This window comes from Rhamphochromis longiceps, linkage group LG5, assembly GCF_057381845.1.
Source record: "Rhamphochromis longiceps isolate RC_006_pf linkage group LG5, R_longiceps_female_GT1.1, whole genome shotgun sequence".
Classification (NCBI taxonomy): Eukaryota; Metazoa; Chordata; class Actinopteri; order Cichliformes; family Cichlidae; genus Rhamphochromis; species Rhamphochromis longiceps.
This window is the reverse complement of record NC_140561.1, coordinates 11,179,165-11,318,607: the sequence shown is the minus strand read 5'-3', so window position 1 is coordinate 11,318,607 and position 139,443 is coordinate 11,179,165. Positions and strand designations below refer to the sequence as shown.

The following is a 139,443-nucleotide window of genomic DNA, read 5'->3' as shown; positions in this document are numbered from 1 at the left end:
AAAATTTCACCGCAAAGCAAAAAATGAGGATTATGGTGATGATTTTGGAGGGCCAGAAAAAGAAGCTGACTGAGGTAAAAAGGCTTTTTCTGATTTTTGAATTGGCACTGGGTAGTCTTCATCTTTGATATGCAATAGAATATAAATGGTGGGGTTTTTCTTTGCTGTTATTATGTAGCAGCCATTTCTTTTTGATAGCATTTGTCTGATCCACAGAAACCTGCTTTGAGTCTATTTTGAACTCACAGAACCGATTGCTCTAAATGAAAGCAGCAGCATTTGCTTCAGAGTAGTCAGGTACTATTTAAGACCTATATTGGAACATGTTGTTTGTTGTGCAGCTCCCAGGAAACCTCTTGGATGTGTACCATAGCCCGGGAATGGCAGCGCCTACTCTTACTGTCAGCAACTCCTGCCCTGCTGATCTTCCAAAAATTAAAAGGGAAATTACTGGTATAGTAACTTCTTTTTATAAACACGTGTCCTGTTTCATTTATTTATTTGTTTTTTAATAAACAGTTTAGCTTTTCGTAACATGAACGCTAACATTTTGTCTGTCAGATGCAGATGCCAAAGCAATAATGAAAGAAAGGCAGAAGAAAGACAATCATAACCTCAGTAAGTCAAACCTTTGTTTGAGGTCATTTTTTTTAACTTCTTGTTTGAATATGATTACAATAAAAATATAGACCGCAATGCAGATTCAGAATCACAACATCCTATTTACTTATTCGTACACTTCTGCTTAATACCAGCTGATTGTTAGAGATAACCTCGTGTGCCTTTGCTTCCTCTCTTTGTTGGTTGCAGTTGAGAGGAGGCGTCGATTCAATATCAATGACCGCATAAAGGAGTTGGGCGCTTTGATACCGAAGTCATCAGACCCGTAAGTGGGATATTCATTTTCCACTGCTCACATGAAGTTACACTGTTTGAATTTTAATGCCTTGGGGCCACACATGCGGTGTATAAATCATGATCTTGTCCTCTGCTTCTGTTGTCTTTCCTGTCTTTACTGACATCGCAACAATGACAGAGAGATGCGCTGGAATAAAGGTACCATTCTCAAGGCTTCTGTAGACTACATCAGGAAATTGCAGAAGGAGCAGCAGAGAGCCAAGGATGTTGAGATGAGGCAGAAGAAGCTGGAGCAAGCCAACCACTCCTTAATGTTACGCATCCAGGTCGGTGTTCAGTTTTATTTATGTAGCGCTGTTTTACAGGAATGGTTATCTCAAAGTGTGTTTTGTTGTAAGATGAAGACATTAGTGAGAGAATCCTGACAATCGGATGAGGCTGTATGAGAAAGCTCCATTTTAACAGGAAGAGCTCTCTAACAGAACCAGACTTGACAATGGGCAGACATCTGCCATGACCAGATTGCGGTCATGGCTTTGTTGGGTTGATGTGGTGGGTTTGCAGTGAGGTCATGATATGGCTTGATCTTCGAGGGCTTGCTAACTGTGGATTTTACAGCCATTAAAAACAAATATCTAGTATGGACATATATGCTCTCTTGAGTTCCATCTTCTGAAGGCTTTTCAGGGAGCTTTTAGAACAGCCTTATAATAAGTAATAGAATAGTGCATCTTAGAAGCTTATGTATGAACAAGTATTTCAACATCACTCCGAAAAAGGTTGCCTCCGATTTACTCGGCAAAGAAAAGAAGGCTTTCTTAATTTTCTTGTTAAAGAAAACATTCTTGGTCAAAAATAATTGATTCTTCAGAGTGTTACAGGAGGCCAAGGTAGTGCCATCCAGACTAAGAATGCATCTAAATAGGAATGGATCTGAATGGATGTGTCTGGGGAACAATGGTGCATATTCCTTGAAAGTCAAAGAAAATCAAAAGCCATTTGTCCACCTTTGCTGTTTAGGTGTAGACAGAAATGTAAGCAGGGCGTGAACTGCTTGTCTTCATAAATGTAGTGACTTCCACGTCCTTGGCCCTGCTCTGTTGTTGTCTTTTCACTCATATTTTTTCTAAACAAAGAAGGTCTTTGTCTTGCTGAAGAAATGTCAGTGTAACTGTCGTCACTACTGTAATACATACAGTAAGTCTGTGAAGTGTCTGCACTCATCCTGTTGGTTTACTCAGACATAAAGTTTGCACAAAATACTGTAGGTGAAATCCACAAAATGTTATGTTTGCTTTATTTAGTTCTCGTCTAGTTCTCAACTATTTATTTTTCTTCCTTATTGCAAATTTGGATCAACCAAAAATTCAGACTTGCTTTGTTCCATCTGTGTTTCATCTTGTTTAGACAGTTTTTTGGGTGTAAAGTTTAACACGTGGAATGAATTTTTCAATGCAAAAACATAAAAGGAGCTATGCAATATAGGAGTGCAATAGATTATGCAATAATGACATGAGTGATTTCTGGCCATCTGATTAGAAAACATGCTGTTCTTGTTTTCAGGAACTGGAAATGCAGGCACGGCTTCACGGCCTCTCAAACTCCAACAGCGTCTCTGCTCTGAGCTCCGACCCCTCTCTGCTCCAGCAGCAGTCCACAGTTCCACAGAGCAGCCAGTCTCTGGCTCCCAACACAGGAGGAGCCTCCAACCAGAACCTCCTCGGTCCGGCAGCCATTGGACAACCTTTGCCTGCCTCCTTCCTGTCCCCACCCTCCTCAGACTCTCCCGCCGGACTCACCATAAGTAGTCCGCTGGACCTGGGCAGCCTGAGCTTCGCTGAGCTCGATGACCCCCCGGCCTCCGCCCTCTACTCCGATATGGGTTTGGGAGACATACTTATGGATGACGGGTGCACTCTGTCTCCAGAGAGGATTGGCGAGCCACTGTTTTCTCCTTTGTCACCGGGTGCCTCTAAAACCAGCAGTCGCAGGAGCAGCCTTGAGATGGATGAGGACTTGTGATGATTTGCGTGTGGTCAGAGACTCCGTAGGGACAAGAATGTCAGGAAGTGCAGTTTATCCTTAAACAACTATAGCCTATTTATAGAACTGCACAACTGAACTTTAAAAAGTCAAATTTAACTATAATTATGAACAAAACTAACACCAGAAGACAGCAATTTTTTCTTTGTTTGTTTGTTTGTTTTTTGCTACACAAATTCATTATAATTGTTCCTGTTTGGAGCCAGTCAGACATCAGATGATTATGTCTGAGTTTCTGAATGCAATCTTAGTATAAAATGCAATATTGTACAATAGGGGCATGGACCTAGCATTAAGAAATGATACATTCTTAAATAGTTGTTAAGATTTCTTCAGAGATTTTAAGAGGGATATATGGTTTGCTTGAATTTATTATATGCATATTTGTAGGGAAGAAAGCTGTGAGGTTTCTTTTTCGTGACAGGACATGTTTGGCACAACTAACTTGTCAAGAAATGCCAATATATAGCATATATTTCATGTGTGTGTGTTTTGGTTTTTTGTTTTTCTTCAGACTGACTGGAATCAGGGTTTGTTAAAAGCAGTTGCATACTCATGCGTGTTGGGTTGTATCACCAGCAACTACAGAAGGGATCTCTGTAAAAAAGTGAATTGGCACATTGTGTAGTAGTTACAGCACATTGTAAATAAGAGTCTTTTATTTTGAGCAAGTTCTTTGCACCTTATTTTATGGCAGTCTATGCATTTTAAGAAAGCTTGTGTCTGTTTTTATTACTACTACATACAGCGGACAACTAAGGCCCAGGTCGCATGTATTTGTAATAAAACCTTAAAGGCCGTGAAAAAACTTCACATGCTGCTGCAGCTAGTTAGCCAAAGCAGGATTTCTTCCAGAGTAGCTACAAATTGCAAATCTGCATTTTTATATATATATATATATATATATATATATATATATATATATATATATATATATTTTTTTTTTTTTTCTTTTTTTTTTTTCTTTAAAGTCAGTGGGAATGCAGAACAATTTTCTCCTTTTACAAAAGTACTGTAGTTCATTACAATTTTTTTTATACCTGATCATTTGATAAGTAGTTTCTGCAGACTAATGTGTGTTGTCAGTTTGTCTCCATTAACTTTGGTAATCACTGAGTAATTTTTTTAACCAGTTAGCATGTTCTAATAAATATGTGGGGTGTTTTTTGTTTGTTTGTTTTTTTGGATGATGAAAAGTGATATAATCTAATAATGGATTCCTGCTCATTGTAGTCTGAATTCAGTTGGCTCAGACCTCCTTTTTTTAAACCAACCACTAGTCTCACTTCTGTTATAACAATGTATGATGTTTTGTTGAATGAAACCTCAAGGCAATTATTATTCCATTAAATAGTCACAAACGTTAGAAAGGGTTTATTTTCATCACATGCTTACCGAACCTTGTGTACAGTTAATGAATGTGTGTTTGAGTATTTTTTTGTTTTTTCTAACACTGATGGTGCTGTTTTTAGTTAAAACAGCCAAAAATATATTTAGATCATAGCTTTGAGTGGCATTGATTGGTGGTTACAATAATTTTTTAAGCTCTCCACTGATCGTTCAGAGCGTTGGAGGTACCTTTCAGCTTAAAGCAGCTCCACTCCATCACTCAGCGTTTCTCATCGTGTTCCCGTAAATCACGGAGTAGAACTTGTGTACTTATTCAGCTTTTACTCTTTTCCACAATATTAACCCTGTCTTAACCAGGCATATACACAGTGACTCATACTCACACCGACTGTTAACTACAAAGCAACATGTCTTGTCCCTGCAATTTGGCTTTGAGATTTTTAACAAATAAATGATTGCCATCGGTTCGTGTGTGGATGTGCTTTATTTTCTGGCAGCGGGCGTCAGTGGTAAAGCATCTGAGAGATTTCCATAGCGAGGTCCAGGCATTCTGTAGCCTGGAGGCACAAGTCGCACAGCGGACAGTCGCTCTGGAAGCAGCGAGAAACACCCAGACACCCGCAGAGGTTGCAGTGGTGCATCACCCCCAGGAGAGGCTCGCAGTCGTAGAAGGACGAGCACAGCCACCAGGCGCACCCGTTAAACCCCCTCAGCGTGGACAGGATGCAGTCCAGTGGGTGGCAGAAGAGGCAGGCCATGAGGATTGCAGCACAAAGGTCTCGCATAGAAGAGAAGGGTTAGTGAGGAAAGATGCAGAGAGAAAACAGATATGTGGGAACAATAAGTTGAAATAGGATTTCACTAAAGTTTATTGTCCTTACCCTCTGCGCCTGGGTCGGTGTGAGCAGAAGTGGTTTTAAGGCTTTCTTGGCTCTTGCCCTTTGGTTTGGGTGGATGGTTCAATTCATGGACTGTGCTGGCCTCCAGAGAGGACGGCAGCAAGGCGCTGCGAGGTTTTGGCTGCTCCTTTTCCACAGATTGTGGACTGCAGATAGATACTGCTCTGGTCACTCCTGACTTCGGTATATTTTGCATGTTACATTTTTTGGGAGCTTCTGTGTGAGACAGAGGAAATTCTTGTGAAAACATTTTTTCAGAGGATAAAATTACAAACAAAGAACTCACAGGTCACCGTACCTACTGTTTTATGGGGGAAGACATTCGTAGAGAGGTCCACTGAAGATAATTCGGTGTCCTCAGTGGAGATCTGCTCTGAAAAACTATTGACTTCAATCAAAGATTCTGGAGGCACAGAAACAAGGAGGAATCGGGTTACTAAGCATGTGTGTTTTCATTATTATCTGTTTCATGTGAGCATACCTGTAAGGTCTGCAGTGGAATCACGTGTAACGGGCAACTTTGAGATAGCAGGTAGTGGATCATGGAGCTCTGCTTTGTCAGCATTTCTATTGTACGTTTTTTCAGTCGTATCTGCAGATTTGAGCATGTCATCCATCGTTGCAATCACTTGAATATGTCATCTGCCTCTGTCTTTGTAAAATATGGAAAACAATGTTTAAATGACATATTTAATTAAAGATTAGCGGTGATTATTATGTTTAGATCATTTCTCCTCTTAAACTGGAATAGATGACTTTGTAATGCTGTAATGAAAAGCCATTGCCATCATTCTGTGCCACTACCAGAGAGCCAGAGTCTCTAGCTGAGGTTTTGTAGCTGTCAGTAATGAGTGGACATCTTTGGAAGTTAATCTATTATTTATCTCCATTTTAGATACATTCATAATGTAGATGAAAGCTAGTACACTCATATCCTGACAGCAATATGACGAAGTGAGATCTTGAGTTTGCACTCATTAAAAATTAATTTCTTGAAGTAGTGCTTACCATCTTTGACATTTTTCACACAGAACATTTTATCCACATTTCTGCTTTTTGATGAAATTTATGACAGAGACAATCTACAAGGTAAGGTAAGGGCACGCGAGAATAAGTAAAAAGCAATGTGTCAAAAGTAACATATTTAGATTGGTATATTTAATACATTTGAAGATTATTAGTCACAAGCCATAAATACTTGAACACTGTGCTTTGGAAATATGTCAGCATCTACAAAGTCTGTCAAGTTTATTTCTCCTTATTAGCTTCATAGGAAACAAGGCATACTTACATTTCACAGCATTTTGTAGAGGACAATCCAACACGCAGCCTTAATCACATCTCTCAGTGGTGGAGGTGTAACTGCTGCCATCGTCGTGCACAATCTCTCTCACTCTCTGTCTCTCTCCATCTCTCTCTCTTTCCCTCTCTGTGAGTGTGTTTGCGTTAGGTGAGTGGGGGAGACACACCGAAAATGTAATATATTTGCTTATGTAAATAACCTTTTACGTCCTACCTAATATTAGTGGTACTTTTATACTACTGTAGTGCCTACATTTACTATAAATAAGCAAATCTTAACAAGAAATCGTGAAGCCATATTATTGTATCAGCCTATCAGTGACTAAATGGTGTGTCAACCAATGACTGAATACATATATATCTCAAAAGAAAGAACAAAAACTCAAAGTTTAACACTTGATAGGAAAAGACAGACTGCTGGGACATGGTATCATTAGCAGGGATTGCGTTAGGGGATGCAAACAAGGAAAAGAAGCTGAAGTATGCCAAGTTAATCAGGTACTGGACTGAAAGTCAGGGGCAAAAGGTTTGATGGAGTGATGACTCCAAATTTAGTCTAAATCATCATCATCATATGCAGAGGAGGTCAGGAGAGCTGTCTACAGACGTACCGGGAGTGCAGAATTATTAGGCAAATGAGTATTTTGTCCACATCATCTTCTTCATGCATGTTGTCTTACTCCAAGCTGTATAGGCTCGAAAGCCTACTACCAATTAAGCATATTAGGTGATGTGCATCTCTGTAATGAGAAGGGGTGTGGTCTAATGACATCAACACCCTATATCAGGTGTGCATAATTATTAGGCAACGTCCTTTCCTTTGGCAAAATGGGTCAAAAGAAGGACTTGACAGGCTCAGAAAAGTCAAAAATAGTGAGATATCTTGCAGAGGGATGCAGCAGTCTCAAAATTGCAAAGCTTCTGAAGCGTGATCATCGACCAATCAAGCGTTTCATTCAAAATAGTCAACAGGGTTGCAAGAAGCGTGTGGAAAAACCAAGGCGCCAAATAACTGCCCATGAACTGAGAAAAGTCAAGCGTGCAGCTGCCAAGATGCCACTTGCCACCAGTTTGGCCATATTTCAGAGCTCCAACATCACTGGAGTGCCCAAAAGCACAAGGTGTGCAATACTCAGAGACATGGCCAAGGTAAGAAAGGCTGAAAGACGACCACCACTGAACAAGACACACAAGCTGAAACGTCAAGACTGGGCCAAGAAATATCTCAAGACTGGTTTTTCTAAGGTTTTATGGACTGATGAAATGAGAGTGAGTCTTGATGGGCCAGATGGATGGGCCCGTGGCTGGATTGGTAAAGGGCAGAGAGCTCCAGTCCCACTCAGACGCCAGCAAGGTGGAGGTGGAGTACTGGTTTGGGCTGGTATCATCAAAGATGAGCTTGTGGGGCCTTTTCGGGTTGAGGATGGAGTCAAGCTCAACTCTCAGTCCTACTGCCAGTTTCTGGAAGACACCTTCTTCAAGCAGTGGTACAGGAAGAAGTCTGCATCCTTCAAGAAAAACATGATTTTCATGCAGGACAATGCTCCATCACACGCGTCCAAGTACTCCACAGCGTGGCTGGCAAGAAAGGGTATAAAAGAAGAAAAACTAATGACATGGCCTCCTTGTTCACCTGATCTGAACCCCATTGAGAACCTGTGGTCCATCATCAAATGTGAGATTTACAAGGAGGGAAAACAGTACACCTCTCTGAACAGTATCTGGGAGGCTGTGGTTGCTGCTGCACGCAATGTTGATGGTGAACAGATCAAAACACTGACAGAATCCATGGATGGCAGGCTTTTGAGTGTCCTTGCAAAGAAAGGTGGCTATATTGGTCGCTGATTTGTTTCTGTTTTGTTTTTGAATGTCAGAAATGTATATTTGTGAATGTGGAGATGTTATATTGGTTTCACTGGTAAAAATAAATAATTGAAATGGGTATATATTTGTTTTTTGTTAAGTTGCCTAATAATTATGCACAGTAATAGTCACCTGCACACACAGATATCCCCCTAAAATAGCTGAAACTAAAAACAAACTAAAAACTACTTCCAAAAACATTCAGCTTTGATATTAATGAGTTTTTTGGGTTCATTGAGAACATGGTTGTTGTTCAATAATAAAATTATTCCTCAAAAATACAACTTGCCTAATAATTCTGCACTCCCTGTATGTAAAACATAGCGGATGCTCAAACCAGCTGTCAAGCATGCTGGTTTAAGGGTCATTGTTACACCCCGGCCTAGGCAACCGGCGTGCAACATATGAAAATAAAAATAAGAAAAAAAAACACACGAGAAACAAACTAAAGCTCTCCACCAAAATCCCAAAACGAAGGTGTCTCAAACGAAAATATTAACAAACCCATTCACAGCTATTTACAACAGACTATTTATTTACATCAAAACACCAAACTATTTACAACACGGGGGAGATCGCGACCATGACCAACTGACACACAGGGCTTAAATACATAGAAGGAGCAATCAGGGAATGGACCACAGGAGGGAAACACAGCTGGGGCAAATTAGACCTGACGAGACAAGGAAACGTAAACTGAACACACTAAGATAACAACAGACCTTCAAAGTAAAAGAGGAAACACATGACAGTCACGCAAAAACAAAACACTGACAACACCGAAACGTAACAGTCATGATTTGAGCTCGTTCTGCAGCCACAGGAGATTGTCAGCTGCAAGGTGACAAACTCCTCTGCATGACAAAGTTTTCTAGACTCAAATGTGAGGCCGTTTGTCCGACAGCTAAAGCTTCTCCTAAATTAGGCCATGCACAAGGATAATGACCCCAAGTACAGCAGGAAATCTGCAGCATGGAAGCCCAGACCTCAACCTGACTGAAATGCTGTGTATAAAGGAATGCTTACAATGCTTGAATTGAAGCAGCAGACTTGCGGCTGCTAACTAGTAGTTAGCAGAACCAGTAGTTACTAACTACTGGTTCTGTAAACTACTCAAACATAGAATGATTTGTGGATTGTGGTTATCCTATTATGGTGATCTGAAATGTAAAACTAAATGTGATTCAGAAAGTTTTCCTTTGTATATATTACTTTGCATCCAGTGGTTAATATATACTAAAGAGTATATATTTTCATTATAGTCAACAAAAATTTAGATACATTGAAACCTCTTGTTTATTTTGTGCCATGTACTGTCACATATGCTAAGCCTAATTCCACAATGATTGCCTGAGCCTATTCTTGTTAAATGATGAAAAACTCAAAGGCACGTTTGGGCAGTGGATCTGTGTGAAATCAGCAGCTTGCAAAACGAAATCAAAATGTGTGCAATTGATTCTAAAAATAGAAATCACAATAAAGTTCAACATTTACTAAAACCGCCATTCAGTCATCTGAGAGTCTTTACTCATGAAATTATAACGGTTAGATGAATGTATATGCAGTGATTTACTGATCAATGATAAAAGGGGAGATTTATGCAATAACGAAGACTGTCATGAAAAGTATTTGGCATCTGATCTCCTGTAACCTGCGGAGCTAAGCTGTTTTACCAGCTCTGCTCTCTGATTTTTCTTTTTTCTTTTATGAAAAAACACAAGTTGTCAAAGTTATTTGTTTGCAAATGTATTTCAGAAATATCGACATACTTTTTTTAATCAGCAGAAACTTTATGTCAGTAGTGCAAAAACCTGCACTGATCTGACCTCATTTCTTCCTCATCCTGATTCCTGACCTGGGAAGGGAGAGAAATATTTGTTTTTGTTTGTCTTCTTGTTTTATTTAATTCCTTGTGGGATTTGGATCCAACACGTAAAGTATGCATATTATGCACACACACAAACACACATGCAGCTATTACCCATTTCTTGTATTCTTGAATAAAGACATTGATTTGACACATTTAATTAGCGGCCAATTGTTTTTATTGTTCAATTATTAAGAAAAAAGAAAAGGTGGGGGTGGGTGGGATGGAAAGTAAAGGGAGAGAGGAGAGAAAACCCCAACAATGCCCTCTGAGCAAGCACTAGGCGACAGTGGATAGGAAAAACTCCCTTTAAAGGAAGAAACCTATGACAGAACCAGGCTCTAGAGGGGGCAGTCAACTGTCGGGACTGGTTGGGGGGTGACTGTGAAAAGAGGGGAGGGAGATGGGAGAGGTGTTAGTAGTTAAGGGGAGGGGGGGGGGAATTAAGCTGGAGCAGAGGTGGGGGAAGAAGAGGTGACATTGGCAGTACTGAAAGAAGGAGTGTTCTTCCTCCAGAAGAAGCAGAAGCGTTTTTTCTTTTTCTTCAGCTGCTCTTCCACGAGCACCTTTTTCTCGAGGATGAGGATTTTCAGCTCCTCGATTGTTTCGGTGTTTTGCTTCTGCAGCTTGTTGCATTTTTTCTCCACTTCTTCTATTTCAGCTTGTTTTTCTTCCAACCTTTCTTTCAGCACTTTAGATGTTGCCTCCTGTTTCTCAAACTCCTGGAGAAGAAGTTTTTCTTCTCTCTGCTTACTGACCAGCTGTTCTCTCTCTTGAAGCAGGTCTTGATATTTGTGCAGTGTCTCTTCGAACTTTACCTGCAGCATCCTGTTGTTTCCCTCCATGAGCTGGAGTTGGCACTCCATGTCTCCCTGCTTTCTGTCCAGCTGCTCTTTCTCTTGAAGGATTTCTTTATTCTGTCGCAGAGCTTCATCAAGCTTTCGTTGCAAGCTTTCATTTTGTTGCTTGATGCTCTGCAGATTGGAATCCATTTCTTTTTGTTTGATTTCTTGTTCCCTTTTCTCTTGGAGAAGCTTCTCATTTGCTTGCTCTGTGCGATCAAGCCTTTTTTTGTCTACACTGTACATTAGCTCCATGTCTCGGAGCTTGGAGTGCAGCCCTCTCTTCTTCGTGCTGTCTTGCATCTTCTCTTGGAGGAGTTTTCTATTTTGTCGCAGAGCTTGATCAAGCTTTCCTTGCAAGCTTTCAATGTGTTGCTTGATGCTCTGAAGCTTGGAATGCATTTCTTTCTCTTTTAACTCCTTTTGCCTTTTCTCTTTGAGAAGCTTTTCATTTTCTTGCAGTGTGCGATCAAGCCTTTTTTTGTCTACACTGTACATTAGCTCCATTTCTTGGAGATTGCTGTGCAGCCCTCTCTTCTTCATGCCATCTTGTTTCTTCTCTTGGACAAGTTTTTTATTTTGTTGCAGGGCTTCATCAAGCTTTCCTTGGAGCTCCTGGTTCTTTTTGTCCATGTCATGGAGATCTTGTTGTTTCTCCTCAATAATAGCTTCCTTTTCTTGAAGCTGGTATGACAACTTTTTTAGTTCAGCGCTCTTTCGCTCATTTTCCTCCATCAAGAACTTAATCTTCTCTGTGTTTCTGAGCGCTTCATCCTCCATTTCTTCCAAACGCTTTTCCTCTAGTTCCACTTGGTCACACCAAGGAAGAGAGGAAAGGGAAGAGTCTAGTGGCTCATCCCAGGGAAGAGCGTATGGGTCAACTTCTTGTCCCTTTGGATTTGTTTGAGACATGTTGGGTCTGGATACAGTTACAACTGCAAAGGATCCAAATATTTCAAAAGGCTTTTCTGGCGAACGGTTCAATGCTGCACACATCAAGGCTGCGAGAAACGGACTAAAAGTCGTTGCTCTTCACCCCTATTTATAGGTTTTAAGGGTCAACGGATCAAAGGAAAGAATGGTGGTAAGATTCTACGTGTGTGACGTCATAATACTGTAAGGCAATGAGGTTGTCACGTGATATTTTTGGAGGAGGGCATTTTTCAACTTGGACAAATTATCAGTAAAGTTTCAATCTCTGTTATTTTCCCCAAAAAACGTGTTGTCGCAATAATGTTTTCTACTGTAATATGTGCCAACAGATGGCGCAGTTTAAAGTTGGCTGTTACTCTGCCCAGGCTGCTACCATAGAAGAAGAATGTAGACCAATAGTACTTTGACGATGTCCGCTGATCGTTTCCGTGTAAATCTTAGCATTGCTTTAGCCGTCAAGCTAAAGGTTTAGCTTCATACTGCCATATTTGCAGAGTAACAAAATATTTAAACGGTCTCAGATCATGGTGAGTATTTGAAATTTTTTTTTATTTAATGTGAAGCCTGTGATGTGGAAAGGTTAGCAAGCGTAATTTTGCCTATTGTGTTATACACGGGTGCTTACATCCGAGTAGTGTTGATCTTTTCTAAGGTCCATGGGTTTATCCAACGAGCAGCTAAGTCACCGTTATATCTGTAATTTTGTGTGCAACGTCTTAATGCAAAAAAAAAAAAATCAAATCCCAAATCAACGCAACGAAGCAAAGACTAAACAAAAAAAAAACCCACAATGCGTTTTTAAGCTCTCTCTGCGTTCACTGCCTCTGCAAGTGTCAAACTTCCTCGCTTTAGCTGATGCTAACCAACATTAGCGCTTACGGTTCGTATATAAACACAACTGTCAGCCCTTCACTTTTGGTGCCGACAACATTTTGAGCATTTTCTACAGTTTGTGAAATGGTCGCCATTGGCATTACATGCCAGTAGTGTTCGCTAATTGACTTTACCGGGGATTATATTTATTACAACGTTACTGCGTGGAAGTGATCATAGTGTATGCTTATGAACGTGAGTGGTAGGTGTTATTAGTGCGACTTTACCCTTAATTAGTTTTCCCACCGGAAGTAGAGTTGTTTATGCGACGTGATGGCTAGAGCAGTCCCAAACAATCGATCGCGTTTATTAACAGACCAATTCTCTCCAAACTTTTAGGGTAAGCTAGACTCGAGATATGGTTGCAATAATACGAACAAGAGCGCAACAGCATATTGACAATGGCGAGAACTTTAATATTTACATTGTGTTAGTGCACCCATCGCTCCGCATCCTTAACGCTACATTGATGTCGAGAGTCTCTGACACAGCTGTGCTCTGCAGCACAGACACCCTGCTTATCTGTGATTCGGCCAGACTGGTGTTGAACTCCAAAGACATGCGCGGGGTTAGGTTAGTTGGCTGTTGGTGTGAGTGGTTGTCTGAGTCTCTCTAATAACCCTCCAACAGACTGGCGACCTGTCCAGGGTGTACTTTTGCCCTATGACAGCTGGAATACAACCTGAATAAAATAAGTAGGAGAAAATGAATGATGTTTATGAACTGTAGTTAATGTAGTCAGACAATAAGTTACCGAGCAACAGGCCACAAGTCTTGGTGCAGAATCATACTAAGATTTAAAAAATAAAATGTTGGCACTGGTGTTTGAAACAGTATACTGTCAGTAAGACTGGAGCAACTGCACACATCTGGAAACTAATAACTAGAGTAGTTAGTAACATTTTGTTACTGCATCCATTTAGCCAGGTATAATTAGCATGTCTACATACATGTCATTTCTAATGTGGTCCTATGTGGTATGTTGTAGGACAGTGAAGTGTCTGACACTGACCATGTACCAGTGCCTGAGAACACTGGTATGGAGGGGGAGAACGCACCTCTTTACTGTATTTGTCGGAAACCAGACATCAACTGCTTCATGATGTAAGTATATATCAGTTTTATATTTGCAGTATGCGCAGTAGGGGTGGGCGCTAGCTTCAGCAATGTTATCAGAGATTTTTTTTAAAAAATGAAGATCTTCTATTTCGAGAAAACTACCAATAAGGATATATGCACAGATATAGAAAACAATACTGTAACATTTTATTGATGCTTGCAGTTTGGAGGCAGCAGTATTTGCAAGTGTAACTAAATTCCAGGCATTTTCCATCCTTCTTTTCCTATCAGCTTTTTTCTAGTTGTCAGTGTGAACCAAGGTGTCAGCAGCAGCATTATAGTGCAAAAGTAGTGACCCAGCATAGATCAAATGTAAGCACAAAAGTAGCCAAGGTAGTGTTTTTCCTGGAAATTTTAAGTGAAAGGATAAAGTAACTGCTTACCACTTTAGTTTAACAATGATTAATGAAATGTAACCGTGTAACTCATCAGCAGTCTGCACAGTATGGTCACATATTAAAACTGAAGAATATGTTGTACTTGTTGTAGTGTTTCATCATGGGTCCAGTTTTTACCCAGGTGCTTAAAGCCCTTCTTTACCCTCATGTAACACCAACAGTAATTTCCAACCACTATTTCCTGTTCCTGTCAGTCAAACAAACAGACGACAAACATCTTCTATAAACAGGAATAATGTCATTTTATCGGATTAGAAAACATCTAATCTAGCGTTGATATTACACTGCTGTTTAGTGTCTGGCTGATCTCAGTGTCACCAAAATATCTGCCCTACATGTCAAACAATGAGAGAACTTGAAACAGTAACATCACCTAGCAGCTTATTTTAATTAGTGCTAACGTTTTGTTTGCTGGCTAACATTGCTATTATTATAGTCACAGTTAATTGACTTTGAATAGCTTTATTTCAAAAGTAATTTTACAATTTCACAGCCATTTAGCTGTGTTAACTGTACATGCTGTAGGTCATAAGGCGTGCATGGATCATTTTTATAATCAGCCTCTTATCTTTTGTCCACCACAGGCTTTGCCATGATAAATTGGTCAGTTGACAACCAGGAGCCGTACACCTTAACCTCAGAGGCCAGGACATCCAGGGGCAGTGTGAACACGCACTTGCTTAAATGGGACGCAAGACGGACTATAGAGGGCCACCCGCTTGCCAGACAACCAAGTGCTGTCCCTGTCCACGGCCAGTGTGAGAAGGACTCTCACTAAAGTCAACCCACACAAAGCTGCTGGACCAGACAATATACCTGGACGCGTGCTCGGAGCCCGTGCTGACCAGCTGACTGATGTCCTAGCGGGCATCTTTAACATCTCCCTGAGTCAAGCTGTTGTGCCACAGTGCTTTAAAACCACCACCATCATACCTGTCCCCAGACCTTCCCAAAGCCTAATTCCACAATGATTGCCTGAGCCTATTCTTGTTAAATGATGAAAAACTCAAAGGCACGTTTGGGCAGTGGATCTGTGTGAAATCAGCAGCTTGCAAAACGAAATCAAAATGTGTGCAATTGATTCTAAAAATAGAAATCACAATAAAGTTCAACATTTACTAAAACCGCCATTCAGTCATCTGAGAGTCTTTACTCATGAAATTATAACGGTTAGATGAATGTATATGCAGTGATTTACTGATCAATGATAAAAGGGGAGATTTATGCAATAACGAAGACTGTCATGAAAAGTATTTGGCATCTGATCTCCTGTAACCTGCGGAGCTAAGCTGTTTTACCAGCTCTGCTCTCTGATTTTTCTTTTTTCTTTTATGAAAAAACACAAGTTGTCAAAGTTATTTGTTTGCAAATGTATTTCAGAAATATCGACATACTTTTTTTAATCAGCAGAAACTTTATGTCAGTAGTGCAAAAACCTGCACTGATCTGACCTCATTTCTTCCTCATCCTGATTCCTGACCTGGGAAGGGAGAGAAATATTTGTTTTTGTTTGTCTTCTTGTTTTATTTAATTCCTTGTGGGATTTGGATCCAACACGTAAAGTATGCATATTATGCACACACAAACACACATGCAGCTATTACCCATTTCTTGTATTCTTGAATAAAGACATTGATTTGACACATTTAATTAGCGGCCAATTGTTTTTATTGTTCAATTATTAAGAAAAAAGAAAAGGTGGGGGTGGGTGGGATGGAAAGTAAAGGGAGAGAGGAGAGAAAACCCCAACAATGCCCTCTGAGCAAGCACTAGGCGACAGTGGATAGGAAAAACTCCCTTTAAAGGAAGAAACCTATGACAGAACCAGGCTCTAGAGGGGGCAGTCAACTGTCGGGACTGGTTGGGGGGTGATTGTGAAAAGAGGGGAGGGAGATGGGAGAGGTGTTAGTAGTTAAGGGGAGGGGGGGGGGAATTAAGCTGGAGCAGAGGTGGGGGAAGAAGAGGTGACATTGGCAGTAGTGAAAGAAGGAGTGTTCTTCCTCCAGAAGAAGCAGAAGCGTTTTTTCTTTTTCTTCAGCTGCTCTTCCACGAGCACCTTTTTCTCGAGGATGAGGATTTTCAGCTCCTCGATTGTTTCGGTGTTTTGCTTCTGCAGCTTGTTGCATTTTTTCTCCACTTCTTCTATTTCAGCTTGTTTTTCTTCCAACCTTTCTTTCAGCACTTTAGATGTTGCCTCCTGTTTCTCAAACTCCTGGAGAAGAAGTTTTTCTTCTCTCTGCTTACTGACCAGCTGTTCTCTCTCTTGAAGCAGGTCTTGATATTTGTGCAGTGTCTCTTCGAACTTTACCTGCAGCATCCTGTTGTTTCCCTCCATGAGCTGGAGTTGGCACTCCATGTCTCCCTGCTTTCTGTCCAGCTGCTCTTTCTCTTGAAGGATTTCTTTATTTTGTCGCAGAGCTTCATCAAGCTTTCGTTGCAAGCTTTCATTTTGTTGCTTGATGCTCTGCAGATTGGAATCCATTTCTTTTTGTTTGATTTCTTGTTCCCTTTTCTCTTGGAGAAGCTTCTCATTTGCTTGCTCTGTGCGATCAAGCCTTTTTTTGTCTACACTGTACATTAGCTCCATGTCTCGGAGCTTGGAGTGCAGCCCTCTCTTCTTCGTGCTGTCTTGCATCTTCTCTTGGAGGAGTTTTCTATTTTGTCGCAGAGCTTGATCAAGCTTTCCTTGCAAGCTTTCAATGTGTTGCTTGATGCTCTGAAGCTTGGAATGCATTTCTTTCTCTTTTAACTCCTTTTGCCTTTTCTCTTTGAGAAGCTTTTCATTTTCTTGCAGTGTGCGATCAAGCCTTTTTTTGTCTACACTGTACATTAGCTCCATTTCTTGGAGATTGCTGTGCAGCCCTCTCTTCTTCATGCCATCTTGTTTCTTCTCTTGGACAAGTTTTTTATTTTGTTGCAGGGCTTCATCAAGCTTTCCTTGGAGCTCCTGGTTCTTTTTGTCCATGTCATGGAGATCTTGTTGTTTCTCCTCAATAATAGCTTCCTTTTCTTGAAGCTGGTATGACAACTTTTTTAGTTCAGCGCTCTTTCGCTCATTTTCCTCCATCAAGAACTTAATCTTCTCTGTGTTTCTGAGCGCTTCATCCTCCATTTCTTCCAAACGCTTTTCCTCTAGTTCCACTTGGTCACACCAGGGAAGAGAGGAAAGGGAAGAGTCTAGTGGCTCATCCCAGGGAAGAGCGTATGGGTCAACTTCTTGTCCCTTTGGATTTGTTTGAGACATGTTGGGTCTGGATACAGTTACAACTGCAAAGGATCCAAATATTTCAAAAGGCTTTTCTGGCGAACGGTTCAATGCTGCACACATCAAGGCTGCGAGAAACGGACTAAAAGTCGTTGCTCTTCACCCCTATTTATAGGTTTTAAGGGTCAACGGATCAAAGGAAAGAATGGTGGTAAGATTCTACGTGTGTGACGTCATAATTCTGTAAGGCAATGAGGTTGTCACGTGATATTTTTGGAGGAGGGCATTTTTCAACTTGGACAAATTATCAATAAAGTTTCAATCTCTGTTATTTTCCCCAAAAAACGTGTTGTCGCAATAATGTTTTCTACTGTAATATGTGCCAACAGATGGCGCAGTTTAAAGTTGGCTGTTACTCTGCCCAGGCTGCTACCATAGAAGAAGAATGTAGACCAATAGTACTTTGACGATGTCCGCTGATCGTTTCCGTGTAAATCTTAGCATTGCTTTAGCCGTCAAGCTAAAGGTTTAGCTTCATACTGCCATATTTGCAGAGTAACAAAATATTTAAACGGTCTCAGATCATGGTGAGTATTTGAAAAAATGTTTATTTAATGTGAAGCCTGTGATGTGGAAAGGTTAGCAAGCGTAATTTTGCCTATTGTGTTATACACGGGTGCTTACATCCGAGTAATTTTGATCTTTTCTAAGGTCCATGGGTTTATCCAACGAGCAGCTAAGTCACCGTTATATCTGTAATTTTGTGTGCAACGTCTTAATGCAAAAAAAAAAAAAAATCAAATCCCAAATCAACGCAACGAAGCAAAGACTAAACAAAAAAAAACCCCACAATGCGTTTTTAAGCTCTCTCTGCGTTCACTGTCTCTGCAAGTGTCAAACTTCCTCGCTTTAGCTGATGCTAACCAACATTAGCGCTTACGGTTCGTATATAAACACAACTGTCAGCCCTTCACTTTTGGTGCCGACAACATTTTGAGCATTTTCTACAGTTTGTGAAATGGTCGCCATTGGCATTACATGCCAGTAGTGTTCGCTAATTGACTTTACCGGGGATTATATTTATTACAACGTTACTGCGTGGAAGTGATCATAGTGTATGCTTATGAACGTGAGTGGTAGGTGTTATTAGTGCGACTTTACCCTTAATTAGTTTTCCCACCGGAAGTAGAGTTGTTTATGCGACGTGATGGCTAGAGCAGTCCCAAACAATCGATCGCGTTTATTAACAGACCAATTCTCTCCAAACTTTTAGGGTAAGCTAGACTCGAGATATGGTTGCAATAATACGAACAAGAGCGCAACAGCATATTGACAATGGCGAGAACTTTAATATTTACATTGTGTTAGTGCACCCATCGCTCCGCATCCTTAACGCTACATTGATGTCGAGAGTCTCTGACACAGCTGTGCTCTGCAGCACAGACACCCTGCTTATCTGTGATTCGGCCAGACTGGTGTTGAACTCCAAAGACATGCGCGGGGTTAGGTTAGTTGGCTGTTGGTGTGAGTGGTTGTCTGAGTCTCTCTAATAACCCTCCAACAGACTGGCGACCTGTCCAGGGTGTACTTTTGCCCTATGACAGCTGAAATACAACCTGAATAAAATAAGTAGGAGAAAATGAATGATGTTTATGAACTGTAGTTAATGTAGTCAGACAATAAGTTACCGAGCAACAGGCCACAAGTCTTGGTGCAGAATCATACTAAGATTTAAAAAATAAAATGTTGGCACTGGTGTTTGAAACAGTATACTGTCAGTAAGACTGGAGCAACTGCACACATCTGGAAACTAATAACTAGAGTAGTTAAGTAACATTTTGTTACTGCATCCATTTAGCCAGGTATAATTAGCATGTCTACATTCATGTCATTTCTAATGTGGTCCTATGTGGTATGTTGTAGGACAGTGAAGTGTCTGACACTGACCATGTACCAGTGCCTGAGAACACTGGTATGGAGGGGGAGAACGCACCTCTTTACTGTATTTGTCGGAAACCAGACATCAACTGCTTCATGATGTAAGTATATATCAGTTTTATATTTGCAGTACGTGCAGTAGGGGTGGGCGCTAGCTTCAGCAATGTTATCAGAGTTTGTTTTTTTTTAAATGAAGAGCTTCTATTTCGAGAAAACTACCAATAAGGATATATGCACAGATCTAGAAAACAATACTGTAACATTTTATTGATGCTTGCAGTTTGGAGGAAGCAGTATTTGCAAGTGTAACTAAATTCCAGGCATTTTCCATCCTTCTTTTCCTATCAGCTTTTTTCTAGTTGTCAGTGTGAACCAAGGTGTCAGCAGCAGCATTATAGTGCAAAAGTAGTGACCCAGCATAGATCAAATGTAAGCACAAAAGTAGCCAAGGCAGTGTAACTCATCAGCAGTCTGCACAGTATTGTCATATATTAAAAATGAAGAATATTTTTTACTTGTTGTAGTGTTTCATCATGGGTCCAGTTTTTACTAGAGATTGCACGATACCACTTTTTAATGACCGATACCAATATAATAAATTTGGATATCTGCCGATACCGAAATGAATCTGATATAGTGTGTTTTATAATCAATAAAACTCATACTCAAGTTTTAAAAAAGAAAACTAAATCTATTCTGTTATACCTGTATGCAAAAAATCCACTGCACCCATATTTCATAGTTCAGCAATACTGATCATTCTAATAAACTTAAACCTACACCATCCTCCCTATTCTGGTATTTTAAAGAGTACTTAGGTTGTTTAATATTTCCCCTAACTAATAGGGTTGCCAACTCGCAGCAAAAAACAGGGAACCACCCTCCCACCCTCCATCTCATAATGCTTAATCAATGTAATCGACTTTAATTTAATGCATGTGTAAAACAAATGCACAGACGTCAATTATATTTCCACAATAATTAAATAGATTTGACATCTTTCTTCAACAGAATTGCAGACTGCACAGATGGTACTTTCCCAAAGAAAAAAGGACAAGCCTACTAACTATTAGAATAATAGTTTCTAGATACAATAATGTATTTCTATACATTTTACATCAGATGAAAACTTTGGTTGTTCCCCCGTGGGGAAATTCCTCACTCAGTGAAGCAACGGGCTGCTATTGAGCAGTGTGTAGGGACGGTACCATAGCCGTTGAGGGGAATTGAACCCCTGACCTTCCGATCACAGGGCCAACACTTTACCTACTGAGCTATCCCTGCCCCAAAGACCCATGTTTCCGCCCGGTTACGGACCGGGGACCTTTCGACTGTGAGGTGAACATGACAACCACTACACTACGGAAACCCTGAAGTGATGTCAGGGCTGGGATGTTTGCAGGAGTTTGCAACAGAAAAGCCGATCAGCCTATCATTGATCAGTTTTATGATTTCAAGTAACAACAGGAGAGGGAGGAGGAGAGAAGAAGAGGCGGTCGCTCCATATATCGGTTGTGAAGCTTAGCGTGGGAATTCTTTACAAACTTTCAGAAATTAACTTACACACTTGCTTTACTTCTCTGGGATAACTTTCTCGGAGATGAAATGCCGCTTTGGGTGCTCATAGCGGCTCCAAATGCTCAACCAGACCACCGACAGGTCTCGCACACCACAGCCGCTCCTCCGACCTTAGCACTCCTCCGACGTGCTATGGTCAAGAGGTGGGTCACGCCATGTCGCAAGTTTTGTTAGATGCTTTTGTGATATTTAATGGATCGGGTTACATTTTTTATTTCTCTCCGATATCCAATCCAATGATTTAGGTCAGTATCGGACCGATACGTAATATCGGATCGATCCATCTCTAGTTTTTACCCAGATGCTTAAAGCCTTTCTTTTCCCTCATGTAACACCAACGGTAATTTCCAACCACTGTTTCCTGTTCCTGACAGACGGTACAAAACTAGTGAGTGTGCGAGTGAGGCCTGGGGGGAGTCAATTCTTTACATCTGGGCCACACACCACCAGCTGCTAGTATCTCCTCCTCCATAGCCTTGTTGTACGTGATGTGGGTTCTTTTCGCTCTTATGCGGTGAAAACATGTTTGTTGTTCCCACTTTTATTGGAAAAAGTTTTCTTATGTTTTTTGTGTGTGTGTTGCTATCTTGAACATTGTCTTTTTAGATCTAAATTTGTCTTGGTCTCATACATGATATGACATTTTTATGTCACCTCAAAATTTATACCCGTATTGTCATGTTTAATATGGCACAGAAGAAGTATTTCATACATTAAATGCTTGTTCATTAAATGCATTTGTTTCTCGGCGACAGTGGCTGTGACAACTGTAATGAGTGGTTCCATGGCCACTGCATTAACATCACTGAGAAAATAGCGAAGGCAATCCAGGAATGGTACTGCATGAGATGCAGAGGTGATGATAATTTATTTATTTATTTTTTGCTTTTTTAAATAAAATAAAATTCACTCTGGTTCTTTATTTGCCTGGAAATGAACAAGATCCCTCTTCCTTGTATTTGTGATCACCAGAAGAAAACCCCTTGTTGGAAGTAAAATACAGATCAAAGAAAAATCGTGACAAGGAACCCGACTCTGACAGAGGTGAAAGACAGTACAGCACTCCAAGTACTCCAGACTATAGAAGTGAAAGGCGGCGTGGATCCAAAGTAAGTTGTATTATTGTGGTCATTATAAGCAGAGGTGGATTCGCTACATGCATGGCTGGGGTTGGCTGATCTTCCTCATAGTCTTATGTAATTTAGTAAAGTCTGTACATTTTTTGCTTTGGATTTCATTTTTTGTTTTCCAGGATGTCCTGGCTCTTATTGCCTCTTGTTAATTTCCCCCAGGTAAAGCGTTCAGTGAGGATGTGCGGGGAATGTGAGCCTTGCAGGAGGACTGAAGACTGTGCTCAGTGTGATTTCTGCAAGGACATGAAGAAGTTTGGAGGCCCCAACAAAATCAGACAGAAGTGCAGGTTCAGGCAATGTGAAGTGCGAGCCAGGGTAAGTCCCTTTAGCTCCATAATGTGTTAACAGTGCCTCATAGAGTGTAATAGTATAGTAGTTACACATTAACGTGCAAGGGACATCAAAACTAGGGTGTAAATCAAAAGGTTGTTTTTTGTTTGTTTGTTTTTCTAAATTCCTATAAATCTTGTGTTCAGAAAATGCTGCGTGTGAAGGATGAGGAATTCTCTCTGAGAGAAAGGAGGGACAATTCCCACCACAGACGGAGGCGGTACTCTGAGGACTACGACAGCGAGGCAGAACTCTACCAGCAGTACAAGACGGCAGGACTGGACGACAGCATGGTAGGAGAACGATTCACATTACGCTGTTGCATGTTCAATTCAGTTCAACTCCATTGTATTTATATAGTGCCAAATCACAACAATAGTTGCCTGAAGGCGCTTCATACTGTAAGGTAAATATTAAAGAGAAAACTCCAACAGTTAGCCCCATATGAGCGAGCACTTGGCGACAGTGAGAAGAAAAAACTCACTTTTACATGCACTCACTCAATCACTCCTCTTATGCAGGCGTGGGCCAGTGAGGACGAAGACGAGGTGCCCTTCAGTCCTGTCATGCGTAAGAAAGCTATAAAGGTGAAGCATGTCAAGAGACGAGAAAAGAAGTTTGAGAAGAAAGTAAGGCTGGTTTTCTCATAGAAAATGATGATATTTTAAGAGCTGCCGCGTGTTAAAATGGTAACATCTGTTTTTGGAAAAAAAACATTCAGAAGGAGTCACGTCGCCACAAGCAGAAGCAGAAGCACAAAGACCGAAGCAGGCACAGTGAGAGGGGGGATTTGCGAGATAGCGGAGGTCAGCGTCAGTGCCTGGGACCGAACTGTGTGGCGGGAGCAAGACCCAACTCCAAATACTGCTCTGAGGACTGCGGCATGAAGTTGGCCGCCAAGTAAGACTTTCTTTTTGCTTTTGTTTTGTCTCAACTTACTGGAAAAGCGTTTGGAATTTTCTTTGACATCTTTACTTCACTTTTTTAAAGTTTTAAAATCTTTGTTCTTGTCAGCCGGATCTATGAGATCCTCCCTCAGCGTATCCAGCAGTGGCAGCAGAGCCCCTGCATTGCCGAGGAACACGGTAAGAAGCAGCTGGAGCGGATACGCCGGGAACAGCAGAACGCCCGGCTCCGCCTCACCGAGATGGAGCGACGCTTCCACGAACTGGAGGGCATCATCGCCAAAGCGAAGCAGCAGGCGGTTCAGCAGGACGAGGAGGTGAGCGCACGTCTCAGGCATTGATTGTTTATTTGAACCTGGAGATGAAGAACAGAAGGAACACCTAGATTTGGTTTGGTTCCTGTTTGCAGGTAAATGAAGGCGACAGCGAGGACACAGATCTGCAGATCTTCTGCGTGTCTTGCAGTCACCCGATCAATCCAAAAGTGGCACTCAGACATATGGAGAGATGCTATGCAAAGGTGATCATTTCTTTCATTTCTCTTGATACTGCTGCAAGCTCATTCTTTTCCTAAACACTTATTTTTCTGATTATTTAACAGTATGAGAGCCAGACTTCCTTCGGGTCAATGTACCCTACAAGGATAGAAGGGTTAGTGAAGTTCATTGCTGCCTTTAGGTTTTTTGAATGTTTCTGTAGTTGGATGATTTACTAAGATGATGTTTGTTTTTTCTTGCAGCGCAACCAGGCTCTTCTGTGACGTGTACAATCCACAAAGCAAGACATATTGCAAGAGGCTTCAGGTTTTGTGTCCAGAGCATTCTAGAGATCCAAAGGTCAGAAAAACAGCTTTCTTGGTGTAAAAGCAAAGAAGTGGCAGCGGGAAGCCACTAAGCATAAAGTGCAGTCAATGTGGAGACTTTAATCTGTCTTTCTTTTGATCGGTCCACAGGTGCCTGTGGATGAGGTGTGTGGGTGCCCTCTAGTGAAGAATGTGTTTGAGCCGACAGGAGAATATTGCAGAGTCTCCAAAAGAAAGTGCAACAAACATTACAACTGGGAAAAGCTCAGGAGAGCCGAGGTGGACTTGGAGCGCGTCAGGGTGGTGAGTCCAACTTCACGATTGATGCGGTAGTTTGGAAAGCTTGCACAGTTCAAACAAAGTCAAAGAAAGTCATGTGTCAGATCAGGTGAGATGTTGGGCAGCTTTCTGGGGAATGCAGGTAGTGGACCAAAAACGGTCTGGTTACAGCAGATTTGTATCGGCTGAGTAGTAGAAATGGGTGGGGGGTCGCCTTTACATTCACCTGTGCAAATTAAAGGATTTAAAGTAGGCAGAGCAGCTCAATCCCGGGATGAGACGGAAATCTCTTTGTGACTTTGTCATTTTAAATAACTAACACTGGCTCTTCCACACTGGTCTGTTTCTTTTCCTTCCCCCCCACACAGTGGTACAAGCTGGACGAGCTCTTTGAACAGGAACGTAATGTCAGGACTGCTATGACCAACAGAGCTGGTCTCCTCGCTCTGATGTTGCACCAAACTATTCAGCACGACCCGTTGACGACCGATCTCCGTAGCAACAAGGATAGGTAGTCAGCTCTGCTACTGTTGGATCTGTGGATCACTGTATGTTTGGGATGCACCGATTGTGAAATTTATGACTTCTTGTGTTTTTTTTTACATTTGATTCCATAATGTGTTTCAGGGAAACAAAGAAATCTTCACGCTTTCTTTTTCTTTAAATTTTAAACAAAAACATCATCCACCGCAATCAGTAAATGTGTCATTTGCCAGGCAGAACAGCTGGAATTAACATGTTGGTGCACCCGTACTTTACATAACACGAGTTTTGAGAAGTAAGGGGTATAAACATTAACAACCAATTTTATGGAGGCTGATTTTCTAACTAGATAATTATTTTAAAAATGTGTGTATGATAATATATATTTTCCTGATAGTAGTAGATGAAGTACTGCTGATTGAAAACTGCTCTTTTTTTTTTCTTTTCTTTTTATGTTTACCCTGAATAAACACCTGAAACCTGTTGTGTATGAGGTGTGTGTGTAAGAGTTATGTGTTACTTGTTCCTTCATTTCCATACTTTATGAATGTGACTATCAAGGTTTATAAGAATGATATAATTATATTAATGTAGCTTCACTGAGAATGTTTATGTAGTGTGAAGTAACACATACATACATAAATAAATGGATATAATGAGAGGAAAATAAAAGCTGCAGAAAGACTGCATTGGGAACTGAAACTCAGGGTACTGCAATGCAGATCGTGTCCTTTAAGAAGAGTACTCACACTAACGACTCACCTCAGTTTTTTACGTGTGCCAACTTTTTCACACTGGACAAAAACAAGCACCATTTTTGTAATTGTACACATTTTATGTTGTGTATTTCTTTTAAGGAAATACCCTATTTTTTTGTGGTTGTGTGCATAGCACAATTCCTTTTACAAAGTTTTTGCATTTAGGTTTTCCTTCTGAAATCCTACTTCAGGCCAGAAGATGTTGAAATCCAATCCAACTTTATTTCAATTCAATTCAATCTTTATTGGCAGACTTCATGTCCATAAAAACAAAAAACAAGACAAAAAACACCCCCCCCCCCCCCCCAACACAAGGTATAAACCATTAAATATATATATGTATATAAATAAGTATCTAAAACATCAAACACTTTAACCAGTGCTTTCTGAGACTGGGTGAGTAACGGGAACCACTCAGTGTCGGATCTGTAAGTGCTAAAATTATACTGTTACTCGAACCATCCAGTCGTTCTCTAAAATTGAACATTAGCTTTCTTAAAAGTGCTTTAAAAGTCCAAACACCCACAGCTACAAACATCTGGTTGGCACTACCACTTCTAGGTATCCTGCAAAGGATTCTCATCGCATCATTATATGCAACATGCAGCTTCTGCATGCTACATTGTTTGTAGGATAACCACAAGGGGGCAGTATATAGCGGTGTGCAATACGCTTTAAACAAAGCCACTTTAACTGGAAGTGAACAAAAGCTGAATTTGCGTGCAATAGTATTTGCCTGCACATAGAGCTTACACCGTTGTCTGTATATGTCATCATCATCATTCATTTGCTCAGTAATAAAGTGACCGAGGTATTTCACCTTTTTATGAACTTCAAGAGTTTTTTGTGCCAGTTTAAACAAAGGGAAATTTAGCTGTTTATCCTGCTTGGTTCTACATATCAAAACAGCACTTTTAGCAGCATTGTACTCAATGTCATATTGCACACCATATTCAGTACAGATATTAAGAAGATCCTGTAACCCAGCACTGCTTGGACTAAAAACAACCAGGTCATCTGCATACATAAGATGATTTATCAATGTTTTACCTAATATACACCCAGTGTTACAGGCTCTCAGCTGTATGGACAAATCATCAACATACAAATTAAATAAAATTGGAGACAAAATCCCACCCTGTGTAACACCATTGCTGACACCAAAGGGGGCAGAAATACTGCTTCCCCATTTAACCTGCATGTTCTGATGAGCGTACCAGTAAGAGAGAATCCTCACGATGTACTGAGGAACTCCCCGTCTCTTCATTTTATCAAAAAGTTTTCTGTGGTTCACTCGATCAAAAGCCTTAGAGGCATCAATGAAAGACATGAGGACAGATGAATTTTTAGCCCTGTACAAACTGACTATTTCCTTGAGTGCATATATGCACATGTCAGTGCCGTGCTTTGAAGCCAAACTGATTATCCAGAGAAGAGATGAACACACTAACTCTATCAAACAAGATTCTTTCTAACACCTTAGATAAAATACTGGCTAGTGCAATTGGCCTGTAATTATCCAAGCAGCTCACTTTTGCAGCTTTGTCCTTCATAACTGGTACCAGTAAAATACACAGCATTGAGTCTGGTAATATGCCATGAATCATAAACCCAGTGAAACAGAGTGCTAAAAGAGGAGCTAGCCTTAAACTAGCATGTTTTAAATGTTCTGCAGTGATGTGATCCAAACCAGAGGATTTATTATCAGACAACCTATGAATGGCTTCAAATACTTCATGTGTCCTTACACTTATTGTGTCATTACTCATGTCAAAATTGTCCTCATATGGATCACTTTTTATACAGTTAAACAACGCACTGTAATGCTGTCTCCATAATGCTGCAATGTTATCTGCCCCAGAAACACCTTCAACAGTTGATGGTAGAGATGGTTTACAGTTATTAAGAGCTTTCACCTCTTTCCAAAAATCTGCCATATTATTACACAGCATTTTCCTGGACAAAGAATCTGCTCTCAGCATTTGCTCATTTTTAGTTATAAAGCGAACAGCATACTTATATCTGGCATTCGCACATTTTTTCTGTTCAAATTCTGGGCCTTGTTTAGGTCTTCCAGCCATGGCCCAACATTTATAAGCTATGCGAGCTTCATCATGGTACATGGATACATGTTCTTTCCAGCCAGGTCTGATGTTAGGTTTCTTATGCTTATATTGTTTATCAAGCAGTGTACCACTTTTATACAGAGCAGTCACTATATCATCATACATGGAGAAGAGTAAATGTTTATGCACAGCATTCTTACAGTTGACATCTTTGCACAAAATAGCTTCTTTGGGCAAAGAAATGTTGTTCAGATGTATATCGGTATTACTATGATAAGCTAAGAAATCATCTTCACTACATGCTGACCAGTCTAATTTTACACTGGTAGCAATATTAGCAATATTATTTCCAGTTGTTGCTGGCATTTGTTCCACATTCACAGTAAAACCAAAAGGTATATGATCTGACACAGTTACCTCATACCTAATAGTCATGTTTGCTAAAGCTGCATGTCCATCAGCTGTACAGATACAGTGGTCCAGCCATGATGTACTATGCCAGGCTTCACTTATGTATAGCTATCTGCAGGCAGTAACACTTTGGTAGACAAGATAAGATTATTAACTTGACAAAAGTGAGTTAAGTGTTTAGCAAACTGAGAACTGCTGTCTGTGAGATCAGCATTAAAATCACCCAAAACATATATGCTGTAAGTATCGTTGTCTTGAATAAATGCATTAATAAAAGCCAGCCTACTGAGGTATTCTTGCTCAAAAGTGCTCTATTTATAGAGCACTTTTGAGCTCTATTTATAGAGCACTTTAAAAAATACGTGATTGACCAAACTACTTTATAAAAGAACAATGATAAAAGTTAAAAATGAATAAAGCAGACAATAAAATATCCCATAAATAAAGTTAAGGATAGAAAGAAATACAATATTGTCATACAATAATTAACTAATGATTTTTAAGATGTGCTCTTGTAAATTCCCTGAAAACACCGAGATTATGTAGTGCCTCAAAAAGACGTCACAATCTAATCTCATATTTAATATTTTAATGGTTTTTAAAATCTGATTTCAGATCGGTCTCTAACGCAGCACTGTTAAAGGGATGGCTACGAAGATGACACTTTCGGGATGAGAGGCTTCCCTCCCTTCCGTCTTTTGTTCAGTTGTCTATTTAATCCCGCCCCCTCCCACAAGCCCCGCCCGCTTGAACAAGTCATAGTTGAACTAAGGTACAGTTTAATTAATAACGGTGAACAAATGTTAAAAAGTGGTAGGTAGTATTACAGCATGATGCAGTCTACAGCAGAGCTAGGTTAAACTGCTTTGCGGTGATTTGGCACTTATATGGGGTACATTTTTCACTTAGGTGTTACAAATTGAATAAAAAAAAATGAAACCAGTGTTTCTTAAATACGAAGGTATTTTTAGGTGAGAATTTTTAAAGTTATATATAAAAAAGCAAATATAAGCATAAAAACTATGTTCACTTAGGAGAAGACGGAGCGGTGCCAGTTAGTTGCTTTTGTCTTGCTGTTGGCAGTGAACACATACACGCGCGTGAAATAACGATGTACTCATTAGCGCGTTTTGTCCCGCACCTTATTTATACACACACACACAAAGGGGAGACACCACAGAACACCTTCACCGCATCCAACGAACAGTTCCGTGCTACCCTCCACAAGCTAGGGGGAGTTGCATCTTGAGTGTTCCGATGTCTTTGGTTGTGTCCAATGCCACCGTTTCCGTAGTGCTAGGTGCAGGGTAGCTATCAACGTTAGCTCTAAGTGAATAAGGGGAGCTACGTGTTGAAATCACTATCCCAAACATCTGAGGAATATTACCTAAAGGTGTGTGTGGGTGCGTGTTTTTTAGAAAACCCAAGTGGCCACAAACCTTTGTAGTCCGGTAGCGATAAACAGCTTCTATAAACATCATTTATTTCAGTTTATCGGATTAGAAATCATCCATGGAGATATGCGATAGCTAACGGAGGCTAACGTTGCTCTCGCTTATAATGCTTTTACTTCATCTAATCTAGCGTTGATGTTACACTACTGTTTAGTGTCTCGCTAATCTCAGTGTCACCAAAATATCCGCGCTGCATGTCAAACAATGACACAACTTGAAACAGTAACAAAACTTAGCAGTTTATGCTAGCTAATGCTAACGTTTTGTTTGCTGGCTAACATTGCTATATTATAGTCCCAGCTAATGAACTGTGAATAGATTTATTTCGAAACTAACTTTACAATTTCTCAGCCATTTAGCTGTGTTAACCGTACATGCTGTATAGATCATTTTTATAATCAGCCTCGATTTTTCTTTTTTCACCACAGGCTTTGCCATGATAAATTGACCAGCTTTCAACCAGCAGCCGCACACATTTAACCTCAGAGGCCAGGACATCAAGGGGCACTGTGGACATAAACATCTTTAAATGGGATGCAAGACGAACTATAGAGGAAACTTAAATTAAACTTGTGAATCAATGGATGAGGAAACGCTTGAAAGCCCACTCCAGGGCACAGAGACTGTGGAAGAAGATGCAGGACAAAACGCAGAGAAGAACAGCTGTAAAGGAGACACTGTAGAAGAGGATATAGGACAAAGGTCAGAAAAGAAGAGCAGTGAAATAGATGAGACAAATGAAGCAGCCCCAGAATCCTCAGATGGTGTAAATGCAATAGGAAGCCCCAGCTCTGGTCCCATGAAAGAAAAGGCAACAGAGGAGAAAGAGGAGGCAAAATCTTCTGGTGGTGAGCCTCCTGTTGACTGGTTTGAGCCACTTGAAGATGATGATGATGATGCCGAAAGCAATGATAGAAATGATCCAGAGGAAGAGAGTCTGGCAGGAGAAAGTGAAAGGAGCGAGAGTGTGGGTGGCAGTGAGAGCACCTTCAAAAAGATATATCAGTAGGTTGAATAATGTTGTTCTTACTATCCTTTGTGGTCATGTGATGCTGTAGTAATATTTACTCATAAAGTTGCTTTTTCTCTAACATGCTATCGATCATATAAGCCCCTGCAACACAGAAAGGTCCAGGTGATCAGACTGTCACATTACTGCCTAACAGATGTACAGTACTGTGCAAAATTCTTGAGCCACGCTAAGTTTTTAATATTTTACAGAAAAAAAAGAAAGAAATTAGGTGCAGTGAATTTAATGAAATGTGCAAATATACATACAGTGTTTTAAAACAGAGTTTGTAAAAAGCTTTAAAGTTACAATTTGGTTTGACCGAAAGTGTCAGATTTGGATTCATCACTCCATAAGACTCGAGGTCTACTTCTTGTGTAAATTGGCGTCCACCGTTCCCTTCCTTAAGAATGGCGTCTTGACAGCCCACCTATGTGTGTTTGACGACACTTCAGCGTCACTCAGGTTCTGTTTCAGGTCTTTGCTGAAATTTTTCCTGTTCCTTAAGAACATGATTTTCAGATTCTCTTTATGATTTTTTTTTTTTTTTTAGGCTGAGACATATTTTGTCTTCTGCTTGTCCCGTTTCCTCAAACTACTAGTAACAAAGTACCAAAAGGTACAATTTGAAACAATTTTTTTGTAATTTCTCTGTTATGTTTAGGCAACACTAGTTCATCTCTTGAGTTAAAAGTAACCTTCAAAAAGCCTGAAGAAGTAACCCTCAGGACCACTTTATAAAGAAATCCCAAGACCGTCTGGTTTCATGAAAGCAAAGTATAAAGAAATTAGAGATGGCTTATGACTTTTGCACAGTACTGTGTATGTTACAAGCTCTTTTGGTGTTACTAGAGTGTGCATGGATTCCTGTGCCCTCAAATAGGATGCAAACTCTAATCGTTAAAATAACTACCAAAATATACCTGCCATGTTATAGAAAACTCTAACTTGCATTTTATTTTACTTGATTGATTACTTTCCTACTGTGAGGTTCAGAGGATCGACATATCTGTGTCACGGTGTAACCGATTGATGAAGCCAGCAATTTGGGAATAGGTTTAGGTCTTTTGCTGTAATCTGATAATGAGCAGCATTATCTTAAATATTTTTGGACTAAATTTAGATGCTATGCTGGTGAGCAAGCACAGGATCCCCTTTTTTACCATTGTTACTACAGGGCGGGCAGTGGGGATGCATGCGTGCAAAGATGCTGCACAAGCTTTATGACCATTTTAAGCATCAAGTGTATTTTCAAATATTCAGAGGAGCTACCAATGAAAACAGAGCTTTAAATGTCTTATTCATTTGAGCTCATTTCAAACTTCAATGCAACTTTGCCTGTATCTGGGAAAATAACTTTTATTTATTATATTATTATTATTATTCATCATGTTTCTCAGGGTGATGTATTTGCAGTCTCTTTTCCCTCAATGTGATCTAAACATTTCTAAAATGTTTGAGTGTGTGTCTTCTTTTAAATTCAGGCTTCATGCACCCCGCCGTAAACGATCGCACCCTGATGAGGGATGGGTTGAATGCCCTGCACTGGGGGAGGGCTGGAAGCGCAAAGAGGTCGTTCGGCGTTCAGGATCTAGTATTGGCCAAAAGGATGTATATTACTTAAGGTAAATACGGCCTTGTAGGAATAAAGAATCCACCTGTACAGTTGTTGACATATTAATGGTGCTACCTTTTACACTCCTCCTGAAGCGTGCACTTAATATCAAAGGAATATTTTGGGTTTTTTTGTGGTTGTAATTATTTTTCTCCTTTGCAGTCCTCGTGGTGATCGAGTGAGAAGCAGAGTAGAGCTGATTTCAGTGCTGGAAGGACAGGACTTGTCTAACTTTGAGTACAAGACGGGCAAATTCTACCATGGCGAAACACCGCTCCCAAGAATTCGAAGCAGAAAGGTGTCGCTTGGTGTTATTCTTTGTATTTTAAGCATGAAGACACTGAAGATTTGAACTGCATGACTTAGAGTCTGCTATCCTCACCCTCTCATCCTTTAGAGAAAGGTCCGCGAGCGATCGTCCTCAGAGTCCAGCTGGATGGAGAGGGGAGAGGGGGCAGACACTCCTGACTCCCACCACAGACTAACCCCAAGCCTCGGGTCTAAAAACGTCAACTCCAATCATTCAAATGCCCCCTTGAACAGTACAGTGGGATCGCCGAATCAAGGGTCTCACAGTGAGGATCCACCTGCAGAGGATAAAATTAAACTCCCTGGTCCATCGTCATCTCAGCCACGTCCGCTCCCTTCTATAAATGGAGAGATCGGGTCAGAGGACAGCATACTGTGAGTCTGTTACTACGTGCAACATAACACCATCATTACAAGTGTCAGCTTCTCGTGATAACTTGAGGTTGGGGGGGGGGGGGTCATCATGTGTGTCTGCAGGATCTGTGCCAGATGTGGCATTTCCTTCACAGGCACGTGGTATGACAAACAAAGAAAGAGGCCCTGCTGTCCCTCCTGTTGGGGTACGTTGGTGCATAAGTGTGTAGAATTATAAGTGAGAGGCAAAACTGCATCAGATCTATATCTGATATCAAAGGGAAACAGGTGGCTGAAGATGGGGTGAAATATGGATTCTCCTTGTAACATTACCTACAATTTTTTCCCCACTTCCAGCAGCGTCAAAGACAAAAGAACACCCAATGATTCGCTTCAGAAAGGTAATGTGCTGCGTGCAGGGACACATTGTAACTAATGCTCAAAGGGTGCATGCTAGTATCGAAATGCTCTTAAATTCATTTCATTTCCCTTTAAAATTCTGATAAAACTGTTGCCGTGTGTCTTACAATCCACATTTCTCATGAATGTTATTAAAGAAGCAAACTGTCTTTCTCCTTGTGTCCATGCCACATGTAGTGGATTCCTTGTGGTCAGTGCGTGGGATGTCATAACACCGACAATTGTGGGCAGTGTGCCAATTGCAAACATGGGCTGCAGAGCCCAGAATCCCGGAGACGCATATGCCGAAAACGCAAATGTATATGTCCTATTCGCAAGGTAAACAGCTACACACTGATTTTTATTTATTTCTATACTTTTAAATTACTTTAGCATCAATATTGCTTTCTTATGCATTTGGTATGTTCTTCCAGGGCCCTGGAAGTGGAGGCTTCATGCAGCAGAGGCCTTACAGTGACGTTTCAGAGACATTTGACGACAGCATGAGTTTCCAGGTATAAAGTCTGAATAGTTAACACTTTGATTGGCTTTGTTTCCTGTATTTTCTAAAATGTTCATTTGATTTTACAGGGTGAAGTTACAGATTCACAGGTAACACTTTTCTGATCTTATCAAATGTGTTATTTATAGCATCGTGCTGAACAATCACTTTCCTTACTCATACTGATGTTGTCTTCACACAGCACCCCAGTCTCAAAAGCAGTGACACGGAGAACTTCTCAGTCAATGTGGATGTTGATGATGAGGATGAGTTGTCAACCGATGACGATGATGATGTGAGTGTTTTAGGTCTTTTTCTTTTTTAACGTTTGCATAAAGGCATATATCTTTACCACACACAGACACACGGTAGTGACACATTTCATTGAAGCTTTTTAAGATCCTGAAAGACTTAGGAATTAGTAGTACGATTTAAGAGTGTAGTAATGGACTGAAACGGAACATGGCAGCAATGCATCTACAACACGTGTCGAACTCCAGGCCTCGAGGGCCTGTATCCTGCAGGTTTTAGATGTGTCCTTGATCCAACACCGCTGATTTAAATGGCTAAATGACCTCCTCAACATGTGTTGAAGTTCTCCAGAAGCCTGGTAATGAACTAATCATTTCATTCAGGTGTGTTGACCCAGGGTGATATCTAAAACCTGCAGGACACTGGCCCTCGAGGCCTGGAGTTTGACACCCCTGATCTACAAGGATGCCAGCTGCCGTTAAACGCCGAAGAAGAAGAAGCTGTGTCCGGTATTGTAGCTGTGTCCAAATTCAGGGGCCGCATTTGTAGGCCGATTACTTTACAGCGACGCAACAAAGGCTGTCCAAACTCGAAGACTTCTCCAAATGTGGCCGACAAATGCGTCCTTAATTTCCCCAGATTTGAAGGATGGGTCGGGTGTATACTTTCATTTTTGGAGACGAGCTGGCTGGGAGGTCAAGGTTCAACTCCCGGCACATCGTTTTCAAACCGTCCGCGGTCTTTCGCTGCTCAGGTTAAACATGATATATAAGTCACTTAGATAACTTAAAAATGTTATTGTTTGGCTTTTTTCAGTGTTTTGTTTGCTCCTGATTAATCAGTTTGGCTGAGATCAAAGTTATAGTTTTTACACAGCTGAATAAACGTCAAACAGAAAACTGATTAAACACAAGTGTGAGATGGTTGAGAATTTACTCCAGTGTCCTGTTACATTTTAGATAGCAAGGAGTAGACGGCAGAGTTTATTAAACTCCACCAAGAAAATCTGCAAATTTCATTAAAAGTTTAATAAACTATCATCTTGTCTTTATTTTTGGTTAGCACATACCTTAAACACTTCAAGCTTTAAGCTAATGATAGTTATATAAGAGCAGATGCATGCTGGTGCAATAAGCTGTACGTTTTACGTCCAATGGATGCATGATTTGATTAGTCGACTAATCGCAAAAATAATCTGTGACTAGTCGACTATCAAAATAATCATTTATGGCAGCCCTAGTCTGCACAGTGGGAACAGTAACTCAGATGACCACTTGTGACAACCAAGGTATTCAGAAAAGGATCCCACAGCACATCAATCCTTGAAGCCGATGGCCTACAGCAACATAAGACCGCACTGCATGCCTCTCCTCTCAGAACATGAACATGGAACTGAGGCTCCCCAGTGAGTCAGGATTTCTGCTACAACATTCAGACAGTAGGGTCAGAATTTTCCTTAAACAACATGAAAGCATGGATCCATCCTGCCTTGTATCAACGGTTCAGGTTGGTGGTGGTGTTACAGTGTTATGGGGAATATTTTCGGAGCACACTCTAGGCCTCTTAGTACCAACTGAACACCATTTAAACATCATTGTAAGTGTTGTTGCTGACTGGATAATGTCACAAAGCTCATCTGAAACTGGTTTCTTGAGTTCACTTTACCCAAATGACATCCAGATAGGGCTCCTGTGAGATGTGGTGAGATGAGACATCTACATCAGGAAGGTGCAGTCAATAAATCTGCAGCAACTGTGTGACTAGATGATGTCAATGTGGACCAAAATCTCTGAGGAATGTTTCCAGCACCTTGAATTTTTGCAGCATTTCACAACAGCAACTTCAACTTCAAGTTGAGTTGAGTGAAAGTTCGTTAGTGTTACAGTTCTGTTCATGCTGGTTTTATATGAACTGCAACGTAACAACGTTTCATGTTAAAAAAGGGACACATCTTAACAATACATGCAACAACTCCCAGCTGATGTGAGGACTCCTCAGGCTGTGATGGGTGGGAGAGAGGTGAATACATTTTAGGAATATATACTCATTAGCCAAGTTTCCATCCACGTTTAGTACAACTTTTAGCAATATTTCCAGAATGTGTAAATAAATGAAAACATTCACAACTGCTATAAAAATATTAGGCTTTAGGTGGATTGTGATCAACAGTTGGGGGCACCAATTCTGCAGCCTGGTGTCATTAAACTACTGCAGAAGAAGAAGCACCAGCCGAACCTCAAAGAATGGAAAGCCAATATGGGAAAACACAATGACATTTTTGTGCTGTTTATTAATTATAGGAAAGTTACAGCCTCCACTTTGTTCCACATCAGTGGGATTGCTGTTTCATTCAGGCTGATTGCAAACAATAACTTTCCTCCCATATAGACAATCTCCCCCTGTACCCTTTAGACACCTCAGCACTAGTTGGTTAAAGACTGTTGGAGTCGACTGCACATTTTTTTTTTGTCTTTAACTTTCTCTTTATTCAACCAGTTAATTAACCAGAATGATTCAGTAAACATTGAATTTTACACATTTTTACATTTTGGAGATTTATGGTGGAAATAGAAGTTGTGTAATTCCTAAGACACCTTTTGCCCATAGTAGCCCGTACTTGTCGCGTATCTTTGATAAAAGTGTGTCTCTATTAGTGATTTCTTCACTGTTGTCTTGTTATTTTGACCCAATTGTGTGAATTTTCTTGTTTTCAGTGGCACAAAAAGCGGAAGCGACGTTCCTGTGGAGAATGCAAGGCCTGTCTCTGCAGGAAAGACTGTGGCACGTGTGATTTCTGTATAGACAAGCCCAAGTTTGGGGGCAGTAACAAGAAAAGGCAGAAGTGTCGCTTACGACAGTGTCAGAGGCAGGCAATGGTAAGACTGACAGATGCAATTTTGTAAAATAGTTTTTCAATGACACTGCTTCTTCCAGTATTTATTTAAGTAAATTCCTCTGCTTCTACCTGGCAGAGGCATTTGCTGCCCTTCCAGATGGGACAAGGTGACTACGGACCAGATGGCCCACTTCCGCCAGGCCGGCCTAGACCTCACTACACATACAGTCGCAAGTTAGGTTTAAAGAAAACCAAAGGGTCTCAAATGGGCTATGATTTAAGCGACAATGAAGATGATGACAGTAATTTACAACCAGTGAGTGCCCAACGCCTCTGGTCATTTATTTTGTTTCCTCTTTGCTCATAAAGATTATTTTTGAGGTCATTTGGCAGCTACGACTCGATCACCCCATTAATTGTGAACCTGACCTGGCTTTGCTCTGCCGTTGTAGATTAGTTGGAGCTCGTCACCTGTGAGGTCTAGCAAAAGCTTTTTTGACACGAATGTGAGAAACCACCAATCATCTATGCAGGTTTGAAATCAGATCTCAGTCCACACATATTTTGACAAATGCCCCTCATCTCAAACAGAAACACGATTTCAACGTAACGCTGTCTTTCAGCAGTTGAATAATTCCGAGTTTGGAGTGCAGAACGGACTGTCAGACAGCGTCCCTCAGATCAGCAACCACAGCAACCCCCACCAGGTAAGTTTAACTTAAACAAAAGTGTTGCTCTTTCTGATCCTCACCAAGAGGTTTGCTTCAAAGGTCTCACAGCTCTGTTGTAAACTGTTGCGCTTTTCTGGCTGATTGTGTAAAAAGCTATTGCTGACCAATGCCGAACGACGGCACGATCCTCACTCATCACGAGCCATCAGCCTCCTACTTACACTTTCGTATCATGAACACTTACTGGAACCCCGTTTTCTTAAATCTGTGGTCTTTTTCTTTTTAACCTTTGCTTGGTAATGAAGTCTGAACAAGTAAAGTGTATAATGTCAGGGTTGTTGCTTCTTGTTACAGTTCTCGTGGTCCTTTGCTGTTGTTTCAATATTTGACAGCATCATTTAAATGAAGCTTTTGAGCAGTTTGCCTTTATTGCAGTTTTACAGAATAGAAGCATGAAAGACAGAAGGGTTACAAAATGTAACAATGCCTTCAACCTGGATGGATAAACCAGAGATGTTGCAGTGATTCGGTTTGTGTCTAAAACATTTGGCATGAGGCCACCCACAAAAGTTAATGTGATCTGTTGTAATGTAATGGCTGCGTTTTGCTGCCAAGCTGTTTGTGCTCTCTACTTGTCACCACCCTCTCCTTGGCTGTCCTTCAGTTTGTCCTTGTGGTCACTTGTTTTGCCAGTCAGTTTATGGATGAACATATCTAATTTTCCACGATTTATTTCAAATATGATAACAGTCAAAGTTTGTTTGGCCCTCCTTATCTAAACTATGTGTAGGGAAGAGTTTAGATTTCCTTTTTTGACACTTCACCAATTGTTAAAAATGTGGCCCTTTTCATACATGTATCATTTTGTTCATGGTTTTCATTGAAGCTATTTGATGTTTTCCAGAGGTGGTGTTGGTGTATACACAGAGATAAAAGAATTTCTGCATTTGTCACAGCTGGTCTGATCTTCTTCTACGTCATAATTATAGACAAACACAATTTTGCTAAAGTAACGGCATAGTTGCGCACATCTTTATATACCACAGTGTTTAATAATTCAATACACAGGCTAACCCCCCCCCCCCCTTTAAACAATAGACTGTAAATAAAAGATGGCACCAAATAGTTTTTAGCAAATTGAATTCTTAAATTTAGCTTCACAAATTTGTTCTTTTTTTTTCCTTTTTTTTTTTTTATTTCTTCGAGCCACAAGTGAGCATATTTGGATAAAAAGTTAGGGTGCTGAATTGTAGTTAGCCCTCGCAAGATGTGTTGGCATGGTGTATGAACTGTATGGATGTATGCAACAGACACAGCTAGCTGCTAAGTAGTACAAAGTAACAGTTTAATAATGTCAAATTATGTAAAATTCACCCACATACAGTGGTGTGGTGTTGTTTTATTTATTTAATTATTTAACCAGACTTTAAGATTCTGTGGGATCTGACTTGTTTTATGAGCCAGCCTCAAATAGCAACTTGAGGAACTACAATGTGTTTGTACAAGTTTATTTGTGGGATTCCCAGAGGCTGCTACCCGATACTTCACATAATCTCCATTAGTAGCACCAGAGGTTTCCTGTAGCTGCAGACTTCCACAAAGGATCCATTTCTGTCTTCAAACGGTTTCAGTGTATTAATAATAAACTGCGTTGTTGGACTCTGACACAATTTGATGTGCAGGTGTGGGCTGGGTGTAGTTTAATATTTATAATTTTGCATTAAGTTAAAGACTAAGGCCTCACTCTCATGAGACCAACTTTGTCAATACAGGAGCAGCAAAACAGATGGGATGCAGAGAGAGCACAAAGTGCCAGAGAAGCTACAAAGCAAGTTGTTGAAGAAGACGAAGATGAGTTGCCCATGGTAAGTGTCCTGCTGAGGCTGCCCGTACCCCCCAAAACAATCATATGTGTATGTATTGTTATTCGTTTATTGTCTGCAGATTACACAGATCTTCAGCTTGGCTGATAACTCGGTTGGGACTGGTACAGATGCAGAAAACCACCTCATGAAACTACTAGACTCTTTACGCTCCTCTGTACTGCCCATATTGTGGTATGCTATAATGGTGGAGGGCCCGCAGCTGCAGCTCATCCAGTGTTCTAAGCAGTCCAGCATGACTGACACCATGGTGCTGATCGACCCGGGCTTCTTCTATCAGGTCACGGTTCAAAAGCAACCGCTGCTCCCCACCCACCCGCTGTACGACTGCTACCCAGCACGTCTAACCTCGGTGACTGAGGTGGTCAACCTGCTTTTGGGTCTGGAGAAGTACTCTGTGTGCCAGGGGATGCCTCCTAAAGAACCATTACATTATAAAGACCCCATCATACTGGAACGGTCATCAACATGTGATTTCTTGGTGAAGAAGAATGTGGGCATTTGTAATAACTGCAGAGCACTTCACTGACTTCAACATCATCACAGACAGAAATGGGGAAAAATGTGAGCAGAGTGGAGACCACTGGTTTTCTGGTGACACTTTGTCCCATTTTATTGTAATTTTTGGTGATGATGTATATCAAAACTTTACAGACTTACCTCTGGACTGTAAATGGTTTATTTTAAGAATCACCAAAGGCATTTCAGGAGTTGTGACGTTATAATCCAGGCGTGTTTCTTCTCAGATGTTTTATTATGTAGGTGTAGGGCTTTTCTACTTGACTGTTATGTGTCTTGGCTTTGGCAGTGTGTTGGACAAGGCTGAAGTTAGCCCTCTGTGTGGTTAGTGTGCTGTTGGTTGATTCACACTCTTACTTGAGGAATATCCCTCGCCCTCCTTACCATTATTCCACATTTTAGTAGCCCTTTTAGACAACTGTACTCCTAGGAATTAGCCCACAGGTTTGATTCCCAGCATTAACATTGTTGTCATGCTACCGGGTTCATTCATACTACATACGACAAAGTTAATAGAAGATTTGTTTTGGTAAAAACAAGTGTGCACCTCAACTGCTTTCTTTTTTAATTTAATAATATATTCACTAGTGCCATCACTGTTGTCACTAGCACTCCATTAGCTCTTGCTTGATGTGCTCCATTTTTGCATTTGCTCCCAGTGACAATACTAAGGCCAGATAAATGTGAGTTAGAAAGGGTATCCGGTGGCAAATCAGATGTGTGGATCCATCTGATGTGGCGACCACTTGGGAAATAAGGGAGCTGCCAAAGGTACCCTTCTATTAGAAATAGTTATTTAAATTGAATTATGTGATTATTTCAAATTCATGACCATTCATACTGGATTATAATAATGACATGTTGATTCTGGGCTGAAATTACAAGCATTTTTTAAATGTCTTAATCTGATTGCAAAGTAGTCGATTATTTGATTGGCTCTTCCGCTGAAGGCAGAATGTGCTCCTAGCAGCAGCGGGTGTGGTGTGATGAGTTTCATACGACCTTTAAAAATGCATTGACGTTGTCCCATGACAGGAAAAAAAAGTACAATTCCCTCCTGAGGTTTGTTCTCATAAATAAATAACTTTAATCTCATAACTTGTTGGGTAGGTCAGCTTTTTTCTGGTAAATCTAACCTACCCTCCTTTTTTGCTTTCACAGGGTGAGTTTTTGTGTTTATATTGCAACAGAAATATCTGAAAAGTGGGAAATATATCATCACAAACTGGCCTAGTATGGACATATTACGCTAAATTTGTATTCACCCTATTACTATGACAGTCTAAAGTCATTAGAGCAAAAGCAAAAGTTCAGACACGACCCACAAGCTATAAGTAGGAGCAAGCCGCTGTTTTAAAAAGACCCAAGACATCTGTGATAGTGATTATCCAGAGCATACAGTGACATTACTGGTCAAGTATTTAATTGAGTGTTCCCCAAATAAAGAGACGGTGTGGATAGTTATGCAAAGTATGCATAAGTAACACTTAAAAAAAAAAAAAAAAAAAAAAAGTACTTTTGTGTACTTGTAATTTCTCTCGATTTCAGCCCAATGTCATGTCGAGTGAGAATATTTCACAATATATCCACTGAAAACTTTATTCACTGACCCCGTACTTAGACTTGACACTAAAAACACCTTTAAGATCTCAAAACACAAAAAACAGATTAAGATGAATGTAGTTAAACATTCCTCACAAATCTTAAACTAAAACCCAGCAACGGGATTTCAGTTGTTGTGACTGGCAGCATGTTAGCTGAGAGCAGAGAACACTTTCCTTAAAGGTTTAGTTTTGGTTTTGCGAGGTTTTTGTTGTTTTTGGAACAACATGCTCTTGTTAAACTGATGATGTAGCAACAATCGTCATACAGACGATGACTCGTTATAAATCTGAAATAATAATACGCACTTAACGAGTGTCCTTCCGTCTCTGTTCTCGAGTAGTATAACACTTGGCCTTTAATTGTATTTTCAGCTGTATAATGTGTTTTGTTTTTGTTTTATAAGTGTATAATAATTCACCCCCCCCCCCCTCCCCAAATTACAAACCTCTTGTAAGTTTTAACAATGTGAAATTTTATACATTCTTGATGTGATTTTTTTTTTTAATTATGTTTTCCTCAAGTAATTGTGCATATGTTGAAATATTTGGGAACAGTGGGTTATTCTTTAAAAAAATATTATTTAGTCTTTGAATTAAAACATATTTGAAGAACTGACACAGGTTTTCCTCATTTCTGGTCATTTTTGTCTTTGTGGATGTAATGTTTGGCGATAATGTTATAATATTTTGTATTATTTTACAATTTGCCAAATGTGTCTAAATCATCAACTGAGTAGAATTAATTGACTTAAACTTTATATGCAGTAAAATCAATTTATGTGGTTGCTGTCTGTTAATTATTGATTTTATGGTTGAGTCAGTGGAACACATAACCTAAAGAGAACATATAGCCTATAAAGCTAAGCAAGCCTTAAACATACTTTGATCAGTTAATATAAATCAGATTCTAGAGAGAGTTCGTGTAAATTTGACTGCAACAGTGTAATGTTCAGAGTTCAGCTGTGCCTTTAACAAGCACTTTGTCGGTTTTGTTGATCGTTCTTCATGAGCGGTCAAAAGCTTTGCTATGAATTCTGGGAACTGACTCTTTCAAAAAAGATGCTCCAGGTTGTCCTGTACTGATGAAGATAATCAAGGAAGAACCAAGTGCTGTACTTACGAACTTTCTCAGGCAAAACTGACCATTTAACCACAAATTTCAGTTTCCCCTTTATGATTTGTTGCCAGGACTTTAGCGCAGCTGTTGTTTGTGGATCTCTCGCCTTTAACTTTGTCTTCAGAGAGTGAAATGTGTGCTTCACTTGGCTGGTAACAGGTGTTTAACAGGTCCTTTTTTGTTTTGAGACACTTTTTTCGCCCGTTATTTGGTGATGTGCTGAAAAAAATATTTTAATTAGTATAAAGCTGTTTCTGGATCGGATATACTTCTTAATACTTACAGTGAATTTTCTTACAACATTTGAAGCCCTGAAATTAGTCCAATATTAATCCAATCCGAAACATTAAAAAGTTAGCACTTCAAAGGATATTGAATGCGTTTTTTTAATACTAATAACTGTCAGAGTTCCAGAAAATCTGGATCTCTTTGTATAAAAGAAATCAAATCATTATTGACGTTTATTACAACTGAAGTTATGGAATTAAGGATGGAAGAACGCAATAAACTTCCCATTAAAAAGCCATGTTGGGCTGCTATAATTTGGTATGGTGCGGTCCAAATTATCTCTGACATAGAAAGCAGTAAAACTAAAACGACTATTTGAATTTTTCGAGTTGAACGTATCAATTTTTAAATCTGGAAAAAAAGTCTCTTGGGGGTTTGGAGAGGGTTACCTTGAATGCTGCACATGAATCCACGCTAATGTGCAACACCTGGGTTACATTCTTATTAGCGGATCGAGTGGCGCACATTGAAGGCATGTACCATCTGGGGAGGGGCATCGTCGCTGTGGTCGTGTTGGAGTCAGCTGGCTGTGTGAAAGAGAGCGTTTTCATGCCGCGCAGAAAGCAGGTCTGTTGAGATGCGCAGAGCTCCGACGCAGCGGAGGTCGCGAGGCTGCTGGTGAATTACAATTGGGATAGTGAACCATCATGAACGGGCAGCTCTTTTCCGTGGATCTCCGCACATTTTGCCAATAAAAACAAGCAGGAATGATTTTCCTCCCCCTGCTTTCGCTCCAGAGAACCATGGAGACCTCGCAAGGCATCAGTCATGCTCTCTGGTAAGAGGGGATTCTGCTCCAATATGTCCTCTTCCATCCTAAATGGGCGTATTAATTAATAGTTACCAGTACGGCTTTTTAAAAAAATGAGATATTCTCTATAAAATGAAATGCATCGGCCTAAACGCGAGTCCGCAAAACGTCCTCGCATCTGTTCACGCATTTAGCTCGTGTGAAAAGGCGTTTGTCATCGTGGCGGGCTGTGACACACCTGCGATGTGTTATCGCTTCCATAATGAGTCCGGTGCGTTTCATTATCAGCCGGTGCGCCGCCGTCTGCAACGGCTATGCAGATGCGGGGATCAGCGCAGACTGGATGTGCGAACGCGTGCTTTATGCTGAGCCAAATCACATGTCCGTACGATGAATGCAAGGACCGCATCAAGTGAGAGCCTTGCGTTTGTGTACGCGTTGTGCCAGAAAACAGTGCAACGGGTCGTTTGTGTGGCACGCTCGTCAGGAGGCAGGGGGTGGCAGAACTGCAAGAACGTCTCAAATTCAATTTTTAAAGGAGTGAAAATGTGTGCCAAGCTTCCCGGGAATGCATAACTTCTCCCCTGTTGCTGTATTGTTATGGAGCAAAAAAACAGACCCGAACATCTTGTTACTGCCGTCTCCTGGGCCTTATTGCTTCACTCCTCTCATTTATTAATACTGCTCGGTCACATGCAGCAGCGTTAAGCTCCTATTATTAACAGATCCCTGAGCGAGCCTGTCCGTCAGGATCCCTTTTGGTGGGGTGGGCTCGTAAAAATGTGTTGGTGCCTTTTACAGCGAGTCACTGTAGTCCACCTTTTGGCGTTTCTGGGAAACACCTCTGTTTTTTACAAGAGGGTTTTCCTTTGAAGCCTTATGCTCATTGCTCCTTTTTTATTTACAGTTGTTAGTGCAGGGACATGACATTTACAAGCAAAGGGGTTGGTGTGCTGGGAGACCATTCTCATGCTCAGTTTCCTCTTGATCACAGGGATTAGGATGAAACCAGTCATGTTAGTGTTTCTGTTCGCCTGTACAGTACAAAGCACTCCCTTTGGCTGTTGTGTTTCAGTACAGTTCAGTCACATTCCATGGACGTGGACTTTGACCCAGATAGCTTTGTCACAGTTGCATTTTTTTTAATAACATTTAATACCATTGCATCAAGGTTACAATATTTTTTCTTTTTTTTTTTTAAACAATCCCCTTAAGACATGGGCTGACACAAATTTGAATGTGTAGTTCTGTAGTAGGTAACTGACAAAACATGCACGTTAAGTACAGAGTGTGAAAAGAAACACTGGCTGCTTGATCTGGTTAGTCGTTTCACTACTTCTTACTAGCACATAGACATAGAGTCAAAATGAGAAACATTTAGCTTCATCTAAAGTATCTTGTTGCTAGAACCAAGGAATAAAGTCTGATCAGGCGACTGTAGTACTACAGATGGGGGAGCGTATTCACCTACTTTTCTTCAAAACACAAAAAAATCAGATCAAGGTCCTTTAGTGTGTAAATATTGAATGTAATGGCGTGGCTGCTGTGGCTGCACTTCATAAGTCTGAGCGAAACAAAAGCACTGAACTCTTTCCAGAATCAGCAAAGTGGGTTACAGCAAGCCACAGAGCATTAAAAACAGCGTTGGACATACAGAAATCCCTCCAGGTGTTACAGACCAAAGGAAAAATGTATAGCAATAATCCCCTCGGACATTAGAGTCACATTCCTTTCTTTATTACTGCACCCTCCTCTCCTCCAACCTCAGCTTAGCGGAATCCAGGTGGATAGCAATCACTGGGCTTTGCTTTGTTTTGCCTGTGGTAGTTGTGTCAAACATACAAAGGTGAGCATCAAGGCCCGGGGAGGGAGAGAGGACGAGCTATACGATTGGTCAGCCTTGGCTAAGCTGCCCTGCCTTGTGCTGATAAGTGCATTATAAATCAGTATTTCATGGATATAGAGAGCAAAACAAAGAGATCACATTGGTGCGTGGGGTTGGTTGGAGGGTCACCTGACCCCTGCATAAGCCCTCCATCCACAGTTCTAGGGGTTGCTCAGGTGGAGGCAGCTCTGAATCAGCCGTATGTCTGACCTTGTCCAATCTCTTCTTTGTTGAATCATAAATTACATCTTCCTCCTTCTTACATTTCTATCCCATCCTTACAGGGTCCTTGGGGTCTGATAGTCAATGTTTGGGAGTTGCATTACTGTTCTCCTATAGATTAGATCAGTATGGCTTTAGACACGGAGAAATGCTGTCCTGGTGCACCAGTGAAAGCAGTGAGACACTACTTTGTAACAACTGACACAGACAGTGGTGCAAACTGTAGTTTTTAACTGTCTGCTGCCTATTCTCAGGAACCAGCGGGGGATCCTCATGCTAGCCTAACAGGAGCTGTGTAGTTGTAACCCTCCTCTGGTTCACATGTGTAAGTTGACAACAGCAGCAGCTGTGTCAACACCAGCGGTCAACATGAGGGCTGCTGGCCTCACCTGCCCATAGTTAGCTGGAGGTGGGGTTTCAGCTGCTCCTTTATACCACAGCCGCCTGTTGAAAGAGACCAATAAACCTGCTGTGCAGCATATGGTGGTGCTGCAAAAGCTCCTGCCGCACTGTATTAAGACTTGTAGTTTTAAGTCTTGAATATGTGTATTATAAATTCTCAACAATAGCTTTTCCTGTTCCCAGGACTCTTGGGCCACATGAAAGCTGACAGTAGAGAGAGAGTGAATCTGTTTAAGAGCCGAGAGCCATCGTGTTTATCAAGGGAGACGACGCATAAAACTGTTGTCTGTAGGAATGTAGCTTTGCTGTGAATATTTCAAGCTAATATGCATCACTTCTAAGCTGACGAGAGAGCATTATGGCTCCTTGTGTGGACACAGGAGGATCAGAGCTACGGTACGGGCTTCAGTGTTTAGCCCGTCTAGAATATTAAACTCTTCCTCGATTTGCATTTGAGTGATACGAGCTGCACAGGGCAGCTCGCTCTCATCGCACGGCTCATGTTTTCATCGACACGGTTCCTTCAGTGCTATCTGTACCACCATCCACAGCCCATACGCATGCTCGGCCAACAAGTGTTTGAAGCTGTGGTGTTTAAAATCTATATCTCCTCAGATTCTGTGAGGGCGGCTGTGGTTCAGGAGGTCGTTGTCATCCGTTAATCAGAAGGTCTGTGGTTCAATTCTGAGCTACTCCAGTCTCCATGTTAAAGTGTCTTTGGGCAAGATGCTGTACTCCTTTGTGGGTGATAGAAAGTGCTGGAAAAAAGCATCAGACGTATGTCATGTCGGGAAAAGGGTTCATGTAGTAGTGCATTTACCATCTCACTCATGCTTCCCCCCCCGAAGTGTGTTGCAGTCCTGTATTGTCACACCTGTGCCTCTGCACAGCAGGTGCTTACAAAGCTGGCACTTAACTTAAGGTAGTGATGCATCTGATCCCCTCAGGTGTGTTATCTGTTACGTGTGGCCATGGTGGATCTGTTGCAACTGGTCTTCACCTTTCCTCTAGCTGCTATTACACAGTGATTACTGCTATGGTGTTTTAACCATAGCCCCATTGTGGTGTCTTTGCATTCTTTCTGTAGTTATAAACACCTTTATAACAAGATGCACTGTAGGTTCAACCACTGCTGAACAGCAGGAAAAATTAGGAGTAGCCTACAACCAGCCAACAAACATTTCATAGATGTCATTTAGGTGGGTAAGGGATGGTGAATAAAGGTCTTTAAGGTATTTGTTAGCCATGTCTGCTAACCCTCCCATAATAGGCCGCTTTTACCCACAAGTCTAAATAACTGGAGGTTATCAGGTGGGTTTCACCCTAATGTAATAAGCTGGAATGTACAGTTATTCCTATTATTTCAAAGTAAAGCAAATGTACTAGTTGGTTTGTGGTTTGTTGTGGACAAAACTAATGGTACAGTTAAAAATTTCAGGCACAAAACACAGAAAGGGGCCATTGCAGAATGATTTTAATTTTTGCTCAAAGACATTACTCTGAAGAAACAACCTGACATTAACAATTACAAATAACTGAGAAAATTATCCATTTGTGAAGTAATTACACAAAAAAAATGATATTGAAAGTTTCAAGCCCATTTTCATTACGGTCACATTGATTGAGGTCTTCAATTTGTCATCATAATGCGCTGCCAAAACATGTCTGCCATATTTCAGCTGCTATTCAACTGCATAACAGAAACAGAACAGATTATTTCACACACTATTTCATGATTTGGTGTCCCCAATTTATGTGGCACTGAATTCCTTCTTCAGGACATAAATTAAATGCAGCTTGCTAAGGAATTAAACTTTATCTAAGTAAGAGGAAGAATGTGTTGTTTCTTGCTAGGATGCTCATTGTAAGACTATAAAAAGGAAGTGTGAGACGTATTGTTATAGTAGCAAAGATGAACCAGTGATATCTGCACTGAGGACTGAGGTTTTAGTGTTTTTATGATGACAGAGTGGGCACATTTAGTTTTGTTTAACAAAAACAAAAGGGGGGGATTGCACTGAATTTCCTTGGAAATGTTTTGGTTGCTGGACAAAGCCATTCTTAGGGGCATGGCAGCCTTTTGGCTCCAGCTGCCCAGCGACAGTCCAGATGAATACCAAATGTCTCAGTCTCCTCTCGACTGCTTCTCTCTGTGGGTTTACTGTTCGGCTGTTCAACAAAGAACAGACATGACACTGCCTTGTACACTCCCAGGTGAAAATCCCACTTGGTGTATTAGATTAACTGAAAATTTAATCATCATGAACTCGTTTTTGTGTAACAGGATTCATGTGATGAGCTTTTGTCTGCCACTTGCTTGTGTGAAAGGCTCCTGTTTGTCTGTCAATAGGAGGTCAAGCATGCGGGGGTTTTCGCATGTACAGGAGCAAACAGCACTTACTGGTTCACTTCCAGAACAGGAGCCAATGCAAACTCTGGAAGTATTTCAAGTATGTCTTCACAGAAAGTGAGCGTCGTGTTGTTTGAGGCAGGAAAACAGAACTCTAATGTTTCTGGCCTAAAAAAAGCCAAAAATCTGAGCAGAGCTCTGAGACAGCTGCTCAGACTAACTGATAGATAAATGTTTCCTTTTGAAAGATGGGACACTGGCAGAAGCAATCTTTGGAAATGGTAATTCTGATCCAGCCCTTGAGGCCTTCCATCTAGATTTGTGGGCTGAATGGAGCCGTTTTATGATTTACTCGACTGGCAAGAAGACAGCAGGATGCTTATTTACGGCAGCGATTTGTGAGCAACGCCGAGCGAGAGGTTTTGGCAGAAAACGCGATCGCTATTTTTGGATGTCAAGTCTCTACTGGGCATTAGGGAAGAGGCTTTGTTTGTAATGAATCTCCATTATGTAGAAGAGAGTATATGAACCGAGCCTCACCTGCAACAGTTTAGTAAAAACAGTACATGTCTTAGTTTTTCCCCCCGATTATCTGTTGTTCCTTCTCAACAGATAAATAGATGATTATATGTAGAAGTTTTAAAATGATGTGAATTTTGTGTGAACCTTGACATTTATGACAGTCGCTTGGAGGAAATGCCACTGATTGCATTCTTCGCCGGCTTTGTTACTTATTCCAACACTTTGCTTCTGGCTCTGTTTCTCTTGCTTTTTTTGTGATGGTAGCTTTGAGCTTGTGAGGCATGAAACACACAGGGATTAGATTTCTCCCTCTGTATCTGTCCATACATTATTAATGCTACTTATCTCGTCTCATTTTCCTTCTCTTTGCAAATTAATTGGCTACTAATTGCATCCAAGGGCTAATTTTGGAGTATTTAGAGTATTACTCTCTTTCAGAAGGCCTAGTCTGCAAGTTATGTTTGGACTCTAGATGAACTTACTCTCAAAATGTTCTCTAGAACTCATTAAATCCTAAATTTATAATCTTGCATACCGTCATAACTGGGTTTATTGTGGTTTCATTTAAATTGTTGCTATCACCTGGTGCCTTTTTTTTCTGATCTAAGACATTTTTTTGTCTTTTCTCTTTCTGAGTCAAATATTCTCCCACAAGTCTGTTGTTACAGAAACTAACTCGTAATTAGTGATACAGTTTTTAAATACCTGAGCAGAGGGACAGCAGCGCCCCCTGATGGACCCTTGTGCCATCTGATGGAATGCTTTTTTTTTTTTGTTTGTGTGTGTGTGTGTGTGTATATATATATATATATATATATATATATATATATATATATATATATATATATATATATATATATATATATATATATATATATATATATATATATATATATATATAAAAAAATAATAAAAAAAACACCCAGCACGCCCCTGCGGGCGGTTTATCCTTCAAGCTCGGGTCCTCTACCAGAGGCTTGGGAGCTTGAGGGTCCTGCGCAGTATCTTAGCTGTTCCCAGGACTGCGCTCTTCTGGACAGAGATCTCCGATGTTATTCCCGGGATCTGCTGGAGCCACTCGCCTAGCTTGGGAGTCACCGCACCTAGTGCTCCGATTACCACGGGGACCACCGTTACCTTCACCCTCCACATCCTCTCGAGCTCTTCTCTGAGCCCTTGGTATTTCTCCAGCTTCTCGTGTTCCTTCTTCCTGATATTGCTGTCATTCGGAACCGCTACATCGATCACTACGGCCGTCTTCTTCTGTTTGTCTACAACCACTATGTCCGGTTGGTTAGCCACCACCATTTTGTCCGTCTGTATCTGGAAGTCCCACAGGATCTTAGCTCGGTCATTCTCCACCACCCTTGGGGGCATCTCCCATTTTGACCTCGGGACTTCCAGGTTATACTCGGCACAGATGTTCCTGTACACTATGCCGGCCACTTGGTTATGGCGTTCCATGTATGCCTTGCCTGCTAGCATCTTGCACCCTGCTGTTATGTGCTGGATTGTCTCTGGGGCATCTTTACACAGCCTGCACTTGGGGTCTTGCCTGGTGTGATAGACCCCAGCCTGTATGGATCTTGTGCTCAGAGCTTGTTCTTGTGCTGCCATGATTAGTGCCTCTGTGCTGTCTTTCAGTCCAGCTTTGTCCAGCCACTGGTAGGATTTCTGGATATCAGCCACCTCCTCTATCTGCCGGTGGTACATACCATGCAGGGGCCTGTCCTTCCATGATGGTTCCTCGTCTCCCTCCTCTTTCTTGGGTTTCTGCTGCCTGAGGTATTCACTGAGCACTCGGTCAGTTGGGGCCATCTTCCCAATGTATTCTTGGATGTTCGTTGTCTCATCCTGGACTGTGGTGCTGACACTCACCAGTCCCCGGCCCCCTTCCTTCCGCTTAGCGTACAGCCTCAGGGTGCTGGATTTGGGGTGAAACCCTCCATGCATGGTAAGGAGCTTTCTTGTCTTTATGTCAGTGGCTTCTATCTCCTCCTTTGGCCAGCCTATTACCCCAGCAGGGTACCTGATCACGGGCAGGGCGTACGTGTTGATGGCCCGGATCTTGTTCTTACCATTCAGCTGACTCCTCAGGACTTGCCTGACCCTCTGCAGGTACTTGGTGGTTGCAGCTTTTCTAGCGGCCTCTTCATGGTTCCCATTCGCCTGTGGGATCCCCAAGTACTTGTAACTGTCCTCTATGTCTGCAATGTTGCCTTCTGGTAGTTCAATCCCCTCAGTTCTGACTACCTTCCCTCTCTTTGTTACCATCCGACTACACTTCTCCAGTCCGAACGACATTCCAATGTCATTGCTGTATAGCCTGGTAGTGTGGATCAGTGAATCGATGTCTCGTTCACTCTTGGCATACAGCTTGATGTCATCCATGTACAGGAGGTGGCTGACAACTGCTCTGTTCCGTAGTCGGTATCCGTAGCCAGTCTTGTTAATGATCTCACTGAGGGGGTTCAGGCCTATGCAGAACAGCAGTGGGGACAGAGCATCTCCTTGGTAGATCCCGCACTTGATGGTGACTTGTGCTATGGGCTTGGAGTTGGCCTCTAGTGTTGTACGCCACATCCCCATTGAGTTCCTGATGAAGGCTCTTAGGGTCCCATTGATCTTGTACAATTCTAGGCATTCCAGTATCCAGCTGTGGGGCATTGAGTCATAGGCCTTCTTGTAATCAATCCAGGCAGTGCACAGGTTGGTCAGTCTGGTCTTGCAGTCTCGGCTGATTGTTCTGTCTACCAGTAGCTGGTGTTTTGCGCCTCTGGTATTCTTGCCAATTCCTTTCTGTGTCCCGCTCATGTATTGACCCATGTGCCTGTTCATCTTAGCCGATATGATGCCTGACAGGAGCTTCCATGTAGTACTGAGGCAGGTTATTGGTCGGTAGTTGGAGGGGACCGGTTCCTTCTTGGGGTCCTTGGGGATCAGGACCGTCCGACCTTCGGTTAGCCATTCCGGGTGTCTCTCGTTAACTAGCAGCTGGTTCATTTGTGCTGCTAGGCGCTCGTGGAGTGCAGTCAGCTTCTTTAGCCAGTAGGCGTGAACCATGTCGGGGCCTGGTGCTGTCCAACTCTTCATACTGGAGACCCGTTCTTGGATATCTGCCACTGTGATGGTTACTGGACCCTGTTCAGGGAGTTCGCTGTGATCTGCCCTCAGATCCACTAGCCACTGAGCATTGCCGTTATGGGTTGCGTCCTTCTCCCATATGCCCTTCCAGTATTGCTCCGTCTCCAGCCTTGGTGGTGCTGTTCTCTTATTGTTCCCTTGCCACTGAGAGTACACCTTTGCTGGTTCTGTGGAGAACAGCTGGTTTATTCTCCTGCCTTCTATCTCTCTGGTGTACCTCCTCAAGCGGCTGGCCAAGGCTGTGAGTCTTTGCTTGGCAGTTTCCAAGGCCTCAGGTATGGACAGCTTGCTGTATTTCTTATGCACCTTCTTTGTCGCACCTTTCTGCAACTCCGATATACATACATACATACATACATACATACATACATACATACATACATACATACATACATACATACATACATACATACATACACGTATGTACAGTATATGTGTATGTATGTATGTGCTGTGGCTGCTATTTCCAGTGCTCAGTTACAGTTACTTCATGTTACTTGAACCGAAAAATTAGTTTCAGTGATTGGATGTAATGCTTGGGGTGGCTGTAGCTCAGGAGGTAGAGCAGGTCAGTCTACTGATTGGAAGGCTGGTGGTTTGATCCCTGGCTACCTGAGTCTGAATGCCAAATATCCTTGGGCAAGATACTAACCCCAAGTTGCTCTCTGATGCATCCACTGGAGTATGAATGTTAGTTAAAAAGCATAGAAAACAGCTCCGGTGAGTGTGGCATATAAACGCTCCAGGAGAGTAGAAAAGCGCTATATAAGAATCAGCCCATTTGATTTACTTAACTCCTCACATAAGTCCAGTGTACTGGCTCACATTTGGGTATATTTCAAACAGGTTTTTGGCAGATTTCTAAAATATTTGTGTCTTGTACCTCCAGATAACACAAAGCTGGCTAATGATACATTTTAAACCTTCATCTCTCTTTCTCAGGTGAGGGTGTGGCTGAGAGCGTGAATTGTAAAGTCCCCAGAATTACATCACATGGAGGTCAAAGGACATCTGATCACATCCATGGGTTTGGGGGCTCCTGGTGAGTAATGATGACTATTCACAGTGTAAGGATTCACACTTCCATCTGTGGACAAGTCTGAAAAGGCTTGAGAAACCATCAGCTTGCTTGTTTTCCTGCCAGTTTTTTCTCTAGGGAACTGCCAGCTGAAAAAACATCTGTCTTTGTGAAGACCTTTTGTTCACATACTGCCACTACAGCTGCCAGATAATCTTATCAGAGCACTCTGAGAACAGACACCTTCAAAAACACGACACTGTGATACAGTATAAACATAACCCACAAGATTGCGTTTTTAATGAAATCACTGCCAGTTTGAGTCCACATCTGAATTTCACTGTGTGCAAAAGTGACTTTCATGTGTTGTGCCTCCTAGATGTTCAAGGCTGCCAGGATGGCAAGCTGCAGGCTGAGAGGATCGCAAGTCTGCAAGAGAGGAAGCAGGCCTTGGAGGCTCTCCTCAACGCCAGAGTGGGAGAGCTCAAACAAGTCTGTTTGCAGGAAGCTGTGAGTCGATCTCGCTTCATCTTCGAAACGTAGCTCAGCTTAGATTCTCTCTCCGTACACCTCAAGCGATGAGTGGATAGCTGCAGTGTGGTTTAACAGCAAATTTAAGTCTTCTGTAAAAATGAGAATAAACGTGAACATCTGAGCTCAGCTGCAGCTAACAACTTGTTGAAAAGGGGATATTTTTCACAGACAAAATCTTTGCTTGATTGCTTCTGAGAGCCTGTCAGTGCATGTTAATGAATCCGCAGCTGCCTCAGCTTTTCTTTAACAGCTGTTCAACACGTCCCTGTTTTCAGCTGGATGGTGACTCATTCTATCTGTGTGCCTATTTATGGATTCAGAAGTTGTCTGCTCTGTTGTCAGTGTAGCTTACTTAGACATCTGAAGCACTTCTCAACTGCAGAGTTATGGTTCTGCTTTAGAGGTAAATGCTAAACGCAGCCAAATTATTGCTGGCATATATCTCGTGCCATATCTTGACCATTTAAGGAATTTTTATTTTTATTTTTTTTAAGAGACTTAAAGTAATCCGTTAAATGGTTATGACTTTATGAAACAGTTTGCACCTCAGTGGCCAGTGAGAAGGATTTCAGTAACTGGGGGCTAATCGATGTCCTCTACAGGAGCTGACTGGGAAATTGCCACGTGCTTTCCCATTGGAGACAGGAGAGAAACCCCCGCTGGTGCAGCGGAGAGCTGGCCTAGCGCCCATTGCCAAGGCAGAGGTAAGTCAACACCTTGAATATCAATTGTGTTTACGCAGTAGCTGTACCGTTTTGTGTGTGTGTGTGTGTGTGTGTGTGTGTGTGTGTATACTCAGTCTAACATGGGTGACTTTCCCTGGCAGCAGGATGAGGCTGCCCAAAGAAAGCAGATGAAAGCCATCTTCACGGGTGCTCTGTACAGACACTCAGAATCAGACCGAAACGTTCCAAATAGCAAAAGAACGGTCCATCGGGGCTGTCACACAGGTACAGTACCATGGCAACTAATCCCACACCTGCACACTTAAAGAACACCCCCCCCCCCCCCCCCCAAGCTACACAATAACAATAGCACAATGCTGAAAACATCATCTTTGCACTTTTGCATTTTTGTTTACCTAAGCCACCAGGTGTCATGCTGCTTTGCCTACGACCTATATCCTTTGTGTTTCAGAGGACACTGTCATGTCAGAGAGTACAAGCTCCATGTCAGATTCAACATCCCATGACAATGGTGAGTCAACAGTCTCCGTGTGTATCCACATTCACCAAAGAAATAACTGAACCTCTGACCCAACATCATTCTTAAAACATGAGAATATGCAGTGTTATTAATGCTCTGCACCAAAAATTGCACTTTTAAGGCTTTTATTGAAAGTTGACTACATCAAAAGAAGATTTGTTGTTCTTCCTCCTACAGAGTCTTCACCGAGCGTGGCTGCAGACCAGCGATCTCTGTCTCAGCCACGACTTACTGCAGGCAGCCCTGACCACAGAATCAGCAGGAAGCTATCCCCAGTGGAGATTTATTACGAGATGAGGACACGACGCAACTCTGTCACTAGCTCTGTTAGGTGTGTATCTTAAGGTGACCCTGTGCAGCCTGCCTGCTCTGTTACATTCACAGCATAAGCACACAAAAGTAAATGATCAGGATTGTGTGGGTTACAAATGCTAATTGCATCTTGTGATTCTTTGTTTTTTGGTTTTCTTCCACAGCCCAACTCACTCTTTACCTAGAAGTGCTTCTAACGTTGAAGGCAGAAGTGTTCCAGCAACTCCTATGTTGGCCCGAACTGCTCCCATCAGCGTTCATGTCAGGTAATCTGTGATGCTGGGCTGCTTCTGTCTGATGCTGCACACCTCCCGCCTCCTGTGATAACTGTATGGTTGGAAATGGCTTAATGACTTAGCCAAATGAAGACAGAGACTTCAGGTTGTAACTGCAATTAATGTCAAATTCAGCTACCAGCAAAGGTTTTTAATTCTTTGGACTTTTGGCATAAAAAATTTTCCTTTTTTAAAAGGTAACTTTTCTGTGAAATTCAGTTACATGGATTAGCTTAAAGCTGCTGTCACTCACTCTGCTGTATCTAAAGTTCTTTAGTTTCCTCTCTGATTACTTTGCGCTGCTGCTGTCTGTGCTCATTTGCTGTGCTCATATCTTAGGTCAGATGCATCTGGTGGAAATGGGCTGAAACAGTGGTCTGGCAGCCTGGATGTGCCGTACATGATTCCGTTGGCTCAAGAAGGTTCTTCCTCTGACCGCCGCAGCTGTCCGTACAGCTCCCGAGCCAGGCGCAGCAACAGCTCTGAGGCCCTGCTGGACAGATCGAGCCTTCCAGACGACCCAGCCCCTAGAAACGGCATGCCGCAGAGAGGAGGGCCCTACAAGAGTTCGGAGACGCTGACAGATGGAAAACTGCGGCATATTCACTTGGGCAGCCCCGAGGGGCATGTGGACAGCTCTGTTGAGCAAGTCAAAATGCGTCTGTCTATGGGTGGCAGGGGAGCAAGCGGTGGCTACAACGAACTTTTGATGGACTATATCTGGGGAAAACAGCAGAGGGTGCAAGTGCAGCACCATCTGTACCAGTCCACAGGAAGGATCTGGCAAGACATGTCCTCCCCTCGCTCATCCACTGCAGCAGTGCCTCCCCATGCCAATGGATTTTCCCATTCCCAGGTGCACCTTCCCAGTGCTGCACCTCCCTACAGTCCCATGGTCCTTAGAGGATCCCAAGCTGAACTACGCAGGGTCAAGGTCACCAGAACCAAATCTTGTGGACCTTTTATTCCTTTGCAGCAACATCCCCAAGATGCAATTCTACTATCAGCGTACGAGTCCCCCCTTCCTGTTTCTGGAACCACCACATCATCCATTCCCAACCTGCACCCTTACCAGACTGATTTGTCTGGTCCCTCCTTCAACCGCAGACCCCCACAGTTTTCTCTTCCTACTCCAGAAGACTCAACAAGAAGCCTGCATAAAGCCCTGGCTCTGGAGGGCCTTAGAGACTGGTACCTAAGGAATGCTCTTGGCTATCCTACTGCTGCCCCAAAGGGTCACGAGGCAGGGATCTCTCGTCTTTCACACCCACACCCACTGGTGCACCAGGCCCAGTCTGTTCAAGGTGAACCAACTAACCTCCAAAGGCCTCAGATACCCCAGTCAGCCAGCTTCCATGGCCACCCTCTCCATGGAAGGTCAGTATTTTTTTTTTAAATGTGATTCACTAGCTGATGTTTATACTCAGAAAACCTTGCACTTTTCCTAAAGACACAGTTGTTTTCATGCTTGGATTTTAAGGTTATGTACAGCATGGATGCATTACTGAAATCTGTGTGTTACAGATGATTTGTCTGTCTTCTTAGATGTTGGCAGCAATGCTTCCAACAGATGCTGGTGCTGTTACACTCACTCTGCCCCTCAGCCAATCCATCTATCATCCTCTTTTACAACTGACACTGTGTTATTTTCTTTTTATTATTTATTTTTTTGGGCTTGGTCAGCATTATCGCCTGCTGCTGGCAGCGTCATGCCAACACTCTTTGTTGTTCCTGATTGCTTCCAAGGATGGGCCTCTCCAAGCTCTGTTATAGTCTTGCACACTTTTTTCCCCTTTTTTTGTGGGCCCTAAGAAAATTAATTTCTTAGTGGTTTTACTGCATGCTTCTTGTGGTGTTTATTTGTTTCCTCTCTTATTTTTTATTTTTTTGGGAGTGCAATATTGACTTGTTTTACCTCCCCCCACAGGTCGATGGAGTTCTCTCTCTATCAGGAGACATCTGATCCACAGATGCAAGAGGTGACTCCAAAGGAGCCCAGTGCTGACCCAGGCACCTTGGTCTGAAGCAGCAGCAGCACTCATGCACACATCAATGCACTACATACGCAAAAACAGTGTAGCTTCACATGGACTCCGATATACTACTCCAAAAATTAAGGGAACACTTAAATCACATGCTGTATCTCGATGAATTAAATATTCAAACTGAAAGTCTTTATGACACACACTGTGTAATTTGTTGAGAACAAAATAATGGAACAATATAGTTGGAAAGCCTTCTGAAGGCTGGATTCAAAATGACAACAAAAATCAATGTTATAAATTGTTCAAGTGTTCGCTTTATTTCTTTTGATCAGTTTAATTCCACACACAAGTTGATTATAATGTGACCTCAGCAGCATTGAAAAACATGACCACCTCAGCAGAAAGAGACTGAAGTAAATGACAAACTGTAGCTGTAAAGTTGGAAAAAGCCTGGGCAAGCTCCCTGTGTTATACCTGATTTTTGCCAATATCAATGTCAACCCCAGTGTTTTGTGGCTGTACACGGGTGCTGACTTGCAGAGCATCTAATACCAATATGATCATACTCTACTTCACATATAAATATTTCTGGTCCAACGCGAACGGCAAGATCCTTTCCTGAAATCCTGAAAAGTCTGCCGAGATATACTTTTTTACAGAATATATACAGCTGTAAAGTACTATTTTGTATCTTCTGAGATATAAAGAACTGTTATATTAAAGAGGTAATTTATTGCTCATTAACCATGTTATATTCAAAGATGTTATGAGCTCACATCATTTGAGACGTATTACATGCCAGTGAACGTGTGTTTGTAAATTATATAAACCGCAGAAACATGCTTCAGTCCTCATCTGCCGTTAACGTCACAGCCATTTGTATTTTTCATATTTGATAAAAGTGAAGTGGGCCATGAACTGTAGCGTAATGGTGTAGCAGACAGGAGTGCCTAAATGTTTAATATCAAAACTAAACCTTGGTTAGAAAAACTTTAAAGTTGCTAGTATTAAGACTGTGTGAGATTTAGTTTTTAAAAATCAGACTAAAGCGTATCACAGTGTGACTCAGTTTGGGTATTTGGAATGATGTCATTTGTATTTTGGTGTTTTGGGGGTTTCAGCTCAGTGCTGGTTGATAAATGTAGCCTTCTCTGTGCTGACCTTAGATCAGTTTAGGACAAACCTTAGGGCTGTAGTGAGACCTTCTGTATGGCAGTAGCACTTGACTGTGTGACAAGAAATAACTCGTATCAAATTAGTTTTTTTTTCTGCATTCACTTGCGGAGGATTTGATTGTCATACAGAGCACTTTATGAACATCTTAAGCCTTAACCCCTGTGAAATTGTCACCAAGATAGATAACAGTCAATAAGAAGGTTTTTCTTTTCTTTTTGGTCTTCAAACATCAGTTGAAGGTCTGGGTGGTGGTCTGTACATAGTGGCTTGTACTGATGAGTCTCAAGCTAATGTTCTATTCCCATACTAACAATGTAATTTTCCGAACTAACCGCATAATAAGTATAATCAAAATAACCTGCCCTACTCCTTCAACCCCACTTCCCCCCCAAGTGAGAACTATTTAATTGGTTATAAAAAATTGAGGATGACCATGTGACCAGAATAGGGCCGCTGCAGTACTGAATGGTGGTGTGAGCAGGTCTCATACCAGTAAATGTCTTTGTGAGAATACATGCTGTTTGTATTTGTAAGGAATCTGTTTGACATGTTTGCTTTCTTTTAAATATTTTTTTTAACATTGTGTCATGTATCTTTGTATATCAGTAGCATTATTACATTGTTTTCACAATCAGCCTGGGTAGCATTTTGCAATGTACACTACAGAAACCAGAAGAAGTAAACTGAAAATATTTGTATTGTTGTAACAACATAGCATGTTTCTTTCATGGTTTTAATATGATTTTGCCTTTTTTTCTGTATTTGATCTTCAGACTCATCTGAATGTAGTTTTCTTTTGTGTGTGCTTGTGATGTTTTTGCTCAGTTACAAACTGTAGCACACTGTGGAACATGAACCTCGTGTCTACGCCTGTCTGATGGGTTCACATCCTCTGTTTCCTGCTTCATAGAGCTCCTTCCAGCTTGTTAAAGACTGAAATCAAAGACCAAACTGCTGTGCACTGGGGGTCATAAAGGTATTTTTCATATAATGTACTCTAAGTTCAAAAGAAATAATATAAATTTAGCTCTAAAGCAAATGTATTCAAACTATATTATATTTATGAACCTATAACGTTTTGTAGCCATCTACTGTAGCCCTTTCTCATCAGTGCAGGAATTAGTAATGTATGTTTAAAATTTCATTAAGCTGTGTGATATGTTTAATATTTGGTTATACTTTATATTTTCTTTATTTCTTAAAAAAGAAAAGATATTTAAGTGCAGCTGTTTTCTCTTTTCTTCTCTCTTTATAACCAGGCCTATGAAGTTAGGCTAAACAAGGCCTGCTCTGTTCTGTATGTATGAGATCTAAATAAAGTGTCATGTTGAAATCAAAATTCAAATGTGTTTGTACTATATGCAGCAAAGTTGTGCTGAAAATGACCTGTGGTTGTACTCTGTGCTAAACCTACCACTTCTAAACTATTAACCAGAGTATATAATGAAGAGATAAGTGGATTTATCAAAATGGTATAACCTCAACACCAGTGCAGTTCTTGGTAATTGATTAGTGCTAGTGTGATAGGATTTCCTATTTTCCAAGTACACTGAAATGTCTTAAATTATCTTTTTGGAAATGGAAAAAATATACACACATTCACTGTGAAAAATGAAAACTGACCCAAAATGCTTTGGAGGCACATTTACATTTAATGTCTAAAAACAAAACAAAACCCTAGTTTAAAATAAAGATGAAAAGAGGATTTTGTTGTTTTAATGAAGTATTGCAGAAAGTAAAAATCACAACAATTTAGTGGTCATTAAAATATGTTCAAAATCATGGCGCACTGCTCTCCCCTACAAAAGCTGCCTTTTGCATATAATAATGCAAAATAATTTCCCCCAGGGATCAATAAAGTATTCTGATTCTGATTTATAGGTTAAAGTATCTGCAGTACTGGTAAATACTGGTCCTGTATTTACTTTTAAAAATAAATAGAAAAAAAAAATATATATATTTGCAGTGTTGCACAGCACAAGCGCAAAGTCAAATGGTGGAGAGTCCCAGATATAACCCTAGTGGGAGTATCCCCCCACTAGGTTTATATCTGGGACTCTCCACCATTTGACATTAGAACTGAAGAAGCTTCTCGGATGAGAGGTGAAACGTCTTCAAGCAACTTAAAGAAGTCCAGACGCTTTTCTTTGCAAGCTCCTTTGACTACGATGACCTGGATGACTGAGAACCTTCACAGACATAAGCGCAATATCCATTTTTTTTTTTTTTTTTACATTTCCTGTTGCTCCAATGCATGTAATCACCAGTTACTTTTTACTGCGTTTTCTTTTTTTTGTGTGTTTTTTTTTTTTTTTTTTTTTTTACAGGAACATACTGAGTAGCATTCTTCTCAAAATGAAAATTTGTTGAAAAGTTGAATACAAAGAAATAAGAAGTCAAGCTCCTTACCACCTCTGTAAATCGAGCTAGTCGCTAGATAGCAATAATATTGTCAGAAATGCATGTCTGCTACATGCAGGCAGGAGCACTCTCTCAGAGTCTTAAGCTTCTGCTCGACTCTGCTTATGAATCATTAAAGCAATGGTTGGGACTTCCAGTCATTCAATCAATAGTTGTAACACATTAGTATGGATTTCAAAATGTTATTTGGTTTTCATTTGTACCTATTTTCAGTAATATCAACTTTAATATCAGCAGATTAACTAGGCATATAATTATTTTCTTTCTCTCTTTTTTGACATATTTTTCAAGTCATCTATATTTGACAACAACATAATAAAACTGGAAATTGTGTTTCTGGTGTGCCACCCCTATGAAAAAAATCCGGATGCGCCCCTGGTAGCAGGAGCGGCAGGCTGCTATTCCTGGACCTGAGTGTGTTTTTCCAGTCGCACAGAGGAGAGCGGGCTGAGAATGTCCTCGTGTCAGGCTCGTTCATTTCCCGCGTTACAAATACTAAAAGTGGATACATTGCACACAACGGTAAGTTACTTCTTCCTTGAACGTGGCTGGGTATTTAGAGAGGGATAACGGTTTCCGAGTTGATGTACTCTCGACGTCTCCCACGGGGAAAAAAAAAAGCCCTTTCGGAATAAGTCTTTTCGAGGAAGAAATGGCAAATTTATCATATGTACAATACAAAATACCTTACAAAAGACATATGTGAATGTCACACACTGCAGAAGAATCTTTAGCTAGGCAGCATAAAGAGGAAGCAAGCCAAAGGGCTGTTTTCCCCTCTCTGTTTAAAGCTCCTTTCCTGTCAGTGAGCCGATGAATTTTTTTTCATTCGTTGCTAAAAAAGGTAAAATAAAAAAAGAGTAATTTTTAAAGTGACTTTTAGAAATTTCCTCTTGTGTCAGCCACCAATTAAAACTTTTATAACCACACACACAACGTTCAGCTATTTGTTGAATGCCACGAGAGCAGTCTAGCCTGCATGTATGTGTCTAGTTGTTTTACTGTCTTGCCGAAACTGAAGCGCTATAACTGTGGTACAAATGTGAAGTAAAATGGACTAGTTTGCCATTGCTTGTTTACAGCAGTGGCTCCTGCACTGCAGCAGTTCATGCAATATCAGTAAGATTTCAGTTGCAGCTGGCTGGTGTCACGAGCTATTTACGTTGACATGCCATTCATCCAGCTAAAAATAATCATACGCATTCACTGGCTCTTTTAAAATGTCATTGCAGCAACCTACTGCACTCAGTAGCTAACAATACAAACCAGCTGCCAGACTCCAAGCCAGTGAACTCTTGCTTTACACATGCGGGAAATGATTTAGGACCTCCTTCCTTCTTGAACGTATGCAGATACATTTTTGTTGTAAGCTTCCTGAGTGCTGCTGTCTTCTTGACCCTCCTCCAGCTGGGCTCGAGTTCATCAGGCTCCAGATAAACATGTCCTCATCGTATGCTGCTACGATAGCAGCGCTGATTACAACAAACTCTTTTAATCCACCCATCAAAACCAGGACCCACGCCACTTCTAACACAGCACGGACTCGTAAGCCTAGCCAGGATCACCGCTGCCCTCAAACTGTACAGAGGAATGTTGTTTCACCTGAGCCTCAGGGATTTTACGATGAGCAACAGGAGAATCCTGCTGACTATTGCATAGGTAGGTAAGACACCGACCCTGAAATCCAGCTCCCCTGGTTGAGATCTTCAATTTTCACATCTGCTGCGTATTTCATTGCAGGTGGTTACTACCCTGTAGAGATTGGAGACATTTTTGTTGACCGTTACCAAGTTGTTAAAAAGTTGGGATGGGGTCATTTCTCTACTGTGTGGCTCTGCTGGGATATGGTGTAAGTACAGGTTTGGTCCACTTGACTTTTTACACAACAATTATCAATATGATCCAGTAACTCACTGACATAATTGTTTGCATGCAGGAAAGGGCAATTTGTGGCTCTGAAGGTGGTGAAGAGTGCTCAAACATTCACAGAGACGGCACTGGATGAGATCAAACTTCTGAAATGCGTCAGTGTGGTCACATTGCTGTCAGATTCAAGTCATTTTGGAGTGCTCTTAAAACACTCGTGTAACAGAACTGGCTTAGGGTTAGGCTTAGTCTGGCCACGAGCAGAAGTCTGAGTAATCAGCGTGTTTAGTGGTGCAATGAACTGCAAAGGTTTTCTGCGATCATTTTGCTATTTTATGTACATCACTGTGGAGTCACAATAATGTCACCATGCTATGAAATCATGTGTCCTCTTCATTTTTATTTATTTTTGTTCAATACGTACTTGTTTAATCATCAGGTAAGAGACAGCGACCCCAAAGATCCTAAACGAGACAGCATAGTCCAGCTCATTGATGACTTCAGGGTGACTGGAGTGAATGGAGAGCGTATCCTTTATAAAGATGGTCGATCACAATTATCTGCTCCGCAACTTGTAGTATTTCATTGAGTGGTGCAGATCTTGTAAGTGTATTCTGGCTTCTTCTAAATACCCAGGGTGTAATATTCAGGTTCTGTGGTATAAAAGCAGGTCCTTAATTGCTCAACAGATGTGTGCATGGTTCTGGAGGTTCTTGGGCACCAGCTGCTGAGGTGGATCATCAAATCGAACTACACAGGCCTCCCTCTTCCCTGCGTTAAGAGCATCCTCAGACAGGTTTTGTGCAATCCTTTATTCCAACCTTTGAAATGGTCCCCTGTCTATGACCACTATTTGAGGTTTTTCTGTAAACAGAAGATGTTCTGTCTTTGCCTATGTCAGTGATCTGATTACGGTTCCTTCTCACAGGTTCTTCAGGGTTTAGATTACTTGCACACTAAATGCAAGATCATTCACACAGACATCAAGCCAGAAAACATCCTTCTGAGAGTGGATGAGGTTTATGTTCAAAAGCTCGCGGCCGACACCAAGCTGTGGCAGATGCCCAGGTCTCCTGTATTCACCAGCACCTCAGGTTAGCGATGCTGTGCTAATAATTAGCCTACATATGACTCAGTTATATGGTGTCTCGGGAAGTACCTTAACCACATTTGTGCCTTTTTCCCCTCCTGATGTTTTTCCATTTGCCAGTGAACACAGTTTCCAGAGAAAAACAGGTGTGCAATATGAAATATATTCCTCTGATATTATTATCTTATTAATACATTTTTATTCAGCTCTGATTGTATTATGACCTTTACTTTTATACTTTGACTTACTTAGAGTGCGCCCAAGTTACTCGGAAAGCTGACTGGGGTTTTCCACACTCTTGGGGAGTGGGTAAGATGGAGTTGGTGTTTTGCTTTTATACTGATGCATCCTATAAGCTCCTTCATCTTTGTCAAACTGTGTAACAACCGGTCTTCTGTACAAGCACACTACACTGAGACTTCTATCCACAGTGAGTGGATATGGGAAAAGTTACTGTTCATACTTGATTTTTATCAGCAGTTGCTGAGTTGCTGAGCAGTTGTGGCCTCTTCACCTCAGTCAGAAAATATGCTCTGCCTGTTTTTTTGCATTTGTAACATTCATATAATCAATAATTATGGCATTCATATTGCAGCATTTTTTTCTTACTACCCACTCAGGTGTGTGTAACTTTTACAGAGAGTTTGGGCAGAGATTGGAGAGCACGTTATATCTGTTCATTCTACTGTATTTTTCTTCCTTTCTCATCCTAAAGAGACACTGGAAAGAGGCGTTTGCAATATATGCACTGCAGTGGAGTACAGACAAGTAAAGAGCAGGTTATCATGTATTTAGAGACTATGGTGTATTACTTATGGTATATATTCTACAGTAGGCAACTTACTGTGACTATCAGGACTGGGCACTAAGCAATGCTGAAACAGTAAGCAGACACAACTGGTTATTTTGATGTCCTTCCAATAGCCGCTGTTGTGGTTTCACCATAGCTTGTTGTCAGCAACCTGCTCTAAATCATGTGAAAACTTTATGATTCACTGCTGAGGTATGAAATATAAAAACAATGCTAAATACATCCACTGTTGTCTGTGCACTTAAGTACTAATAGAATATGAAACATCACTTGTAGTTGCATTATTCTGCATTTTTGCTGGATCTCACAAAGCAGGCATAGATTTGTGATAAATCACTAAGCACATTTCTTATTAATTTCTTCGGTCCATGCTCTCTGCTGATTGTTTTCCACGTATGACTGTGCCCTACAGTCCAGCAGGATTTCCAGAAGTCCAATTAAGCGACTGACGAGGAAAGACAGAAGCCGACGAGGCAAGCCTGATGTGTCCGTTTCTGTCGGTGCTACCTCTAGCACCCATGGCTCCACTTGTCACTCTAAGCTAACAGGTTCTAACATCACTGTAAGAAGACAGACTCTGCTGTTGGAAGACAGATTGAATTTAGCTGCACACAGCCTCAGAGACTCCTTCTGCTCGTGTCCAGACCTCAGCACAGATGCTGCTGTCTCTGGATCCAGATCATTGTTATTACATCAGACTGCAGACAGAGATTCTCTGCTACCTTCACCATCATGTCCACAAGGTGAGTCTAAGAAGATTTCTTGGAGGGAAAGTAACTCTAAAGCCAACAGTTTGTTCCTCTTTCTGTGGAAACTTGCATTTTGGCTCAAATCTGTACTTTGGGCTGTGTGTTTACATAAACTGAAAGGCTACATGGATCGTAAGCAGTAAAAGTACTTTCTTAGCTGTCATGTTGTTTTATGTACTTAAGGCACCAGTGACTCAGATGTTATTCTGGACCTACTGAAGCCTCACAATGCTGACAAAATCCTCATCAAGATTGCTGATCTAGGCAATGCCTGCTGGGTGGTGAGTGAATTTATTTTTATTAGGGAATATGTTTCTGTTTGTTTTTGATTTCTAGAGAATATCTGAATTCCAGATCACACGGTTGTTGCCTTTCGGAGTTTAGAGTTGAGTTGGTCTATGTCATACCATAAATTCAGCTGCAACTGCCCAGGGCTTTGTGCTTCAGGATTCTGGCTTTATTAAACCTTTAAGTATTTGATATTATAGTATTATTCCCACATTTAATCAAAACACACTCAGAACTTTGAAGTAAACTGCACTCTGTTTCATAAATGGCCACACGAGTGCATTAAAAATGCTTCTAAGTCATCATTATGATACAATGCAGCAGGTGCACGGCATGATAGCCATATTTACAGTGCCCTGTGGTGAAAACACAGCTGCCATATGTCGCTTGTGAGACTGTGTGGGCTGACATGTAGCTTAAGAGAGGCGTATGTAGCAATCTTGTGCAGTTCATTACAACTGATGGTTTCCATTTTATTTGTCCGAGTCAGAAAAACAGATCAAGATGCTGTTTTCTATGGTAACATTTTAAAAGCATGCAAGAAAAATGAAAAATTATTCTGTAGCCTATTATGGTATTTATCCCTGCTGTCAATGAAATGTCTATAGAATAATTATAATCTTTAAGGGTTCTGAATATAAACATATAGCCGCAGTGTCACAAGACTATTTTTTAAATGATATTTGTCAGGGCTTCAGGCGGATTGTTTTAACAAGTTTATTTACAGCACAAACAAACAAAACTGTCAAAGTTTAGGGTGAATGTTAGAGAAAGTCAGGAACAGGAACAGGTGAGCTGATCACTTGCAGGTGCATGGATCCAAAGGGCACGAACCAGGATTAGTCCCACCCTGAACACAGAAATCAACATTTCCAATATTCTCAGTTTCAGGTCTTCTTCTTCAGACACAGCAACTTAGAACTATTTTAGTAGCTGTGCCATTTGACTTTAAGATGAAAAGTTCTCAAAATTCAACAGCACAAAATGTTGTTGAAAAAGAAAAAATTTCCACTATAGTAGATTAAAATCACCCCTCCTTTATGCACATCTGCAAATCTTTGTACACGGATGGGGGCAGCTCCCTTACATTTACTGAGATTGGCAATTGACTGTGAGTTAATTAATGTGTGAAAATGGCTAACATTCTGTACAGCATCGTTGATCACCGATTCTAACTTGTGACAAAACAGATGACGATCAGGTTAGGATTGATTTAATCACTCAGGAATGCGGCTGTTTCTCTCTATCACCCCATCATAACCCTATACAGGAAGGTTGTGGTGGGAAGGTAATAATAATATATTAGAGTGACGAACATATAGACCAGAGTAGAGGGTAAATCACCAAATCTCCAAAGCAAATCCCACCCTGGCTGTACGTATGGCACTGTACGCAAACTCTGGACGTACTAAAACCTCACTACCCTTTGAACGAACTCTAATAACTTGGGTCATTCATGAACTTTTACTCCTATTATTGGATAAAGTTATGTTTATAACAAAATAAAATAATAAAGACATGCTCATCAACCTCAGTTTCACTCTGTGTTTAATGCCAGTCAGTAAATGTTAGCATGCTAATATGTTAAATTCCAGTTGTTCCTAAGAATAGTTATTTATCATAATTATTGAAATAATCTGGTCTGTCGTCATCATCATAACAGTGGCTTACACCAGCGGTCCCCAACCTTTTTTGCGCCACGGACCGGTTTATGCCCAACAATATTTTCACGGACCGGCCTTTAAGGTGTCGCGGATAAATACAACAAAATAAAACCAGTACCGGTTTATTCATAACACACGTGAAAAGACCCAGGAAACAGAGTTAACGATTAAAAACGATAACAAAGTCATGCTAAAAACCGATAAAAAACCCTGAAAACCATACATTTCACACCCGAGCCTCAACTCTTGTGGCCCGGTGCCAAACGACTCACGGACCGGGCCCAGGGGTTGGGGACCGCTGGCTTACACAACCATGTGCATATAGATTAAGGGTCACAGGTTTTTAATTTAACATAGAGAGATTTTGTGCAGCCTTGTATGCAGCTCATCTATCTTGTTGCCAGCACAAACACTTTACCGAAGACATCCAGACGTGTCAGTATCGTTCTGTGGAGGCCCTGATTGGTCCTGACTATGGCACACCCGCTGACATCTGGAGCACTGCCTGCATGGTGAGCTAAGTACCTGGATATAAGTGTAAAAACAAAATAAAAAAAGAAGAAAGAAATGAAGGTCACACATCTCATTGACATTCATAGATTCACTACAACCATTTTTATTTTTGTCCCTCTCTGTGTAGGCTTTTGAATTGGCCACAGGGGACTATTTGTTCGACCCACAGTCAGGAGCCACATTTTCCCGCGAGGAAGGTTTGTGGTGTACACAAATTTCTCTTGTCCTTGATTTATGTGCTTATAGTACGGTGTGTACTCATGTCCTTTCAGATCACATTGCCCACATCATTGAGCTACTAGGACCTCTTCCATCACAGTTTGCCCTCTCAGGGAGAAATTCTAAACGATATTTCAACTCTAAGGGTAATTTTGTGTCATTGTGCGATCACTTTGTTTGTTTTTTATTGTAGTTTGACACAGAAAGTTTTACCTATTTAATTAACTCTCTTTTTAATTCTCTTACGCAGTTCATCTTTTCCTTCCTAAAAGTGTTCTGGTCCGTTTTCCTTGTCTCCAGGACATCTGCGACACATCTCAAAGCTGAAACCATGGGGCCTGTTTGAGATCTTGCTGGACAAATATGAGTGGTCACGGGAGGAAGCTTTACAGTTCAGTTCCTTTCTCTTGACAATGTTGGAACTGCTGCCAGAGAAAAGAGCCACAGCTGCCCAGTGTCTAACTCACCCCTGGATTGCCTTCTAGACACACTGGCTTTGTGACATTTAGAGCCCAGTGAACTATCTCTGTGATGGGATTTGGTCAGCGGTGGGTGTAGCCTGGTGCTGGCATCATGAGCACAGCTTTTGATAATGTTTATTAGCCTGACTTGGGTTGTTTGGTCTTTTGTTAGCTGTCTAAGTTAGGCAATGACCAAAGTACAATTTTGTCCTACAAGAAAAGTGCCTCAAACCAAGCGTACAATATCCTTAAGTTTTGATAACAGAACAGAAGATTTGTTTTATTTTTTCTTCTAAAAAAGCAAATGAAGACCTCCCCTTCTTTATACCCAAGTATTGAAATGGCAACAGTGTAAAGCAGGATTTATTATCCCGCAAATATGTCCATCTGCGTACACATTTCCATTTGGGCAGAGGGGGGAGAAGGGTTTTCACCCACCCCAGATGTGCTCCAGTGCAGTCCTCCAAGATCCTAACTGCATGTCGCTGGATGCAGATGATGTAAGCATCTGCTGAATGCTGATTGGTTGACAAGTGGGCTGGAAAAGAGAAGGGAGCAACAGCAGAGTTCACCAGGAACAGGAGATAAAAACTTCAAAGATAAAAAAAAATGCGTAATGAAAAGCACAGAGAGTGGCTACAGTGGACATGTTTCATTGCTTTTACTACTCTGTTTCACTTCACCTCTTTCTATGTTGTAACTTTGCTTTTCTCTGTGGCTGGTTGATGGAAAAACAACAACATGAGCGACCCACAGACCAGTTGTACCACATATTTGTATACTGCCTCCATCTGGCAACAGAGCTCTCTGCAGGCAGATGGGCAGTCCCTGAACCAGAGTAGACAACAAATGCTCCCTCTGCTAGCTTATAAATCCCACTTAGGTCTGAGGTGTAGAAGGGGTGTCTTCACACAGCTCAAGTATCAAATTAAAATTATGAAATGTAAATAGGATAATTACCCACTAAGAATATCAGGGCAAACACCTACAAATGATAAAGGTGATTTAATCAACACACATATTTAACCCTAATAAATGATGAAATGCTATGCACAACAAACAGTGCGCCCTGTTTTTGTCAAGACTGAGCAAGTGTGAGTGTGCTGACTGTTGAGATTAGGTCTGCTGTACATTCCTTGCATGCTCACAGCACAGCTCTGAGTAGGAGGGTGGATGGAAGAGGAGGGAGGAGTTAGCCTCATGTAAACGTAGGCATATGTCCGCCTGTTAGGAAACCAGCAGATTTTCCTCTAGCGGCAGGGGAAGCGAGAAGAGAGCTGAGAGCGAGCCTGCCTGCACACGTAAGTCTTCTATTCTTCTGTTCCCTGGGATTGTAATAAAAAGTAAGATTTTAAGAATGCAACCGGGTTTTTTTTTCCTAAGAAGAATTAGTCCTGCAGTTGCTAAAGAAAAACCACTGCTCAGTCTGGTTTGAATTCATATTATGGACTGAAGAGTATGCGAAATAGTATTGTGAAATAGTGTTGTGAAACTGTGGGACATCAATGGTAATTCCTGTAACTGACGCGGATTTCAGCCATGCAAAACCAAAAAAGCATTTCACAAATTCCCTTTTTACCAGTTTTGTTGTGCCTTCTCTGTTTTTGTTCCAGTGGAGTTTGAATTCAGGTAGATAGTAGGAAAAGCATGTAACTTCATGCAGCTGTTCATCTGCACAATGATAAACATGCATGTGTGTGTTTATGCAGCCTTTCTAAAATTCCATTTTATTTTCTGCGCCTGTTCCTGTATGTTCAGAAGAAGCAAAGTAAAGTAAGTAAAGGTTAAAGTCCCAAAGCTCTGCCTTTTGTGACACAGCTCTTAACCCCCGGCCAGTTGCCATGCAACTAAAACTCCAAATCAAAAGGAATTACCTCAACAGCCAATGGTCTCCCACAGTTGTATTATTAGTGCAAGGTAGAGTTGTTTCCAGCCATGCTTTTCACTGCTTTCCCACAGAAGCAGCTTTTGTTTAGAATTCTGGCTGTGCTCCCCCTCCCCACACACACCCTTTTCTTACCCATTTATCTGTGCTGGAGAAATCTAAACAGACTAATTGCTCCTGAGAGGAGGAAGGTCCACACAAAGCACTGTGTGGTGTGCTTTCAACTGTTTATTGGAGTTGATATCCTTGAGAGATATCATCATATTGAGTTTCGTGTGGGTGTTCATCTTGGACATGGCAGCAGCGGTAACAGCAGCTGATAGTGAAGCAGCAACTGTACACTGCATAAATACCCATCTCATTAACCCAACACAAAGGGAAAGGTAGGGCGAGAGGAGACAGGAGAGGAGCTTTCATTTATCTCATGCAGATTTGCCGTTATTGCACTGCGTCTGGGGTTCATTTATCATTGTCCTTTTCCATAATATAGCACTATACACCATATCTGCACTGAACTGATATTTTTACAATCTGGTTGCAGCATGTGGCTGACTCTATTCTACAGCTGCACAGGTGGAGCAGCTCTTCTGTATGCTCTGTACAGATGGCTGATTCCCACTGCTGTGCAGTATCATGGAGGACTGGCGCTATTGTGGCACGACATGATTGTGGAGCGAATGCTGGACACACTGACCCAGTCCACACGTCCTCAGGTGCGCCGTCCACAAACACTCACCTCTCACAGTGTCAACCATCACATACTGTGTCGATGTGATTTAGTTTAACAGTGTATGAAGCGTATAGAAAAGGTATGGCAGAACCAAGATGGAGAGAAAAAGCAAAGCATGTGAAAAATATAGTGACCACTCGCAGATAGGCTACAACAGCAAAGGTTCACACTGGGCTCCATTCATATCAGGTAAGGACAGAAACCTGAAGCTTAGTGGATACGGGCTCACCAAAACTGGAAAGCAAACAGCTGAAGAAATGATTGTGAACAATAAACTGTAAAAATATCCGTGGCACCCACGAAGAATATAGCATACCAGATTCATGGCAATAAATCTAAGAGACAAACAGTAATGTGAGGCAATCTGCAGAGTCGTCTACCATTTGTTCCACTCAGTAAAAACTACTTTTCACTGAAATTGTCAAAACTTACTTGTCTGGTTTCTTATGTTTTTCTCATGTTTTTCTTCATTCAGCCTCCCTTTTTTTTGGGTGGGGGTGGGGGTGTCACGGCGACCATAACTATTACAGAGATGTTAATGTAAGAGTGTCATGCACCTAAAACTCTTTCACATACACAAGTTGGAAATGCAGCGATTTGCAAATATATTTATTAAAAATACTAAAGACATTCTATTAACAAAAACTATTATGAACCTAAAGTTTTTTTTATTTAAATATTTTTAAATAATTTAATTTTACAGGTTTTTTGAGTGTGAAGTCAGTAACACACTGCAAAAAGTAGAAAAGGGTAAAAGCAAAAAAAGGACTGGAAAAAGAAAAAGAGTTGAAATGCTTAAAACATAAAATGAGTAGAAAATGGAAAGAAAAGTTAAACTTGTAGTTGAGCTTGTGCATCCAGAAAGTATTCACATCACTTCATTTGTTCCACATTTTGTCATTTTAGAGCGTTATTCCAAAATGGATTTAAATTCACGTCACAATTCCCCATAATGTCAAAGAACAAAAAGATGTGCTTATGTGTTGTCATGAAATCAGGGGCATTTTCACACCCGTAGTTTGTTTATGCTGGTCCATATCAGTTGATGAATTTGAGTTTTTTTTTTTTTTACTATGGTTTGGTTTGTTTTCACACAGAAAAAAATGTAAGTGAACTACAAGTGAACCTAAATGTTTCACTACAAACAACATGAGAGTGTTCAGTTCACTTATTGGCCAGATGTGTCCTTGGGGGGACTATTGGAGAACTATTAAAAATTGGAGAACACAGAGAATTTACATTTATTTCACGGCTAGTTGCTAGTCTGTACAGACCTTTGCACATCTATAATACCTTGCCACATCCCAGAATACAAAGTATACATGGCTACAGTAAATTTTTTAGCTCAAACTTGCAGTGTAAAGTGGGTGGTTTGTTTTGGATCTAGGCTTGGATCACATTCACACCCTAAATGAACAACACAAGTACATTTGCACATGAGACCACCTACACATGTGTCTCGGTGTGGTTGTTTTGGTCTAAACCCGAGTGTGATATTCTGTACAGTACTGTATACTATACATCCACACAAACCGGAAAAGGGGGATAACGAAACGATTCGATTTAAATGGTCTAAACACCACAGGTGTGAAAACACACTAATTAATAATTTAATGAAAACCAAATGACCCTAAAGACACTATTACTTTTAATATAATTTTTTAGTTGCGTATGGGGCTTAGGGTATGAAATACACTCACAGGACACTTTATTAAGTACACCTTGATAGTACTAAATTGGATGCCTTTTCCCCTTGAGAACACCATTAATGCTCTGTGACACAGATTCAAGAAAGTGCTGGAAAAATTCCTGTTGATGACAGATGGGGTAGTCTTGAGTATTTCAGAAACTGTAGATTTGCTGGGATTTTCCACACATGAGCATATTCAAGGTTTATAAAGAATAGTTAGAAAGTAGTAGGTCAGATGGCCAGACTGCGTTGAGCCAATAGGAAGACAACAGTGTGTCAACATGCAGAGACTCATTCCCACAAGGTATCCATAAGAGCATTGGTGATAGGATCACATGATAGGATTATACAGTTGCTGCAGATTTGTTGGCCGCACATCCATGATGCAATCTCCTGTTCAACTAAGGAGCTTGGAAATAAATCTTAAAGATGTCCTATTGGAACGGGTGATAGTGGGGGCCGTTTGAGTATAGAAAATCCATTGTCAAGTTTAATAAACCAGTTTGAAAGGATTGGAGCACTGCAGCCTCCCTGAGAATATTCCTGTAGACTGTGGGGTTTAAAAGATTCTTATTCAGTACGAAAGGGCAAAAGTGTGCCAAGAAAATATTGCCCACACGATTACACCACCACCACCAGCTGCCTAAACCCTTGATATAAGAAAGGATGGACTTACACTTCTGTATTATTTACAACAAATTCTGGCCCCACTATCTGAATGTCACAGCAAAAATTGAGACTCACTAGATCAGTCACCGTTTTTAGAATCTTCTATTGTCCAGTTATGGTGAACCTGTGTGAACTGTAGCCTCAGTTTCCCAAAAGGAGTGGCGCCTGGTGTGGTCTTCTGTTATTGTAGCCAATCTGCTTCAGGTTTTGATATATGGGTTCAGAAGTGCTCTCATGCATACCATGTGGGAATGAATCTCTGCAAGTTGACACACTGTTGTCTTCCTATTGCCTCAAAGCAGTCTGGCCATCTGACCTACTACTGGTACATTTTCTCTCACAAAACTGCCACTCAATGAATATTTTCTCTTTTTCTGACCATTCTTTATAAACTTTATATAAGCTTGTGTGTGGAAAATCCCAGCAGATCTACAGTTTCTGAAATACTCAGACTAGCCCATCTGTCACCAACAATTATGCCACAGTAAAGTCACTTAAATCACCCTTCTTCCCCGGTCAGTTTGAACTAAATGCCTAAATGTATTGAATTGCTGCTATGGAATTTGCTGGTTAGATATTTGCATTAAAAAGCAGTTGAACAGGTGCACCTAAAATAGTGTCCAGTGTTTTACAGAGCTTTAGAGCTGAAGCACAAAAATATGCAAGTAACGCTCCATTCTTTAGCAGACAGCTGTATTAAGGGCCCTGGCGGCCCAGTATATTGTGTGTTTGCTCCAATAAAAGTGTAAGGCGACTCAGAAAGACGCGTGGGAAGAGGGTGCAGCCTATACGGCACCGCTTAATGAGCTAATGTGAGACAGCTGTGCTGGCTGGGAGTGGCTCCTGGGAGTGATTGGTTGATGGGGATCAGGTGTGCAGCGGGAAGGAACCCTGCTGAGTTTGGACGAAAACCTAAGCTGGCTTTCTGAAGTCTGTTTTAATGTAATAACAGGAAATAACACAAGCACAACTTCCCCTTTAACAATATTTTCATAAGAGGGAAAATATCATTTGATTCTGTCTCATGTTGAAAAAACGAGTATCTAGCTCTTATTTATAGTGTGCAGACCACAATTTTCTCTTGTTGGACATCTATGAAATGTGTGAAACACTGGAACCACAATCATAACACAAGAAGTGATAAGATTAACAAAACTATATCCATATGTGTTTAAAATCCCCTTTAAAAATTCAACCATCAGATCAAAATATCTGTGCAAATCCAAGTATTGTCTGTTATAACTAATTGATGCTCGTAAACTCTTATTGAGGTTTTATTAAGTGGTGCTTTTTCTCCCCCTGCATCTAACTCCAGCGACTCCTACATGCAGTACAGAAGAACGCCACTAGAGGAGACCCTCGCAGCGTGGTGAAAGCCATCGACAACTTCTGCAGACAGAAGGAATGGGCCATGAATGTCGGGGATGAGAAAGGTACTGACTTCCTAATGATATGCTCAATGAGTAAAATCAGTTCCTTATTCGATCTAACTATATATTTTTAATATTTCTTTTTGTTTTGTCATAGGCTGCATTCTTGATTCAGTGGTGTCTGAAGTGAATCCTGTCACTGTGTTAGAGCTGGGAACCTACTGTGGCTACTCTACGGTGCGCATCGCCAGCCTTCTTCCTCCACGCGCCAAGATCATCACTCTTGAATTTAACCCAGACTACGCCAAAATTGCTCGTCAGGTTATTGCTTGGGCAGGACTAGAGGATAAGGTAACGAGGAGCTCTAAAAAGAAGCTGATTTGCATAGGGAATGCATAGGGTCAAATTGCAATATTCCTTTTTTAATTTTTATTTTCTATTTACTTATTTTTTTAATAGATCCAGGTAGTTGAAGGCCCATCTGGCGAGTGGATCCCCAAAATGAAGGAACAGTTTGGGGTGAAAACATTTGATTTGGTTTTCTTGGATCACTGGAAAGATCGCTACCTTCCTGACACAAAGCTGCTAGAGGCAAGTCTGTTTGACTCATCCTATACTCATTAAAGTCTTTGCTTTTTCTGCCATGACTCCAGTTTTGCCTTTCTTCTTTTTTGAATCAGGACTGTGGCCTCCTAAGGAAAGGCACTATCTTGCTGGCAGACAACGTCATCTGCCCTGGAACCCCTGATTACCTTGAGTATGTTCGAAACAGCCCGAGATACAAAAGCCAGTACTTCAAATCTCATCTGGAGTACACCAAAGTGGAGGATGGCTTGGAGAAATCTGTCTTCTTAGGGTAGTTTTAAAGGGGGAAAATAACCCCTATTTACACAGGTACTAGTAGACCTCAGACCTTCAGAGTCTTGGGTTTGCAGACTCTGCAAGTGAGGAGGAGAATCTGTTTTGCCTTTTTTAAATGTCATAAAAACTGAAATTAAAAGTGACGTGTAAAAGAAAAGCTGTGTTGTGAGCTTTAATTTCCACTGTATGAAGACTTGATGCATTCTTTGAGATGTCCATACTGATACATTAGATGGTAGTAATGATACATTCAGTCTTCTAATTTACTGGTGAGTTACAAACTGATCTGGCAGCTGCATTTTTTTTCCCAGAGCATCAACTCAAATCAATAATAAATCTAATCCAGCTGCATTCTGTGGTGCAGAAACCTATTTTGCGCTCTCATATTCTCCACCATTGTGCCAGTGTTGACAGGTGTGTGAATGGAAGTGCATGTGTGTGCGTGCATGTGTGTGCGCTCACGTATAGGGAGAGTACGAATCAAATCGCTGCTCATCTAATCTCTCAAAGTGACGGAGGTCCATCATCCTGGTGTGTGTGTTGCAGGGGGGAGGGTTCTGCATTTGGTTCAGCTGTATGAAAAAAAGGGCTAGTCCACCTAGTGCTTTCTTCACAGACGCCTGCATGATAATCCCAATCTGTGGCCATTAGAGTGCAGAGAGAACGAGCAAGGAGAGGGTTCATGAGAGAGAGAGAGAGGGAGGAGGTGCCCAGACAGAGGCGCGCTCAAAGGGAAAAAGAACGAGAGAGAGGGAGTGTATGTGAGAGGGCTTTTAAGGGATTTGGCGGTGATTTGTAGAATCTCACTGCTGTAATGTTGCACTTTTCTCTGATTCTCACATGATATTATACCCCCCCCCCCCCCCCCCCCCCCTCCAAAAAAGCTGCAGAACTCTGTTTTTTCATTTTGTTTTACTAAACCACAACAATTTTTTTTTTTTTTTGTTGGACCATTGTTTTTAGAGAGTCTTTGGTTATTTTTGAGAGCGCACACAGGCTGACTGAGATGACAGAGGATTTACGATCAGTCAGGAGAGGAGAGCCTTGCTTCCAGATATAATAATCACATTTTGGACCCTGGATGGAGGCCTGCGTGGAAGAGTTTGTGTGATGGACAAAATCAAGGCTGGTCCATGAAGAATGGGCAGGTAAGACTTATCTTCTTCCTTCTTCACTATGAAGAAGTTTAAAAAAATGTGATTAATGCAGCTTGTGGAAATTCAAATCATTCTTGCATTGATTGCATGTATTTTTTTTTTTTACTTTATAATCACGGTATAGCAGAGGTATTTTAAATATGAGTTTTTATCATTCTAAGAAAATGACGTTATCCTGTAATTATTATTTAGAGCCTTGTGAAATTATAATTGTGATTTTTTTTAAATGGAACGGGCTCAACTGATCATTGTGGATTTTGGCAGTGATCCTCGTGCAGATATAATTAACCTGCTCCGGCTTTTGAAGCATGAAATGCGGTCAGGATTTAGTCAATGTTTTGTTCTGCAAAATTTATAGTGTTTTCCATCATCGCCTCTTTGCTCTTCATGATAAAAGCTTCCACTCTGTGTCATCCTGCATCTTGGCTAAAATCCACTCTTCAGCCACAGGTTTTTTTTTAAGTGCACCTCCATCTATCGCTTATATTTTGTTCTTTCTCCTACGTTTTCCCAGCTCTCATTCAAAGCACAGGAAACGATGTTAGACTGTAGGTGCTTTTTCTGCATCATTACCTAATAAGGGAATCACTGTTAGCATTGACTCTGCAGCTCTGCAGTTATCGTCCTTAAACATATCATAATTGCCATAAGGAATTAAAGATAAATATTTATAAAATGATGCACGGGACACACAGAATTTTACATTTTTATGCATTTCAAGTTGGATGCTGTATTTAAAAATTCAACCCAGACTGCTTCATGGATGTGGTGGATCCATAAAAAGAATAGTTAATAAGGTAAACCGGAGAGAATAAAGTGTATGAAGCTTCTACATGCTCTAACTTCAATAATAACCAGATGTTAACACCCCTTTTCTTAACTCCCTCAGGTGTCAAAGGTAGAGGGAGTGGCCCAGTGCTGTCAGTACCTCTGCTGGTCATCATGATATCAGAGGTCCTCTCATCCCATCAGTGCTCCTGGTTTGGTACGTCATATGGATACAAACCATGGCTTCGGTTGCTTTGGGTTCTGCTGGTGGGTTTCAGTCCAGCCTCACGTGCCCAGCAGGGCACCCAGCCTCAGTCCATCAAAATCGAAGGCGACATCACCCTGGGCGGCCTCTTCCCTATGCATTCTCGGGGTCCGGCTGGGATACCCTGCGGAGAGATCAAGAGAGAGAAAGGGATCCATCGACTGGAGGCCATGCTCTATGCCTTGGACCAGATCAACAGCGATCCCGAGCTGCTGCCTAACATCACACTTGGGGCTCGGATCCTCGACACCTGCTCCAGAGACACGTATGCCCTGGAACAGTCGCTCACCTTTGTCCAGGCCCTCATCCAGAAGGACAACTCGGATGTGCGCTGCTCAAACGGAGAGCCTCCGATATTCCCAAAACCGGAGAGGGTGGTTGGGGTGATTGGTGCATCTGGAAGTTCGGTGTCCATCATGGTGGCCAATGTACTCAGACTGTTTGCGGTGAGATTTCTTTAACCATCCTAGCTTTGTTAACCAGTGAAGGGGCAAAATATTTGGGACAGGGAGTGTTTTGAGAATGTAAGCTGATAAAATGATCCCCTCACAACCTCTCCTGAATCTGTTCACAAAGAAAGAGCACAGTAGTTCCCATTCACTGGGTTTGGACTCTCCAGTCAGGAGAGACAATGACAATTATTCTTAAGAAAACAAGTTTAACCAAACTGTGATCAGCTAACATTTCTTTCATTCTTGCTTAATATTTTACAACTACTGGAATCTTTTTTTTTAATTTACCGTTTTAGTGTTTCTCCTTTTGTCATGCTTGCAAAATAAAGGTAAAAGTTTAACACTTTGAAAGAATTAAGTATTACTAAAGTATTAAAGCATCTAAAATCTTCACTCAGAAAGTGAGTGAGGATCACAAACAGCACCGCCACATTTTAACCAGTCAGAAGCAACAAAAGGACCAGAAGCACTATGTTAAAAAAAAATGATTTACACACATCAAGTCCGAGGACACTGTGCCAGAAAATGAGCAACTATATGGAATACATTCCTAATTTTAGATTTGAGCAGCTTGCAGTGATATCAGTGACCAGCTGTGGCCAATAAACAGACGTCCTATGAGCAAGAGCTCGCACTTATGAAGTTAATTTATATAGCTGCACCTTCATTTCCTGCCTCAGTAGAGTTACAGTATTTGTGATTAGGTCGCTGCAGATTTAGGTCTTCTTTATTAAAATTTGAGATTGATTAAATCCCTCCTTAGAAGATAATGTGGACCTTGGTCATGATTACATTCTGATGGAATTCATCCTCTGGGTAGTCTGAGCTCCAGGTATTCAAAGAGAAATTGGATTGGATGTAAGGTTGATTGGCTGTAGGTGTTAATGTGAGTGTGGATGTTTGTCTGTTTTTCTGTGTTAGTTCTGCGATACGTGTGCGCGTCTGCCCAGGGTGCACCCTGCCTTTGGTATAGCCACCCCAGTACTTCTGGAACCCCTGAATTGGATAAGCAGTTAAGGAAAGGGTTGGACAAATGATAGATGAAGACATCTGATACCAAAATAGTATTGAGACACTTTATGTTTTTACCTAAAGAACTTACTGCTGCTCTACAGAGATAAACATCCCACCTCTTGATGATATTATAAAGCAGTGTAACTGAAACAGCTATGCGACCTGAATGAACCTGTGTATTGCTGCCTGTCAGAGTGACACTTACAGGGCCGTGAATCCATTGTAATTGTTGGAATCTGCAGGTTAATCCAGGTATTTCTTTTTCTTTGACAGGTGATTGACCTTTAAACACTGATTACACATTGTTTATAGCAATGATGGAACACTGAGTCTGTGCAAATCTAACATTTGGGGCAAGCAAGTAATACAGAAAAATTGTAACAACCAGGCTGATGTGTTTGGATGTTTCTGTTTTGGTGAATTCTGCAGTTAATATCTGCCCTCCATCCAAGTTGCTCCTCCTTCAGCTCAGAATCCACAACTTGGGTAGAGGGCAGGTATTAACTACAGAATTCACCAACTCCACTAAGCCCCTCTCAACAGCTCAGGACCCTGGGCTCAAAATAGTGTCAGGGTAACAGGATGACCTTGGTTCTAGGATAGCAGCAATTTGTGACCAGTGTGAAGTAGATTTAGCTAAATAGTGCGTTTCCTCCTACCGTCCATATGTGCTGCTTTCCAGACCGCAAATGCTTCTAGTCTGAAGTTCTTTACATATTCAACATCTGCTCATAACCAATACACTTTTTGTTGTAACCTGCTCCAAATGCATCTTTATTTTATTTTTTTCCTTTTTCAATAGGTGAGCATAAACTATAAATAATGTAAGGTATCTTATATGAGACTATTTTTAAATGAGTTATAGAGCATGCATTCATCGAGTTTTCTTTAATGAAGTTTTTATAAATTTTGCAAATACCTCTGAAGCAATTAACTCTTTAACATGTTCATTGACAGTTAATATTTTAGGGTCTAAACCCTTAATAATTCAAGGTTGTGTAAAATAACTAACCCATTAATATAGCTTTCACAAACCCCTGTAAGATGCACCTGTAGGCGAATGTTCTATACTGACTCATTCCAGAGGGTCATAATTATATCCATGTTTGTCAGCCTCTTTATTCTATACCCGGGCTCAGTGTCTTGATGAGTCAGTCTAGTTTGTTCAAATTACAATGTTTCTTTCTCAGCTTCACTTGTTTTATGACTGTAAGCAGATTTCAGCAAGACTGGACTAAAAGAGGATGCTTATGTTAGTGATAAGGCTTATTGATTTTAACAAGTGAATTGGTGCAGATGCTTCTGTGGGATTAATTTGGGAGAGGATTATGTGTTTGTCTTGTGCATTATAATTTTGCATGCAAACATCTGAGTGACTTTTCAGACAATGATACAGACTTCTCTGGACACTGATGATGTCACATGCCAGTCACTCTTACAAGGGGGAAGGAGAGGGCAGGAAAGTTCACCAACCTGATTTCAGGATGTGGTCTGGACCACAGAGGCTTACCAGTACATCTGAGACTGACGGGGTTAACGCGGACCAGCAAATGCAAGCTGCATGTGGCCACTAGAATTAAATGTATTGTATGGCTTACAGCTGAGAAATGCTAACCTTTCTCTAGGCTCCTGATCTCTGTCTCTCCCTCTGTGCTTAACGTAATTTGACTAAAACCACACTAATCCTTGCAGATAATCTGTGAAATGGTTCTCTCGGTCCTCTCTCCTTCTCCCCGTCACTGCCCCTTGTGAATACCTTTATCTCTCGGTGCTCTCCAGAGAGGGCTGGATGTTAGCCAGGTTTGGGGGGACTGGCATTAGCAGGTTCAGGGTTGAGACTGTCGACATAAACTGTGTCATTAAAGATGTAGCACACCAACAAATTAAGCTTCCCATCCTTATTTTCCCCCTTTACTGCTCTGGTTCCCACCATCTGTACTCTACTGTGACGTTGGCTGTATCGTTAGTGCAAACCAGCTCTGGGATTTTCAAGAGATGAACGCTCTATGATAGTCCAATTTTGGGATTTTAATGCACTGTGACTTGCCAGTATTACTGTGGGAGGCATCCATTTAAGGGCTTGCCTGTGAGTAAGTGGTGCATCATGCTCCTGACATGGTTCACTGCCTCTTGTCATCCCTTTTACCTTTGGATTCACATATTGGCCTAATAATCAGCACTGCTCATGTTTTCCATTTGACCCGACTCTTTCATCACAAATGACCCATCCCTGTGTCTCAGATCCCCCAGATCAGCTATGCATCGACTGCCCCGGAGCTGAGCGACAAAAGCCGCTATGAGTTCTTCTCCCGTGTGGTGCCTCCTGACTCCTACCAGGCTCAGGCCATGGTGGACATCGTCAAGAACATGGGCTGGAACTACGTGTCCACGCTGGCATCTGAGGGCAACTACGGAGAGAGCGGAGTGGATGCCTTCCTCCAGATCTCCAGAGAAGCAGGTTGTGTGTCTGACTGCACTGACGTGTCACGACAACAAGGGATTAGTCATTTGTGTTTTTCCCACTCATTAAAAGACAGGAAGGAGCAATGCTTTAATAAAATCATTTGTGCTTTTAAATCTATACGATGGGATGACATGTTAGTCCTAATGTATTAGTGATCACATTTAATATGATCAAATCCACATACATCAGTGATTGACAGTATGGGACAGACTCTAACAGCTTTGTCTACTGTCCATTACTTTATCCAGATGGAAATATCTCTATCTTGACTTCTGGATGGTTTGCCATAATATTTTATACATTGTATCTGAATGGTGAATCTAGATCAAATTCAGTCATTTATAATAATTTTAATTGGAGACAGATCATCTCGTGCATTTAGAGATATGACTGCCCTGAAGAACAAGATTAAAGGTAAGAGAGCTGCCAGAGTGCAAGCTGGTTACAACCATTTCTTTCTATTGGGCGGTGAAATAATAATCAATAATTAATAGAATGTCTTACGCACCCTTTGTTTGAAATTCACCTTTGGAATGTAAAAGAGTTAGGAAATGACATGCAATGATAGGTAATCCATCTTTCAATACTCAAATAAATCATTTTGCATCTCAGCAACATGCAGTTATGTTTACAATGATGAAGGCAACACTGGAGGTGAGGACCTCTGTCTCCCTCTACACATCATTTCTGCCCATGGCTGCAGTGATATAACAGAATTTAACCAGGATGGGACAATAAGTTCTAAAGTGTGTGTGAAACAGAGGTGCAGGTATAAAAAAATCGGATTATCGACCGAAGGGAGCTCAGAGTGAGAGCAGTGCATTATTATTTCAGAGATTAATCATAATGTATATGCAAATTCAGAACACATGTTAATGACCATTGCTTTTTGAAAGAATTAGTGAATACAACAAAACACACCTTTCAGGTTTCATGTATTTTGAAACTGGGTTTTTCGGAGACTTTTTTTTTTTAGTATTTAACACAATTCGGTGAGATGCATACTGAACTTGGAGAACAAAGACAAACTGTTGATCTACTGGTGCTGGTATTGATCTGATACCAATAATAGCATTAATATTGATATTTGGATTGGTCCACCCGACTCTAACCCAAAACAAAGATCTGATACTGTGTGGTGGGTGTTGGGCTCAGTCTCAGTACAGCAGAAAGGTTTGAGTGTGTTCTTCCCATTCTGGAATTTACTAGGATTTGGTCATATAATATTGTGTGTACAGCAAGGATTTTCATGTTATGATATTATTGCTATTTTGACACATAGGTCTAAGCTCATTAATCTAAATAATTAGCAGACAAAAAAACCCCAACACCTTAGCTGGGTGTTGTTTTTGCAGAGTCGTGGGAAAACCTAGCTACCTTTACAACTGACCTAATGTTGGCATGCTAACACTGCAAACAATAAAAGATGATTTTTTTGGTCTGTGACACAGGAGGGCTGTGTATTGCACAGTCCATAAGGATTCCACGAGAGCCCAGACCAGGGGAGTTTGATAAAATCATCAAGAGACTGATGGAGACCTCCAACGCTCGCGGGGTTATCATCTTTGCCAATGAGGATGACATCAAGTGAGTCATGCTCTGCTGCATGGTGTATTAGATACATGAAGTCTGCAAGATATTCACAAGGATGCTGTTTTTTTGGGGGGTTTTTTTGTGTCCCGTTTGGATCTTTAGCCATCAGAATTGTTGTCTTAAGGCCAAGAAAGATGCCAAGCGGATTTATTTTACCAAGTGGATCATCATGGCCTTGCCATATTGGTCCATTTGATTGACCTTTATTATAATTATGAATTTATTTTATTTTCAGTTGCTACAAACAGGACAGACATGACTGGGGGATAGGACAGGGAGAAAGAATGAAAGAAAGAGAGGCAGAGAAAGAAAACCAAAGGGGAGAAGAGACGGTGAGAAGGGGGGAAGGAAAAAAAACAAATAAACAAAAAAAAAAAAAAACACCTGGGTCACCTGTATGGAGAAAAAAAACAGAGGAGAAAGCAAACAACAAAGAGCAACATAATAAAAAAAACCGGCACCATCACAAACTAGCTAGCAGTAGATATCAGTAGATACTAAATAATAAACGATATTGTGCAGCACGCAAGATAGACAGAGCACAATGTGCTTTGAGGCAGCAGCCAAGAAAGCTGTAGTCCGCGTCTGTGAATACCCGTGTGTACACCTGTGTGCATACCTGTGTGGATCAGCATGCTTGCATTCCAAAGGTTTCTCCATGTAACGATCTGCTAGGGAGTGTGGGGAGCCACAGCCCCGTCCCCCAGGGTATGAAGCAGGTATGGAGGAGATCAAAACTCCAGACATCCAGAGGCCCCCACAAGGATGCTGTTTTACATTTAACTATGTAGTCTCCTGTTCTAACCACTCTGAGCAAAGAATGACAGAAGAAGAAGAAATTTCATCATGATATATAACTGTATCTTTTAGACGGGTGTTGCAGGCTGCCAAAAAGGCCAACCTGACAGGCCACTTCCTATTTGTTGGATCGGATAGTTGGGGATCCAAAAACTCTGCGATTGAAGACCAGGAGGAGGTGGCTGAGGGTGCTGTCACCATCCTGCCTAAAAGAGCCTCCATTGACGGTAGGAAAATGTATTAAATGAGCCTTAAATCTAACTCTGAACAGCTGGATCCAATAAGCATACCCACAGAAGCCTGTGACATTGACAGATGAGTCTAATATCAATGCACCAAATAAAGGAAATTAACGATTGATAAGTCTGATATATCCCGATCTGATATTTCCAGCCTGTATAAATTCTGAAAAGTGACTTAGAGCCATATTTCAAAGGATTTTTTTTTTTACCATTATCTCTGCTCCAACATGTGAAGTCCTGTTATTTTAACTGTTTTTAAATTAAATGCGTAAACGATTCAGGGTTCGACCAGTACTTCACTTCGAGGTCGCTGGAGAACAACAGGAGAAACATCTGGTTTGCAGAATTCTGGGAGGATGACTTCAAGTGTAAACTAACTCGTCCTGGGATAAAATACAATCCTGGTAGAAGAAAATGTACAGGTAAGCAGGGAGCAGCACCGAAATTAAAAAGTGTCACCTTATCTGACTTATGTATTGGTCATTTTTGTTGTCCGGCAGGTGACGAAAGAATCAGCCGAGACTCTCAGTACGAACAGGAGGGCAAGGTGCAGTTTGTGATTGATGCTGTGTACGCCATGGCCCACGCCTTGCACAGCATGCACCTGGACCTCTGTGCTGGCTCCATGGGCGTGTGCGAAAAGATGGACCCCGTAGATGGACGCATGCTCCTCCAGTACATTCGCTCTGTGAACTTCAATGGTGAGCTTCCAACTTTCAGTCAGTTTTTCCGCACCTACCTCCTGATATGTCTAGCTATTTAGATAAAAGGAGAGTTTCATTTCGTTGCTGCTGGGGAGAGAAATGCTGCAAGGAGATCTTTTTGTTAGCAAAAGCCATGCTTTTCTAACTACCGCTCTCTGCCACTGGAGAGGTTTTTAAAAAGAAGCAAATTTAAAAGGGAACGCAGCGGAAGGGAGGTCGTGTTGAAAACGGAAGCTTTGAGATGTTTCTGCTAATGTGCTTAGCTGCAGAACACGGCGCATTTCTTCAAAGCACGTCCCCTCCCTTGGGCTGCGTCCTCGCTCTTCTCTATACACAACGAACCCGCTTTTCATCCTCATCTTTCATACAAAAATATTGCAGTTTGGAAAAAAGAAAAAAAAAAGTGTCCTGTGAAAGCATCCTATTTATTGCGCTCCTCTTGCTGCATGACCTTGGCTTGTATGGAAGATTTTCTGATTTAGCGCCTGCAGGGACCCGAGAGGAACATTCAATCACGTTAGGGCAACAGAGGAGAGTGCACTGAAAGACTGTACTCGTGGAGGAGAGCCTTCACTAAAGAGCATCCTGCACTCAGCTTTCACATGATTGCACAAGAGTGAAGTAAGCAATAAGCTGCATTCAACAGTGTGTGGGTGTTCTCTCTGCCGCTAAAGATGGGGGTGTTTTTCTCTGGTTAAGGCAGTTTGAATGCCTTCTGACTTTTGGCTTTCTTTTGATAGTGCATAGGTCATTTAGACTGTCTCCATCTAACAGGTAGCGCAGGAACTGGAGTGATGTTCAATGAAAATGGAGATGCTCCGGGTCGATATGACATCTTCCAGTACCAGATGTCCAATGTCAGCAATCCTGGCTACAAGAATATCGGCCAGTGGACAAACCATCTTCGCCTCAATGTAAATGTCTATTTTTACTACAGTTGTGGTACAGAGTGATATTCAGAAGTTCATTTCTGCTGCATGAGAAGATGAGATATTAACTTAGTTTTGCATAAAAACTGGAAACAAAGCTCTAGTTTAACATTATGTCTCGTTGTCCTGTTTTCCTCCCCTCACCCCCTGGTTGTGGCAGATGGCTGCCCCTCTGCGAGTCTGGTTCTTCGTGCTGAAAGGAAGTTTTTCCTTCGCACTGTTGCCAAATGCTTGCTCACTGGGGGGCATCTAAATGTTAGAGTTTTTGCTCTATTATTGTGGGGTCGTCACCTTAGAAGCTGAAGGTGCCCAGCATCCAGTTCCCATGACCATGAAATTATTCGGTGCAAAAGCTGTACGTTTCTGCTACAGTACGACCCGACACTTTGTTCTTTTTAGATGATATAGATAGTTACCTTTTCCAGTTTCTATGCTAAACCTTGCATTCAGCAGATATGAAAGTGGCAAGAAAGTATAATTTTCAAAATTGCAAACTATCCTTTCATTCTAAGATTCCTTTTACTGCAAGCTTTTTGCCAGATGGCTGAAAGCTTCCTACAGAATAGATAGCTTCAGACAGAAAAAAGGCATCTTTTCCAAGTTTCCCTACCCATCATAGTATAGCATTTGATTTTCTTTGTAAACCAAAACTAAAAATATGGTGACAATGTGAGGAAATTTTTATTTGTGAAAGGTAATAAGTTAACAATTTTATTCTTTTTATGCCAGTTTACCTGGCTTTCATAGGCTTTAAGTGATTGTGGAAGAAGTATTTTTGAGGAGTTTTGTTTCACAGTTATTAGCCTTGTGTTAAGTCACAGCCAGCTGTAATATAGTAACACACTGTGTGTGTGCATCCATTTCAGTCAGAGGAGATGCAGTGGTCGGGCGGTGACCGTAAAATTCCAGAGTCGGTGTGCAGTTTTCCCTGCGAGTCTGGCGAGAGGAAAAAGATGGTCAAGGGTGTTCCCTGCTGCTGGCACTGCGAGCTCTGTGATGGCTACCAGTATCTGCTGGATGAATTCACCTGTGACATGTGCCCATTCGACATGAGGCCCTTGGAGAACCGCACGGGATGCCGCCCCACACCAATCATCAAGCTGGAGTGGAGCTCTCCCTGGGCCATCATCCCCGTCTTCTTAGCCATCCTGGGCATCTTAGCAACCACCGGAGCCATTGTCACCTTCATCCGCTTCAATGACACACCCATTGTCCGGGCTTCTGGGAGAGAGCTCAGCTATGTGTTGCTGACAGGAATCTTCCTCATCTACCTCATCACCTTCTTCATGATTGCAGAGCCCAGTGTGGCAATATGCGCCTTCCGCCGCCTGTTTTTGGGGCTCGGGATGTGCATCAGCTACGCCGCCATGCTGACGAAGACCAACCGGATCTACCGCATCTTTGAGCAGGGCAAGAAGTCGGTCACACCTCCTAAGTTTATCAGCCCGACCTCTCAGCTTATCATTACTTTTATACTCATCTCAGTGCAGGTAAGCTTATCAATGCTTCTCCGCCATAGATAAGTCAAAGCTCATGCAGCAGTCTAAAGCTCCTTTCCTCTACAGTTACTCGCGGTGTTCATCTGGTTTGGTGTGATCCCCCCACACACCATCATTGACTATGAAGAGCAGAAGCCTCCAAACCCAGAGTTTGCCCGTGGAATTCTCAAGTGCGACATGTCCGACCTGTCCCTCATACTGTGTTTGAGCTACAGCATTGTACTGATGATCACCTGCACGGTGTATGCCATTAAAAGCAGAGGAGTTCCTGAGACCTTCAATGAGGCCAAACCAATTGGCTTCACCATGTACACCACCTGCATCATCTGGCTGGCCTTTGTACCCATCTTCTTTGGCACAGCGCAGTCTACAGAGAAGGTAAGAAATGTAACAAGGGCAGTGCATGGTTTCAGAAATTCTGAAAATGTTCATATAAACAGGAAGAGGCTACTGTGAATGTGGAGAGCATACACCACCAAACGTCAGAGAAAGTCTGGCAACGGAAAGCAGGCCGGCACAGAGAAAAAATAAACTTTGAGGGAGGGGCATTTTACTTCCAAATGACAATGACGTGAAAAATGCTGATAAATGGAATACAAGTGAATTATGCAGGAGGGTTAACTACAGCCTTAAAACATCCACCACTAGCCAACAAGTTTTATATCCTGAGAGTGAAGTTTTGATTACCTGAATATTCAGTTGACATCACTGGTTAATGAATTCTTACCTGCTTACTTTATGTAAAGCATGTAATGTGAAAAATTTCCTGTTTTTCCCCTTTTAGATCCTTTCAAATTTATATGGATTTTGGTCTGACAATATAAATCAATTAGGTGAGAAAATGATCTGGTGATTTATTAGAGAATAAAAAAAGAGATTAAAAACTCCACGATATTTAGATAAAATATTGTACCTATAACATCAGTGCTTTTATTTGTCTGCCTTTATTTATTTATTTTGAAATATGAAAAATAAAAACAATTAACTTGACGCAACTAGGTTTTCCTGAAATTGAGTACAACAACCTACTCGCACATAACTGCATCACAGGTAATATCATAATTTCTGGGGCCAGCGAGTATTTTTAGATGTGAAATTTTATTTGTGTTGCTGCTATCACTTTGTACATCTACTTAAAGTAAAGTTATGAATTATAATAGAGTATAACTTGTGGCAGCTGAGTGTGAAGCAGCGGGAATGAGGATCAGCACCTCCAAATCTGAGGCCATGATTCTCAGCCGGAAAAGGGTGGAGTGCCCACTCCGGGTCGGGGATGAGTTCCTGCCACAACTGGAGGAGTTCAAGTATCTCGGGGTCTTGTTCGCGAGTGATGGGAGAAGGGAGCCGGAGATCGACAGACGGATTGGGGCTGCACCGGTCCGTCGTGGTGAAGAGGGAGCTGAGTGTAAAAGCGAAGCTCTCAATTTACCGGTCGATCTACGTCCCTACCCTCACCTATGGCCACGAGCTGTGGGTAGTGACCGAAAGAACGAGATCGCGGATACAAGCGGCAGAAATGAGCTTCCTCCGAAGGGTGGCTGGCCTCTCCCTTAGAGATAGGGTGAGAAGTTCGGCCATCCGGGAGGGGCTCAGAGTAGAGCAGCTGCTGCTCCACATCGAAAGGAGCCAGCTGAGGTGGTTCGGGCATCTGACAAGGATGCCCCCTGGGCGCCTCCTGGGTGAGGTGTTCCAGGCATGTCCCACCGGGAGGAGGCCCCGGGGCAGACCCAGGACATGCTGGAGAGATTATATCTCTCGGCTGGCCTGGGAACGCCTTGGTATTCCCCCGGATAAGCTGGAGGAGGTGGCTGGGGAGAGGGAGGTCTGGGCCTCTTTGCTTAGGCTGCTGCCCCCGCGACCCGGCCCCGGATAAAGCGGATGAAGATGGATGGATGGATATAACTTGTGGCTTTTTGATTTGATGATACAAATCCAATGTGTTCAATTGGTTGAAGATGGCAATTTCTTATGTATAATATTAATAATAATAAAGAAAGGTATTTTACAGTTCTGATGATTGTGTTTTCAGGAAATTTTAACAACCTCTTTGGAGTAGGCCAACAGTTTTTGGAGGCAAGAAAAAACAAAAACAAAAACTTTTATATGAGACAAAGAATAGCAGGAAATTTTCAGATGATGACTTTCAGAGACTGATATAATAGCTTCAGCTCAAAAATAAATCTGTTTAGTAAAAATGTCACTTTTTAAAAGGACAAATGAATAGCTGAATTATTTCTGGCTGCTCTTTGTGTTGGGTTGGGACAAAAAGAAATTAAAAGAAATAATTTGACCCACTAAATGATAGGTCAATAAATTCTTCTGCATAGTCAAATTTGCTCTTTTTCAAGATCATAATTAAATCTCGTTACATTACATAAGCACTCCCTGAGCTCCACTTACAGTTAAAATAAACAGTATGCTGAATCGAGTTACGTAATGCACAGTAACACACGAACTGTAAGAAAGTAAATGAATCCCTCAGATGCTGAAAGTGAAATTTGAGTTTGTTGCCTGTCATATCGTATTTGCTTCCTGCTGTACTCGCAGGACATCCTGCTCCCACTGTACTGAGGGTTTCATTTAGCTTGTGGGCTATTTGCTGCCGTCACAAAGTACAAGACAGTTGGGGGGGATATTTGAAAAATAGAGACGGGCTTTGGCTAATAGAGAGCTGTATTATGAACCAGTCAGGCTGAAACAATTACTGCCTGAGGTGCTTTCAAAGTCTTTTCACCTCTTCCAAATGGAAATGAAGTGAATTAAGAAAAGGAAAGGAGGTCAGATGTGCAGAGGGACGATAAGAAGCCCTCCAAGACCAATTCAGCCATCCCATTCAATTAATCATCACTTAGAAAAAGAGCTAAATATAGACCTTAACTTTTGTCTGGCTCATGAAAGTAGCGGCTGTTATGCTCCCATCACATGTTGGAGGAGGTGATCTACCTGTGATGACTGTAATTACCTATGAAAGGACCATACAGTGATTCTCAGCTAGTCCTTCTGCTCGGGCCACATAACTACAGTCCACTTCACTTCTAAACAGTAAACAGCTCCGTTCATAAAGGGAGACGTCACTACAGGGACAAACACATGTAAAAGATGATAAAAGGAACTGTACTATATGGACATGAGCCAGGATGTGTTGCTGCTGAGGATATTATGCAACTTGCGACCTATTTATGGCACAAAACATTTCTTATTTATGATACTTGTGGTTTTATTTATTTATGACCTGTTTAGTTTTCTTGAATAATGAGGGTTTTTTTTTATAATTCATTGAAGGCAGATCTCAGAAGAAGTCGCTCACTGTGATTATTGTCGGATGCATGCAAAACAAGAAAAAAGGAAAAAAAGAGGAAGAGCAGCTAGATGTGGTCAAAGCCCATAAATAGAGGCTCTTTTCCTGACTTCATATACTAGATCATAAATCATTCATCAGGGGGAAAACACTGCCTTCCCTGCTTTGAGATGAAAATTGTAAGGACTGCATTGTGACAGCGCAGATTACATGTACCCTGCTTTCCAAACTATCCTTGCTGCTGCATCCAGTATGCATGAAATTAGGACACACCACCTCCATTGGGCATTCAACTTTGACCCCTTGCTTCCTCTTGTGGGTCAGAACACCAAAATATAATAAAATTTAATTAAATTAAAAAATGTGCTTGCTCACCTACTGGAAAATGCGAGTAGATGCAACAAGACATCTTGTTGTTTTGCGTTTATGTATAAATTATTGCGCCAAACAATATTTTTTGGGTTATTAAAATAAATTATATTGCGGTATTGGAAATATATTACCATAGACTGTATATAACAAATGGATATAGCCATGGCAAGCTCACCTATGGATTTCTGGACTCTGTGTTTTGACTACACCATGTTGGGCTTTTTGGTGCCAGAATTTGAACGTGAAGGTGAAGTAGTATCGGTTAAAGCTAGCAAGTTTGATTAGCCAGCCACTTTTTCCATAATTAATGAATCATTATGGGCACTACTTTAACTTACTGGTTGAGCAGGCGCTCTTAAGCCTTATGGCTGAAATGCCCTCTCTCCCCCTCTTTCCTGCAAACCGTCAAATAAAGGCTAAAATCACCAAAACAAAACAAACAAATCTATAATTTTCTTAGTGACACAGAAGTGTGTGTGTGGAAGGATTTTTCTGAACTCCTCCGTCTCTGTTGCAGATGTTCATCCAAACCACCACTCTGACCGTGTCCATGAGCCTGAGCGCCACCGTATCCTTGGGCATGCTCTATATCCCCAAAGTCTACGTCATCATCTTCCACCCGGAGCAGAACGTCCAAAAGAGAAAGCGCAGCTTTAAAGCCGTGGTTCAGGCGGCTACCGTGACCACGCACCTGTCCCTGAAGTCCAACGACAAACAGAACGGAGAGTCCAAGGTCGAGCCTGACAGGTCACAGTGACGGGAATCAAAATGACAACTGAAGCCAACAAAGAAATGGTTTGCAAAGAGTGGGAAAAAATAGCATTTAATTAAGCTTTGTGGCTGGATTGTGTGTTTCTTCTTTGAATCCCCCCTTTTTATTTTGGATTGAAATACCAGCAAAAACATTTGTGGATGATGTTTCTTTTCACACTTATTTAGATAATCCAGAAAGTGAAAGCACAAAAGAAACCTGAAAGGCTCACTCTACATCATGGGGAAAATGTGACAGCTTAGCAGGGCTATGGAAAAGATACAGAGCCACTTTGAACGGACTTCAGAATGATCTACATATAGATGTGTTGACATGAAAATGGAAGACAATTAAAAAATGTTAAGCTTAAATGGAGACTTTTGCTTGGCAGTAAGATGTATGCTTCTGTCAAACCTCAATGAAACATCGCTGTTCACAGGCTGCATGGGTTATGTGTTTTACGTTTACACGAATGCTATTTATATGGGCTGTTGTAACCTTTTCTTCTGCTTGCACTGGAAGGCTGTATCTTTTAAAATGCCCCACTATGTCCTGTCATGACGACCCCCTGGGCTAGATACAACGAACCACAAAACTATAATCACTCACAGCTAAATCAATATCCAGTCACTAAGGAAACACAGCATTTAATTAGTCTTATCACTGCAATTATTTTGGCAGAGAATGAATTACTTTTATTCTGGAAACTGAATTCATGAGTGCACAAAGGATACAAGTGATTATGAACAGGATGCATTATCTTGTACTTGTTACTTTTCAGTTTTCCACAGTGGAAAACAATGGTTGGCATTTTCCCCATATTGTTTGTCCAAATATCAAGCAAACTTGTATAAAGGTCAGTTTGTGAGGGCTGCATGCCAAAGCTGTAGACAGGCTACATTTATGTTAATGCACAGGAACATCACAAGCAAGCTTCACCTCTTTTGGCTGCATTGGATGTTGTTCCATGAAAGGTCCTCCATCTTCACCAGTTCTGCAAACATTAAAATTCATTTGACATTGAAAACGGGGCAGAATGAGCAAAAAGCCCCAATTTTATGTTATTTTATTAGTTTTTGCAAGTATATTATTTGCAGCGCTGTTTTTTTTGTTACTTGACCACGATGCATAACTCAGGTTTTGACTGATGTTTTTTTGAGCCTTTTCCTGTTGTTCTGGCTTCTTCAATATAAATGGATTCAGCATTCCTCACATGCAGGCAGTATCACTCACGACGCAGGCTGGCTGCCAGGTTCATACCCTTATGTGAGAAAATCTTGTTTGTACTGCCCTCTGCAGGGAAGTCCAGGTCATTGACATGTTTATGAATAAAAGTCTAGAAGAAATTGTCAATTGCAAAAGAATCTTAATAAAAAAATATTGTTTATTATTTGAGTTTGCTTACATCCAGCATGACAATTAAATCTAAAAGAAAAAATACCTACAGTAACTCCCCATGTAGGTTAGTCAGGGAAAACAGGGTGAAAAATAGCAAAGCATTTCAAAGACTTTTTTTTTTTAAATGATAAAGATTTTTGTTTGCCACACTGGAAAAGCAAATGGGGAATAAATAACAAAAAAGTATCGCATTAGACACTGGCCCAGAATTTTATAATCATCGCAACCCTCAGTCAAATTTCTCAAGTAGCTGTTTCTCTCTCACAAACAAATACACTCCCACAGAACTACGAGGCTTCAAGACACAAGACACTGCCTACACAAACAAATTCATATCAGCACAAAAAAATAAATGTAGAGCAGGGTTTGCAGTTCACCCAAATGCCAACATTTGTCATTTCTTTTAGATAAAAGTTCATTCCCAAATGCTTTTTTGGTGTTGAGTGGCAAAAACAAACAAATCAAAAAACCCACAGCCAGGTTCTCGGTTTTAGAGCAGTGCCAACATGCTTCTTTACAGAAGTCAGTGTCTTGACCTCTGACACCAAAATTTACTCGAGGAAGTCGTCCAGGGTCATGCAAGTGGCGGTCTTGGATGGGGGCCGTGTTACCTTTTTCCTTTTAGCTTTCATCAGTGGACGAATCTGTGACAAAGGAGACTGGAGGTGGAGCGCTTGGTTAAGGATCGATGCGACCTACATTTATCTCGTGGTTATAAATAACATCTATCTGAAGCCAGACGGTGCTCCCTGGCTCTTACATATATACACAAACACACACATCAAACATTCTTCAGTGAACCTCAAACGCTAGAAGACAAGTAACACATGCAGAATCACTAATGACAAAAAGGATACAGGCTGGATGAATTTAGTTCGTCCTCCTAATCCATCATAACCAGTTCTGACCTGAAACGCAAAAACATTTTCCCCCTTCAACAAAACACTGATGATGACAAAATGGGACAAGGAAACAGTTTGCGAGAGTCGGCTGCACTTACAGCTCCAGGCTTCCTCTGAGGCTCCAACATGCTGCCAAAGGTTTTCTTCCTGAAGAGGAGGGAGTTCCTTAAAAAAGGGTCCAGATCTTCATCGCGATTCTGAGAAACAAAAAATACATAAATATAAAACAATACAATAAATTCATTAAAAAATTAAAAACAAATTATATATAGATCAGTTATTTAATGATGCATTTATTAGAAGAAGGCTACCTTGCTTAAAGCTGACGTTTTCTCCCTGTGTTTGGATACAGACGTTCTGAAAAACCAACACTTCCAGTTTATACTTTGTTACAAAAAGAGCAGATGGATTTCAAACTACTCTAAACACAGAAGAAAACATTTCCGCACTGAGTGACATGACTCTTACACGGGTGGATCGAGACGCATTTTCTTCAATGGAACCTGCGTTGGTCTCTTGGCCCCGTCGTCTGGCGTAGTGATGTCGTAGGTCATGTTGAGGTCAATGTCCTCGCTATCTGCTGGATGGTGGAGGCGAGGCTGCTTCAGCTCCAGTGGGGCAGGGCTGACGGGAAGGCAGCAACAAGTGCGTGAGCGCATAAAGCAAATGCATTCTTAAGCATCCTGTCAAAAGCACGAGGAGAATGAAGTCCCACAGCTGGAGACGCACCTTTCAAAGATGAGCCGACTGACGGCTTCGTTAGTCCTCGTTGGTGTGCTCAGAGATTTCTGAAGAAACTCCACTTTCTTCTTCAGGCTCTGTGGACAGGTTGCACACAGAAATCACAACCACGCACATCCGACATAACAAATAAACAGATTTGTTTGATCTGCCTTACAGAGATTTCTTTGTCAGCACAGGCCAGATCGCTCTGCAGAGACTTCATGTCCTCTTTGGTCTGATTCACCTCTATTGTAGTTTTTTGTAACTGAAATGACAAACACCACAGAGCACTTAAACCAAAGGTTCCGCACCGAAGTCCCATTTCTTATTGGTGAGGCGATCTTCTTATGTCGAATGACCTTGTTGTTTGAGGACAGCACTTCTCTCTTCAGTTTCTCACACATATCATTTGAAGCTTTCAAAGTTCCTTTGAGGTTATCATACTCTCTGAGAAAGAAAGAAAAGAGATCAGCAGTAAATACTGAGCGGATGCTGTGGTCAGAACTAAATACCTGAACAAAAAGCTCCAAAAGAAGTACTTTCAAACACACAAATGTTGTCCAACTTATTAAAAGATTCTGGAACATATTTCCCAAAAGCTCAGATTTACAGGAGAAAGGTGGTATGATCTTCATCTGGGTCACAAATATAGACAAGCACACAATCTGATTAAACTAACACCACAAACCGCTCCATATTTCACATCTTTATAGAACACACTGAGTAATTATTCAACGTACAGGCAGCAGAAATGTGAGAGAACCCTTGAAATTAATGACTTATAGAAGCAACACCTAACAGACATTTTCTGATGCAACACAAGAGACTTTAAGAGAAATATTCGACCCTTCCTTTCTGCAAAACTATTTCAGTATTAACTAAAAAGCCCTCGACGGCAAGAGTCAACACCAAGGGTAAACCTGAAACAACTTAAGTAAAATTTAACCTTTGAACAAAAAGAAAAATACAATAATTACAATTAAATGTATATTTTATGTAAAAACTACACAAAACCGTTTTTAATCCTGATTTGAAGTAACTAATGGATTCTGCACACTGGAGGTGTGAGGGGAGTTTATTCCACAACACTAAATGCTACCTCACCTTGTTTGGTTCTAGCCTTAGCAATACTAAAGTAAGCCTGTTCCTGAGGACCTAAGAGGTCTAGAAGCATCATAGCCCTCAAGTAGGTCAGCTATATATTCAGGTTCAAGATCATTCAATGCTTTCTAAACCATTAGCAGAATTTTAAATAAATGCTTTTACACACAGGAAGCCATGCAATGATTTCAAAACTGCTGTAATATGATCCATTTTCCTGGTGCTGGTCAGGACTCTGGCAGCAACCAGTAAAGACTCCATTAAGATACTTTAGTCTACTGAAAATAAATGCACAAATAAGCTTTTCAAAATCTTTCTTTGCCACAATTTTTCCAATATTTTTAAGATGGTACTCGGCCGATTTACTAATAATCTCCATATACTTACTTTTTCAGAGAGATGCAGTAGATTGAGAGCTGCTCCACTGCTGCCTGGCTGATACCCATATCTGTGATCATGGACTCAACCTCTGCTCTCTGGCCCTGTAACAACACATCCAAGCTGAGGAGAAAACAATGCACAGAGTGAATATGATGCTCTTTAACAATGAAGACAATCACTGGACCATATGCACATATTTCATGTCATTATAGCTGTAGTGTAAGACTCAGGTTGCAGTTGCCCAAATGCACTGGTATACGTTTGCGCACTTGTCAAAGATCATCTTAAACAATCTTTATCTTTTCCTCTACAATCACAGGAGCTTGAATATAATACAATGGGCTGCAGATACCTTTCAAATGTTCTCAACTTGGTCCTTAAGCTCCGGACTTCTTCCTTGGCAGCCTGAACTTCATTTTGTTGCGTCTCCATATATGACATCTGTGTCTGTGAGACGTTAGAACATAATATTAGTTGCAGTGACTGTGAATCAGTGTGGATATTGCAGCTTTTCAACAATGAAGAACAGAGAGCTCATACTTTGAGGGCAGAACAAAGCATCTCCTTTTCTTTAATCTCCTTCCGCAAACTGTCTAGGTCTCGCCTCTGCTTGTCCATGGAGTCCTTTAAACTCTCCACCACCTTCTGTTTGTCCCGCAAGTCTCGCTCTACAAATTGACCAGACAGATGATCAATCTAGCGCTGCCTGCTTCCTTACAATCTAGCATAACTTTGTAACAGTTGTACTCAAGAGTTTAATTTCTCACCTTTAGAGCTCAGAAGTGCCTTGACTCTATCAACCTCATTCTGCAAACAAGAGAAGAAATACAGTCAGAAGATAACACCCTAAAACAAATCCAAACAATAGCAATAGGAAAGACCACATTTAGGTTCTGTTTTACATGCCAGAAGGCGTGAAGAGTTTTATATTGCTGTAGGATTGGTACCTGTAAGCTTTCCGGGTCAGCCGTGCTGTCCTCCTCTCCACCAATGTCAAAGAAGAGCTTGCTGATAATGTGCCTGGTGCTGACCTACACACAAACATCAAAATGTCATTTAAGCTCAATCTTTCCTTTGTAACTCAACTTGCCACGGTCTGTGCTGGTAGTTTGACAATGTAGCGTTACTGTACCTGTTTCCTACACTGTGGACAGGTTTTTGTAGGGGCTGTCTGAAACCACTGAAGAAGACTAGAAGAAAAAGAGGGGAACGAAAATAACTTAAAAGATGCCATGAACTGAAAAAAGTTGTTTTGTTCAGATTTGAGTTTGTGTATAGTTACCATTCATAATGGAAAGTGTGTCCGCAGTGAATGGCAGCAACATCTCTGGAGTGATCAAAGAAATCTGAGCAAATAGTGCAATATGCTCGAATAGGCATCTTACCGGCACAACGATCACCCTGTTTTGGAAACAGCGTACGACATTGTTAAAAACAGTGAAATACAAATCGTGATATTCACTCCCTGATCATACGCGTTTCGGTAGTGTTACATAATATTTGTAGGCTAAAACAGTTAGCACTGGCTAAAGTCAGTGGGCCTTACTATTCCGCTACCCTGGTTAAGCAGCTACATATAGATAACCAATGTTAGCCATAGCCTTATCGTGAGCTGTCATGCTTACCAAACAAAGATATCAAGTTACTGCATAATCCTTCGTTATAAACTGAAGCATCACCAACTGTACATGAAAATTTTCATTGTACACACATAAAGTGAGATAATTTAGGAAATTTCCTTTCAAGCTAACACAAACACAATGGTAACGCCATCGCTGGCCAGTTCCCCGCTGCACGTTCAAACCAAAGCTCCGCCCCGGAACATAAATGAGCTGTTAGAATCTACGCCAACGTATTTTGTATTAAAATTTAGCTCAGTCGCTATAAACGTTTGCTATTTAAAACAATTAATACGTTTTCCCTGGAGAAGTTACAATTTAGTGTCACTCAACAAATGTGTCAACACTTTTTTTTCCCCTTGTTTTTTTTTGCTTTTATCCCTCACATATGCAGAGTCACAGTGAAAACAACAAAATATTATTTTAAACACATTGAAATAGCTCGCAAATATATTCACAAACCTTTCTCACACAAAAATATTATTTAACATTTCATATACAATGTTTTCTGTCTGACAAATTAAGTATCTGAGTCTCGTGACAATCGTGTAATTTAATAATCAGGCACAGTTGTTTCATGTCCTGCGTGACCTGAAAGCACCAGCAAGATCAAAGATGGCAGTGTGTTATAAGTAACTTGCATGCTGTAATATTCAAAATTAACCCATTAAATTAATTCTTAACTATTTCAAAGACAATTCTCCGTATTTTATTTTATTCAGATGAACTCGGCATTTTTATTACTCCTGGGAAACGAGTGATAAAAAGTGTATAAACCCTCTGGCAGGGAACTTCATATCCCACAATTCGCACTTCCGCAACCAACCAGGGCATGATTCAAGAAGTTCTTCTGTGCGGTTTCTGCTAGTTAGCTAGCAGCAACTGTGGCAAACGAGTTGGGGAGCATAACATTCAGATGCAGACAGCTGTGGAAATGAAAGGTAATCTTTTTGAAGTATTTGAAGGGGTCTTGAGTGCTCTGGTTGAGAGCGAAGGCGATTAAACGTGTCTGAGATAGCGTTTGTTTGACTACATGCTAAAGTCAGCAATCAAAGTAGCTTTTGAAGTCAAACATATGTGACGCCTGTGATAATTCAGGATGCTAAGCAAGAAAAAACGATGTGAATGTAAATATACTGCGTGTGAATATGTTATTCTTTCGAGACTCATTTTGTTTCCATAGTTGGTTTCAGCCTTCCTTGGAGCAAGGAGGACATTCCGGTTTAGCTCTGTTTTCCCCCGCTTCCAATAAACAGTTAATCTTCACTACCTAACTGTAGGGCTTTATTTGATTTCAGTTGAACCGACTCGTGGTGACCGTGTCATGTCACTGTAATGGCACACCACCATAAATCCAAGACTCAGTCACGAAGTTGTTGCCCTTTGGTCCTATAGCCCTTTGTCTGTCTATCTTTCCAGGTGCGTGTCCTAGCCTTAAGTAGCAGTGATGGAAGGTGAAGCCCAAAAGGCGACTGCATCATGGGAAAGTGGAACTCTGGCTCCTGTAGACCGCCTTCGCTCAGTCAGGGCGGACAGCCCCATACCTGGTCTGGTAGAGGGAACTGAACCAGGTAAGTGTTGTGCCGCTTGTCTGTAAACACACAGAGACAAGTATGATTTTAAACATATTTAACATACATCTGCAAAACTGGAACCACTGCATAGTAGTGAAAAAACGTCAAATATGAAGGTGTAGTATGTGTGAACTTCTTCTTGCATTTGTTCCAGTCTAAGGTAATGTTAACGCAAGAAATATTTTCCAGGTAGTTCACTTAGCCACTATCAGTGGGATTACACCACTGACTGCGCTCTCATTTCAAAGACTGCAGGTAAGTCTAGGTGTCTTAAAGAAGTCGTGGGTGAATAGAATTGTGCCACGCTACTTTGTGGCCAATCCCTCATAGGATTGTATTGCGAAACATTGCAGGACATGATCAGTGATCACAACGGTTACAGTAGACCATAAAAGCTTCCAGTTGGGCTAGACAAATATCAAGGCAGGGCAGGGCCAAGTAATCATCAACTGTTTTCTATTTCAAGTACAAAATCCCTGCAGTATCTTTGCCTGGAATATTGTCTTTTTTATGATTGTAGCACAAAGAAAAGACATTAACACTCTTTCAGTGCTGACACTTCTGAAAACTTTCCCATGAATTGGACTTCTCTGTTTCACATTGTTGTAGCTGTGCAGTGTCCGGTGAACGCATACTGAATACTCTGTGTGTGAGAGACAGCATGAATATGCACATCCTGTCTATGTAAGAAATGGTGAATATATTTACAGGTTGTCTGCTGTTTTAGAGCTAGTGTTACAGTTGCACAATATTCCCTTCAAATGCTGCCATGTTTTCTCATGAGAATTTAATGATATGACCATCTGTTGACTGCAAAAAAAATCTGGGGAAAATTTGTCAGTTTGTCACAATGAAAGTTGGCTGCAGCTGCTTTCATCTGCTGCATCACATCCTGCTTTGAATAAATCCAGCAATGACAGGAGAGATGATGTAACACTGTATGGATTTGCTCTTCTCAAACTGGAGCTAAACAGGACATTTTGAAGTCTTAGCGTACTCTTTCGCTATCACAGTTGCCTTATTCTTGTTCTTCTAATTAGATAAGCTTTGGCCAGAGGTTGTTCATTTTATTCACTGCAGCAGCTCTGAAGTGTGATAACCTAAAGTTAAAACATGTGTGACTAATACGATAATAGACTAAATTGAACTTCTGTTTTTTGTGGATTGTTCTAGAGTTGCATACCATGTTCAAAATTAATCAGTTTTTCAAATAAAAGAATCAAGTCTTGTCCTGTAAATGTACATAATTCATCTCTGTCATCTGTCTTGGATGCCTTTTCCAGCTAGTTGGTTCCCACAGGAATGCCCAGTTTTGTTCTCCAGCAAAGTTGGGGAATTTAACACATTTTCCAAACCAGCCACTTTTTTTTTTTTTTTTTCGTTGAAGTTGTTTTTTTTCCTCTTGTAGAAACACAAACTGAAAATCTTTTAAATTATGTATACATCTCCACTTTCCATTGTGTTGAATCTGCCTTGAGCTAAGCAGCATTTCTACATTACCTGGCTGTACGTGTGAATGCAAATTAAACGGGCACATTAAACACGAGGCCTGCTTCCAAGCATAAAAAAAAATCTGTGTGTTTGATTGTTCGGCAGGTAAGAGTATGAAGAATTTACGCTGAGCAAAGAGGGGTCATGTCTGTGTCTCCTTCATGCTCCACCCTTACCCCATCCCTTAACCAAACACATGATTTTCAGTAGTGAGAATGAGCCTGATACTAACAGTCCACTATTTTTCTTTATTTTTTATTTTTATTTTTTTCTACATGGGAAAAATGTTTGATTATGAAAACCGCTATAAATGCTGCAAACTGAGAAAACACTAAAAGAGGACTTGGTGGTTACTTTGGCAGTTGTATATGTGGTCATTGGCCACATGTCCTTTTAGAAAGTAGCATTCAAACTTCCTGGAGTTTTGTTTTCCAAAGGAACTGTCCAGAAATGTCTGCCATGTGATGTACTGTGCTCATATTTATATAGAGCTTTTCTAGCTTTTTTTTTTTTTTTTTTTTTTTTAAATCTTTTACGGACAAAGTTTGTCATCATTTATATTAATACAGGTGCTGGCCAGAGGAGTGCCATGTTCATCCATGCACACTCATTTGAGGATTTAACTGCTGAAGCTGAAGAAGAAGCCCTGAGGACAGCTGATTCAGGCAAATCAGAAGAGCAGCATGAAGAGGGGCTCAAGGCACTTGTTGCTGAACAAAATATAGATGAACAACACAGCAATGACCTGTCGGATAGGACTAAGGAGGAGGATGTGTCCAGTGAGGCGTGGCGGAGCCACAAAAAACACGTGTTTGTGCTGAGTGAGGCGGGGAAACCAATCTACACTCGCTACGGCACGGAAGAGGCGCTGTCGAGCACCATGGGGGTGATGATGGCTCTCGTGTCGTTTGTCGAGGCTGAGAAGAACATCATCCGCTCCATCCATGCAGGTCAGATTATACTTTGGCAGCAACATTTAATTCTCTAAACAAATATGTCGTATCTTAATGTAAGTGCTGTTAATATGTTTGTGTCAGATGGCTGTAAAGTGGTTTTCCTCACCAAGAGTCCTCTGGTCCTGGTGGGAGTGTCACGCACCTGTCAATCAGACAAGGAGATGCTGCGGGAGCTGCAATACATCTACTACCAGATAGTCAGCCTGCTCACCCTCACCCAGCTCAACCACATCTTCCAGCACAAGCAGAACTACGACTTGCGGCGTTTGCTGGCCGGCTCAGAGTATCTCACTGACAACCTGTTGATCCGGCTGGAACGAGACCCCGGCCTGCTGCTCAGTGCCGTCACTTGCCTGCCCCTCCCCAGCTCTGCCAGGGACGTAGTGTCATCGAGCCTACAGGCCGCTAAATCCAAAAACCTGGTGTTCTCCATATTGCTGGCCGGCGATCGCCTGGTCACCCTGGTCAGGAAGAAGGACCAGTTCCTCCACCACATAGACTTGCACCTGGTCTTCAACCTCGTCGGTTCCTCCTCTTCCTTCCGAGAAGGTGAAGGCTGGACGCCGATCTGTCTGCCAAAGTTCAACACCGCAGGATTTTTCCACGCTCACATTTCTTACCTGGAGCCTGCTTCCCAGCTCTGTCTCATTCTGGTCTCAACTGAAAGAGAGGACTTCTTTAACATGTCCGACTGCAAGCAGAAGTTTATGGAAAGGCTGAGCAAGCGTAGTGCCTACCAGGCCCTGAAGGAGGCGGTGAAATGTCCCAGTTACTCCGTGGTGCAGGTTGGCATCCCAGAGCTCAGGCACTTCCTGTATAAATCAAAGAGCTCCGGACTGTACACCAGGTGAGTGGTTAGACTGTGTTTGTCAAATTTAGGGGTTTTTAGATAACGATCAGAGTATTTTAACAGTCATTAATCCTGTTAATTCAAGAACATTTTCCTTTCACTGTATAAACACATCTACTCAGATGTTTTCGGTATTACGAAAAATTTACATAAATGACAACTTCATGAGAGCAGATGACACTTGATTTTATCTGGGCCAGTAAAATGATCATCAGTATACAAAGATTTGCATTCTTATATGTATATATTTTTTGTCATGAACACAAATCCTTGTTCTTGGATATTTTCCACCTTCAGCCCCGAGTTTCCGATGGTGTACCAGTCTGATGGAGAGCAGGAAAGGCTGCTGAGCTTGTACCAGGAACTTCACAGCTGCTTGCACCATCCAACCAGACCTCTCCGTTACTACTACCGCTGCAGGGAAACTGAAAACTTGCTGGCACAGGTGAGTCTGGTGTTGTGATTAAAATGGTTTATTGTTTTTGAACAATTATTTTTAAGCTGACAGCCATTTAAAGCATTTGGTGTGTACAAAATGAATACTGGACACTGGATTGTTGACATTGTTCATACACATTTAGTTAGCTTACTGTTTTTTTGTTTTTGTTTTGTTTTTTCTTTTTTTGGGGGGGGGTAACTATTTGCCTTATTAGGGTCAATTGTCCATTTAATAAAGTCATAAATAATTTTGATTGCTGGCATAAACTTTACATCAGTTTTTCCATTCACAATGCAGTATTATCAACAGCTGGATTAACATTTTGCAATCAAATAGGTTAACTGGCAACAGGTCAGTAACATGACTGCGTATAAAAAGAGCATCTTAGAGAGAAAAAATGTCTACAAATTCTTGGAAATTTTCAGAATAATATTCTTCAATATAAAAATGTGAAGACTTTGAGTTTCTCATCATCTACAGTACCTAATATGATCAAAACGCAAATCTTAGTGGGCAAAGGACAAGGCCAAAAATCAGCATTGGCTGCCGTTAACAGCAATTATTCTGTCATGGAAATCTCTGCATGGGCTCAGGAACACTTCCAGTCACTGTCTGTGAACCCAGTTCACTGTGCCATGCACAAATGCAGGTTGAAGCTCTATCATACAGTAAAAAAGCCACGTGTGAACATGATCCATAAATAATTCTTTTTGGAAAATGCTGCATCCCCCAGCCCAAAGAAGATAAAGAAGATACTGCTTATGTTTTTTAATTTCTATTTTAATTAGTGTGTTAGTGTTTTTTTTTGTTTTTTATTCCCACAACGAGTTTAATTATAGCTTACTGGAATAACCTTTGTCCTTCATTACCAGCTTTGTGTTAGCAGCTTTGTGCTTTTGCAGACCCTTGCACATTACCATCACATACACATAAAATAACAATAAAAGTAATGTCCACATTGACACTTCTGGAAAGTTGTTGACCACTCTTCCCCCCCCCCCCTTTCTAACTGCATGTTGTGTGGTTAAATATATATCTTAAAGAAACGTATTGAAAAAGGGTCATCATTCTAAATGTGGTGCAATGCTTTACAAATATTGTTACAAAAAATATACTGTCATTACATAATTAGTTTTTTTTTTTAACATTTTCAATGTGCATATAACACAAATTTTTGATTAAATGTGCCATTAATGATAATTGCACAACATTAACAGTAATGTGCAAAAATGAATATTACTCATAATAAGCAAGATTTTAGCCTCCTGGCGTCAAGTACAAAGTTTGTTTTGACTAAAGACATCAGACATTAAGCTTTAATCACTCATCATTGATCTGAAATGCAGTAGCTACAGTAATTTTGCAGACTGTAACAATTTCTTACATTGAACCACATTTCTGAACTTCTTTAACAGAAAAATATCCTTCTACTACACAGAGCTTTTTCATGCCCCATTTGTCTCGTTGTGCCTTCTCTCCTTTGCAGGTGACAAGTGGCTTTGAGCTTTACCTCTGCTTTAGTCCGCTGGCGACCAAGGCCTCAGCGTTCGCCGCTGTCAATAAACTGCTGAAGTGGATCAGGAAGGAGGAGGATCGCCTCTTCATCCTCAGTCCTCTCACATACTGAGCCTCCTGAAACGTAAAGCAGTATTGTGAAAACAGACTGGAGTGGTGCTAACAGCAGCTACGCATGATGAAGCAGTAGTCTTTAAGAGTATGATGATTGTCAAATCCTATGCATTTTCTTTTTTTTTTGACTTTTGGAATGCTCTGTTCTAATTCTCTGATTTGTAATGAAGTGTGCTGTGCAATTGAATTAACGCTGTATTTTAGCTGGCGAAATTTTTTTATAACTTTTAATTTAAAAAAATGAAGAGCAGATAGAAGCCTCCGCACTTTTGGTAACACAGAAGCTTGCAGTGTTTACCTGTTGTTAAAGATCTTTCATGGAAGAATGGTTTTACTGTAACGGCTATTATGCATCAGACAACTTAAAAAAAATGTCTTTTATGGTATTAACTCAGTTCTTAGAAATGAAGAATAAACTGGAAATTCCTCGAACTGCAGTAGAATGTATTTTCAAATTAGAAGACATGTTGGCAAAATATGGGTTAACAGCATTCCTGTTGGAAGCATCACCCTTTTACCTCTATGCACTCTTTGTTTATGTAACGGACACTGAAACAGAAAGCCTGTGACCTGTTTACTGCTGTCAGTAGTTTGTAATAACACGTATTCTCTTAACACCACTGTAGAGGAATTCCACATGAACTCCATTATTTTTCCAGTTCATCTCTTTCTTTTCACCCATAATACTCACATTAACAGATGATATATTTCTGCATGCCTCTTAAAGCTTTGTTTCCTAGAAACCTGCTATGCTTGAGGAATCTAGCCTTGTCACATTTGTCACATCATGCCTTAACTGTTATTGTGCAAAACAAATATGTAATGCTTTATGGCAGTCCCATAATTGCAAAATTATATGTAAATAAAGAAACGACCTGCAAGCTGATGTGTCATTCTTTTCCCCTCACACTGTAGGCACTTCGTAGATGGCAGTAGCAGCAGCACTTCCGTCTCACAAACGCGGAGCACACTTGCACAACAAAAGGAGTAAGTTTTATGGTGCTGTGAAACAGGCAGGGCAGTGGTGGGGGGGGGGATAAGGAGGAAACGTTTATGGCATTAAAAAGTGACTGAGGCCACCTATAGACGCTGGGCTAATTGGCTTCTGTTCGTGCTGCTGGTGTGTGTCAGTGTGGAGCTGTGAGGGGAGGAGCGAGGACACAGCTGAGGTACAGAGGACCGATTCAAACCGGGAGTTAAAGTTAAATACGAAGCGGGCGCTAACGAATACAGAAGGGCTTATATTAAAAAAAAAATAAAAATATATATATATGTTTGTGTGTTAAGCTAATCGTGTGATATTAACTCTACCTGAGGAAAAACCCGCCTTCCCCCGCGCGCTGTTTTACAGTAGGCGCAGAGCTGGCAGTGGCTGCTTCCCTCAAGACTGTGACTGACCTGCACAGGTAAGCTTTTCATCTTTCCTTCTTTCCTTCAGCAGCGTCTGCTCTGATGTTTAGATACAAAACAGAAACCAACTAGCCTTCAGAGCACAGGCAATGCTAGAAGAGGACTTTAAAAAGAATAGCTTGTGTTTATGATCCAAAGTTTGACTTACAGCACCGGCATTCTTTATATTATCTCTCACAGCACTTATAATGCAAGGAAGGGTTTCCGGTGTCATCCATTTATAATTGTTTATAAAAAGCAAGCTATTTGCGATTAATATTTATTGTGGGGGTTGTGAAATATAAACTCAGTGTTGCGTTATCTAAACTCGGGTTTTGGAATGAAAATAACATCTTTAACCTGTGGACTGGAGCCAGTGTGCACTCTGTTACACTGGAGTGATTCAAAGAAGTAAACGCAGATTGTAACCGAATATGGAGACAAAGTAAAAGGAGAAACTTCACCAACCCAACAACAACAACAAACCCATAAATACAAGCGATCAACTGAAGAGGGCAGATGAGCACAGGGCGAAAAGAAATTATGCTGTTCTGTGTTAAGATACTCATAATTGGACTGATTTCTAATCTCACTTGTTTTGTATAAAATCACACAGTAGAAATAAAGATATTTTCAAAACAAAGAAATGCAGACGCAGTTTCTCCTTAAACTGGATATTTCTAGTGAGTCTGTATTGCCTTGGAATTTATTTCCTTCTTCTCAGTCAATGAGTCCTTCAGGTTCAATATGTGTTCACTATTGATTGTTCGAACAGCAGCTCAACTCTGCAAATCCCCCTGGATATCTGTGCATTGATTATTCTAAGAGAGGTCTTCGATCTTCTACTCTTGATTAGGACGCCGAAGTGCCAGTGAGCAAGGTGCTTTACTGGCAACTCATGCCGGTTCACTGATGAAGCCTTGATTGGCCTGAAAATAGCAAAGTGAATGGAAACTCTGTTTCAGCCGTTTGCTTTATTAACCATGAACCCGGAGAAAGTCAATCAGTGCCATTACTATGTGTACTCATGTCCCCAGACCTTAACCTCAGCTTTACAAGGAGCTGCAAATGTTAAAATGTAACAACAGCATCAGCGGGGTTCAATGAATTATTGATGCAAAGACCTGAGACTCTGAACTTTTCCATACGACTGCTTTTAGCAAAAACAAGTGCTTTGTGCTTAAAATCAGTTGGCTCACACTGCCGTTTCTGACGCTGTTAAATATAATGTTCAAAATGGATTAAATTCTCTGACACGAGCCGAAGAGCAGTTTTGCCCTCACCTGGTAGTTTTAAAGGCTACACAACGTCTGACGACCATCAGTCCGTGGCCATCTTTTCCCCCTGAAAGGCACGTAGTGGTTGTAACAGGAATGAATAATTGAGAGGCCAGGCCAGAAAACAGTCATGGCGTATGTCCAGTTAATGATCCACCCACTTATGTATGTTCACGATGAAGACAGGGCTCGGACGCTACGTAGAGCTTGGGCTGGATGAGCAATGGAAAAATGTAGATTTGCTAAATTTGGTTGGTTCATGTTGAGCAAAAGTCATTATCTTGGCTTGTTACCACCAACTCCCTTGCATAAAAGAAGATGATTCATTTGAAAAACTCTGCCTGTGATTAACCAGAGTAAACATGACCAGACAGATATGAATGGCTTATGTACAAAGCCCCAGTAAAAATAGTTACATCCACATCTTCTACCACCACAACTCTGTGTCTGATGATCTAAACATTTCCTGTCAGTGTCTGTGGTGAGTCAGAGAAAGCTTTTATTTTTATGACCACATGTGCTTTTATTATCAGGACCAGACAAGATGGTGATCATGATTGTTACCTCGGGTCTTTTAGGGTTCCACGCAAAACATAATAAAATACTGTTATATTGATTTTCACTTTCATTAGTAGCAAATCCCATAGGAGGCATAATTTATCATGACAACATGAAACAACAGGCTACTGCTTATCATTTTATGGTCTTACAGCAGTTTTAGTAAACAGCTTTCAGACACATCTCACTTCTGTCAGCTTTTACCTCTTCATACAAACGGGATTGTGGCTCTTTGTTTGTTCAAAAGGTGGTTCTTTAAACAAAATCCATTCCTGCCAAAGGAACCTTAGATAAGAAATAGGCGATATGCATTTAAAAGCCTTGAATGAAGGTAATGTAAGTACTGCTAGTTATATGCTCACTTGATTTCTTGGCCTGAGCTAGATGAGAAGATCTGTCTAATACTTATACATGTCCGTTCAGTATAATGTTGGTCCTAGAGGACATTTAGCTTAAAGCAGGAGAAAGCAGTCAAGTCAGCCAAGATCCCCTTTTCACTTTCACATCTTTATGCAAAGCTTTCCTGGATCATCTAACTCATTAAAATGGCATCTTTGTTATTTAACTCTCAAGCAAGGAAATATCAAAGCTTTAGTCATTCTTGAGTTGCAGCTCATGATTTCTTATCAGTTTAATGAGTTATTTTACTCTTTTTGTTTTATCAGGTGTCACTGGGTGGTTTAAGGATGGTTTTGACTCAGCAGCAGACCTGGAGGTAGCGACACATCGCCTGTGCCTTTGGGCCCCTGGAACCCGGACTGGAGATGGTCCACTGGGCCGGACAGTGGTGGGCATGCGTCTGGTTCCAGACTGTGCTGGCCTTTGCCCTGGCCAACTGTGCGTCATTGGCCCCCAGCCCTGTCAACTTCTCTGTTGTGTACACAATGCCTTTCTTCCAAGCTGGGGGTCCCATCCAAAACATAGTCAACAACTCATTTTACCAAGAAGTGTACGTGGCCTCTAAGAATGTGATCGAAGCTGTCAACAGAAGCCTGGAGAAGGTGTGGGAGCTCCGCACTGGGCCAGTGGGGGGCTCAGAGTGTCACATATGCAATTTGTGTGAGATTGACAAGAATCACAACTTTCCAGAGGACACAGACAATCAGGTGTTGCTGTTGGATACACTCTTTATGTATTTATATTCTTGTGGAAGTTCTCAGTACGGCGTATGCTATTTCCACCAGCTGAACCCAAATGGAGAGCCACCCTCTCTTTCAAAGTGTTTGTTCAGAAAGGGCTCAAACTCTGCTGCTAACTGTCCTGACTGTGTGGCTAGCCCTCTTGGTACGAAAGTCACAATGGTGGAGGAGGGTCAGACTGTCTATTTTTTTGTCGCGGCCAGTGTTAATGACAGTGTCACTCAGCGTTACGGCAGGAAGTCTTTATCAGTTCGTCGACCACTGGCCACAGAAGATGGTTTCTTCAGTGATGTGCGTGGTCTGACTGTCCTTCCCAGCCTGCGAAAGACATACCATATTGAATATGTCTACAGCTTCTTCACTCAGGAGTTTGTGTACTTCCTTTCAGTCCAGAGAGAGAGCCCGGATCAGGAATCGTCGCCTTTTCAGACTCGTCTGGGACGTCTCCCGAGGAACGAATGGGAAATGAAGCGGTATCGCGAGTTGATCTTGGAGTGTCGCTTTGAACCAAAGCGCAGGAGGAGGAACGTAGCCAGTGAACCTTATAAGGATATTGTGTACAACGTGGTCCAAGCAGCCCATTTTGGCAAAGCAGGCAGGGAGCTGGCAGAGGAGTTAGGAGCGGAGGAGGAGGATGACATCCTGTATGGTGTTTTTGCTGTCACCGACGACAACGGAGTCACAGAGCATGACTCTGCCCTGTGCGCCTTCCCCATGGACAATGTGAACAAGGCAATTGCTGATGGGGTGGATGACTGCTGTGAGTCTGGACCTGAGCAGCTCTCTAGAGGGCTCTGCCATTTCCAACCCTGTGAGAGCTGTCCACATGAGGTGAGCGCATCAGTCTGCAAATACACAACTATGAAAATGCTACTTCTTCTTCTAAATGCTACAGTTGCTTGGTCTGAGCTGGCAAAAAGGAAAGTATGTCGCGATAAGATGAGCAGAAAATTATCTGAACTTGGATAATTTATGGACTAACAAAGGTGGCTCGATAAAACTCTTGCACAATATGTCTCTCATCTTCATCCAGCCTTGGTGCTGAAAATGAATCCATCACAGGAAGCCAAAAACTGTTTGTCTTGTAGTGGCAGGCTCCAAAAGTGAATCAATCCCTAAAAGACTCCCATGTTAAACCCTAAATTAAAAAGCCCCTTTACAGCCTGGTACCAAAAATGGTTTTGGCCAGAACTGATAGTTCCTCCTTCCATCTTTTCTATGAATATTTAACTTGAAGATGTCATGAAGATGTCTTTGAATCATTGTGGTTTAGTGACAAATAAAACTTAGATAAATACACACTTATACCACATCTGTAAACAATGAGATTTCTGACAAAACCTTCACTAGGTTTACAAGAAAATGTTGATCAGACACAACCACACAGTGTTGTCACCAAAGCGTCACTGACGAGGCAAATCTCCCTGGGTTTCTGGCTAGGTCACACGCATCTTATATGGAGCAGGGATTTTCCACTCAAAGGCGAGAGGTTTGCTGGATGAAGATTTGGGGTTTATTTGCAGCTTTTACATCAGACACTCGTCAATGGAGCACATTTTTTGAGATGGTTTTGAGAGATATTTAGAGACAGTGCAGCTAGGAAAACAAACACTGGAAATTTCAGAGCATCTGGTTGTTCTTGAATGCATCATTGCTTGGCTGTTTTGTGCACAGCTGGGATTCTCGGCATATTTGGCCAGCTTTTCCTACGTCTGGCTACTTCTGGCTTCATTACACACAGTACAAAACCAATGGGAGAGGTCTGGGTGGTATGACCATCTTTTATATACAGTCTATTGTATTCACCCTTTTTGTATGAATTTTTATGGTCATTCAGTTGAATCTATTTTCCTCTTTAGCCAGAAATGATCCTTTATTCATCATGTATCACCTCCTCTAGATGAGACACCAATGAAAAGGAAAATTTTGTGGTTTCTGTGAAGCAATATTAAGGTTTCCATTTTAGTCATATTAGGAATGTGAGAAGCTTTTGCATCGGAAGTCAGTTGGCAGCCACTGTTAAGTCAGAGAAAACAGGGATGCAGAAAGCTTTTTGGATCGCTAATAAATATGGAAAAAGTCTTACTACACTCATCATTATCCAGAAGGACCTGGATGGCAGCCAAGTGGGAGTGAGGGTCAGTTTTTTTTTCTATAGGCTGAATGCTCTCAAGAAGGGACTGGAAAGGTTTGCCCCGTTCCCTTTTTGTGTGACTTTAGTCAGTGGCCTTTTCAGGCGATGCGTGTGCGTTAGGATGTCTGATTTTAAAGGTCTTAGAATATGTTGCTGCTGGTTTCTCGTGGGAAAACGCCTGTTTATTCCCAGATCCCATGCATATTTCTCATATTTTTTTGTGTTAAATTATTCAGTTTTGTCTTTTGGGGTAGGTTTTGGGTAGTGGGAGCTGTGGTAAGACATCTGATACCACAGTTACTTTAAGTAAATTCCAGTTTGAGAAACTATGAGTATTCCCACAAGGACTGGTTGCTATTACTGTAATGTTGCTGTGATATTGTAAAGCTGTATAATTAGTATGATTTCAGCTGCTGGTTATCCCAGATGATGGCACTTCAGGAGAAAGTGATTTCATAAAGTTTGGCAGAACTCGAGTTATGTTGCCCCTTCCTCTGCCTTTGGAGGAACACTTTTTGGTTGGACTAATGAAGTGTTCCTGTAATGGATCTTCTGTTGTTGCTTTTGGCTGCTGGTCTGAATATTGAGTAACGTGACAGCGGGACTGTCCAATAGACTGAAACCTTGGTTCTTCCACTTCACAGCAGACCAATATATGCCAAAACTGCTGCCAAAACATCATCTGTGTTTAATACAGTGGCTTGCAAAAGTATTCTGCCCCCGTGACCTTTTCCACATTTTGTCACATTACAGCCACAAACATGAATCAATGTTATTGGAATTCCACGTGAAAGACCAACACAAAGTGGTGTACACGTGAGAAGTGGAACGAAAATCATACACGATTCCAGACATTTTTTACAAATAAATAACTGCAAAGTGGGGTGTGCGTAATTATTCAGCCCCCTGAGTCAATACTTTGTAGAACCACCTTTTGCTGCAATTACAGCTGCCAGTCTTTTAGGGTTTGTCTCTACCAGCTTTGCACATCTAGAGACATAAATCCTTGCCCATTCTTCTTTGCAAAACAGCTCCAGCTCAGTCAGATTAGATGGACAGCGTTTGTGAACAGCAGTTTTTAGATCTTGCCACAGATTCTCGATTGGATTTAGATCTGGACTTTGACTGGGCCATTCTAACACATGGATATGTTTTGTTTTAAACCATTCCATTGCTGCCCTGGCTTTATGTTTAGGGTCGTTGTCCTGCTGGAAGGTGAACCTCCGCCCCAGTCTCAAGTCTTTTGCAGACTCCAAGAGGTTTTCTTCAAAGATTGCCCTGTATTTGGCTCCATCCATCTTCCCATCAACTCTGACCAGAGCATGCTGCTGCCACCACCATATTTGACAGTGGGGATGGTGTGTTCAGAGTGATGTGCAGTGTTAGTTTTCCGCCACACATAGCGTTTTGCATTTTGTCCAAAAAGTTCCATTTTGGTCTCATCTGACCAGAGCACCTTCTTCCACATGTTTGCTGTGTCCCCCACATGGCTTGTGGCAAACTGCAAATGGGACTTCTTATGGTTTTCTGTTAACAATGGCTTTCTTCTTGCCATTCTTCTATAAAGACCAACTTTGTGCAGTGCACGACTAATAGTTGTCCTATGGACAGATTCCCCCACCTGAGCTGTAGATCTCTGCAGCTTGTCCAGAGTCACCATGGGCCTCTTGGCTGCATTTCTGATCAGCGCTCTCCTTGTTCGGCCTGTGAGTTTAGATGGACGGCCTTGTCTTGGTAGGTTTACAGTTGTGCCATATTCCTTCCATTTCTGAATAATCATTTGAACAGTGCTCCGTGGGATGTTCAAGGCTTGGGAAATCTTTTTGTAGTCTAAGCCTGCTTTAAATTTCTCAATAACTTTATCCCTGACCTGTCTGGTGTGTTCTTTGGACTTCATGGTGTTGTTGCTCCCAATATTCGCTTAGACAACCTCTGAGGCCGTCACAGAGCAGCTGTATTTGTACTGACATTAGATTACACACAGGTGCACTCTATCTAGTCATTAGCACTCATCAGGCAATGTCTATGGGCAACTGACTGCAGTCAGACCAAAGGGGGCTGAATAATTACGCACACCCCACTTTGCAGTTATTTATTTGTAGAAAATGTTTGGAATCATGTATGATTTTCGTTCCACTTCTCACGTGTACACCACTTTGAATTGGTCTTTCACGTGGAATTCCAATAACATTGATTCATGATTCATTCATTTGGCTTGTTACTATGTCACTGAATTATTAAGCTATTTCTGTGATGACAAATGCACTATTGTTTTAGACTTAAAATGTTTGATAATATTCTGGCTTACAGTTTTTATTTTTACAGCTTTTCAGTTTAATTAGTTTTATATTTGTATTTATGATTTGTATTTAGAGTAGCTGTAACGGAGAGTTAGGCTTTAGGAAAGCAATTCATACCCACTGTTTTATACTCCTCTGGGATTAGGAGGTGGATGACTTCAGGCAATAGCAGTGCTGTTTTTGTTTTTTTCTTAAGCTCTAAGGTTACATACAGTCCATATATTTTTAGACACTGACTCAATTTTAGTTTATCTGTATATCACAACATAATTGAGATATAGTTATATGATTATTATGGTCTGATCTAAGCAGCTGAACAAGTATATTGGATTAACCACATAGAAATTACTGCCATTCTTTGCACTGGTACATATTAGCATGGTCTCAAATGTAACTGGATGGGTTCACTTAAGGGTGGGATTTGAATGTGAACAAATTTAATCTTCAAGGTAAAGACATTTCATTTGTTTCATCAACTGAAACAAGTCATTTTTAGGATTCAAAAACAAACCAAATCTGTCAGAGAGATAGCAGGAAAGGAAACTGTGGCACATTTGGTGAAAAAAATAACACATAAAAAGGACCTTACCGAAGACAGAAGGTTTACCGAAGACATTAGAGGTGGATCGCTGCAGAATCCTTTCCAAGGTAAAGAAAAACCTGTTCACAATATTCAAGTTAGGACAACTCCAGGAGGTAAGCATATCATTATCAGAGGTTCACCACAGGGTTTAAACCAGTGATCTGTCTCAGAGTGGCCAGATCAGACATTAACACATACCTAAAACAGCACGTATCTCCTGGAAAAGCAGGTTTTGGACAGATGAAACTTGGATCAACGTATATCAGTGATGAGGGGAAAAAAACAGAGGAAATGTGACACAAAGACATATATGGCCTCCAGTGGCACTAGGCCACTAATGTCAGGCTTCAGTTAACTGGAGGAGACTTCACACTACGATTGGACATTGACTAGAAAAATATGGCAAATTCAAGCCTGTCTGTAAACACGACAGCTTGGAAGGTTTTAAATAAATTCCATTAAAGCTTTGCAGGGGTGCAGAGTGGGCTCATGTTAACAATCCATAAAAATTTCCCTACATTCACTAAGCTCTTCAAGGTCAACTCAATGACTTACTGACATTCTTACTGACATTGTTTGTATTGACGACATATAGGCAGTGATGTATAGGGATTCTAAATATCACATTATTTTATTATGAATGTTATGTAAATTATAATAACAGGTCATAATATTCCAGAATTGGCATTTTTTCTTTTGAAAACACTTATGATCAAAACATGTTTTTCACTTGATATTTATTGCAAAACATTAAAATTGTAACACAGGCGAAACTGGACTCAGGCGCAGACCAGCTGAACTAGAATAGCAATCGTAAATGTATTTACGAAACACCACATGAAAGTATAGACAGTGTACAGGGCAGGGATATGCAGCGGTCCAGGGGGAAATGGGGAGAAAGTTCAAAACACGCTCCGCTCATTCGCTCCTTCCCAGTTTGTCTTCGGCACTCTTCTGAATCCAGCACACTCCGCTCACTCGCTCCTCTCGTATTTGTTTTCTACACACTCACTCTTACTCCATTCTACGCCACACCACCAGGGAAACAGATCGGGGGTACGGACAAGTCCGAGAACCTAAGCACAAGAGAACTGCGGTTAGCATAATCCCTGTAGTCACACGAGAAACAGGGTTTATCGGGGCTGTACTGACGAGAGTAACTCAACAAAGACACAGAGACCATGACAAAAATAAATTTTACTAAAAACAAAATGCATGCCACATGTGCTCTACACCCAAAAAGTGTCATTAAAATTAAGTCAAGTATATTAAAATGGGTTTTAACAGGACCAACTTTGCACTTGTTTTTACTGCACTACAAACTTGGCCAGGTCTCCCTTGAAAAAGAGGTTTTTAATCTCAATTCGATCTTCCTGGTTAAATAAATGTTAAATAAAAAAATACAAAAAAAAAAAAACTTTTTAAAGTATATAGAACAAAGAAAACAAAATGAATATTCACGAAAGACAATACTATTCCATTACAAGTAAATGCTGCTCAGTGAGCTGCCTTGGTGGAGGTTTGTGTTCTCATAGTGCTTCTTGTTCCTTGGTAGAATACTCCCTTAAATCAAACTGTGATGCTCCCTGCTCTGTATCTACAGCTCCAGGGCAATCCTCCTGTCAGTAATGCAAGGCATAAACATCTATCAAAGGCCTTTAGATTATTAAATAATCATATTATCACAACCGATTCACCTCGGGCTTCTGGTGTGCCAGATACTTTGTTTCTCTTTGTCACCCCGGTGACGAGCTCAACTTATCTCACAAGAAAGCAGCTCAGTCTGTCGAACCACAACTGTACATTTTCCAGAGATCAAATATTACAATCTAATAATATGGAACTGCTCAAGGCATGTAAAACAAACAATGCTCCCATGCGGTCGGACAGCTAATAAATCTTCCTTAACATACTATAATGGCTGTGTTCTTGTTTACATCAAAAAACCTTTATATGTGATTGATGGTGTAGATTTGATTACATTTCCCATTAAACAGTGACTTTAACAGATTTGTCCAAATGCAAGCCCCCCTTAATAGTTTATTCTCAAGGACCAACTTTCATCACACAGCATACATTAGATCAGACATTCTCAGACTCTGCTCAGTTATCATAAAGAATCAGAATTGAAATACTTTATTAATCCCAGAGGACGTTATGTGGTCAAAGTTGCCCCAAGACAGTAAGAACAGTAACGAACAAGTTAAAGTACCCCTCTTATCATACTGACTTTGTTATTTCTCTATAGAGGATGTGCAGATATTAAGGGTATACAATTACTGCAGTGTGCACTTGTGTTTTTAGATCAAGGAATTGTACAGAGAGATGGATTTGTTTCATGCTGCCTTTTAAGTTAAACATATCCCTGCAAATACAGTAATTTGAGTTAGAAAATATACCTCAGGGTATAGTCAAAGGAGCTTGCAAAGAAAAGCGTCTGGACTTCTTTAAGTTACTTGAAGACGTTTCACCTCTCATCCGAGAAGCTTCTTCAGTTCTAAGGTCAAATGGTGGAGAGTCCCAGATATAAACCTAGTGGGAGTAACCCCCCACAGAGGGACAAAAGGACCCCCTGATGATCCTCTAATCGCCTGAGCCAAGGTGTGAAACTGGGTGTGGGTCCCAATCAGCCAGAGTTTCGGGTGAGTTCATTGTGAAACCTGGCCCCACCTTATCATGCGAATTCCTGAGATCAGATGGCCCAGGATGTGAGTGGGCGTTAAGGCGTCTGGGAAGGGATCTCAAAACTGGATTATAGATGGCAGAGAGTTGGTGTCGTAAACCCCCGCCTCTGTTCAAAGATGGTCGCTCACAGTGGACATAGATGGCTTCTTTCACTCCTCTTTCAAACCATCTGTCCTCTCTGTCCAAAATGTGAACTTTGGCATCCTCGAAAGAGTGTCCTTTATCCTTAAGATGCAGGTGGACTGCTGAGTCTTGTCCTGTGGAGGTGGCTCTTCTGTGTTGTGCCATGTGCTTGTGAAGTGGCTGTTTGGTCTCTCCAATGTAGAGGTCTGAGCATTCCTCGCTGCACTGTACAGCATACACCACATTGTTAAGTTTGTGTTTTGGCGTTTTGTCTTTCGGGTGAATCAGTTTTTGTCTGAGCGTGTTGCTGGGTCTGAAATGCACCAGGATGTCATGCTTGGAGAAAACTCTCCTGAGTTTTTCTGATACACCGGCTACATAGGGGATGACAATGTTGTTGCGTCTGTCCTTCTTATCCTCCCTCGCTGGTGTCTGGTCTTCTTTTCTGTGCCTCTTTGCTGACTTTAAGAACGCCCATTTAGGATAGCCGCACGTTTTGAGTGCTTCCTTTACATGTGTGTGTTCCTTCTTTTTTCCTTCAGGCTTAGAGGGAACATGTTCTGCCCGGTGGTGTAGGGTCCTAATTACTCCAAGTTTGTGTTCCAGAGGGTGATGGGAGTCAAAAAGGAGGTACTGGTCCGTGTGTGTGGGCTTCCGGTAAACTTCGATGTTGAGGTTGCCGTTCTCCTCAATGTGCACAGCGCAGTCCAGGAAAGGCAAACAGTTGTCCTTGGTGTCTTCCCTGGTGAACTAGAAGACAACGCAGGAAATTTCACACCTTGCTTCCAAAAACACACACTCCTCCTCCTGAATGGAGGATAAGAAAGACAGATGCAACAACATTGTCATCCCCTATGTAGCCGGTGTATCAGAAAAACTCAGGAGAGTTTTCTCCAAGCATGACATCCCGGTGCATTTCAGACCCAGCAACACGCTCAGACAAAAACTGGTTCACCCGAAAGACAAAACGCCAAAACACAGACTTAACAATGTGGTATGCTGTACAGTGCAGCGAGGAATGCTCAGACCTCTACATTGGAGAGACCAAACAGCCACTTCACAAGCGCATGGCACAACACAGAAGAGCCACCTCCACAGGACAAGACTCAGCAGTCCACCTGCATCTTAAGGATAAAGGACACTCTTTCGAGGATGCCAATGTTCACATTTTGGACAGAGAGGACAGATGGTTTGAAAGAGGAGTGAAAGAAGCCATCTATGTCCACTGTGAGCGACCATCTTTGAACAGAGGCGGGGGTTTACGACACCAACTCTCTGCCATCTATAATCCAGTTTTGAGATCTCTTCCCAGACGCCTTAACGCCCACTCACATCCTGGGCCATCTGATCTCAGGAATTCGCTTGATAAGGTGGGGCCAGGTTTCACAATGAGCTCACCCGAAACTCTGGCTGATTGGGACCCACACCCAGTTTCACACCTTGGCTCAGGCGATTAGAGGATCATCAGGGGGTCCTGTTGTCCCTCTGTGGGGGGTTACTCCCACTAGGTTTATATCTGGGACTCTCCACCATTTGACCTTAGAACTGAAGAAGCTTCTCGGATGAGAGGTGAAACGTCTTCAAGTAACTTAAAGAAGTCCAGACGCTTTTCTTTGCAAGCTCCTTTGACTACGATGACCTGGATGACTGAGAACCTTCACAGACACCTCAGGGTATACTTACTAAACTTCTTCTACAGTTAAACCTAAATGACTGCTGATCAGCTGCTGAACACAACGTAATATGATATATCAAGAATAAGTGATCATTTTAATGCTCAGTATAAACAATTTTTTATGTCTATAGCCTGAAACACATTGACAGCACAACACTGCACAAGATCATACTCTCTTTTTCCAGCATAAAGGACAAACAACCTGTTGATACCCTGTTGCCACATATTGTGCAATACTGCCTCGCTGCAGCTTGCACTTGAACTGCTTTTTCTCTCACCATTTCCTGTTGTCTGTGCCCTCTGCTGTCTACGACCTTTGTACTAGAGCATGGAGAACAATGCCACATGCAGAGACCATCCTACCATGGTGTCAAAGCCCTACTACAGAGTGGACCTGTTCAACAGGAAGATGACAAACGTCCTGCTCACATCTCTCCTCGTCACAACTATAGAGAACAAGACCGTGGCCCACATTGGTACCTCGACCGGACGCCTGCTTCAGGTATAGCATAATTTATCATCTTTAGCATTTGTCTTTATTTACTTGCTCCTCTACTAATGATCAACCCTTCATTTTGTGTTGGCAGCTTGTGCTGACAAGATCCAGCCCTGTCATCTTTGCCAATTACTCCTTGGTAGAAAACCAGAGGGTCTCCTCCATTGCTGCTGTGCATTCTTCAGAATATCTTCTCTTTGTGGTTGGAGACAAGGTACAGCTGCGGTCCCTTTGCACAGTATACCAATCTTATACCAGTCCAAGCTTAGCAGACTCTGTGGGTAAATCGTGCTCTCACTATTGAAAGACACGGAGATCTGGTCACATCACAGTTACAAAAGAGCTGGGTAATTTTAGCAGTCTTTTTGTGACAATCTAGAGCACCTGCCCGGGTGTTCTCTTGCCTTAGGGCCAGCGAATGTCTTTCACTTTTTAAATGGTGTTACCCTTGTGACCATGAGAATCAATTAGTGGGTAATTAGAAAATTGAAGAACTTGAAATGACTGTCAGAGCCTTAAACCGAATCATTAAATCAAACTGGTCACGTGACCTTAGAAAATGACGCTCCTCTGAACATGTTTGTAATATTTTGATGACACTAGATAAGACTCGTTTCAGCACTAGGAGCTGTCCAGCTGACCTCTTAAACAGACTATTGCTGAATGAGACCAAGTATCAGCTTACACGTCTCTCTCCATGAACAGGATCAGTTATTAAGGAGCAAATAAAATGATTCTACAGTAGTTTTATGAAACAAGCAGTGTCCAAAGTGCCAGTGTAAAAACTGAAGATTAAACATTATTTTATGCACACCTATGTCATTTACATTATCACTTACATCTTGTTTAAATCCTGCATTTAAGATTTTTACATGTGTCCTCCTAACACTATGAAAGGGATGATCTACTCAGGTATTTAAATACAAGAAACAAGGTATAATGCAGACAAACATGTCAGGCAGAATACTTTTCATATTTAATGTGAGAAATCAATACTTGGTTTTGAAAAGAACATTTCTTATGCTGCTTATAGGTTTCATTATATGAAAAATAAAATGGAGAGTTTTTTCCCCCCTAGCAATAAGTGTGTGAGATGAAAACAGTTATTATTCTGTTTTAGATGATCCAGGTGCCCCAAAGAGGACCAGGCTGTCAACACTTCCTGACTTGTGCCATGTGCCTGACTGCCCCAAAATTCATGGGCTGTGGCTGGTGCTCTGGAGTGTGCTCGTGGGAGAGCGAGTGCCACAATCGCTGGAGAAACGAGTCCTGCCCACCTGGGATCTCCGGAGTGAGATTTAGTCTAATAATCCACAATCTCTGAATCTGAAATCTACAACTTATGACAGCATTCATTTTCAATGGTGAACTATAATTGTCTTTTATTAACACAGTTCTTTCCACGGACTGCTCCCCCTGATGGTCAAACAGAGCTAACGCTGACTGGGTGGGAGTTCCAGTCGCCTTTGAGGCCTGCTATCACCTCCAGAACCCACCAGATCCGACTGGGACAGACGTCCTGCACTGTGATTCCAGCCAAAAGCAACAACACGTAGTGAGTAACTTTGCAAGGCTTGTTTTGGTTCCAAGGACAAGGTTTTTGTGTTATAACCATTATCAGCAAATCCATCAGTAGTTTTTTTTTTTATATCTTTGCTGCACTGTGATATGCCCTATTTATATTAATGCTTGCTCATTATTCTATAACGGTCTTTGCAAACAGCAAAAATAAGTCACCGAAGGTAATTTTGTTTCCTGTTGTAGTCAGACAGTTCACCATGAAATTAAATTGTTAGTAGTTTTGTTGGACATGTCTAATGCAAGTGTTTTCTTCTGATACTCAGCTTGGTGTGTAAGATTCGCTCTGGGGCCACTGAGCTGTTCAAACCAGTCAACATTACAGTGGAAGTGCATGAGGGCAAAGTGGAGGGACGCTACTCTATTGAAGGGAAGGCAGAAATGCCAGGATTCACATTTGTGGTAACCTTTGTTAATATCTTGCAGTTCTTTTTTCCTTGTCTATGAAGAGGGTTTGCTTTACCACAAAATCAAAATAAACTGACTTCTTCAGGTTCCCAACATCACAGAAATCCAGCCCAACTATGGCCCTCGTGTTGGGGGCACACTCATCACAGTGAGTGGGCCTCACTTGGACGCTGGAAAGACCAGGAGAGTCACTCTTAACGATGTGGCCTGCGACATAAAAAGGTACAAATACAAAACCTTACGTGCTTTGTAGCACAATCACTTACTCGGTTTCTCAAGTGTTTGTCTTAGAGCTTGTAAAGTTGTCTTGGTTTGGAAAAGTGTTAAAAGACTCACAAGTGAACTATTTTTTGCTCCAGTTCTTGATGATTACACAAATATATTTTAGAGCATGAAGCCTTTCGATTTGCTCCAGTTTGTCTGTTGTGACGTGTCACTCACACATAGCTTTGTCTCTCTGCAGGGTCACAGCGCCTAAAGGCAACGTGTCTTCCATCATTTGTTTGTCCAAAGAAATCTCAGAGGTGAGAGATGTTCCTCTGAGTGTGTTCATTGACAAGTCTCCTGTTCTCACAACAAAGGTGTTTTACTACAAGGAAAACCCAAAGATAACAGACGTCCGGCCTGACTGTAGCTTTGACAGGTAATGCCACAGAAACCTCAGCACAAAAACAGCTGCTGTGTGTACATACTTTGAGGGCATGATTGGACCATTTTGCATTTGCACTTCACTTTTGTGTATTATTCATTTTTCTGAGATGGCAGATTCATTAAAAAATGGAATTTAAACGTCTTTTTGTTGCAGAGGTTCAAAGATTGTCATTGAAGGGGAGAACCTGGATTCTGTTTACCGCACAATCATCCGCTTTAAACCCAATGAGAGCCACCTGAAATCTGTGTCAACGGTACAGTTCCATCATCGATCATTGTAAATATACAGTGCTCAAAAAAATTAACAACAGGTGCACCAATGAGGCAACATTCAAAACGGGAATGGTTTTACAGCTGGAGGCCACTGATATTTTTCCCTTCTCATGTTTTCTTACTGTTTTTTTTTTTTTTAACTTGTTTTCCATTTGGGTAGGCTCAGTGTCACTACTAGTAGAATGAGGTGATCCCTGCACCCTACAGAGGTTGCCCAGGTAGTCCAACTCCTACAGGACGGCACATACATTTGCTGTATTTCCTACCATAGTCTCAAGAGCATGGAGGAGATTCCAGGACCCAGACAGTTTCTCCAGAAGACTTGGACAGGGCCTTAACCAATCAGCAGGACAAGTGTCTACTCCTTTGTGCAAGGAGGAACAGGATGAGATCTGCCAAAACTACAAAATGACCTCCAGCAGGACACTGGTGTTCAGAAACAGACTGACGAGGCCCGACATCCTCAGTGTGCTCTGTGCTCACTGCCTGACACTGCTGAACTGCGGCACCATGAGCACATGAGAACATGTAACCAACATGAAAGGGTCTGGAGAAAGTAATCCTGCCTGTAACATAGTTTAGCATGGCTGGTTTAGCGGTCAGTCAGTGAAGGTTTCCAGGTCACGCAGTTCCAAAGGATGAAGGAACTGACACCAACTGGTCCCCATGCTCGCCCATACTTAAACCCAATAGGACACCTCCGGGAAATTATATTTCAAGTCCATCCAGAGCCACCAGGTTGCACTTCAGGCTGTACAGGCTTCATCTAGATCTGGAAAGAGATACCCCCCGGATACCGAGGAGTATTCCACAACATTATCAGGCATGCGTAAAAGCATGTGGGGGCCACGCAAACAACTGAGGAACATTTTGAGTTGCTGCAATGACATTTCTTTTGCAAAAAGGACTATTCTGCTGCATCATTTTTTCAGAGTATCTTTGAATTCAACTCTCTGTATTTTAACTCTGATAATTTTTATGCCCACAAAATGCTGCGACATCCTTTCATTCCTAACACATTACCCAGTCCATGTCATTATAAATATCCAACATGATTTTTCTCCCTTTGAGATCTGATATGTTTTTAGTATTTTTTTGAGCTGTGTATTAAATTATAGAGTTTCTCTATTGCTTCTCTGGGTGATGTGCTTATATTTTACTGTATAGAACAAGCATTAAAATTTTATTACACTGTTTTGTTTCAGGAGTGCCTCGGCAAGTCTTTACCCACACGGATGGAATGCATGACCCCTGTTTTCCACAGGGATGAAACTGTGGAAGGATCGCTATCTTTTGATATGGATGGAGCATCAAGCCTGTGGAGCAAAGAGTTCTCCTATCACCCCTACGGCGAGCCCATACCTTTTGAAACAGAAGGACATGTTCTAAATTTGTACCCTGGGTTTGATGAAGTGTCACTACATGTAAGCTGTTGTGTTACTTCATTCTTACTTAAATCAATTCAAATGTGTGGAATATATTGGAAATTTTAAATATCACACGTTTTGATCCTGTTCTTAGCACCAAAAGCTGAACCTGGTGAGCTCCTGCATGACCATCATTATGACGGTGGCAGGTGTTGATTGTGGTGCTAAAGTCCTGGATAATGAGATAACCTGCAGGATCCCCAAAAACATGACCATTCCTAGTGAGGGACTACCAGTGAAGGTCGGTCAGATGGTTATAAATTGATTAACGTGATTCAATATGGAACTTGGGGTCCTAGGTTTTACTGTCTGTGCCACTGATTAGTAACCATTACTGTACGTCACTAAGTTGTCTGTCCTGTCTCGTGTACCTACAAGATAGGATAGACAAGTAACTGTTGGATAAATTCAATATTTTTTATATGAACACAGATCCCATCTCCACCATACTGATTCCGGCATTCTAACTATGGGTTCTGACCCCATATCTATATAAAAGACCAGTTTCTGTGCTTTTTATGACATTCAAATGAAAGAAATTACAAAAATTAACAACATGGAATAATGAGTTGTGATATTTCATGATTCCCTGAACATGCTAAATTTGCAAGTTCAGAATAAGCTAACCCTATTTTTAGCTTACTAAATATTAAGTGACTGTCCAAAATAAGCTAGTTTTAGCTTATTAGCATTTAACCTAAGTTTAATATTAAAATAATATGTTGACTGTAATATATTACTTATCTTTCTGTAAGTAGGCAATGGATTGGAATGTCAGCATTTTAAATTTGCACTAATGTGTCGTATACAGTGTTGGGGTCAATACTAAACAAAAACTCATGCATCACACATTACTCGCTTCTTTTCTTAAAACTAATGCAGTACGTGATTTAATTACTCCCCGTGGAAAGTAATTTCTTACACTACTCGTTACTTTCATGTAACATGACCTAAAATGCATTGCCACATAAATACCGGTTAACAGTGTTAACCTTCGGCTGCATTCCACACGCTGACACAAATCAGTACTTTAATGACGACATACACGATGGCTTTCTTTTTTAAGCATGAACAAAGACCACTACACAAAGCAAGGCAAGTTAAAAGTGATCATCGGAGTGATTCTCCTGCAGAAACACGTGCAGGTATAAAAGAGAAGTTACAATGCTACATGTCTGAATGCTCATCACAGCTACTGTTACCTGCAGAAGGCTTTGGCTGCTGGGTTGTGTGCACTCAATATTGATGTCACTTAGGGGTCTTTGATACCTTTGTGTTAGCATGCTGTGAGTGCAGATGCTTGTACTGAGCTGATGTAGCGTTAGCAGTATTTGTGTCAGCAGCTGTTTCTGTCTTGGATGCACTTTGACTCTTAAAAATAAAAGTAGCGTCCATATCTCCAAGTAGCGTCCTCCTCCTTGCTGTCCACCAGGCATGCAGATACTCTTTAATGTATAAACAGAATACTATAGAAAAATTATGGATCTATTAGAGATGCATGCTGTTTGTTTAAAGTGTTGAGCCATCCACCATAAAATCAACATTTAATGTACAAATTAATATTATTATTAATTTTTTTTTTTTTTTACAGCTGAGCTCATACAAAATTAGATTTTTACTAACTAACATTGGTTCGAGCATATGTGGCAATGTCATGGATCGGCTGTGTGGCAGGCGGGAGGAGGACCCAATCGCAAGATTCACAAACACCGGGATGAACTCAAAAGCAGCTTTATTGCTGACAGGCAGAACATAGGAAATACAGAACTCAACTAAACTGGGAATCAATAAACTAACACTCGTAGGGAGACACAGGGAATCCACACAACAATGAGGGAGAACGCGACGCCGAACAGAGGGAGACGCAGACAGAAATACACAGAGGGTTAACGAGGAAAGTGGGAACACACGGGGAACACAGCTGACACAGATAACCATAACGAGACAGGGCGGGGTGAACATAACACTGACGGGAGACGGGCAGAGTCAAACAGGAAGTACACAGAGGTTCAGACAGGAGGAGAGAGAGCACGGGGAAAACACAGACATAACGGGCTGGGGAAACATGGAACAACCACAAAGGGAGACGAGGGCTCATAAATACACAGAGGGCACACAGGGGGGAGAGAGAGAGCACGGGGAGAACTTAGACATAACGGGCAGGGGAAACATGGAATAAAACATAAGGAGAGACGAGGGCTCACAGATACACAGAGGGGCACACAGGGGGTAAAAGCCACGAAGGGAAAACACTTAGGGAACAACACAACAGGGCAACTCAGGAAACATGGCCTAAATAGGGAACAAAATACAAACATACAAGAAAACTAAGAACACTGGGCCAACATGGCCCAGGACCATGACAGGCAAAAACTTTTACATAAATGAATGGTTTGCTCCAGATCTACAGAAATACTAAACTTGTGATTTATGGACTTTATTTTCTTAGATCTCCATCAACGGACAGGTTCACAACGTTGGCACAGTGGTGAGGGTCAGCAACCATTACATGGTGGGGATCGTTTTGGGGATCCTGGCAGCTCTGGTTGCCGGGGCGGTGCTGGCCTTTGTTGTCATGAAACACTTAAGGAAGAAGAAGAAAGGTTAGCGCCGCTTTCATGTGTGGACCTTGACGAGTCATGTTTATACAACTGCTAGTGGGTGTCAGTGTGATGAATTACTAAAGTCTTTCAAGTAGAACATCTCAGGTTTTGTATAGGATGTAAATGTTCCACTGTTAGGGTTGATGATTGAACATTATTGTGAAATGTTTTTCAGCCTCCATGGTAGAGTCACGTTTAACCCACAGCGCCAACCGCTGTGGTACAAATAATGTGGAGATGTCACCTGTTGGAGACTACAGAAGAGGTGGCTATCTAAGCACATATATAATATTCTTTACTCTAATTATTGCTGATTTTCCTTTGACAAAGACACCTTCATAAACTTAATAACTTCATGCCTCTCTTTTTCTTTCTCTGTGAACTTTTACTAGTAGTATCGCTAAGTCCTCCCACCCCCTTGGTGGGGCCGGTAGCATTCCCCAGCCTGACCTATGCTGGAGGTCGCATAGATCCGACCCTCACTCCCCTCCTTCCTACAGAAAAGATCCCTATCACCAGTTTTAGGCCAGAGCTGCTGGAAGAGGTGAAAGATGTTCTCATTCCTGCCGAGATGCTTGTTGTCCAGAAACATCGGATTATCGGAAAAGGTAAGGACTTGTGCACGTGAAAAAACTTGCTATGGAAGCCAAGCATTATATAATATTTTGAAGCAACTCTGTAATTATGTCTCATTTTTGTTGCAGGTCATTTTGGAACCGTCTATCACGGCTACTTCACAGACTCCAACAACAGAGAAATCCACTGTGCTGTCAAGTCTTTGAATAGTTGAGTAATTTCTGCTTCTTGAGGTTTGATTTATATGTTTTACGAAAGAACCCGAGTGTCTCTGCTGTGGAACAAAGTGCTAAGAGTATCTGTGATGTCCTATGAGTACCTTTCAGAAGAGGTTCTCTCTGTAATTCCACTGTCTTCTCAGAGGCCATCAGAAAAGAATCTTTACATGTGTGTGTCATCAGGAATAACAGATGTGGAAGAGGTGGAGCAGTTTCTGAAGGAAGGCATCATAATGAAGGGCTTCCATCACAGCAACGTGCTTTCTCTGTTGGGCATCCTCCTGCCACAGGAAGGGCTCCCTCTTGTGGTTCTGCCATACATGAAACACGGGGACTTGCGGCATTTCATACGCTGCGAGAAGAGGGTGTGATAACTATATTAAAATATTGGAAATTCATCACCTCGTTTATGAGGAACTATCTGTTAAATACCTAATGAACTATCATTTCCTTTTGTTTAATGAGGTGTGTCTTGTTGTGTGTTCATGGATTTCTTTAGAACCCCACTGTAAAGGATCTGATTGGCTTTGGGCTGCAAGTTGCCAAGGGGATGGAGTATTTGGCCCAGAAGAAGTTTGTGCACAGAGATCTCGCTGCACGCAACTGCATGTGAGTTTCCAAGACATGCAGAGAATTTAGCAAATGTTTCAGTGTCTCTGTTAGACTTAAAGCATTTGGTTTCGAGAGAATCCTTCAGTTGGCTTTTCCTTTCTTCAGGCTGGATGAGTCGTACACGGTGAAGGTGGCGGACTTTGGCATGGCCAGAGATGTTTTCGATAAGGAATATTACAGTGTTCAGGACCACAGGAAGGCTAAACTGCCTGTCAAGTGGATGGCCATCGAGAGTCTGCAAACACAAAAATTTACCTCCAAGTCAGACGTGGTACGCACATAAAGATTTACTGCAGTAAAGTTGCATTTAAAATGTATTTGATTTGATTTCCATTACACTGTTTGCATTAAAACGTTGCATTTGAGTGTTTTATGCACATTTGCTGACACTTGATGTATATTTTTTGTGTCTTTGGATACAGTGGTCCTTTGGTGTTCTGATGTGGGAAATGCTGACCAGAGGAGCCAGCCCCTACCCAGAGGTGGACCCATACGATATAACGCACTATTTACTGAAGGGCAGGAGGCTTCCTCAGCCACAGTACTGCCCTGACCCTTTGTAAGTAGTAAGAATGAAGTCATTTTATGGCCCCAAATTTCTGATTCACTCCAAAAGTTATTGCAAAAATACACTGTGTAAGTGTTGATGTGGATCCTACCAATGCTTAAGTAGTTCTGGTACAAATTAACAGCTGCAGGGTAAAAGAGAACAAAAAAAAAAAACATGACTCAAAGTCCAGATAATAATGACAAGATGTTCGAGTGGAGTGATACCTGTAAATTCTCCACTACTTTGTATTTTAACATGGTTATGCAACACTGTCTTGGAGTTAATGTTTATGTGTTTCGCACTCACGCAGATACACTTACACACAACTGACAACCCCCCCCCAACACACTCTAGTGTGACCGTACTTTTGCCTTTTAATGATAAACTGCTTAGATGGCGATCTCTTGCTCAACAACTAAAGAGTAACCATGCATGCCCCGTGTCCACTGAGGCCTGGCAACACATTCAACGTGGTCTGAGGTCTCATGGAAGGGACCTGGACCACCTAGATCAGAGCGAATCAGAGGAACAATGCTTTTTAATTATATAATCACTTTCTTGGTGGTCCATTCACTTTAAGAAGCTAAATTCTGGGAATGGTGAAACAAACCTAATCTGGCTTGACCCAAATGTAACAAAATTTACATGTCATTAATTAAATATTTTCAAAATATTCTTTGCCAGCTTGAACCATGAACCTCCTGGGATCTCATCTGGTTGCCTATGTGAGCTTCCTAGGCGCTGGATTGTCTTACAGCTGTACACAGCCTGGCAAGCTGTTTCACTCGCTCTAGTCTTTGTGCTAATGAGCTGCCGGGTACAGATATATGCTTAGTGTTCAGACACAGGAGAGCTATCTGTCTCATTATCCAACTCTCAGCATACAAATATATGCCATCTTCTCAAATTGTTGTGCTTCACGGCCCTGTAAACCCTGGTTCAATAAAACAAGTGTATGACACGCATGCCAATCAAAATCGTTCCTACATGCCATGTTGTCATCAGGAGAGGATTAACCAGCTGCAGCTATTAACACATACACAGTGTTTCTGTGTGAGTCTGCTGTAAGTCTGTAAAATTTCAGGGCCTCGTAAATTTTACGTGAAAATGTCTAATTCCTTATACAGTATATTAATTGTGCCTGTATTTTTTCCCCAGGTATAGCATTATGCTCCAGTGCTGGGACCCGGATCCAGAGTTGAGGCCCAGCTTTGCTACACTGGTGTCAGCTGTCTCCACCATACTGTCTGGCCTGGAAGGAGAGCACTACATCAGTCTGAATGTCACCTACGTCAACCTTGACCAGCCTCATCCCTATCCTGCCCTGACTGAATCCGCTGATGAGTATGACTCCACAGACGTTGAAGACTCGAGCTCAATGTCTTCTTGATTCACCTCCCCCTACTTACCCCCTACTTTAAACTGGTTCTGGTGCTAATAGCAGGTGCACAAAAAAGGAAAAAAACAAACTTCTGTCTCATCACACCAGTGTTTTTTACCTCAGTGGATTTGAATCAGAATGGAAAAAGTGAGAAGGCCCAACTGTGGGCTTTAGGTTTGTGAACCAAAGGAAAAAGAAAGACAGAGATAGCAAGATATTCTTCATCGTAGTGCGTTAGGTAAGTAAAAAGTACCTTCAAATTACGAACACCTACAGAAGTGCAGGCACTACAGCTCACAGATGCTGGGCGCTGAAGAAGAAAAGTGTGCTTTTTGGTGAGCGAGGCATTGATGAGAGGGGAGCTCAAGTGCTTATTTCTGACAGTGGATTAAGGGGCTGGTACTGCATTAGTTCTGGATTGGTGCTGCGCAGAGCTTTTGCAGATGCACATGTTCTTCCTCCACAAATGGATCCAAATAATAAAGCATACTTCATCATGTTAGATACCACCAGTAAAATTCAAACCTTAAAACTGCTTTATCTTAAGTTTATTTATTTCCAATAAATAAACTGGTAACCGACAATATGTTAGACTGTAGTAACCAGCTATTAACCAGCTAGTTTTGTCGTACTAGCTGGTTAGTAAACCAAAGAAACAAAATGTTTTTATTGTAATACAGTCATCAAAAAAAACAAAGTACACTCATTTTGGATTCTACAATTTTACATATCAGGACATAATAAAAATAATCTGGTCTTCAGCTGGTCCTGAAATTAAATAAATCCAGTCTCAGATTAAGTATAAAACATGACATATTATCTCATGTCTTTATTTATTTAACAAAATTAAGCCAAAATGCAGAAGCAGTTGGTGAAAAACTAAGTACACCCTGACTATTTCCATAGAAATTTAGAGGGTAAACAGCAGCCAGGTGCTGTTAAATAAAAGCACTTTATTAACTGATCATCAGCAAGTGTGAGCGCCTCAATAAAACTAAAGTTTTGGCAATATGCCGGTCTCACGCATTCAGGCGTTTGTTACCCCAATGCGAAAGAAAGATGTTGATGTCCATCAGTCTGGGAAGGGTTATAAGATCATTATAAGATAAATATAATTCTACAGTCAGAAAGATCATTACAAGCGAAAAGCATTTAAGACAGCTGCCAATCAGCCCAGGAGTGGATGTCCCATCAAATTCACCCCAATTGTAAAGTTGAAAGCTACAGGCCTCAGTTATCATGTTAAATATTAAAGTTCATGTCAGTACATTTAGAAAAAGAAGGACCGAGTGTGGCTTGTTTAAGGGTTGCCAAGAGAAAAGCTCCTCTCTCTAAAAAGAGCATGACAGCGTGGCTTGGGTTTGCAAAGTTGTATCTGAACAAACCACAAGACTTCTGGAACAAAGTCCTTTAGATTTAGATTTAGATGAGACAAAGTGGACATGTGTGGCCATGATGCATTGCAGCATGTTTGACAAACACCAAACGCAGCATATCAGCACAAACACATCATACCAACTGTCAAGCACAGTGGTGGAAGGGTGATTATTTGTTTTTTTATTTTTTATTCACTGCTTACTGTTCTAATGTTGGACTGTTGAATTGATTTGCCTATTGTGGGCTAAATAAAGTTTTGTGAATTGATTCCGATTCTGATTTGGGTTTGTTTTACAGTCACTGGACGTGGACACCTTGGAGTCATTGAGGTGAATACAAACTCCTCTGTAGACCAAAGTATTGTAGAGTCAAATGTGAGGTCATCTGTGTGAGAGCTAAAGCTTGGCCCAAACCGGTTCATGCAGCAAATCTGCAACAGAATGTGTGAAAAAGAAAAGAATCATCGAGGTGTTCGAGTCCAGACTTCGGATTGTAATGTTATGGTGGTGACTAAAGAGAGGTGTGCATGAATGAATGAACTAAAGTAGCATTGTGAAGAACAGAGGCCAAAAATCTCTCCACAATGATGTGAGAGACTGATGCAGCATCAAATCAAAAACAATTCAGGCTATTGTTGCTAAAAATGACTCTACAAGCTACTGAATTACAGGGTGTAATTACTTTTTCACACACTGCTTATATATTTTGGCTTGGTTTTTAATGAATAATGACGTCATAATCTTAATAAACTTGTTCACCTGTGGTCGTATTTACCTAATTCTAAGACCTACCGGCAAGTTCTGTTCCACAAAACCTTATAACTGACAGAGAGTGCACTGTCTTCAACCATAACTGTTTGTCCTTTAGCAGCTAATTTATTACAGAGTCATTAAGTTAGCCTTAATGTTAGCTAGCTTGCTACAAATTACACAAAACAGCTTTGCCAGGTTGGACGAAGTAAAGCTCTTCCGGTCCAGGGATTCTTTAAATAAAAAACACAGTTTGGGGCTAAAAGGGTAGCAGAGTAACTCATATCCAGCAGTGTTGCTTTTAATTATTTTGCTGTATAATGATTCCTCTGCATATTTTGTATCAAACTTTAAAGTTTCAACATCGACCACAACTCTGACATCACCCCATTTCTAACTAGATGTGTGCATGAGATAGTGTAATTAAGTATTTATTTGTTTATAGCTGTGTTCTCATCCTGTGGTTATGAGTAAATATTTGTGTAAGCTGCCTTTTGCACGCCACTCAATCATTTTTTCTTTCTTCTTTTTTTTCTGTGTACCATTCCTCTGATACTGAATGAGTCACTTGTTGCAGTTCTCCACTAGGGGTCAGTATTCTTTTAGAAGTCATACTCACTGGCACTGATTTGCTTCTTCCCTGTCAGTGGATCCAGATATATTTAGTGGTTTCATTATTTTTGGGGCTGCAAAACAGCACGACTGACCAAACAGCTCCCACCTCCAGCCGATCCTCACAAAGATGCCACATAAAATTGTAAAAACTGACAACAGACCTGCTACAACAGACCAAAAATATTTTTCCCCTTCTCTTCTTCCTTCACTTGTTCTTCCCATAAACATTTGGCTGGAGCAAATGACTGCATTTTCAATTAAATGAGCTGAAGAAACAGCCAACCGAGACATCTGTCAGTCTCCCGAATAAACCAAACAAGTGTCTCACCAGCATACAGTAGCAACTCCCTGGGCTGGAAACAGGCGACACACACAACAAGCACACTCTCCCCACAACAGAGCTGGAGCCAAATAAAACCAGAGGGAAACAGACATCATAAAGTTTTCCCTATTTTCATGCTGCCAAGAACAAAAGTCAATCCCCGCATGGTGGGGCCTTTGATATAGATGGAGAGCGCGAGCCCAGCTTATGTTGTCAAAGTGTGAGTGTGTGCGTGTGCTTAGTGTGTGTGTGTTTGCAAAGCCACATTTTGCACTGCAGAATGCACAAAATCCACAGTGGTGAAAAATCAAGATAGCGATGATCCTCTGTTTCCCTCTCTCCTGTTTTTGTCCGTCTCTACTTCCCTCTTGTTTTGTCTTGGCCACAAAAGAATCTGTGAATAGAGTTGCTGCTGTATGACCATTTCAAGCCTCATCCTTTTCTCTGAGATAAGTTTATCATTAGGTCCCCTAGTTGAAAGCTATTGAAGTGCATCTCATTTCTCCTTTCCTATTTATTAATACAAACTTGACAACACACACAGTCTATTAAAAATAAAACCTCAACGCTGATTGATGTGATGCACCGAGGGTGTGTGATCTGTGTCCATATCCCACACGTGCCCTACGGCAGGCTTACCAGAGGGATCAAGAATAACCGGTGCTTCAGTGCTGTGTCATATTTGGAGAGAGGAAATGCAATCTGTGGAATTGGCCATCTGAACGAGACTTATGAAATTAGTAGGCTAATTATTTCCATTTCTTTGTGAAGATGGCAGATTCACAAGTGCTAGAGGCAAATTGGGAGCTCACGGATTCTTTTCCATCTGCTTTATTTAAAAAAAAAGTGCAGTGAAAAATCCTATGGAACCAGCAAAGCAAAGCGCTCATTATATGCACAGCCGGAAACGATGAAAATGACAAAGAAAAAGGTCCTTGTGCGCACATTCGGAATTTGCATTCAAACAAGCTTATTTTGTGTGAGCAATTCTGCCCTCATGAGCCGTTGAAGCTCAGCCAGGATATTGTCAGCCTTTTTGTTTTCTTTTTACAATCTACTCAGAATCCTTCTATCTTCTGCAGAAGGATAAAAATTTATATCGAACACTCAAATAGCACTTTCCTTTATATTGCGCTGTACACCCCACATATCACAAGCTTTAGATATGAACACATTTTCCAGTTCTAGCAAAAATAAAATAACTTTGCACCATGTTGGACTGTAATTGGTCCCATTTCTTTGTCCCCACTCTTAGTACTTATTGCAACAACTCAGTTTATTACTTCTTGTGTGGTGAGGATTTTCTCTGACCATACACTGTACACCATAAATGATGCTGGCTACATTAGGTAAATGTCCTGTCCCTGCTGTTGGGTGTGGGTGGCCTACATTTATTTTCTTTAGCAATTTAAAAACAGAAATGAAAGAAGATGAGGAAGAGCAAGATATGCTTGGGCTTCTGCTAAGAAAAAAAAAAACTTTTACTGACATATTCAGCAGCCTTAAAAATCTTTAAAGCAATTCCTGTGTCGTCACTTCAGCAGGACTACACCAGACAAAATTAGCGCTAAAATAACTTATTCATGAGAGACTTGTACAACAAACGTTTATCATGTAAACAGCATTTGAAACATGTTTACCTAGAGCAGGGGTGTCCAACTCCAGGCCTCCTATCACCCTGGGTCAACACACCTGAATCAAACGATTACCGTAGTTGATTACGAGGCCTCTGGAGAACTTCAAGATATATTGAGGAGGACATTTATCCATTTAAATAAGCTGTGTTGGATCAAGGACACATCTAAAACCTGCGGGACACTGGCCCTTGAGGCCTGGAGTTGGACACCCCTGACCTAGAGGGACGTCAAAGGCTATGTCCACACTGTGTCCACAATTTGTTTTCGTTTGAAAACGCATCGTTTTCTCTCCGTTTTTTTTTGCCAAGGAAAAGCGCAGTGTTTTGAAAGCGCTCTTGAAAACGAATACATTTGAAGACGGCGCGTTTGCGTCGCAGTGTGGACAGTGAAAATGGAGACTTTCAAAAACGATGACGCATTTTAGTCATGTGATGCAGTCATGTTACCACTTAAAACTAAAATAGCGGAGGGCACTATACAGCAGTTGTTTTGTTTGTTCTCAATGTTGACAGCCCTATTAAAGATTAATATCAGTCTGTACATGCTCAGTGGTGTGCATATAATACAGTTCCGATCAAAAGTCTAAGACCACTTGAAAAATGCCAAAAAAAATCATACTTTGCATGTTTGGATCTTAACAAGGTTCCAAGTAGAGCTTCAACATGCATCCAGAAGAAATGCGAGTGAGACAAAACATTTTTTGAGCATGCAATTTACTGAAAACAACTCTTAAACTGAAACAAGCTGTTTTACAGCTGATCAAAAGTTTAGGACCACACCTCCAAAAAAACCTGCAAACCTCCCCCCAAAACAGAAATCAGAGTTCCAAACATGAACTCAGTAATGAGTAGCTCCACTGTTATTGTTGATTATTTCAAACATTCATTGCAGCATGCTTGATGCAAGCATTTCCATGAGGTGAGTGTGAACATTTCTCCAAGTGGTGAAGACGGCTGTACGAGGGATGGATGGAAACTTGCCATCCATCCCCAAAGGTTCTTAATTGGATCTGGATCAGGGGAATACACAGGATGTTCCAAAAGAGTCATGTTATCATCCTGGAAGAAGTCCCTTGTCCTGCGGGCATTGTGTACTGTAGCATTGTCCTGTTGAAAAACCCAGTCGTTAAGACGAGGGACCTCAGTCATGAGGGTGCTCTCTGCAACATCTGGACATAGCTAGCAGCTATGACGGCTAAGACGCCCCTGCACCTCCGGAAGCTCCGTTGTTCCACTGAAGGAAAAAGAAACCAAAGCCCATTATGGCGCCCCCTCCACTCTGGCGTGTAGAAAACATCTCAGGTGGGATCTGCTTGTCATACCAGTAATGATGTACCCTTTTTTGTATTTATATTTGAAAAATCCTGCCCATTAAGGTGTGCACAGATTTTTTTTCCTTGCATCCTTTGCAAACATTTATTGAAACAGTTTCAATGTGTGCCGACAGCCTGCGCTAGTTGTCTCTTGACTTTCGTTCACTGTTGTTCCACTGCTCCTCCTGCCCCCTTTTTTGATCTGTTTGTTGTGTGCTTGTGCAACAATCACATTGAGTCAGGGACTTGGCACTACAGTCTCACACTGTAGAGCCATCCATCAACAGCCTCGGTCTCAGAACAGTCATTGCTGGCTCTGCTGAATAGGAACCTGCGAGCTCTGGACAGCAGTTGTTGAGTTGACGTCAGTTCTCCATCAGGAAGAAAAACTTACTTGCATTTTTTATACAAGTTATTAATGATTCACACAGCTTCTCCCACCCCGCCCCTTTTTGTTTTTGTATGAGAAAAAGGAATCCAATGGGTTTTTTTCTTACACTGACAGCAGAAAGATGTGCTCCTTGAGCCTGGCCCAGCAGCCAGGCTTGAACTACAGTGTTAAAACTATTGATTTTACAACACCAAGCTTGACTTATTTTACCCAGGAGGTAAAGTATGAATTCAAGATGTACAGCTGATGTGTTTGGAGTTTTTTAACTGAGGAAACTTGTAAAGACATGAAGAAAAGAAGTAGGTGGAAGAAGATGAAAAACAACAACAAAAAACCAAGTATGAAAAATGTGAACACCTATCACTTCAAACAACTTTTGTCTACCTACCTCATTAAAACGTGACATATTAGACGAATGCAAAACTAGGCAGATTCAGCACAGCCAATTTTACAGTAAATGAAAAAGTAAATGACTTATTGTGGGCATTCATATATTTAAAGATTGGCTCTAAGTCACATTCACCTTATGTACTGTGCAACGTTTCCTTAGCTGTTCAACAGACTTTGTCTTTGTTTTATTAAAAGGCACAATAATAGGAAATAAAATTGGATCTTCCCTTCAGGCTTTGTCCAGATTGAAAATGGAAGGGAGGGGATTAATAATTTCCTGCTGTTACTGATCTTTATCTACCGTGGGATGTCTAAGTTGTCCTTAGAATGTAATAAAGTATAAAAGGGAAGCTAAAGAAATGAGCGCTTAAAGTCCATTCACAGGTCTAAGGAGCCTGGACAGCATTTTAAATCACTGAGCTGTGTGCTGTTCTTTAAAGATGTTTGACAAATGCGGGCTGGGATTACTTTTGATCAGCTGGGTTCCAGCAATAAATTTTGTGTCTCTTGCTTAATTTGCATTAATTGCCTGAATTAAAAAGTTGAGGAAAATTAAACTTTTCAGCCAGTAGTGCTGATGCCAGAAGAGTGTGCTGGGTGCTGCTGTAGCTTATTTGATCTCACGATGGAGGAAGTAATCACCATGTTTTATATGGTCAAAGTGGGTCACAATCAGCTAGCTAAACGCAAGTGAATTATTTTGCGAGTACATTAGTTATCCCCATCATAATCATACCAGCAAATACATCCCCCTAAACATCAAGCACACGCAGTGTTAAGCATTGACCAGCACGTATAACTGAGTGCTGCCAAATGGAACGTGTCCACAGCTACGACAGCTTCTGCTGTGGCCTCGGAGGCACGATGGGTGAGGTAGTGTTGCAATAAATGATTGACAGGTGTTTTCTGCACTTACATACATTTATGTATTTACACCATTGGTTTTGTTGACTGTGAGATACTGATATCTGAAAATCTCAGATATAGGTGTATCTCATATCCTATTCCCAGTATTCCTGCTCACATAAAAGCTGATAAATATTAACCTGTCGGCTTTTTTCAGGTAATTTATTCCTGATGAATCATCTTTGAAATAGTAGTCTGACTGACACACCACGCTGATCATTTAGCAAAGACAAACCTAATGACCCTAGGATTTTTCAAGAGAAAAATACAAATGACATAAGACCAATGAATGCTTGAACATTTGGTGATTAGGTGACTTTCTGAGTGACAGTTGTGTTTACCTATTCTTACTATTCCTATAAAAATGTCGGCTACTGTAGTGTTGGCAAAGTCACCAAGTGTTTAAGTTAAAATGCATATTAGTTGAATAATTCATCGACCCAAACAGAATGATTATTGAATCTGATCTTGATTAGTGACTTCTCCTCTCCATTAGTCCATTCATTCAATATTCAAAAAGGCATTAGAGCTGTCCAAAGGAGATTATCTTGAGGAATACTGAAGAGGGAAACACTGGGATGTGTTCATATATGCAGAGACACAGAAAGTCTTCCTGTCCCTGCATCTGAGCAATGTAAGATAAGATAAGATAAGATAAGATAACTCTTTATTGTCATTGCACAGTCATACATAGTACAGTAGTACAATGAAATTGGAAAAACTGTCCTACGTCGGCACTACATATAACACAACACGACACGATATGACACATCACAACGTAACAAACAACACAACACAGTATATTAACTTAGTATAAAAAAGAAGAATAAGTGTATGTGTATTGCACACTGTTATTATTGCACATTAATTATTATTGCACCTTGTTATAAATATAAATATTATTGTTATCGTTTTAAACATTGTTACCTCCCCCTAAAAAGTCCAGGGAGGTATCCAGTCAGGTCAGCTATTTACATTGATCAGGGCTATTGCCCTGTTGTAAAAGCTGTCCTTGAGTCTATTTGTTCGGGACCTCAGCAGCCTGAACCTCCTGCCAGACGGCAGCAGCTTAAACACCCGGTGTCCTGGGTGTGTGCAGTCCCGTAGGATGCTGCGTGCCCTCTTGAGACAGCGAGTGCTGTACAGGTCCTTCAGGGAGGGAAGAGGATGTCCAATGATTTTTTGGGCCATGTTGATGACCCTCTGGAGTGCCTTTCTGTGTGCTGTGGTGCAGCTGGAGAACCACACACCGATGCAATATGTCAGCACACTTTCAATGGAGCAGCGGTAGAAGACGGTCAGCAGCTCCTTCTTCAGGTCCATTTTTCTGAGGATTCTCAGAAAGTGGAGACGCTGTTGGGCCTTCTTTAAGACCGCAGAGGTGTTAGAGCTCCATTGGAGGTCTGTGTCTATGTGCACACCCAGAAACTTGAAACTGGAGACCCTTTCCACGCACTCCCCGTTGATGCTGACAGGCTGCAGCTCGGACTTCCTCCTTCTGAAGTCAACTACCAGTTCTTTTGTTTTGGTGGTATTGAGGTCCAGGTTGTTGTCTGCACACCAATCTGACAGCCTCTGAACTTCAGCTCTGTATGCAGTCTCATCTCCCCCTGAGATGAGCCC

The 139,443-nt window shown here is 41.3% G+C and overlaps 13 protein-coding genes and 1 pseudogene across 23 annotated transcripts in view; 9 read left to right on the top strand and 5 right to left on the bottom strand.

The window, feature by feature from the left end:
- The window catches only part of tfe3b (transcription factor binding to IGHM enhancer 3b), a 9,110-nt gene extending 5,291 nt beyond the window's left edge, over positions 1–3,819 (top strand). Inside the window, exons 5-9 of one of the 2 annotated variants that reach the window (XM_085405776.1) lie at positions 342–453; positions 568–618; positions 811–886; positions 1,037–1,184; positions 2,422–3,819. In XM_085405776.1, the coding sequence (XP_085261902.1) occupies positions 342–453; positions 568–618; positions 811–886; positions 1,037–1,184; positions 2,422–2,880 (846 nt within the window). In that variant the 3' untranslated portion in view covers positions 2,881–3,819. Of the gene's footprint in view, positions 1–341; positions 454–561; positions 619–810; positions 887–1,036; positions 1,185–2,421 lie in introns of both variants that reach the window. The other variant, XM_085405775.1, reaches the window with a different exon arrangement.
- Positions 3,820–4,754: 935 nt separating this feature from the next.
- Positions 4,755–5,795, bottom strand: LOC146669266 (uncharacterized). Its single transcript, XM_085405777.1, has 4 exons — positions 5,632–5,795; positions 5,449–5,553; positions 5,133–5,366; positions 4,755–5,029 (listed from the first exon to the last, which is right to left on the bottom strand). Exons 1-4 carry the CDS (start codon positions 5,765–5,767, stop codon positions 4,755–4,757), a joined length of 750 nt encoding a protein of 249 aa, XP_085261903.1. The 5' UTR covers positions 5,768–5,795.
- Positions 5,796–10,533: 4,738 nt separating this feature from the next.
- On the bottom strand, positions 10,534–12,099 carry LOC146669265 (uncharacterized). The gene has a single exon (XM_085407864.1). It carries the CDS (start codon positions 12,018–12,020, stop codon positions 10,626–10,628), a length of 1,395 nt encoding a protein of 464 aa, XP_085263990.1. The 5' UTR covers positions 12,021–12,099; the 3' UTR covers positions 10,534–10,625.
- Positions 12,100–16,085: 3,986 nt separating this feature from the next.
- LOC146669264 (uncharacterized) lies at positions 16,086–17,755 on the bottom strand. The gene has a single exon (XM_085407863.1). It carries the CDS (start codon positions 17,673–17,675, stop codon positions 16,281–16,283), a length of 1,395 nt encoding a protein of 464 aa, XP_085263989.1. The 5' UTR covers positions 17,676–17,755; the 3' UTR covers positions 16,086–16,280.
- Positions 17,756–18,000: 245 nt separating this feature from the next.
- cxxc1b (CXXC finger protein 1b) lies at positions 18,001–25,702 on the top strand. The gene is made up of 14 exons (XM_085405774.1): positions 18,001–18,139; positions 19,476–19,591; positions 21,824–21,924; positions 22,041–22,177; positions 22,361–22,516; positions 22,678–22,824; positions 23,053–23,160; positions 23,253–23,431; positions 23,546–23,753; positions 23,846–23,956; positions 24,038–24,087; positions 24,176–24,272; positions 24,389–24,541; positions 24,886–25,702. The coding sequence occupies exons 1-14, from the start codon at positions 18,137–18,139 to the stop codon at positions 25,030–25,032; spliced, it is 1,713 nt and encodes a 570-aa protein (XP_085261900.1). The 5' UTR covers positions 18,001–18,136; the 3' UTR covers positions 25,033–25,702.
- A 1,123-nt stretch (positions 25,703–26,825) lies between these two features.
- LOC146669262 (uncharacterized) lies at positions 26,826–29,713 on the bottom strand (annotated as a pseudogene).
- On the top strand, positions 29,481–41,621 carry mbd1b (methyl-CpG binding domain protein 1b). 2 transcript variants are annotated; one of them, XM_085405773.1, is made up of 17 exons: positions 29,481–29,628; positions 30,118–30,694; positions 32,183–32,323; positions 32,476–32,611; positions 32,711–32,997; positions 33,100–33,182; positions 33,334–33,377; positions 33,574–33,714; positions 33,810–33,890; positions 33,967–33,987; positions 34,080–34,172; positions 36,844–37,005; positions 37,102–37,281; positions 37,418–37,498; positions 37,589–37,672; positions 39,409–39,501; positions 39,590–41,621. In XM_085405773.1, exons 2-17 carry the CDS (start codon positions 30,270–30,272, stop codon positions 40,046–40,048), a joined length of 2,511 nt encoding a protein of 836 aa, XP_085261899.1. In that variant the 5' UTR covers positions 29,481–29,628; positions 30,118–30,269; the 3' UTR covers positions 40,049–41,621. The 2 variants fall into 2 exon arrangements, with proteins under 2 accessions (XP_085261899.1, XP_085261898.1); XM_085405772.1 differs by having other exon boundaries at positions 39,581–41,621.
- A 1,931-nt stretch (positions 41,622–43,552) lies between these two features.
- ccdc120b (coiled-coil domain containing 120b) lies at positions 43,553–60,182 on the top strand. 3 transcript variants are annotated; one of them, XM_085405771.1, is made up of 10 exons: positions 43,553–43,825; positions 53,266–53,365; positions 53,721–53,851; positions 54,478–54,579; positions 54,705–54,825; positions 55,013–55,072; positions 55,259–55,412; positions 55,558–55,659; positions 56,008–57,045; positions 57,596–60,182. In XM_085405771.1, the coding sequence occupies exons 2-10, from the start codon at positions 53,317–53,319 to the stop codon at positions 57,690–57,692; spliced, it is 1,854 nt and encodes a 617-aa protein (XP_085261897.1). In that variant the 5' UTR covers positions 43,553–43,825; positions 53,266–53,316; the 3' UTR covers positions 57,693–60,182. The 3 variants fall into 3 exon arrangements, with proteins under 3 accessions (XP_085261897.1, XP_085261894.1, XP_085261895.1); XM_085405768.1 differs by having other exon boundaries at positions 43,554–43,825; positions 54,702–54,825; XM_085405769.1 differs by lacking the exon at positions 43,553–43,825 and adding an exon at positions 52,461–52,598 and having other exon boundaries at positions 54,702–54,825.
- Positions 60,183–61,241: 1,059 nt separating this feature from the next.
- Positions 61,242–68,941, top strand: LOC146669259 (SRSF protein kinase 3-like). Of its 4 annotated transcripts, none has more exons than XM_085405763.1 (15): positions 61,245–61,772; positions 62,658–62,909; positions 62,991–63,099; positions 63,187–63,274; positions 63,556–63,643; positions 63,806–63,912; positions 64,045–64,210; positions 64,327–64,352; positions 64,459–64,515; positions 65,430–65,760; positions 65,950–66,047; positions 68,123–68,230; positions 68,359–68,428; positions 68,504–68,596; positions 68,701–68,921. In XM_085405763.1, exons 2-15 carry the CDS (start codon positions 62,690–62,692, stop codon positions 68,775–68,777), a joined length of 1,638 nt encoding a protein of 545 aa, XP_085261889.1. In that variant the 5' UTR covers positions 61,245–61,772; positions 62,658–62,689; the 3' UTR covers positions 68,778–68,921. The 4 variants fall into 4 exon arrangements, with proteins under 4 accessions (XP_085261888.1, XP_085261889.1, XP_085261886.1 ...); XM_085405761.1 differs by having other exon boundaries at positions 61,268–61,772; positions 68,751–68,941; XM_085405762.1 differs by having other exon boundaries at positions 61,242–61,772; positions 68,359–68,596.
- A 1,149-nt stretch (positions 68,942–70,090) lies between these two features.
- On the top strand, positions 70,091–76,273 carry comtb (catechol-O-methyltransferase b). Of its 2 annotated transcripts, none has more exons than XM_085405766.1 (6): positions 70,091–70,212; positions 71,338–71,509; positions 75,201–75,318; positions 75,413–75,606; positions 75,715–75,846; positions 75,936–76,273. In XM_085405766.1, exons 2-6 carry the CDS (start codon positions 71,339–71,341, stop codon positions 76,113–76,115), a joined length of 795 nt encoding a protein of 264 aa, XP_085261892.1. In that variant the 5' UTR covers positions 70,091–70,212; position 71,338; the 3' UTR covers positions 76,116–76,273. The 2 variants fall into 2 exon arrangements, with proteins under 2 accessions (XP_085261892.1, XP_085261893.1); XM_085405767.1 differs by lacking the exon at positions 70,091–70,212 and adding an exon at positions 70,285–71,179.
- A 76-nt stretch (positions 76,274–76,349) lies between these two features.
- grm6b (glutamate receptor, metabotropic 6b) lies at positions 76,350–93,670 on the top strand. The gene is made up of 11 exons (XM_085405759.1): positions 76,350–77,264; positions 78,163–78,752; positions 82,014–82,230; positions 83,688–83,823; positions 84,700–84,854; positions 85,151–85,291; positions 85,370–85,570; positions 86,348–86,487; positions 87,369–87,992; positions 88,068–88,379; positions 92,189–93,670. Exons 2-11 carry the CDS (start codon positions 78,216–78,218, stop codon positions 92,426–92,428), a joined length of 2,703 nt encoding a protein of 900 aa, XP_085261885.1. The 5' UTR covers positions 76,350–77,264; positions 78,163–78,215; the 3' UTR covers positions 92,429–93,670.
- Positions 93,671–93,786: 116 nt separating this feature from the next.
- traip (TRAF-interacting protein) lies at positions 93,787–98,747 on the bottom strand. The gene is made up of 16 exons (XM_085405765.1): positions 98,553–98,747; positions 98,210–98,328; positions 98,060–98,117; positions 97,875–97,958; positions 97,695–97,734; positions 97,468–97,595; positions 97,280–97,374; positions 96,934–97,047; positions 95,805–95,892; positions 95,621–95,710; positions 95,452–95,540; positions 95,191–95,346; positions 95,034–95,079; positions 94,821–94,919; positions 94,678–94,728; positions 93,787–94,479 (listed from the first exon to the last, which is right to left on the bottom strand). The coding sequence occupies exons 2-16, from the start codon at positions 98,305–98,307 to the stop codon at positions 94,372–94,374; spliced, it is 1,344 nt and encodes a 447-aa protein (XP_085261891.1). The 5' UTR covers positions 98,308–98,328; positions 98,553–98,747; the 3' UTR covers positions 93,787–94,371.
- A 387-nt stretch (positions 98,748–99,134) lies between these two features.
- Positions 99,135–106,322, top strand: mon1a (MON1 secretory trafficking family member A). The gene is made up of 6 exons (XM_085405764.1): positions 99,135–99,487; positions 99,966–100,117; positions 102,181–102,561; positions 102,649–103,414; positions 103,715–103,862; positions 105,343–106,322. The coding sequence occupies exons 2-6, from the start codon at positions 99,994–99,996 to the stop codon at positions 105,481–105,483; spliced, it is 1,560 nt and encodes a 519-aa protein (XP_085261890.1). The 5' UTR covers positions 99,135–99,487; positions 99,966–99,993; the 3' UTR covers positions 105,484–106,322.
- A 78-nt stretch (positions 106,323–106,400) lies between these two features.
- Positions 106,401–132,624, top strand: mst1rb (macrophage stimulating 1 receptor b). 3 transcript variants are annotated; one of them, XM_085405756.1, is made up of 22 exons: positions 106,401–106,472; positions 106,837–106,891; positions 109,375–110,679; positions 119,674–119,850; positions 119,936–120,058; positions 120,965–121,135; positions 121,239–121,399; positions 121,689–121,824; positions 121,916–122,052; positions 122,294–122,473; positions 122,636–122,735; positions 123,960–124,178; positions 124,276–124,422; positions 126,631–126,784; positions 126,960–127,049; positions 127,177–127,392; positions 127,489–127,569; positions 127,762–127,943; positions 128,078–128,187; positions 128,296–128,461; positions 128,613–128,749; positions 129,899–132,624. In XM_085405756.1, the coding sequence occupies exons 3-22, from the start codon at positions 109,474–109,476 to the stop codon at positions 130,128–130,130; spliced, it is 4,125 nt and encodes a 1,374-aa protein (XP_085261882.1). In that variant the 5' UTR covers positions 106,401–106,472; positions 106,837–106,891; positions 109,375–109,473; the 3' UTR covers positions 130,131–132,624. The 3 variants fall into 3 exon arrangements, with proteins under 3 accessions (XP_085261882.1, XP_085261881.1, XP_085261884.1); XM_085405755.1 differs by having other exon boundaries at positions 106,802–106,891; XM_085405758.1 differs by lacking the exon at positions 106,401–106,472 and having other exon boundaries at positions 106,503–106,891; positions 127,180–127,392.
- The last annotated feature ends 6,819 nt before the right edge of the window (positions 132,625–139,443 follow it).

Coding starts and splice junctions, on each gene's coding strand:
- mst1rb (XM_085405756.1), top strand. CDS start 109,474: ATGGTCCACTGGGCCGGACAGTGGTGGGCATGCGTCTGGTTCCAGACT. Junction 124,179..124,275: donor TTGATGAAGTGTCACTACAT/GTAAGCTGTTGT, acceptor TCCTGTTCTTAG/CACCAAAAGCTGAACCTGGT. Junction 127,393..127,488: donor ACATCGGATTATCGGAAAAG/GTAAGGACTTGT, acceptor TTTTTGTTGCAG/GTCATTTTGGAACCGTCTAT.
- LOC146669259 (XM_085405760.1), top strand. CDS start 62,690: ATGTCCTCATCGTATGCTGCTACGATAGCAGCGCTGATTACAACAAAC. Junction 63,275..63,555: donor AGATCAAACTTCTGAAATGC/GTCAGTGTGGTC, acceptor TTTAATCATCAG/GTAAGAGACAGCGACCCCAA. Junction 64,353..64,458: donor CAGTTTCCAGAGAAAAACAG/GTGTGCAATATG, acceptor TGACTTACTTAG/AGTGCGCCCAAGTTACTCGG.
- grm6b (XM_085405759.1), top strand. CDS start 78,216: ATGATATCAGAGGTCCTCTCATCCCATCAGTGCTCCTGGTTTGGTACG. Junction 83,824..84,699: donor GCCAATGAGGATGACATCAA/GTGAGTCATGCT, acceptor TGTATCTTTTAG/ACGGGTGTTGCAGGCTGCCA. Junction 86,488..87,368: donor CAAACCATCTTCGCCTCAAT/GTAAATGTCTAT, acceptor CATCCATTTCAG/TCAGAGGAGATGCAGTGGTC.
- LOC146669265 (XM_085407864.1), bottom strand. CDS start 12,020: ATGTGTGCAGCATTGAACCGTTCGCCAGAAAAGCCTTTTGAAATATTT.
- LOC146669266 (XM_085405777.1), bottom strand. CDS start 5,767: ATGGATGACATGCTCAAATCTGCAGATACGACTGAAAAAACGTACAAT. Junction 5,554..5,631: donor TTCCACTGCAGACCTTACAG/GTATGCTCACAT, acceptor CTGTGCCTCCAG/AATCTTTGATTGAAGTCAAT. Junction 5,367..5,448: donor CTTCCCCCATAAAACAGTAG/GTACGGTGACCT, acceptor TGTCTCACACAG/AAGCTCCCAAAAAATGTAAC.
- cxxc1b (XM_085405774.1), top strand. Junction 22,517..22,677: donor AATGTGAAGTGCGAGCCAGG/GTAAGTCCCTTT, acceptor TCTTGTGTTCAG/AAAATGCTGCGTGTGAAGGA. Junction 22,825..23,052: donor CAGGACTGGACGACAGCATG/GTAGGAGAACGA, acceptor CCTCTTATGCAG/GCGTGGGCCAGTGAGGACGA.
- ccdc120b (XM_085405768.1), top strand. CDS start 53,317: ATGGAGGTCAAAGGACATCTGATCACATCCATGGGTTTGGGGGCTCCT. Junction 55,073..55,258: donor TTCAACATCCCATGACAATG/GTGAGTCAACAG, acceptor TTCCTCCTACAG/AGTCTTCACCGAGCGTGGCT. Junction 55,413..55,557: donor TCTGTCACTAGCTCTGTTAG/GTGTGTATCTTA, acceptor TTTCTTCCACAG/CCCAACTCACTCTTTACCTA.
- mon1a (XM_085405764.1), top strand. CDS start 99,994: ATGGAAGGTGAAGCCCAAAAGGCGACTGCATCATGGGAAAGTGGAACT. Junction 103,415..103,714: donor AGCTCCGGACTGTACACCAG/GTGAGTGGTTAG, acceptor TTCCACCTTCAG/CCCCGAGTTTCCGATGGTGT. Junction 103,863..105,342: donor CTGAAAACTTGCTGGCACAG/GTGAGTCTGGTG, acceptor TCTCCTTTGCAG/GTGACAAGTGGCTTTGAGCT.
- traip (XM_085405765.1), bottom strand. CDS start 98,307: ATGCCTATTCGAGCATATTGCACTATTTGCTCAGATTTCTTTGATCAC. Junction 98,118..98,209: donor CACACTTTCCATTATGAATG/GTAACTATACAC, acceptor TTTTTCTTCTAG/TCTTCTTCAGTGGTTTCAGA. Junction 95,347..95,451: donor AGTCGGCTCATCTTTGAAAG/GTGCGTCTCCAG, acceptor CCTTCCCGTCAG/CCCTGCCCCACTGGAGCTGA.
- mbd1b (XM_085405772.1), top strand. CDS start 30,270: ATGGATGAGGAAACGCTTGAAAGCCCACTCCAGGGCACAGAGACTGTG. Junction 37,006..37,101: donor AGTGTCAGAGGCAGGCAATG/GTAAGACTGACA, acceptor TCTACCTGGCAG/AGGCATTTGCTGCCCTTCCA. Junction 37,673..39,408: donor ACCACAGCAACCCCCACCAG/GTAAGTTTAACT, acceptor TTGTCAATACAG/GAGCAGCAAAACAGATGGGA.
- comtb (XM_085405767.1), top strand. CDS start 71,091: ATGGCAGCAGCGGTAACAGCAGCTGATAGTGAAGCAGCAACTGTACAC. Junction 71,510..75,200: donor CCCAGTCCACACGTCCTCAG/GTGCGCCGTCCA, acceptor ATCTAACTCCAG/CGACTCCTACATGCAGTACA. Junction 75,607..75,714: donor GGGCAGGACTAGAGGATAAG/GTAACGAGGAGC, acceptor TTTTTTTAATAG/ATCCAGGTAGTTGAAGGCCC.
- LOC146669264 (XM_085407863.1), bottom strand. CDS start 17,675: ATGTGTGCAGCATTGAACCGTTCGCCAGAAAAGCCTTTTGAAATATTT.